Below are 137,500 nucleotides of genomic sequence, written 5' to 3'. Positions count from 1 at the left end.
GGTTTGAAAACACAATGCTTTTCAGGTAAAAATTTGGCTCCATAACTTTCTCATCCTCCATATCCAGAATATAACACTCATTAAAATAGTAATTGCAGTACTTTCATTAAAATCCTTAAATTTTTATTGAGCAATGAAAATGCTCTCCCCATCAGAGGACAACATGTTGATTGACTCAGTACTATAGAGTGAGTGAATATAAATCATGCAGTACAAGATTCCTTACATGACACTCTCCAATAGTGAACAAAAGAAACAGACTTCTACGCAAGACTGGTTATATTGTCAGACAATTCAAAAATAGCTTTATTCATCATTAATACATTGTTGTGATGTCAGTTCTTTGTCTTGACAGTACTTTATTTTTCATACTGTACTGAACATAGTCCAGTATTATTAAGAGCAGGCCAATATTATGAGAAATACTGTTTTAGATAGAACAATGTTATAAGTAAGATACAAGACTCCAATGCATGGTCTACTGTGTCAGATACGGGACTGATGATCACTCACCACTACGCAGCTCGTGGCAGTCCAGTATCTGACATAATTAATAGCCCATCAGAGACTTGTATCCCTTACTTATCATTGTCAATGAGTTTACCTGAGCCTGTCCATTCTTAGAACAAACAAGAGGCCCACAGACCTTATCGGTCACCTGAATAGTGAAAAAGTATCACTACTTCCATGGGCTATGAAATCTAGAAAAAATTTCCTGTTATGAATATCTAAGCTAAATTCTAATGTTCAGCAACAGTTCAACAAGATGTGTTCTTAAAACTTCAATGCCTTCAAAAGTGCATACAATGATGAAAGGCTTTAAATAATAGGTGTATTAACATTAAAACATCAAAAGATATGACTAATTTGGACTCATCCTAAACTCATAACCCTGGGTTATGAAATTCATCATTTGTACATCCTTTTCTGCTATTCCAAGTATGCATTTAGATTTTATACAGTATCGGCAAAGTTACGTTTGGCCCCACCCTGGGGTCAGAACCCTTACTCTGGGGATCATCAAATTTACAATTTTGGTAAAAGACTACCTGCTCTATCCATTTAGTTTCAATTTAGTATCAATAGCAGTACAGAAGATGTTATTTAAGTGTTTTACATATAACCACTATACAGTGAAACTTCTCCAAACCGGCCCCTCAGAAAACCGGTTCTCCCTGAATATCGGCCGATTTTCAAAGTCCCAGCAGAAACCTTAACATTTCCTTACAAAGAAAGTCTCACAAAACCTGCCACCCCTGAAAACCAGACATAGGCCACTTTTTAAAGTACAGTTGTTAACAAACATTTGTAATTTACCTAGCTTATAATAAAATTTTGGCCAGAGGGGTGATTAAGACTTGCCAGGTGTGCAAAAATGACTGACCTACTGGCCAGGTGGGAAATTATCAACCAGAGGTGTGAAAAACACAAGTGGCCTCTATAAGTTCTATAGTTTATCTGTGCTGTCCAGGGTGTAAATTGGTGCTTGGCTAATCCAAGTGACCCTTTCAAATTTCTGTATGAAATGTTATAAACAGATATGCACATATTGAATGAATGCAATCAATACGCCATATTGTTGCACCATGGATATAAGCGGTAGTTAATAAACAACAAACCCATGACTGTTAATGATAATTTTCAATAGATAAATGATTTTAAGGGGGTTTCCATAGACTTAAAATTCCTAAGAAACATCAAAATTAAAATTATATATTTACTACTGTACTTTTCAAAAACGTCAAAACAAATTTGTTAACGATATAAGCAATGGACGTAAACAGAGTTTTTATAGGTAAGAGGAATTCCAATAACAGGCCTCTGTGTTTTCTTTATGTATCCTGTTATAAATTTTTAGCTAAAATTAGATGATTGCAGCAAGACTATTTCTATTAATAATTACCTGTAGGTTAGGACTGAAACAATTAATCGCGGTTCACTCGAACCGCGATTCACGGCATTCGGTTCAACATCTTCAAATTTTGATTCGGTTCATGTTTACATTTTTTTCCGGAAATAAAGAATTCAAAGCGGATTTGGTTTTTTTTACTTTACAATTTATTACAACAAAAATGGCAGACGCTAACTCAGGAATCGTGATTTAAAACCCTCCGGCAAATCTAAAGTCTCCTGTATGTAAGCATTTTGGTTTTAAAGAGAACGGAACTGCGGCATTATGTAGAATTTGTTTCACAGAAATAAATTACCAATTGTTCTTGGATATTTTATAGCATGTGATATGAGACCATATTCCGTTGTTGAAAACGATGGTTTTCTGGGAGGAAAATGAAATAAAAACATGAAAGTTGCATTTTTTAAATTGTTTATTAGAGTTTTTGACAACTATTGAATTGAATCGAAAATAATCGAATTGTGGCCTATGAATCAAAAATTGAACCGAACCGTGACATACCTGAATCGTTTCAGCCCTACTGTAGGTACAAGTGGACTAGTTTGATCTCCACTGATAATTGATCATAGATCCCCATATCAAAGAGAGCAGTACCTACTCTGTGTATTAATTGCAGCAATCAAATGGCTATGTGTTTGTTTTGTTTATTTTAAAAAACATAAGCCGAAATTCTACATAAATGCTGCTAGTCTACAGATTTCTATACATATATCAAATGCAGTTTTATTTAAACGGAATGTTTTCCATTATTTATGCATGTCAATGTAAAATGTTTATTCATGTTTAATTAGTTTTAGTGCTATAAATTGAAAATAAACATGTTAGTAAATTATTTTGTTTTATTTCCAATAGTGAAATAATAGTCCTTGAACACCATATTATATGGTTTGTGGTATGTCAATGAAATATCTAATAAAAATTGAGCTGAAATGTCTCTAAACGCTAAATTCTCGGTATACCGGCCACTCCTCTAAACCGGCCGTTTTTTTTTCGGTCCGACAGCTGGCCAGTTTATAGAAATTTCACTGTATATTCAAGTTTGGCCCCACCCTGGGGTCATGAAATTTACAATTTTGGTAGAGGCTTTCCTGCTCTACATCACTATGCATTTAGTTTTTCTTACATGAGTGCAGTTCTTGAGAGAAGATTTTTGAAAATTGGTCAGTTTTGGTCAGTTTTAGCCCCATCCCTAAGGCCCCAGGGGTGCCGGAATCCAGCAATTTACAATTTATGTTCCCCTTGTTCCAAATATGTCTCATACCAAATTTGAAAAGTATTGGAATAATATATAAATCAAAACAAAAACACCCAAGTTTTGCATTGATTTTCAGCTTCCTTCCCTCTTATGCAGTAACACTGATGTTACGAAATTCAGTTCTTCACTTCATATATTCAGATCACTCGCAGCTCATATGGTTATTGCCATCAGTTTATTCATGGTGTATTCTGTCCAGCATCATATTGTGTTAATCATTGGTATGAAACGCTAGCTTATATTCATAATACACGCTGATTACATGCGTGCCACATTTTATATTTTACAAATGTTTGGAATCGGGTTCCGTATTGATTCGGCCCGATCCCGAGCTCTAGAGCACATGGTCTGTCATTTATCACATTTTATCTTTGAATGTTCCCATGTCTATATTTATATCGAAGTATTACGATAGTACCTACTTGTACTTGCCATTTTATAAAGGTTACACTGCCATTTTACTTCAATATTAGCAGTTTTCCATTAGCTCTCTTGTCTGGATGCATTTTCCCCAGTTGTTTATACTGGCAGTGTCACAGGGCCGATTCTGGTCAACGATTGGTTAACTGAGGTCACCAAGGGGTACCTAAATGGTATAAATATAAGCCGATTCTAGTCGTCTGGACCCCACAACCCATTCAACCGAGATCGGACACTCACCTAAGCATTACTACAAGCAATTTATATATACAGCTCCCACAAAATAGGGAAAATGATGGACAAAAGGCAGAGCTGAGTGAGATGGGTAATTATATTTAATTAGTTATAATATTATTGAGTTGCAGACGAACCAATGTGGGAGACCCATAATATAGTGAGAGGCCCAAACATGGGAAACTCATTGGAAATTTTATCTATGGGAATTAAGATTTCATTATAAGTACATTAGAATTTTGGGATGTTTATAAAAGGGGAATTATATATATTTAGTCAAAGTACAAGTAGCTGGTATTTGGGTATTTTATAGCACAACATATTGTTGGGCATTACGGGAGTGACATTTCAGTGAATTGTGTGATTTTTAGGATAATAATGCACCATATTGTGCATAGTGTAAATAAATTTCATTGATTGAACTTTTTATCCCGACTTTATCATTCTTTTATGAAATATGGTTGACATACGAGAGTGGAAATCCCACGTTTGCCCGCTCTCTCTCTCAAGGGAGTGAAACGCAACACTGATATAAAATTTCTGAACTGTGTTGTCAACTTTATAGAAAAAATTAGCATTATGTTAAGTGTGTGTTGCACATAGTATTCAGCATGCATGGAATTTGCCATTATTTTCAATTAAAAACACCTATCTATGGTAATGTTTACTTTCTTGCTAATGAGGGATAATCACATTTTAATTAGCGAGAAGATCTCGCTATAAGGGAAGTGAACATTCCCAACCCAGCTGTTTAAATTAAGGACTGGTTCACAATTTTTGAAAAGAAAACAATTTTTAATTTTTGATGTTAAGCATTAAAAATATAACTCGTATTAATGTTGACAGTAAAAATTTTGACATTCTGAATGCAAGACTTTAGCCTTAACTCTGTGTTATGTAAAGAAAGACTCAAGCCTTTTCATGATTACAAACAAACCAGCGATCTTCATAAACAATAACAGTGAATCGATTGGATTAATTGGCACAATTAAGTAACATCTATTTTAGTCCATTGGACATGGTATGGGAATACAGGCAAATAACAAAGGATGAAAAAGACAAGCACAAAAATGCATTTGTAATCAGATATGGCATATTTGAGTTTTTAGTTACCTTTTGGTTTGTGCAAACCCAGCTACGTTCAGTCGTTTCTGTATGGGTAGCAATTAAACCAAAAGAAATGAATTTGGAATTGTATTTGTAGCCCTGATAATCACACCAGATTTAGATTGTTTTCAAATAAACTTAGTAGATCTATAACACATCTCAAACATACACATTTTGATTTAATTACTTTCTTAAGTTCCTACTTTCGGTTTGAGTCTTGGCATTTGTTTCATGAAAATTATTTCAATGACTTGCGACAGATATATTGTAAGTCAGAAGAAGAAAAAACCCAAAAACAATGAATGTCTAGAAAAAAGAAAAGAGCCCAAACTATCACCAATTACCTTTAAAATTCCATATACGCAGTACAACGTATTCGATTAATCAATGGCGTTTCTCCGTCATTCGCCAAACTAATCGTAACTACTCGGCCATTTCCGCGAAAGACAATGGCCGAGTTGTTCAATCGGAACATCACTCGGCCTATTCCGGAATAGGCGAGTGATATTCCGATTGCGAGTTGTTATGTCGCTGCAACTCTCGGGTCCTTACGGGAAACTCGGAAAATAATTTCTGCTAACCGGAAAAGTCCGAGGTGTGATTTTTGCAGGCCTCGGCTAATCTCGTTACCCCCCCCCCCCCATCTTGTCCCCCCCCCCCCTGTCCCCACCCCCCTCATCTTGAAGTGGTATGGTATAGCCAATAACACTGTAACTGAAGAATAACTGAAGAGTAACTTGGCAAAATTAATTGACATTGGGATCATTGAAAAAGATACAAGTTTAAAATAGACTAATTAAATCTATACACATATTCAGGAAATAACAAATCAAAGTACTGAAAGCAGAGAAAGTAATGTACAGAACTGAGAACTGTTTGAAAGGAAATGAAATATTTAAAATTTGCTGTAAATCTTGTCAAATTATCATCCGATGTCTTCATCTTCCCGTCCAAGTAAAGTATTTTCCCACTTTGTGCAGCGTAAAAGTGCCAACAACATTTTTACAGAAGTGAGTAGTTAATTAAGTTACAGTGGTGATTAAAACTTGATAAAAGAAAACTGTTGCTTAGTATGTGTAGGTGGACCGGGACAATTGGGTCTTGAAGCTCATGACCAGGGGTATGGGTAGGCTGTTCCACAATCTGATGGCTTGCGGGAAGTACGAGTTCCGGTACACTTGTGTTTTTGAATGTGGGACCAGGAACTTAATGGAGTGCCCACGAGTACTGTATAGTGATGTCTGCTGTAGATAAGGAGCAGGTGGTATGTCAACTGTGCAGGTCATACACTATCCGGTATACATCATGATGAGAAGATTTTCTAAGATTTAATACATTTCCAATATATGGTGATATTGGCCCTGCCCAAGGGCCTGAACCCTTGACCCAGGAGCCATGAATTTCACAATCTAGGTAGAGAGATTCATGGACATCATAAGTACATGCATTTAGTCTGTAACGTATATGCATTGTATATACCAAACTCTGAGATTATCCCTGTTTACCGCACACACTGATAACCACGTGTTTGCATGCTCTTTAATAACATATACTCGGCATTCTGAAATAAACTGATGTAGAGACAAGACGCATTCTGTTATACTGTACTACTTTACATGGTGTCAGAAGTAAAAGTACTAAGTGAAACTTCTGTATGTGTATCTCTGGATATTTGTCACCATGAGCAATCACGAAGATAATGCTGCTGCTGCTCCCTCTATTCCTGTCTTTGTGAATCCAAACATTCCAATACCTGGAAAACTGGATCTTAAAGGAAACCTGTGCACGAACTGGAAAAAGTTCAAGCGGATTTGGAGCAATTATGAAACAGCGTCTACTCTCAAGGAAAAAGACAAGGAGGTGAGAACTGCTACCTTTCTTACTTGCATCGGAGCTGATGCTCTGGATATTTTTGATGGTCTTCAGTTTGACTCTGAAGATGACAAAAAAGACATAGACAAAGTTCTAGAAAAATTTGAATCCTTCTGCATTGGACAGACCAATGAAACTTATGAAAGGTACACTTTCTACAAACGAGACCAAGAAATCAATGAAAACATTGACACTTATGTGGCAATTCTCAGATCTCTAGCGAAAACCTGCAAATTTGATGCTCTAGAAAACGATATGATCCGAGACAGAATTGTACTTGGAATCTGTGACAATGGAACACGCAAAAAGCTACTGCAAGAAGCAAAACTGGACCTAAGAAAATGCGTTGACATATGCAGAGCAAACGAAAAGTCAACATCGCAACTTAAAACCATGGAGGAAGTTCACGCTGTCAAATTGAAAACCATGCGAAAAACTAAACCGCTGAGAACAACACAAGTGCACAGAAAAGATTTCAAACAAGTCCCAGAAACAAAAGTTCAAAAGGAATGTTTATATTGCGGTAAAGAGCACCCCTTCCGCAAGGAATTGTGTCCAGCATGGGGAAAAACATGCAGGAAGTGCAATAAAATGAATCATTTTTCATCAAAATGTCTGCAGACAAAGTCGAAATCAAAACGGGAACATGTAAAACAAGTCAACCAGGAATCCAGTGATGAGGAATTCATCCTCATGATCGAAAATGTTAATGCCATTGAGAAAAAGATTTTTGCAGAAATCAAAATTGGAAATGATACAGTGAAATTCCAATTGGATTGCGGATCAACCGTAAACGTTCTACCCGAGAAAATTTACAAAGAAGTCTGTAATGACCCCTATCTCAGGATGTTACAAAAGGCAGACATGACTCTGGTAATGTTTAACAAGTCGGAATGCCAACCCCTTGGAAAACGGTGAATAAGCGTCCGCAACCCCAAAAACAATAAAAAATACAACATAGAAATTGTTGTGGTCGAAGGAAATCTTAATCCTATTCTTGGAGCAAAGGCTGTACAAGGAATGAAAATGATAACTGTCAACACAGAAAACATAGCAGCCATTGAGTCAGCCTCCCAAAGCAACTTCATCATTGAAAAATACAGTGACGTATTTAATGGCCTGGGTAAACTGGATGGAAAATTACACCTCGATATTGACAAATCAGTTACGCCAGTATAACTACCAACAAGAAAAGTCCCGATTGCAATGAAGGCACCGTTAAAATCTGAATCGACAGACTGTCAGATTTAGGCGTTTTGGCTCCAGTAACAGAACCGACTGACTGGATATCGTCATTGGTGGCTGTACGGAAGCCCAGTGGGAAAATGCGTCTGTGTATAGATCCCAAACCTCTGAACAAAGCGCTAAAGAGAAATCATTATGCAACACCAACTATAGACGATATTTTGCCAGAACTAAGCCAAGCCAGAATTTTTTCTGTAGTAGACTGCAAGGATGGCTTTTGGCATATTACTCTCGATGATGAGAGCAGTTTTCTCACAACATTCGGAACCCCTTGGGGTAGATATCGATGGCTCCGCATGCCATTCGGTATTAAACCAGCAAGCGAAGAATTCCAGCGGAGAATGGATGAAGCTCTATCTGGTATACATGGAATCAAAGCGATTCATGACGACATAGTCGTATACGGTTGTGGAAACTCGGATGATGAGGCCATACGTGATCACGACAAAAAATTATCTACCTTGCTAGAGAGATGCAGGGAGAATTAAAGGGATCAAAATCAACAAAGAAAAAATGAAACTAAAATTGCGATCCGTGTCATATTTAGGACACATTATCTCAAGCGATGGACTCAAAGTTGACCCCTTAAAAATCAAGGCAATCACTGAAATGCCAAGACCTAAATGCAAAGCAGACATACAACGTTTACTAGGAATGGTAAATTTTGTCCAGAAATTCGCGCCAAATCTCTCGGAGATAACAGCACCCCTCAGAGACCTACTAAAAGCAGAATCAGAATTTGTGTGGGACAATGCTGTACATGGCAAAACATTTAACGAATTGAAAAAACTACTATCTACGAGCCCTATACTTCGTTTCTTTGATCCTAACCTACCGACGACGGTACAGTGTGACGCATCTGAACGCGGACTAGGAGCCTGTCTCATACAAAATGAGCAACCCGTAGCATATGCATCCCGTGCATTAATGCCTACCAAAGTCAACTACGCACAGATTGAAAAGGAACTACTCGCTGTTCTCTTTGCCATGGAACGCTTTGAGCATTACACACTTGGACGGAAAGTAAAAGTGGAATCGGACCACAAACCGCTGGAAATAATCAGCAAGAAAAGTTTAGTTTCCGCTCCTAAACGTCTTCAACGAATGTTCTTGCGTCTTCAGAAGTTTGATTACGAGATCACATACAAACGAGGTCTTGAAATGTATCTTGCTGATACACTGGGTCGAGCCTATCTGCCGACTGTACAGATACAGAGAAATGATTCTGAAGACAAGAGTACTCGCCATTACCGACCGTGCAAAATCTGAAAAAGATGCAGAGTCCGTTACAATGAGTGAGTACGTCACCATCTCGTCCGAAGCTCTAAAGAAAATCAAATCTGCAAACTCGCGTGATGAAACAATGCAAAAGCTGTACAAAACAATCAAAGATGGTTGGCCGGAGCAAGATGAACTGACACCCGATATACAGATCTTCTACACATTCAGAGACAAACTGACTTCACAGGATGGTTTAATTTTCAAAGGAGACCGCATTGTTATTCCACCTACATTGAAAGGTGAAATTCTTCAAAAGGTACACTCCAGCCACATTGGTATTCAAGGATGTTACTGTAGAACCAAAGAATCACTATATTGGCCAAACATGATGAAAGATATCGAATCTTTTATCAAGGAATGTCCAGTCTGCGCTACCATACAGGGTGAGCAAGGCAAAGAAACTCTCATTTCGCATGAAATTCCCGATAGACCATGGCAAAAAATTGGAACTGACCTCTTTCAATTTGATGACAAATAATATCTCATCACTGTTGATTACTATTCCAATTTTTTTGAAATTTATCGTCTACATGATAAAAAATCAAAGGAAGTCATCACCAAACTCAAGGCACAAATGGCCAGACACGGAATTCCTGAAATTTTGATTTCAGACAACGGCCCGCCTTACAATAGCAAGGAATTTGCTTATTTCTCAGAGAACTATGAGTTCAAGCATACTACGTCATCGCCATTGTACCCAAAATCTAATGGGAAAGTTGAAAATGCAGTTAAAATTGCAAAGAACCTGATGAAGAAATGCCAATTAGACAAAAGCGATCGTTTTCTCGCTCTATTAGATTGGAGAAATACTCCCTCTGAAAATATTGGAACTTCTGCAGTTCAACGACTAATGGCACGCCGTACAAGAACTCTGCTACCAATCAAAACCGAACTTTTGAAACCAGCCCTAACCTCAAATAGTCTTTCTCAAATATATATGGCATTAGAGAAGATTTTGAGATTTAATATGCATTTTAACCCTATGCCAGGCCTCGTGCACCTAGTTTTTTACCCCAGATGTGTTGGAATAGAGAAGAAGATCATCGAAAATTTTGCTTTTTTTTTGCCCATTTTGCCCCACTCATGAGGCCTCAGGGGAGGTATTAATTTGTCATAACATTTCACAATTTATATTCCTCTTATCCTAGAGATGCTTCAAACCAAAAATGGTAATGATTGGCCTTGTAGTTTGCAAGAAGTTAACAAAGTAAAATTGTTAACAGACGACTAAGACCGATGGCATAGTCCGGAAAACTGTTTGACCTACTTTTAGCCCTAAAGTAGGTCACAAACGGACAGACCAATCCAGCTGAAATGCAAACAGAATTTATATTCCTCCGAGAGGAAGGTTGTGACTAAATCTCAGGGCAACATCTGCATCAGTAATGAAAACATTAGAGTACCACCAACAATAGCCTGTAAAAGCTAATTAATGTAGGGTGTTTTTCTTACACCATGATTTGTAGAACTTGGCTTCAGGTAGTATCAGCAATCATAAGGATGTGACATACTTTCTTTTCATTGTAAAAACATGCAGACAAATCATGTACTCTCTATGCAATATTTTCACTCGATATAGGGTGTATGTGTACCAAGTTTGATGGTCTTAGCCCCAACGGTTCGGTCTGTATCCTAGCTGCTACTATGACCTTTGACCTTGAGAAACAATAGGCATCCTCCACTTTTTTCTTCTTTTTTCCCCACACATTTATTCACATAATGACTATAGTCAGGGTTTTAACATCATGCCCTTACAAACCCACCCGACTAGGGGGTACAGGGTATTTTATCTACCATTTACTCACACATCCACTCTAATAGGCAGATAGAAGAAGAGGAAGAGGATTAGAAAGGAATGAAGTTACTCTAGCTAGCTGGCTTATCATATGTACACTATACAAAATAATATTATTCTGATAGGTTGTCACAAACTAAAGGTACCAAATGTATATCAAATGTACTGTTTTGACATTGATAATAACTTCCGAGGATACATAGGCTAATGTATACAATTACATATTATATATTCCGGATGATCTAAAATCTATAAATCTTTTAATTTATGAAATGCATTCCATTTCTTTTCAAAGACATCTACATAATCATTTTTGCATGCTAACTCACAGTCTTTCTACTTTGTACACATTTGTCCAAGTGGTAAAATGTGTACAAAGTAGAAAGACATACCCTCCACTTGGCATAAGCTAGGTGTATGCAGTGTACCAAGTTTAACGGTCTGACGGTCCTAGCCCCAACAGTTAGGTCTGTATCCTACGGAAGCCGATAGGTGCCAGGGTATAGAATTAATATTTATTTAACTGGCGGCCACCACTTAATTTATGTGGCGGCCACCACTTAATTTAACTGGCGGCCGCCACTTATTATCTGGCGGCCACCATATAAAATAACTGGTAGCCGCCAGTTATTTTATCTGGCGGCCGCCACTTAATTTATATATGGCAACTGCCAATTGCAAAAACAATGTAATTCGTATTGCTGATTGATTATTTTGGAAAGATTTAGAATAGTACGCAAACACGCAGCATCGTTTTTCAAAGTGTATAGGGACAGTCGGAGGAGAAATTGTCTTCTACAATTGTTGACAAGCAGAAAAGGAACCTAAAATGTCTCTTTTGTCAAAACTTCGTACTCCTAAATTGGAGGGAGGGGGCTCCATTCATCCTTCAATTGATCAGTTAATTCATTATTACATTTTTACCATTCATTACTACCACCAAAAGAGTGGGATGGGGGCCAATCCGCCAATTAATCTTATTTCACATGTGAAAATAATTTAGTTTGTATGTGAAAATAACAGAAATTGAACGTTGTCCAAAAATGGAGTGTCAGCCCCGTGGTTCTACATATTTAACAGTACAATCGAAAAACAATAATTTAATGCTCTTAATTGTATATATATATCACTTACATATTACTAAGAATTGGGGAGGGCTTGCACCCCTTTCATTCTGAGAGAGAGATAAAGAAAGAGAGAGGAGTTGAATAACTGGTGACAGCCATATAAATATTTAAATTGAGTGGCGGCCGCCATATAAATTAAGTGGCGGCTGCCAGTTAATTTATGTGGCGGCTGCCAGTTAATTTATATGGTGGCCGCCATATAATTAACTTGCGGCCGCCACAAATTAACTGCCAGTTAATTTATGTGGCAGCTGCCAGTTAATTTATATGGCGGCCACCATATAATTAACTGGCGGCCGCCACATAAATTAAGTGGCAACTGCCAGATAAATTAAGTGGCGGTCACCACATAACTTAAGTGGCGGCCGCCAGTTAAATAAATATTAATTCTATACCCTGGCACCTATCGGCTTCCGTAGTATCCTGCCTACAAGGTTTTCCTACCAAGTGATACTGCGACCTTGAAAAATAATAGGCATCTTCCTCTCATCATGGTGATGAAATATACCAAGTTGTAATATCCTGGATCTTACGGTTCAGTTTACATCATGCCTAGAAGGTTTTCCTGCTAAGTGATACTACGACCTTTAAAACCAAAAGGCTTCCTCCACTTGGAATGAGGAGTATGTGTACCAAGTTTGACAGTCCTAGCCCTAATAGTTCAGTCTGTATTCTGCCTACAAGGTTTACCTATTAACTGATACTATGACCTTGAAAAATTACAAGTACAGTGTATCTTCCTCTCATCATGGTGATCAAGTATACCAAGTTGTTACATACAGCTATATCAAAAATAATTGTAATAAACCTTTTATTTAATACTGGTATTTTGTAAAAAGTTCCCACTACGAGGAGGGGCCCTGTCCTCAAGTAGTGCTGACATGGGGGTTGTGATATGAACAATTGAACTGGTTAACCCTTGTATGGCAGTTTCTGGTTCTTTATGTACATATACTGGTTTTAAAAAAAAAATAACAACCTTCTTTTATTTTGTTATATCATGTCAATGATTTTGTTATATAACAGATGCATATATATACGTATATATAAAGTATATATTGATTATATATTGTTTAATGTCCCTCTCGAGAATTTTTCACTCATATGGAGACGTTAAAAGTATATGTGTGTGTTGGTATACATGGGTGTGTGTGTGTGTAGATATATATGTATGTGTATGTATGGGTATATATATATGTATATATTTATATATGTGTGTGTGTATGCTTATGCCTATATACATCTAATTGAGGGGGCCCCTGGCACTCTAGGTGAGAATTATAAGGGGATCTCTGCGGAGACTTTACCCAGAAATATTAATGTATTTTGAAATTAAAGACTGATTTGGAAAGGAAAAAAAGTATACTAGCGATTCACAGAGAATTTGCCTCATATCCAAATCCGTTCATATTGACCATGAACAGCTCTAATGTATTTTTCATTTCTTATATTCATATTCATTTACTAAACCACCGTTTGTTTACATTGCTTCTATTTTGTTGCATAAAACGAACTCCTATCTCTATCACAGTCACATTGTGACATACGTCAACACATATACATGATGTCACACATCGCCTCGATCACCCTGCCTTTTATTAACATTGCACAATGCACTGTATTTTGGAGGTAGGAGACCGCAATATTGGGATGATAATCCATGTAAGTTCACAATCTTAATCTGAGGTGTGACTTGCGAGATCTTTGTAACATATGTTTCAATATTTTTTCAAATCATAGTACGCTCTCTCAGTCGCGTGCTTTAAACTAGTTCATAATCCGTTCATAGCCAATATGAACGGATTGTGTCGCACGCTGAAATTGGTTGGTTCATAGAGGAAAATGCGATTTGTAATATAAGTATCAAGTTGTAATATCCCAGAGCTTATGGTTTGGTCTGTATCCTGCCTACAAGGTTTTACTTTTAAGTGATACTAAAACCTTGACCTTTGATCTTGGAAAAACAATAGGCATCTTCCTTTCACCATTGTGATTGAATGTACTAAGTTGTAAAATCCTGGAGCTTACGGTTCGGTCTGTATCTGTGTCTTTGATGGGCGTAGAAAAATCCAGAAAACTGTTTGATCTGCTTTAAGCCCCAAAGTAGGTCACTGACAAATGGACCATTCCAGCTGAAATGCAAACTGAACTTGTTTTCCTCCAAGAGGCAGCTTGTGACAAAATTTCAGGGCAATATCTTAATCCGAAATAATGAAAGTCTGGAAAACTGTTTGACCTACTTTAAGCCCTGAAGTAGGTCCCTGATGAACGGACCAATCCAGCTGAAATGCAAACCAAACTTGTATTCTTCTGAGAGGAAGCTTGTGATTAAATTTCAGGGCAATATCTGTATCCGTAATGAAAAAAGTCCAGAAAACTGTTTATTTTGACATAAAGTACTGGTCACAGTGTACCATCCAGCTGAAATGCAAACTCACTCTTACACTTCTTGAGGGAGAAATTGTGACCAAATTTCAATGCTGTACATGCATCTGTTATGAAAAAGTTTGGAAAACATTACCTCAGACAGCGACATAACATAATACGCTCTGTCTAAAGACGGGCATATAAAAACAACAAACCGAAATGAAACTCGATTTGTCTTTTATTTTTCCTTCTGCAGTTTTCAAGTTTGGACCTTCTTATTTTACACAGTATTTGTATGGGTATGGAAGATATGCATGTAGCAAGGATTTTGAATTTCTTTAATTCTAAGAAAATTACAGGTTGTTGAACTTGGTCCATTTTGAGGAAATATTATATCAAATAAAGGACATGCTTTGTCCTTTTAACTCCTCTCACAGTTTAGAAGCTATGGTATTTATAAATAATTTGAAGATGTGCATAGTGCAAGGATTTTGACGCTCAACAATTTTTAATTTTCTTCCGACATTTTGAATATCGAGGTTGTTCACTCAGGTCCTTGGTCAAATTTGGGGAAATATTTTACACACAGAACTCTTGGTTTTTCTATCTACCTCCTGTCAGTTTTAAGCTAAGACCCTTTATTCATATTATGCAAAGAAAGTATGTCACAGCCTGATACTACCTGAAGCAAATTATGGCTTAACAAAAACACCCTATGTAGCATTTTCACGGGCATATCATGTACCATTTGCAGTACTCTTGTTTTAAGGTGGCTCACTACACCCAGAAATAGTTTCTTAAATCAGTACGAATTGATTTAATTATAAAAGATATGATGATATACAATAAGTATATAAGCCAAAAAAGCAAAAAACATACAAATTTGAATAAAAACATGATTTTCAAAAAAATTATTTCATTACATATGAACAAGACTCAGGGGGAGGGGGGGGGGGAGGGAGGGGGGGATTTGAACTCGAGATCTACGGTTCACCAGCCCTATGCTTTAACCACTGAGCTATATGATGATAGACAAACAAACCGATCGATACAGATAATTTCACAAAACATTTAAATCGCCATCTTGTGACATGGTGTCATACAGAGTATAATTAGCTTTAGTGTAGTGAGCTACCTTAAGGGTCGTAGTGGATCTGTAAAAAAAATCTTGAACGATCTCCCCAATAGTCCCCACCTCACATGAATTTAAAATTTGAAACAGTCTTTATTAGATAAACAATGTTTTACATTTGTAAAGTGTAAATTTATTCACAAAAAATCTAACAGTTTTACATTAAACAAGAGGCCCACAGGCCTTATCTGTCACCTGAATACTGGTGAAAAAGTATCACTACTTCCCATGGGCTATGAAATCTAGAAAAAAATTCCTCTTCTGAATATCTAAGCTAAATTCTAATGTTCACCAACAGTATAAAACAAGATGTGTTCTTAAAACTTCACTGCCCTCAAAAGTGCATACACTGATGAAAGGCTTTAAATAATAGGTGTATTAACATTAAAACATCAAAAGATATGATTAATTTGGACCCATCCTAAAGTCATAACCCTGGGTTATGAAATTCACCATTTTTTGTACATCCTTTTCTGCTATTCCTAAGTATGCATTTAGATTTTATACAGTATCAGCAAACTTACACATACATAACTATATACTAAGTTTGGCCCCACCCTGGGGTCAGAACCCTTACTCTGGAGAAAATCAAATTTACAAATTTGTACGTAAAAGACTACCTGATCTATCCATTTAGCACTATATACCAAGTTTGGTCCCTTCTTGGGGGTCAGAACCCCTACCCCGGGGATCATGAAATTTACAATTTTGGTAGAGGGCTTCCTCCTCTACATTACTATGCAGTTAGTTTTTCTTACATGTGTGTGGTTCTTGAGAAGAAGATTTTTGAAAATTGGTCAATTTTGGGCAGTTCTTGCCCTGCCCCTAAGGCCCCAGCGGTGCTGGAGTCCTGAAATTTACAATTTATGTCCCCCTTATCCCAATAATGCTTCATACCAAATTTAAAAAGAATTGGACTGGTAGTTATTAAGAAGAAGTTAAAAATGTTTGTTAACGCACGACGGACAACGGAAGACAACCAATTGCAATAGGTCACCTAAAAATAGTATTTATACATGTACGTGTATTACCGGAATTCATGAATGCACAAAAATTATCCATCTATGAATACACATTCATGGCAGATTTGTTAAGTATCTTTAATCAACATCTATTAACAATTTCATTTAAATTGGATCCTTAATTTTCTCCACTCAGAGTGGATCTTGCATCTAATTTTAACTAAATTGATCTATTCACTATTGCTTAATACTGTCATGCATAGCTTATTAATCATGGAACTACCTTTTCAAATGATAGATTATATATGTATTTTGTACATCAGAATTTGCACTGTTATGTGCAAGTATTGATCAGCTTAGCAAAACTACAGCTTACACTTTATAAACTATAGTTTACAATGAATGAATTTAGTTCCTCTGCATCCATTTATTTTGAAAACTCACATGAAAAAGAAATGTTTGCCAAATATTTTTCTTTCATGGAATTCAATACTTATTACTTTGTTTTGTGATGCAATTAGGATTGTCTTTTACTGTCACTGCAAAATTAAGTAAGAGATGTATTCTCGATTTAAAACACACAAAGTAGACTGTAGAAATGATCTTTTAATTCATCCATAGAAATAAAAAAGAACACACTGGTACAACACTCGAGATAAAATGTGAATGCCATATTACCAGGAATATTTCTTGAGTAAGAATTCTAATTTAAATCTACATTGAATCAAATACAAACAAAACATACATGTAATTTAATTCATTAATTCAAAATGAATCCAAATCGATAAAAGTAGAACTAATGATGGCAAACATCCCCTAAATTGCCTTTAACTTTTAAATCTATTTCCACCATGTATAAATCACATTCATCGACAAATTCATACAGGATACTATCAATTTATTTTTAAAAAGTGTTCAACAATTTCTCAAAAAATAATTTTTTACAGTTTCCTCAACATTTTTTTTTTTTTTTTTTTTTTTTTTTTTTTTTACAGTTCTCCAAGAAGATCCAGCTCTGCTATGACATTTTCCCCAGTGACTGTATTGACTGCAGTAACAGTGATCTGAGTCGATCCAAATGACAGAGAAATCTTAACACTCTTTGTAACACCATTTACCGTCAACTTCCCAATCTGAAAGCTTGACTCGTCAATGTATATTGGATTTTCTTCACAAGACCTGTATATTTTCAATGACATTTGTGTTACACCCCTTTTGACTGGTGCAATGTCATCATTGATTTCATATGTCTGCCCAATCTCAACCTCTTCACCAATGGTTACTAACTTTTCAAAAACAAAGATATTGTCTTGACCGTCCATCTTGCATTTCAGATGCTCAGGATCATGGCCTTTCCAGAAAATCCTGTATAGCCCCACCCCATAGGTAAAAGCACATCTCCTGGATGAGATGACTCCGGGAGTGTGACCATAAAGCACTGCACCTTTCAATACAGCTAGTCCTGCCTCATTGGCTCGAATAATTCTAATTCTTGGGAAAGCTTCTTTGATTGTCTCAAACACAAAATGAGACTCAGAGAACCCACCCACCATCATGATGTCCTGGATTTGTCCTTTCAGTTCATGCATAATATTTTCAGCCTCTTGTTTGATCATATTGACCACAGGATTGAATAAAATAGTTTCAACACAATATGCAGATAACTCTAGCTTGCTTTCAGCATACACAGATATATGAGGAGAAAATTTGGACTTGGCAACTATTTCTTTTAAGTTCAATCGATGGTGACTTTCAATAACTTTCTTAAACGAATAAGGAATTGCAAATTTCATTTTGAAATTAACGCTCTTGCTGAATTTCCTTTTCTTCAATTCAATATCACGTTGAAGATCAAGAAAGTCAGATCTGTATCTGTCTTCACACTTTTGGATAATGACACGCCCAAATAAATCATGTAATAGTTGGAAGAAGTTATCATTAACCTTGTTTCCACCCCAGTCCCCCCCACTGGCCCGGTGGAGCTGCTTTAGGGAGCCATCGTTAACGACCTCCATCGCTGTCATGTCAGCCGTCCCACCTGTCAAGACAAACATTGATGGCTACTACCGTCACGTTTTAATTCACATTTATATTGAACATAGGAGCAAAAATTCTCTTAAATATATCTCACTGAATATTACTGTTACAAAATACTGGCAAAACAAATTCTCCTCCAAGTTTAACTGTTACATGATTCGTAGCCAATACCTGGTATATTTTTAAAGAACAAACTCTAGAACCTCAAAATGACAACAAGAGGCCCATGGGCCATAGCTCTCGCCTGAGCAATTGGTTGTATTTTCCCAACATAAAATATCAAATCCTCATTACTTGAATACAACAACATGCATATTACTTAAACACATTTGTTCAATCTTGAGATTATCATATTTTTTAAAAATTCCAATATATGTACATTATATAATTATTCCTTTGTAAAACTGTGACCCCTGCCCAGGCCTGAAGGTTATAAAACTTATACCATACTCATACTCAAATTCAGCCATGTTTGTTTGAGTACAACTCTGAGCAAGGTTTGAAATATACTCAAAAATCTCGAGTATGTACTCCATTTGAGCATGAGAATGATTTTATAAATGTTTTTAATAACCTTCACTTTTGAGTATAAGTATGATTTAGAGCAAAGATTTTGAGTTTGAGTATAAAAACGTGCTCAAAAAAGTTTTATAACCCCAGGCCAGATCCAATGGGTCAAGGTGTGGACAATACTGAACTTACACTACAGGAGAATAATTGCATAATTGACAAATTGTATTGTTCCTGGAAAGGGGTTACAAAGAAACTATCCATGGTTCTTATATTATATCATAACAGAAGTTTCCATAACAAGTTCCTAGATATTCTTGTGTAAAATTTTCATTTATACCTGTCGTGCCTCATAATTGCCCTGGGGTTGATGGTTTGAACAAACTTGAATCTGCATTTTCTAAGGAAGATTTGATTTTTCTGGTTTAGTGGTTCTTAACAGGATTTTCTAAAACCCCAACCAATTTTAATCTTTTTGAAATCATCTCCCTTTGCAAGGGGACATGGCCCTTCAGTTGAACAAATGTGAATCCCTTCACACAAGAATGTTTTGTGTACTTTTGGCTGAAATTGGCCTAATGGTTCTTGAGAAGAAAAATATGAAAAGTTTACAGACTATAGACAAACTTGTTTCAGAAACATTCACTTTAATAGAATTTCAGCCCAGATGAGCTAAAACTGACAAAACATATACTACATGTATGTAAACCTTTACTACCATCCCTAGAGGCTTTATAAAACTTCAGAATTCAGTGACTAGAAAATGTTGTCAGATTTACCTCCAAGATCCATGACCAGGAACTTTTTGCCAGGCCTGTACTTGGATAACTCGTCATCTTGTCGCTCTATCTGAATTTCTTTAACAAACATGGAGGCTACCTCGGGCTCCAAAGCCAGCAGAACATTACAAGGAGAGATTCCAGCCTGTCAACATCAAACTCAAATGCAGAACAAATGGATGAATGTACATTTTGTAGCTTAAGGTAATTTTAAAGCAATGGAATTGCCACCCTGAGAAAAACTATTGATGTTAAACCAAGTTAAAGTGGGTTACGTTTTTGGGGATGTGAAAATTTTCGATTTTGCATTCAAATTTATGTAACATATAATTTAACATAAATATTATAATAATAATTACTAGGCCTGAAAGTAACAAATTATTTTTAAAAAGATTGCAGCACATACATGTCCCTTACCAGTACTAAGTTAAGTCATTCTCAATTTATTATGCCCCCCTTCAAAGAAGAGGGGCATATTGGTTTGCACCTGTCGGTTGGTAGACCACATGTTGTCCACTCAATATCTTGAGAACCATTCACTTGATCGTAATGATATTTCATATGTGGGTTGGTTATGAAAAGAAGAGGACCCCTATTGATTTTGAGGTCACATGGTCAGAGGTCAAGGGTCAAACTGGACATAGGAATATACTGTCTGCTCAATATCTTGAGAACCCTTTGCTCCACAGACATTAAATTTCGTACATTGGTACATCATCAGGAGAAGATGACACCTATTGATTTTGAGGTCACATGGTCAAAGGTCATGGGTCAAACTGGACATATGAATATACTGTCTGTTCAATATCTTGAGAACCCTTTGCTTGACAGACATCAAACTTGGTACATTGGTACATCTTCAGGAGAAGATGACTACTAATGATTTTGAGGTCACATGGTCAAAGGTCAAGGGTCAAATTGGACATAGGAATATACTGTCCGTTCAATATCTTGAGAACCCTTTGCTTGACAGACATCAAACTTGGTACACTGGTACATCTTCAGGAGTTGACCCCTACTGATTTTTAGGTCACATGGTCAATCCACTCTTGACATAGGAAGATATTGTATGCTCAATATTTTGAATTAATGATACTACTCTCAATTAAATGATGTCTATGTGTATAACCCTTTTCAATTTTGCACCATGGGGGGCATATGTGTTTTACAAACATCTCTTGTTTCTTAATTCATTCAGTAAACTTGCACAATAGAAAATTACAGAGAACTATATAAAGTCCAAGAATTAAAGAAGTTCAGTCAACTGTGAAACCAAGGTCTTACAATTTTTGTCTGAATATGTAAACTGTGATGAAAATAAAAGTAAAACTTAATTTGTATCTACTCATTAAATATAATAAATAATAATGAATTTCAGATTCCTAAGTTAAAGCATAGTCACTGTGGAGAAAAGTCTGGAAAACTACACCCAGTACATTCATCATACAAAAATCAGTCAACCATGTCAAAAACCTAAATATGGTCTGTAAACATACATCAGTCTTTTTACCTGATTAGCACTTTCTTGCATCATCTGTTTTGCCTGCTCTCCCCATATGGCTGGTACTGTCAGTACCCAGCGAATGTCATCGGTACCACAAAGGGATTGGCAGCGGTCAAGGTTACCTAGTAACTTATCCTTGAAGTACTTAATGGACATGGAAAAAACCGTAACTGCCAGGCACTCTCTCCCTTTGTCATCCTGAATTAACGTCTTTCTGTTCAGTTTCTGCATACAAAAATATACCTAGTTAGTGGACTGTATTCATTCCTGAGGAGTTTTACTGCATACAGAGAACATGTCAATATATATAAAGAAAAGTTTGTATCATCTCATTCTGTACATATTCAACAAGTTTTCATTCTTTACAATTTGATGGCCAGAATTCATCATATCATTTTATTATTTCACTCAATCTCCTGTCAAACATATCCACTGCATTTCACAGTTCATAACTTTAGATCATTATTTATATTCCTTGACATTCATAAATCCTACTGTATACATGTAAATGGCTTTTTAATTTAGATTTGAAGTACTGTAAACTACTAAGTACTAGTACATGTTTGAAGTACAGTAAACTACTAAGTACTAATACATGTCTGAAGTATGGTAAACTACTAAGTACTACAATGTAGTACATATTTGAAGTACTGTAAACTACTAAGTACTAGTACAGGTGGCTCAGCTGATTACCTCATCTCTGTGAAGAATCATTTTAAAATAGCTGAAGTAAAAGTAATCATTTTGCTCTTCATCATCACAGATGCTTTTGTACTTCTCCATGGCTTCCTGTCCGAAGGCAACCATCTGCTCAGTCGACTTGTCCATCAGCAGAACAGAAGGCTCCTTTTCTGAAAGTTTCTCCGAGCTTTTGTATGTTGAGGTGCAAAATAGCTGTGGTTTTACTTTCCATGAAAATGCATAGCCAGAATAGGTAGTTCCAATGTCAATAGCAGCAACAAGTAAATAAGAAGATGAATATGCTGTAAAATATATATTTAAATTCAATTACAAAAAGTTTTCTGAGCATTGCCTTAATCTGACATGAACTATGCAAGTTTTATATCAACTGTCAGATACTTAGTCACTTTTCATATTCTCTTTTCACAGTTCTAATACAATTACAATGTAGTTCTAGGCAGATTAGTTCCAAATACTTTATCAGGCAACATTTAAAGCATAGCATATACTGCTAAAATACTTGATAAAAATTCAGTGTCATGTTTACATACAGATTGTACAAAACTTTAAATAATACACAGATCATCTGGTATAGACAGACCACATCATGAATACATATGTACTAAAGTACTAATCTATCACAATTATTAGAAGTCATATAATCTAACTCCATATACTGTTATGTCTGCAGGAGATAAGGTTCTCTAAAAATCAATAAGGAGTGTCAAAAAAGGATTTAAATAATTTTGTCCATGCATTAGTTACCTGTCTGTGTGACTGATGTGGATGGACCAAGTGACTCTGCACTCTTTCCTTGGAATATCTTAGGTCTTGGTGGTATCACTGGGGGAGGCGATTCAACATGAGGTGAAAAAGAAGCAACTTCCTTTTGTGGGGAGAATTTCTCCGCACTTAATCTTTTCTTATCAGTCTTGGATTGCAGATTAAATCTTATATCTTTTGTAAATTTACTTGTTTTACTCTTCTCTTCCTCCACTACATCAGATATAATGGACTGAAGAGAAGCTGTAGAAGATACAGAACTGAAGCTTTCATTTCCTCCGATAGATTTCTCTGGACTGGTGGACAAGGCTGGTAATTCTTTCTGTTGCAGTCTCTCAAGGCCATGTTCCAGTTGTGGCATCTCCTCCTGCCATTTCTTATCTAGCTGCTGTTCTTCCATTTTATGTTCTTCTTCTCTGATTTCTCTGTCATTTGTTACTGTCACCAAAAGAAATCAGGCTGGAAATATGAAACAGGTTAGGTCTGTTCAGCTGTATACTGGTAAGCAAAGTGACAGCTGGTACAAGTTGCATTAAATGAAAGAAAAATATAACCATTCTGACAATTGTAATTAGCATTCATCAGTCTGAAATTTATCTCTTTTAATCAGTGGTTAATCAACAGAAGAAAGGTATCTAGTATGTCAGCATGACTTCACTTCAAATCACTGAGCAAGATGCTTGTGAAACACCATGACCATGTTTTATGATTGAAATCTGACTCTTTTCTTGACATTTGACCTTGGCCTAATTTTAACCTTTACTTTTTTTTCACTTCACCAAATATGAAGCCTCTATTTTGTTATGAAAAAGGGTTTTAATTTGCAAAAACAGACAAACAAACCGATCGGCCAAAACAAAATTCCCACAATTTTTCATCTTGAGAAATATAAAATTTACTATAACACCTGTTATTTATTCTGTAAAAAGCAATATGGTAAGAATTTACAAATAAGTTAACAGATCTCAGTTAAGGGTTTTAGATGTACTCGGTGCACAGGTCTGCAGTAATGTTAGAACTTACCAGAGAAAGACAAGGTAAGTGTGGACTCAAACAAGACTTCCTCTGACAATGGTATCTGGTCTTCTATAACTGTCAACTCTACAATCAGGTAACCAGTGCAATATCAAATGAAGGAGAAACTTTGATTTCAATACATTCATAAAATTTGATGAGTCACTTATTGTTTTACCTATGTCTTGTGTGGCAATATGTTCCCCTTGTGCAGTTTCATCTACTTTCAGCAGTTCCTCTAATCCATTATTTCTTAGCATTTTCTCAAATTCAATCACATTATGATCTTCTTGTAGAATAAACTGAAGGAAATGGTTCATTCTCTGTCGGCGTTTTCCATTCTTTGGCAGGATTTTCTCTCGAATTGTAGCAACATCTCCAATGCATTTAGATAACGTTTCTTTAGCTAAAGTAATTTGCATTTCATCCAGGATAACTTTGTAGTTGGATGTGATGACCTTTCTGATATTTTCTGAAAATAATCATTGGTCAAGTTTATACATGAAAATATACAAGTAAATATTTTCCTGATATTTCTGAGTTAGCCTTCGGAATATCAATTGAAAAAAGTCTGTATATACACTAACCTGCCCTGCTATGGATGTCTGAGGGATCAATTAACTCCACAATATCACAATAACCTAGATCCTTTAAGGCTGTAACAAAGTACTCAACAGCCTCAGGATTCCCATTCTCAATGAATGACAGAAGCATTTCTGTTCTTTTGTGACAACTGGGAGCAGTCTTTATAGAGTCCATGGCACTTTGTGAGAAGTGGTTAGATTTTGATAATACTGAGACTAAAGATCTCGGTTCCAGTTCAGAGATCAGAATGCTTCTCTGGGCTTTTATTCTCTCTTTAATCAGTGCTGCCTTTGAGGTACCTGAAAGCAAACAGACTTTGTATTAATTTTCTGGTGATGTTTTTAATCACACAAGTGCATTTTTATGGCATCTTTGCTGTAGCATTTCAAATTCCTTTACAATGCATGTAACAAGTGAAAATTAACTTACATGATTTTGCTGCTGCTGAACTTGCATATGAAACCTGTACCCTGACTTCAAGAGACTCAGTACCCTGCATCATCTCTGGAGCATTCACTCTCTTCAGCATGCCCAATACCATCTCCACCAGTCTGTTGTTTTCCCTCGCATTGAGCAGAGTTTGCACAGCTTGGTCAGTGACCGGCCTTAACTGTATAACTACAGAACCAGTAGCCACATCTTCAATATCCATTTGTCCATGAGCAATTGCCTCCTCCAAAATCCTAGTGTCCTTGGATTGAATTTGTTGATGGAGAGCTTGTTCCAATTGTTTTCCATTGGGGCCTTGCATAGACAACCTTACATTTACAGATTCATGGGGTGCACGTGCTGAAAGAAAAGAAAGTGAGGCAATGTGTCTGATTACTCAACAAACTTTCAGTTGCTAGAACCACCCATGTTATTGCAAATATGGTCACTTTTGATAAAAGTTAAAATCTCTATAGAAGCACATCCAGACATAATGTACATGTTTCCATTTCATTAAGTCTTACTTGTATGTGACTAAGTCTTACCTGTATGTGACTAAGTCTTACCTGTATGTGACTAAGTCTTACCTGTGTGTGACTAAGTCTTACCTGTGTGTGACTAAGTCTTACCTGTATGTGACTAAGTCTTACCTGTATGTGACGATGCAGCTGTACATGTTACTTTTCACTAAGTCTTACCTGTATGTGAGGATGCAGCTGTACATGTTTCCATTTCACTAAGTCTTACCTGTATGTGACGATGCAGCTGTACATGTTTACATTTCACTAAGTCTTACCTGTATGTGACTAAGCCTTACCTGTATGTGACTAAGTCTTACCTGTATGTGACTAAGTCTTACCTGTATGTGACGATGCAGCTGTACATGTTTCCATTTCACTAAGTCTTACCTGTATGTGACGATGCAGCTGTACATGTTTACATTTCACTAAGTCTTACCTGTATGTGACTAAGCCTTACCTGTATGTGACTAAGTCTTACCTGTATGTGACGATGCAGCTGTACATGTTTACATTTCACTAAGTCTTACCTGTATGTGACTAAGTCTTACCTGTATGTGACTAAGTCTTACCTGTGTGTGACTAAGTCTTACCTGTGTGTGACTAAGTCTTACCTGTATGTGACTAAGTCTTACCTGTATGTGACTAAATCTTACCTGTATGTGACTAAGTCTTACCTGTATGTGACTAAGTCTTACCTGTATATGACGATGCAGCTGTACATGTTTACATTTCACTAAGTCTTACCTGTATGTGACTAAGCCTTACCTGTATGTAACTAAGTCTTACCTGTATGTGACTAAGTCTTACCTGTATGTGACTAAGTCTTACCTGTATATGACGATGCAGCTGTACATGTTTACATTTCACTAAGTCTTACCTGTATGTGACTAAGTCTTACCTGTATGTGACGATGCAACTGTACATGTTTACATTTCAGTAAGTCTTACCTGTATGTGACGATGCAGCTGTATATGTTTCCATTTCACTAAGTCTTACTTGTATGTGACGATGCAGCTGTACATGTTTCCATTTCATTAAGTCTTACCTGTATGTGACTAAGTCTTACCAGTATGTGACGATGTAGCTGTACATGTTTACATTTCACTAAGTCTTACCTGTATGTGACTAAGTCTTACCTGTATGTGACTAAGTCTTACCTGTATGTGACGATGCAGCTGTACATGTTTACATTTCACTAAGTCTTACCTGTATGTGACTAAGTCTTACCTGTATGTGACTATGTCTTACCTGTATGTGACTAAGTCTTACCTGTGTGTGACTAAGTCTTACCTGTATGTGACTAAGTCTTACCTGTATGTGACGATGCAGCTGTACATGTTTCCATTTCACTAAGTCTTACCTGTATGTGACGATGCAGCTGTACATGTTTACATTTCACTAAGTCTTACCTGTATGTGACTAAGCCTTACCTGTATGTGACTAAGTCTTACCTGTATGTGACTAAGTCTTACCTGTATGTGACGATGCAGCTGTAAAACTGTGTGATACTGTACAATTCAGCTTTTCATTTGATTCTGCAAAAGAATTCATAGGTAAATATTTTCAACATGTGTATGATATTTACAACATGGTAGAATCGGGGATGGGTTTAATTACTTGTATTTTTAAAACTATTTTCCATTACAATGCCAACAAGAGGTACTGTGAGCAATGCTCACTAAGAATACCCCCCCCCCCCCCCCCCCCCCGCTTACCCCAATCTCCCAAAGGGTGTTGGTAATAGGTATAAACTACCTCTTTTCTGAGTGTAAAAAAGAAATGGCATGACAAACCGAACCATATTGCTACTTCGATGTCCAGTGCACGTGACCTTTGACCTTTTGACCCCAAAATCGATAGGGAACATCTTCATCCCATGGGTAGTCCATATGTATGATATGGTGACTGTAGGTGGAAAGGATAACGCTTTAGAGCCCGGAAACCATATTGCTACTTCGATGTCCAGTGCGCTTGACCTTTGACCTTTTGACCCCAAAATCGATAGGGAACATCTTCATCCCATGGGTAGTCCATATATATGATATGGTGACGGTAGGTGGAAAGGATAATGCTTTAGAGCCCGGAAACCATTGCGTCTACAGACGGACGGATGGACGGACGGACAGACGGACAACCCGATTCCAGTATACCCCCCCCCCCCAACAACTTGTTGCGGGGGGGTATAATTACTTCAATTAATTACAACTAGTACTAAAAGTAACAGGGACCATTACAGATGTTCCCCAAACATCCCCCATCTTCCTAGTGTTTTTTTTTTGTTTAAGTAAGTCCAATTGAATTAATGAATAGACACCTATATCATATTACAACAAGAGGCCCATGGGCCACATTGGTCACCTGAGCTCATATCTAAAGATTTTTCCTATATATTCGCATGTAAAAATCTGATCCCTATTGAGGCCCCAACCTACTCCCGGGGACCATGATTTTTTATAAACTTGAATCTGCACTATGGCAGGAAGCTTTCATGTAAACATAAACTTTTCTGGCCCAGTGATTTTTCAGAAGATTTTTAGATTTTGCCTATATATTTGTATGTAAAATTTTGACCTTCTATTTTGGCCCCATCTTACCCCTGAGGACCATGATATTTACAAACTTGAATCTGCACTATATCAGGAAGCTTTCATGCAAATGTAAACTTCTTTGGCCCAATGGTTCTTAAGGAGAAAATTTTTAAATATTTTTTGTCTATTAGTTATGTAAAACTTTGATCCCTTATTGTGGCCCCATCCTAGCCCCAGGGGTCATGAGTTTTACAAACTTGAATCTACACTATGTCAAAAAGCTTTCATATTAATCTCAGCTTTTCTGGCTCAGTGGTTCTTGAGAAGATTTTCCCTATATATTTGTATGTAAAACTTTGATCCCCTATTGTTGCCTCAACTTACCCCCGGGGGCTATGATTTTAACAAACTTGAATCTGCACTATATCAGGAAGCTTTCGTGTAAATTTCTGCTTTCCTGTCCAAGTAGTTTTTAAGAAGATTTTAAAAGATTTTCCCTATATATTTGCATTTAAAACTTTGATCCCCTATTGTTGTCTCAACTTACCCCCGGCAGCCATGATTTTAACAAACTTAAATCTGCACTATGTCAGAAAGCTTTCATGTAAATATCAGCTTTTCTGGCTCAGTGGTTCTTGAGAAGAAGATTTTTAAATGACCCCACCCTATTTTTGTGATTATCTCCCCTTTGAAAGAGACATGGCCCTTCATTTGAACAAACTTAAAAGCCCTCACCCCAAGGATGCTTTTGGCCAAGTTTGGTTGAAATTGGCACGGTGGTTCTGGAGAAGAAGTTGAAAATGTATAAAGTTTACAGACAGACAGATAGACGACGGACAACAGGCAATCAGAAAAGCTCACTTGAGCTTTCAGCTCAGGTGAGCTAAAAAGGACTACCTGTTCTTTCTAAATATCCAGTTAGTTTTAATTTAGAAACAATAGCACTAAAGAAGATATATGTTATTTTTAACAAGAGGCCCACAGGCCTTATCGGTCACCTGAGTACTTGTGAAAAGTATCACTACTCCCAAGGGCTATGAAATCTAGAAAAAATTTCCTCTTCTGAATATCTATTAAAGCTAAATTCTAATGTTCAGCAACAGTATAAAACAAAAAGTGTTTTTAAACTTCAATGCCCTCAAAAGTGCAGACACTGATGAAAGACTTTACATAATTTAATATGTGCATTAACATTAAAAGATATGACTAAATTGGACCCATCCTAGAGTCAAAAACCTGGGTTGTGAAATTCATCATTTTTTGTACATCCTTTTCTGCTATTCCTAAGTATGCATTTAGATTTTACACAGTATCAGCAAACTTAAATAAGTCCTTCAAATCATTATAATAATTTTGACACCACCCTGAAACCAAACCCTTATCCCTAGGATCATGGAATTTACAATTTTGGTAAAGGACCACCTGCTCCTTCTAAATATCTATATCTAGTATCGATAGCACTATTGACTAAAGAAGATGTTATTTAAATGTTTTACACATAAACACTATATACTAAGTTTGGTTCCACCCTGGTATCAGAACTCCTACCCTGGGGATCATGAAATTTACAATTTTGGTATAGGCCTTTCTCCTCTACATCACTATGCATTTAGTTTTTCTTACATATGTGCAGTCTAGAGAAGAAGATTTTTTAAAAATTGGTCAATCTTGGGCAGTTTTTGCCCTCTCGTAAGTCCCCAGGGGCACAGGAGTCCTGAAATTTACAATTTATGTTCCCCTTGTTCCAAAGATGCTTCACACCAAATTTGAATAGAATTGGACAGGTAGTTATCAAGAAGTTAAAAATGTTCAATAGTTAACTCACGACATACGATGACGGATGAGGGACCTAAAAATGTTTTATGCATAAACGCTATGTACAAAGTTTGGTTCGGCCCTGGGGTCAGAACATCTACCCTGGGGATAATGAAATTTACAATTTTGGTAGAGGCCTTCCTGCTCTAGACTACATCACTATATATTTAGTTTTTCTTACACATGGCGGTTGTAGAGAAGATGTTTGAAAATTGGTAATTTTTGGCAGTTTATGCCCCGCCCCTCAGGCCCCAGGAGTGCAGAAGTACTGAAATTTACAATTTATGTCACCCTTTTCCAAATGATGTTTCATACCAAATTTGAAAAGAATTGGAATGGTAGTTATCAAGAAGTTAAAAAATTTCTATTGTTCACACATTTAAAAACTGACCATCTGGGCCCCACTCTGATACCAAAACCCCCACCCCTGAGATCATCAAATTTACAATTTTGGTAAAGGACTACCTGCTCTTTCTAAATATCCATTTACTTTACTTAGGTGATCTAAAAAGTGATCCAGTTAAATGGTTTGGTCTCTGTAGATACATACCTACTCCTACAAATCCAGAGTCAGATTTCACAAGCTCCTCAAGAACGTCAGTATACTTCTCTTTTTTCAAAATATATAAGAAAATATGGAAGCAGTTAAGGTCCTTTTTCTTCACTGTATCAAGGAAATACTCCACTTGTTTCCCGCGCATTTTTTTCTCTGTTATTCTATCATGATCAGGAATGTTCAGTGCACTCTCCTCAAACAAGAGGTCACTAAGATGTAGAGATTCGAGTTCATCAAGGAGAAATTCTTCATGTTTCTGAAGACAGGAGATCTGTAGACTCCTCAGTTTCGGGTCCAGAGTTGGTTTACCTAATCATAGAATGCCAATAGTGATAAATATGTTCTTGCATTTCTCAGCAGAGATACAGAAAAGCTACTTTTTGATTCACTGGTACTCCAAATTAACACTTTTGATTAAACTTCAAATTTTTTGCATACTAGGTACAGGTATATAATATAATGCATAATTATATACAAAAACAACACTGGCCAGAAGATTCCTCTAGAAAGAAACAATTTTAAAGAATATGTGAATTATGTAACCTAAATTGTATAGAAGATGAATTTCATTTCCTCACTAATTGTCCATTCTATGTTGAAGAGAGATTTTTTTTCCACGATATATACAAGCTCAACAAAATTTCAAATTCATTTGGTTGATGATTAATGAAGACAAACCAGTAATTGTCAAATTTTGTGAATACTTAACTTAGTTAAAACTTTCAGAAAAAGAGGTGATGCTTTAAAACTGCAAAAATTCATTTAGTTTATTATTCATATGTTGGTATAACACTGATATTGTCCATTTACTTATGTATATACCTGATTTGCAATTCATATATGTATGTACTTGTTTCCCCTATATGCACCACCCACATGTAGTTTGCAGTTCATGTAGTCTGTAGTTAATGTTGTAAAGTTTTTTGAAATTTCCTTCTTTATAAGCTGTCTTGCTGTTATATTATGCCCTCTGAGCCCAAAATTGGAATAAACTTTTCTCTCATATCCACGTATGTAAGATACAGATATTCTATGAAAGAAAGGTATGAAAAATATTTCTATCTTTCATATCACGTGACGTTTATCTTTCATACCCCATGACGTAATAATCAATACACAACTAGCCTGCAACGTCGCAAAGCTCTTGTACAAAAAATGACAGATTGTAATGTCCCTGATAATCACCAGGTGTACAAAATGTATGTGACCGGACACAAAAATACACATTCCTTGAACAACTACTGCACACTCAACAACAAATTCCTCATATCGAAAATGCTGTCGAGTACATCTACATGTATGTCATCCGGTGCATTATGCCAGTTCACAGAAACCCAGCCCACACGGTCAATTAGTTCTAGGCCTACAATGTACCTCCACATTCACTCTGTCAACGTCTACTGTCCGTGTCTCAGGTGAAATAAGTGCCTTCAATGTCCATGAGACTCGAGTCCTTGCACGCGTGGAAAACGAAAGTCTAGCCAGTGCCATGTCCATATTCACCAACAAAAACCACTTGGAATCTCTCTTCACACACTTGTCATTGAATAACTGCTCAATTAATATCAGTATCAATGCTCCTCTAAGAAAAAAACGTGCAGTTGTGGATTCATATTCTGATTAGGTCTGTCAAAATGTTTCGCGCTGATGTACTGTCGAGTTACGTCACGCATCACCCTGATTATTGATTTTTTCAAAGAGGAATAACTCTAATACAATTCACTTATACACTCGTTGGCCGATTTTTTTGTCGGTAACATAGTTGCCAAAATGAAGGTCATAGAATTCGATTCAGGTGTTATTTTTAATGTACAGTGAAAAATTAATTAATTGGAAAATTCTCAAAATGGCGTCGCTAGGCACAAGGAAAACGGAAAACTCTAGAAATATGAGAGAAAAATACTCTCTTATAAGTTGCCATGAAATATTAAGGTGATTCCACCCTCGGGGTTGCAAAAAAGCGGTAAAACCCTCGGCAAAGCCTGGGGTTTCACAGATTTTTTGCAACCCTCGGGTGGAATCACCTTATATTTCATGGTTACTCATAAGAGAGTCTTATAATCTTAACTCATACAAAATGAAACCATATGTTGTTTTTTAATATGTGAATACTTCAGAAAACAAGAGGCACATGGACCACATTGCTGAATTAAGCTACCACATTTTCCCCACATGCAGTTATACAATAGTTCCCTCTTACATAGACTAGAGAAAATAAGCCATCACACCTAAATTTCCCATTTCTACATCATGTTTCAATTAGAATGGCAAATTACATTTCTAAGAACACAGATATATAGATCTGTAAAAGGGAGGGAAAATACAATGAACAGAATTTGAATCTTGTCCCCCCCCCCCCCCCTAATATCTAGTAAGGTGCTATACCAACTTAGCTATCTAGCCACCAGTGATCAAATTTGGATACAGATCCATCATTTTTAAAACAACATGCTGAAATATTCTGCAATTTTCATAAATATTCTGGTTATTGATGTTCTGATCAGTTTCTGCCTCCCAAAAACAAAGGTAACTTAGTATAAAGGATAATAAAGCATATACAAACCTCTTTTCTTTATTTCACCACTCCTCTCCTTCATTCTAATTATCAGGTCCCCTCTGTTCAAATCTACATCCACTACCCTGAAGAGCTCCTTGCAAGCAGGTTTACCTTTCATCAAAAGTATTTTCAAAAGCTTGGATTTCTGCTGCTTTGCAGTATGAAAATGATCAATGTCTGACACATTAGTTTCATCCAGGAAACCATACATTTGGTCCACCATGAATCTAGCATCTTGACTGTCTGGAAGTTCTTCTTTGAGGAGACAAAAATTTTGTTGTATGCATACAGCATACTCAGCTGCAAATAGAGAAATAAAGTGGTGAGAAACAATTCATATGAAAAACCGACTAATCCTAATGAGTACATAAAGATATACTGAAAATTACTCACAAGGTTTATGTTTCAGTTTTCTGTCCTTTTGAAGTGTCTCCAACACTAAAAGACACTTCAAAGACTGCAGTGCAAATAGAAACGGACTGAGTAAAGCTGTCCTTTTTTCTAAAATATCAAGGAGCCCCTTTACTCTGGAATATTTCCTATCACAATCTGACACAGCATCATGTTCTCTAACACTAATGTAACCAGCCTCAAACATTTCATCTACAACTTCTCTGGGCTCCAGTTCTTCATGCAAGAAGGATGAATGTTTCTGCAGTAGCTCAACAGTGATTGCAAAAGGTGGTTTTCTTCGTTTGGCATCTGATATATAAAACATTAATTTAAAGAAATCATTGAATATGCTACAGAAACACAAAACATGAAGTATTTCAGAAAATTTGTTTTAATAAACATGCAATAAATTTGCAATGTGGAACTCAGAGGAAAAACAGTTTTATCATTTTGACTCTACCTTTCTTTGCCTCCACAAGTTTTGGAACTTGTTTACGAACATGCTCAATTTTCTCCGCTACATGACAATGACAGGGCTTTTTGTTCATGAGATCAACAAATTCTTTGCACCTTTTCTTCTTAATGATGAGTTTGACAAGTTTCTCACACTTTGTGTATCTGTTATGGGTTTTGCAGACATAGTCATCTTCCTCTCTACCACTCAACAAATCTCTCTGCTTCAGGTCATCTTGAAGGGATTGATAAATAATGTTTTCTTTGAGAAACACAAATGATCTCCTGACTGCAAGTTCATCAGGACATTCTGCAATGCAATGTTCTTCGAACTTAGTGAATGTTTAAAAAAGAATGTAATTCACTTTCAGAAAATAAATCATTTAGTTAATCCTAGTCATTTGTCGGTACAAATTGCCTTATACATTGCATGTGCCAGTGGATCTAATCACATATGCTAATTGTTTTCTTTATATCACACTCTTTAACTATGTAATACATTTTATAGATACATTCTTGGGTCAAAGGTTATGGATACACAATTCATCTCTGACATAATAGTCAAGTGGTTACCTGCAAATATTTCATTCTTATAGTCTGTGATGTCATAAACAAGCATTAACACAACATTCTTGTAAAACAGCATTTCTACATCTCAGATTTTAATGCAGCACTTCAAAATCTGATTTAATCAGGCTCAGATTTCTCAAACAAGAGGCCCATGGGCCACATTGCTCAACTGAGTCACCTTGGTCCATATTTAGAGATTCGCATGTAAAACTTTGATCCCCTATTGTGGCTCCACCCTACCCCCGAGGGCCATGATTTTAACAAATTGAATCTGCACTATGTCAGAAAGCTTTCATGTAAATCTTTTCTGGCGCAGTGGTTCTTGAGAAGAATATTTTTAAAGAGTTTCCCTTTATATTTGTATGTAAAACTTTGATCCCCTATTGCAGCCCCATCATACCCCGGGGGCCATGAATTGAACAAACTTGAATCTGCACTATGTCATGAAGCTTTCATGTAAATATCAGCTTTTCTGGCCCAGTGGTTCTTGAGAAGAAGATTTTTAAATGACACCATCCTATTTTTGCATTTTTGTGATTATCTCCCCTTTGAAAGGGACATGGCCCTTCATTTGAACAAATTTGAAAGCCCTTCACCCAAGGATGCTTTTGTCAAAGTTTGGCTGAAATTGGCCCAGTGGTTCTGGAGAAGAAGTTGAAAATGTAAAAAGTTTACAGACAGACAACGGACAACAGGCGATCAGAAAAGTTCACTTGAGCTTTAAGCTCATGTGAGCTAAAAATCAGAGAAAAATTCCCCACAATAGGGGATTTTCGAGTTCTTCCATGTCCGTGTTTATTCTGCATTTAGTCACTATTACGTCATATTTTTTTAGGTATGGTCATATCCGGTTTATCGTAGTTAACATAAATACAGTAAGTCTTATGTAAGTGTATATACAACTTATTGAAATGGACGTTGATTCTATGGAAGTATAATCGAACTAAAGAAATTTTTGTTATAGATAAGTGTTTCTTGTTCCTTTTACCGTAAAAGTAATATACAAAGGCTATGTAAGCTTGCGATTGGCCCTATAATCTAAATTTTGAAATCCTTTCCAAAAATGTTGGTGTAGATACGTAAAAAGAATTGATTCAAGCTCTTAAAAGTCAGTCGCCGATCTAGTCTAGTCAATCTAGCTCAAAAATGAGCAAAACCTCAAACTAATTGTAACAGAAATGAAATTTTGATTATTCATGCAAGAAAACACATGCAAACAACACATTAAAAATCAGCTTTTGTATTTCCATGGGAAAATTGGAATTTTGGGGTAAAATGATGTGTTTTTTCATGAAAATCGCTAAAAACTGGAAATTGAAGAAAATGTCCATTTTATGTAACATACAGTAAAAATAAGTTTCATATCTCAAATTTTAACCTGGAAATGTTCGATTAAATTTTTTTACAGCAGAATAAATTCTTTCCTTGAGTGTAATTTTTGGGTAAAATCTTGCTTTTTTGAATATAATTGTTAAAGATTGAAATTTTAAGAAGAAAACCCACATTTTGTCATTCATTTGAGTCTACCAATAAAAAATTGAAGTTAGGATTTATTTTAAAAACTGCTCAACAAGTAAGATATATAGATTATTGGCAATATATATGAAAAATACCATTTTAGGTAGGAAAACCTACCTTTTTCTAAAACAAAAACAGTGAAAAACTGGAAATGATAGGAAATGACTGTTTTATAGAAGAGATGACATTGATCTTATAAATTTAAGAATAAAACGTCCAAATGCACAACTAAACTTTTCTACACCAAAATTTATTTTCCCTTGCCGAATTTTGGGCTGAAATCTTCATTTTCCAACAAAAATCATTAAAAATTGGATTTTGGAAGAAAATACTTTTTCCTGTCCATTAGGCATATATGAGTTACCACATGAAGATTTATACATTAAAATAAACTGTTAACACAAAACAAGTGCCCCTTCAAAAATGGTCTGTTAAAGATGACCTACATTTTTGCAGTTACTCCCCTTACATCGGAAGTTGGAGGCGCACTTACCATTCCGGTCCTATGTTTCACATAAATACATGTAGTATTTTAAAACAAACAGTGTATAGTAAAGCTTACGTTACCAAATTCTTTATTAAGCTGAGTTTTAACAGCTTGTACTACATCTATGACGAAACAAGGTTCAGTTTCTTCGATTTTATAAAGAAATCTTTAATACGTGCACTTCGTCAAGTTCTAGAGTATGGGAAAGAGGGGGGGGGGGGGGGGGGGGGGTGTTATAGCCGTATTTGATTTTTAGTTCTATCCAAATTATTGTGCAATTAATACCGAGAATTTCAGAAGTAATCTGTTTTAAAAACAATGGACACATAGAATTAAAAGCAAAATGAATTAGCTAGCGCGCAACATCGTAAAAAAAAAAAAATGGGGGTGGGGGTGGGGTTGTGAAGATAATTTCACAATATTGCCTGAAAAATGACAAGTAAATTTTAATCCAAAGTTATAAAAATTCTTGATGGTGTGTGTGGTGGTGGTGGGGGGGGGGGGCTAAGGTTGTTCTCTCAGTTCAATTTTACACTTCCACTGTGTACAGTTCACGACAATGCTATTTTTAAAAAAAGAGGAGATAGGGCAACCAATCTGTCTAAAAATCGACCTCTGTACGTAAAAATTTATCAACTTTGCATGTAATGATAAAAGGTGTAGAGCCATTACTGCTACGTGCCTGATAATTATATAAGTGATCATTTGAGTAATTGCAGTACAGTTCAGTCCATGTTTTTACAAGTACAACGGCTAGTGTCACAATTTGCCTTGCATTTACAGCGAAAAACGTTCAAAAGTTTATCTGGCGCGACTTGTAATTTAGTTTTAACGGATACAAGAATTGCTGAGAGCAGTGATAAGCCCCAGTTCGAAGGATCCAAATTAATCATTTCTTTAGTCCACTCTCTGACTTAAAAAAATTCTTGCAGTGCTCCTCTTCTGCAGCTGTAGTTAGTAGTTAGTGGCAATGACTGAACTTATAAAAATGATATTGTGTTAGACAATACTTCACAAAGCAAATCTCCTATAAGTGTCTCTATGGTATTCCATCGTACAAAGTCGATATGACATCGACACCAGAATATATCTTTTTCTCTATGAAATCCTCATATAGGAAGGTGAAGATAACGAACAGTGATCCATCTCGTAACTTCTATAAGCAATACAAAATGGAGAGGTGGGCAAACACGGACCCCTGGATATACCAGAAGTGGGATCAGGTGCCTATGGACTATGATGAGTAAGCACCCCCTGTTGACCGGTTACACCTGCCGTGAGCTCTATATCTTAATAAGGCAAACGGAGTCACCCTTATTCAATATCATTGTGCCAAAAACGCCCTAACAATCTATATGAAACAAATCAGACAGATTTGACCCAATGATAGGTTGTATTGGCAAAGTAGATTGTTATAACGACCATATAATTCGCGAAATGCTGGCTTTAAACGAAACAGTTGAAACCCCTTCACCATCAACTTGTTTGTCAGTAGCCTGCCTCCATTTAAAAACTAATCATATACAGAATTTTTTCGCAATTTGTCTACATTTTGACTATACAGGACCCGTTCCGATGCCGAATATTCTTGATGTTGTGTCGCATCCTGTGAATGCATGTAGAAAGGGCAAGGATTGACAAACTTCATTTCCTAAAAAGACGTCTGGTTTTAACGATATTCTTCACTTAGGGGCAAGATAAAAAATTCAATGTCTCACAAAAAACTAAGTTCACATAGTTTTCACCAAGACTCCCCCCCCCCCCCCCCCCCCCCCCCCTTTAAAACTTAATATGACAAATGTTGAAACTAATCGAATAACAAGAAAAGAAATGTACGATTATAAATAACACTCTGTATACCTTTTCTACTGTTTATTCACAAATGAAAGTGTACATTAAATCTATTAAATGTTCATTAATATGTTTTAAATATTATGTGGTATTCAACAGTCGCTTGTCTTTTTCCTTTTTTCCCTAAAGTGTAATCGATGTCAGATGACAGAAACTTACGGGAGTTTTTATTCCCCTCCCCCTAACTAACTGAATTTAAATTTTCATCCGACATTGATCTCGTCCCTTAGGGCAGTTATGTTTATTTCAGAGTTCGTTGCTATTTCTGTGCTTTATATAAAGACATTTCAAACACAATGTGCATTTTGTATGATCCTCTAAAATTTACGATAAATAACTGTATCCCATTTCCATTCTCAATGATCGTGTGCCAGCGTGGCGAGAATTCCATCGTCATCGAAAACAAGTTTTGTCTTGAATAGATGGCCGGGCGGTCTAGCGCGCTGTTCGCATGCTGCTAGGAGATGTGGTTCTGCAGGTCGTGAGCCCAAGACTAACTCGATTTTACATCAAATCATGATACTATGCGCAAGTGTTTACTTACATTGATTTTTATTATTTATATTATCAATGTTTTATTATCATTATTATTACCCATGAATGACTCCCCAAACCTGAATTTGAAAAAGAAAAGCAAGAATACTTTACTTACTTAGTTTTATAAAAGTTTTTAATACAAAACGCTTGCTCAAATGAAGATACAAAATAACTGAAACTTTTAACCCGAATGGCTTTCCATACTTTCTTTTTTAACAACCATAATTCCCCCTTGTAAATTGACACTAATTCTTTAAGATTTTATTTATAATTGATTATTCATAACTTCTAAAGTAAATATTGTGTTTTATAATTAAAATTAATTCAGTAGAGGGTTAAACAAAATATTTTGAAGCTTTATTCGCGAAAGTTCCCCGGGAAAGGAAGTCTGCAAAGAATATGAGATGCTGAGCAATATTATATGTATACAGAAGGTCTTAAAATCACCTTTTTAATACAACTGTTAAGCTGTTTAATCGCGTTTTTTATTACATGCACTTTAGATCGTCGTGTATAACTTTAGTCCAATGACTGTCACAGTTAAGTTACTCCCCTTTATGTGTACGGTGTGCCGTTAACACCACAAAATATCGATGGTTTACTAAAACATTTAGTCTAAATTTGAAATATTTCCCATTGTCCGATTTTTTGTATGTTGTTAATCATGCTTTTGTTTATTAAATTCCATCGAGTTTGTTTCTGTTGCAATTACTTTGAGGTGATTTGCTAGATTGACTAGATCGGTAAAGAAAACTGACTGAGTTGTCGGAAATCATCAATAAAATTGTGGGGGAAAATTGAATGAAGACATATACCAGCTATTGAAAGTTATTATGTCATGATTTATCTTTACAAATATTGACACCATTGGAATGAATGGCGACTTCGGCATTCAAATCCGATAATGGATATATCGGTACTTCTGAGGCATGCATGTAGAATGAAGGAGGGGGAGGGAAACAACCATAACTTTCTATTATTTATCTATACAAATAAAGATATATTTCGTGACACAACCATCAAGACCCCCCCCCCCCCCCCCCCCCCCCCGACTTTTTATGGTGGCAGAAGTGAATGGAACGAATGCAATTTATGAAGTGAATCCATAATGTGTTCTCCCTACGATTCAAGTAATCAGAATTTGGGGGGAAAATTCTTATGCAATATACATGATACGCTACTACCCTAACCCCCCCCCCCCCCAACCCCCCAGCGTTGGCACGATAAGGAACCCTCACTGCTACGGCCCTGAGCGCTAAGCATGGGTCTAAATTTGCGGTACTTAACCTAAAGCTGTTGGTGTCTTAAAGTGAGAAATGAGTGAAAACTCCTCGACGAGTCGTAAAAACAATCAATCATTCATCCCCCCCCCCCCCTACTGAATTTTAAAAGGTGTGAAAATATATATATTGAGGTATAATAAGTCGTATGTCACTACTTAACCTTCATCCATACATTTCAAATTTGAAAGATTTTGAATATTAGTCAAAAGAACATGTTAGGATTTGTTTGTTTTGATATATTTATTTATTCTTGTCAAGAATTTTTGACAAAGTAGTGTGAAGGCATCTTCTCTGACTACCCACCCCCCTTCCCTGACAAACGATGTTACGTGCCTGTTTTCCCCTCTTACGTAAATCCGCATTACATCCCTCTGCCACACACCAATGGCACTGGTACTTAAATTCGGTATCAAAACCAGTGAGTAAAATAAATGAACGAAATCGTCTTGATTGTTAGCTAAACCGGAAGAAAGCATGCCTAAAAAAATCGCCAAATCACGTGACTTAGGTAGGTTCTAAAACACAAAATACGCACGGAACGGAAGAACTCGAAAATCCCCTATTATAACTCAGTGATTTCTCTTTTGTTTGAGAGCCTCGGAATCCCACCGCGACATCCAACAGCTATAACGATATAGCCTACTACGAGATGTAACATTGCATGGTTTAGTTGGCTATGATGTCATAGCTAGTAAAGCAATGAAAGCCACTTGATGACATTGAGTTTTTAACAATATATTTCAATAACAATTCCTGCCTATCCGAACTAAATCAAAAAATATATTTTACCTTGTGTATCACTAAGGGATCCAAATATGCCTGAATCTACAATAAACAATGAATACATTGACTCTAAAACAGAAAAATATGGACCAATCAGGCTATTGTAACAATATAAAATGCGTGTGATGTTTCATTTCGCCATCTTACCATCAGAAACATGTGAAAGCTGCCTATCCGTTGAATCCACCATAAGTCTCCACGGCTCTTTTAGGTCAATGCTTTAAGAATATGCAACAAAGAATATCCTGGAATGGAATTTTTTTCATAAATTATTGTTTGTCCATTCCTACTACAGGGGAATGGCTGGAAACTTTAATTTGGAGTCAGGAATTGTAACTCAAATAATTTGAGACACATGTACCAAGTAGATCAGATGTACCATACTTCCCATTTACATGTTTACTATTATTCAATTCAATTCTTTATTGGCACTAAAGCAAATGCATTAAGTGTTGTTAGCCATGTAGTACATATGTGTATAAGATACTTAATTTAGGCCTGACTTATCTGGCAGCCACCAATTAATTTATATGGCAGCCGACACCTAATTTATTAATTAAAGTTTTTTTGACAGCAAATTCGACAAAATTAATGGTACAGAGTAATGAAAAACACAGATCTACGTACTCAAGTTGCACTCAGTTTCCGGAGACTGATGGAAGTATGATAAATAATGTGGCGGAAGTCTGATAAATTGATTTAGTGGTATTGAACGCCAGATAATAAGTAGTAATCTCAGCGAGATTCGTCGAGGCTGAATATTTGGACTGAGCCTTGAATACAGACACATTGAGCGACTTATTGACAAAAATTCCGGTGCCTGTGCCTCGACGATTCTCGCCGCGATTAAATTAGCGAGACTGAGATACTACGATTATACTATTCTCTTTAGAGAAGTCGAGAGGCATAGCTATGCCTTTCGACTTCTCTAAAGAGAATACGATTATACGAGTCTTCATATTGATCATCATGATGTCATGCCCACAGTGCGATGATACCTTATTTAGCTCTGGCATGTAGAAGAATATTGATAGCCTAAACATCACTTGCCAAAAAAATGGCCGATCTCCATTCCAAAGTCTCGATGAACATCCTACTTCCTACTTTCTGGAACAAACCGAAAGTTGATTAATGAACCTCTAAATATGCTTTCATTACAGGTTACACAATTCATTAACTGCAATCTTCGCAACCAGGGGAGTGATGCGACAGCTAGGCCTAATATTATAAAACAAAACTACGAGTACGATGTAATATTTGGATATTGATGCTAAAAATAGCATTGTAAAATTTTACTTTCGTTTTTACTCACGAAGGTGTTTTGATCCATTCTTTCATGGGGCATTTTGTGAAAAGTGATGAATATTGTGGTGTGGTAAGTATAATAAAGTCATTAATTTACCCTCTCTATCCTGAAAGTGTTGATATTTCTGACAGTAGTCTTTCGTGCTCATCATTTAACCACATTGAGGCCTATAGATCTAGCTGTTTTTATTGAATGTCCAAAATATTACCCCCATGGCGGATTTAAGGCCCCCCCCCCCCCCATTTTTCAAATTTAAGGTAAATTGTGGTCTCTTGTTTAGAACAATGTAAAACGATAAAAGAAGAACTTCTTCCACTCTCGGAAAAATAAATCAAATGACAATTTTTTTAAATTTATAATTACTTTTATTGGGAGAATTTATATTTTTTTCCAAAAACCCTCGAAACTTACGGAAGCCGATAGGTGCCAGGGTATAGAATTAATATTTATTTAACTGGCGGCCGCGACTTAATTTATCTGGCGGCCGCCACTTATTATCTGGCGGCTGCCACATAAATTAAGTGGCGGCCGCCACTTAATTTAACTGGCGGCCGCCACTTATTATCTGGCGGCCGCCATATAAATTAACTGGCGGCCGCCACTTAATTTATCTGGTGGCCCCCACTTAATTTAACTGGCGGCCGCCACTTATTATCTGGTGGCCGCCAGTTAATTTATCTGGCGGCCGCCAGTTGATTATATGGCGGCCGCCACTCAATTTAAATCATTTATATGGCTGTCACCAGTTATTCAATTCCTCTCTCTTTCTCTATCTTTCTCTCAAAATGAAAGGGGTGCAATGACACTGCAATCCATCCCCAATGCTTAGTAATATGTATGTGATATATATATATACAATTAAGAGCATTAAATTATTGTTTTTCGATTGTACTGTTAAATACGTAGAATCACGGGGCTGACACTCCATTTTTTTGACAACGTTCAATTTCTATTATTTTCACATGCAAACTAAATTATTTTCACATGTGAAATAAGATTAATTTGCGGATTGACCCCCACCCCACTCTTTGGGTGGTAGTAATGAATGGTAAAAATGTAATAATGAATGAACTGATCAATTGAAGGATGAACGGAGTCCCCTCCCTCCAATTTAGGAGTACAAAGTTTGGACAAAAGAGACATTTTAGGTTCCTTTTCTGCTTGTCAACAATTGTAGAGGACAATTTCTCCTCTGACTGTCCCTATACACTTTGAAAAACGATGCTGCGTGTTTGCGTACTATTCTAAATCTTTCCAAAATAATCACTCAGCGATACGAATTATATTGTTTTTGCAATTGGCAGCCGCCATATATAAATTAAGTGGCGGCCGCCAGATAAAATAAGTGGCAGCCGCCAGTTAATTTATATGGCGGCCGCCAGTTAATAAGTGGCGGTCGCCAGTTAAATTAAGTGGCGGCCGCCACATAAATTAAGTGGCGGCCGCCAGTTAAATAAATATTAATTCTATACCCTGGCACCTATTGGCTTCCATAGAAACTTACGTATACGTCATATTTTATTCATTTCACCTTAATAACATGACAGAAAATATTAAAAATGACCATAAAGGAGACATATTTCAAACCCTATAAAATCTGTAAAATCCAGGAGCTTCGCCTTGGACACACTGGCCCTGACTGGGGTCCTTAAGGCGGCCCCCAGACCCCCTGCCTTATAAAGTTGCGCCCTCACCTGCAATTCCTGGAATATCAACTCTTTCCTTAGATGTCAATTTTTTTTTAAAATGAGACCAAAAGTTTGTGATGAGCCCTAATCCGAGATTCCTCTGACTCTTACCAATCACTCTTACATGTTGGGAACACTTCCCCACGAAAACGCGATTATCCCTCTTTAGCGAAAGTAAATATATCCTGTAAAACTGAGAAAAACGCCCAATCAGTACATCTCTTCATGTTTCATGTGTAAAGAAGAAAAAGTGCTAAAATGTCTGATACTTCTGCAAATATATTAATCAAAACACTCACAATGTGTATTGGATTTCAGACTGCTTCCCTCATATGCAACAAAGCTGATTTGAAATTTCTAGACTGCATAATGGCAAATTCCGTGCAATGCTGAATAAATGTGACACTCATACTAAACATATGACACGCATTTTCTCTATCAAATTGACAACACATGTGTTGTCAATTTGATAGAGAAAATGCGTGTCATATGTTTAGTATGAGTGTCACATTTATTCAGCATTGCACGGAATTTGCCATTATTTTCCATCAAGACACCAAAACAAATGTTAATGGTAATGTTTACTTTCTCGCGAAAGAGGGATAATCATGTTTTAGTGAGAGGGAAGTGTTCCCAACCTGTTTTTTATTGTGACAAGGATTCGCGAGCCCCTGTGATCAGTCTAAGGGAACCTAATTTGTGATTGTTTTTATTATAATTATTATTTAGAATTTTATTTAAAAACAATATTAACCTAGCTTGGAACTAGCTATTCTGCATTTTGACTGATCAGATGGATATCACAATGACTACTCGATCATAGCTTGTAGAAGAGCTCTGTTCATGAAAGATATAAACTTACTCTTTACTAATTTATATTCCCATATGATACTGCATGTCCGGGACTCCACTACTGTATACAGAGAAATATTCGATGTGATTTGGACAAATTTGAATTTTCACTATGCCAGGAAGCATTCACATATATAATTAAGTTTCTTTTTTATTTTATTTTTTTGGCCCAGAAGATTTTTAATTAACTTCACCTAATTTTTGCCTTTTCTTTATTACCCCGCCCTAATACGCAATTTCCGAGTTGCCCAACAGTTTTTTCCCTTTCTGGAACTCTTACGCACAGTGAGATGCAAAACATAATATCGTCCACATGTGGTGGGTATAAATGCTTATCGCTGCCTTCATATATTGCCTTTAGGCCAATTACCAGACATTACGCAACCACCCAATCTGCAGGGACACACAATATTAGTAAATTTTTTAATGATAAATTAGCTCAAACAAAAATCAATAATCACCATTTTTCTTTTATTAAAATATCACTCGTGCAGAGGAGGAAATAAAAAAATTCATATTTAATCTAATGGCCTAATTCAAACAAATATTATTCTTGATACGGTCAGTTTAATGTATACCAACGGCTGATATAAACAAACTTTACACTTTCATGACTTTTATTCGTATTTATATAGCTAGTCTATAGTATATGTATACATCTTGTACCCACCCAAGCGTTCAACAGAACACTTAACGTACCTCCATCACAGAAGAACTGATATCTCAGAAGTTGCGTATTGGAAGGGGGATGGCCCTTAATTTAATCAAACTTGAATCCCCTTCACCCAAAGATACTCTGTGCCAAGATTGGTTGAAAGTAATTAACCCATTATTTCAAAAGAAGATGATGTTTTGAAAAGTTGATGACAATGGACTTTGCCTCAGGTGAGCTCAAAAGGTACAATGTCCTATGTCGCAGTATGCAGTGGCACCCTCACTGCTGAATGGCCCATAGTGCCTATCATAGGTAAATATTTATGGCATCCGATCTTCATGCACCTAGGCTGATGTGTCCATTCTTGAAATTCTTATGATGTTAAACCACAAACAAGATCGAAGCCACATCGCTCACCTGAGTTACCTTGGCGCATATTTCAAATATTTTCCCTATATATTTGCATGTAAAACTTTGATCTCTAATGTGGCCCCAACCTACCCCTGGGGGCCATGTTTTTACAAACTTGAATTTGCACTATGTCAAGAAGCTTTTATGTAAATGTAACTTTTGGCCCAGTGGTTCTTCAGAAAAAGATTTCCCCATTATATTTGTATTTAAAACTGTGATCCCCTCTTCTGGCCCCAGCCTACACCCAGGGGCTGTGATATTGACAAACTTGAATTTACACTATGTCAGGAAGCTTTCATGTAAATGTAAACTTCTCTGGCCCAAAGGTTCTTGAGAAAATGTAAACTTTTCTGACCCAGTGGTTCTTGAGAAGAAGATTCTTAAAGATTTTCACTATATATTTGTATGTAAAACTTTGATCCCCTATTGTGACCCCACTCTACCCCCGGGGGCCATAATTTTAACAAACTTGAATCTGCATAATGTCGGGGAGCTTTAAGGTATATATTAGCTCTTCTGGCCCAGTGATTCTTAAGAAGATTTCTAGATGACCCCACCCTAATTTTGCATTTTTGTGATTATCTCCCCTTTGACCCTTCATTTGAACAAACTTGAAAGCCCTTCACCCAAGGATGCTTTTGCTAAGTTCGATTGAAATCGGCCCATTGGTTCTGGAGAAGAAGTCGAAAATGTAAAAAGTTTACAGACAGACAGACGACAGAAAATATTCAGGTGATTAGAGAAGGTCACTTGAACTTTCAGCTCAGGTGAGCTAAAAAGTATTTACAATAAGCAATACACTTTACTTTCAGAGTTGTCCTGATTGATAAACAAAACATGAATTATGAAGAACCTGGAAGTGACACACAGTGAATTGTCAGGAGTGAAATGTCTGGGTTAGAGGAGAAACCAAGAAAGGTGATGTCTGGTTTGGAGGAGAGACAGCGCCCAGTGTCGGGCTCCTCAGGAACAATGCTCATAGCTGCCATGGACTTTGGAACTACTTATTCAGGATATGCCTTTAAGTTTCCCCTCGACTCCCCAAAGTATATTTACATCAAATCCTGGAATGAAGAAGCGGGTAGCAGCTGCTTGCCTTCGGAAAAGGCCCCCTCATGTGTTCTTTTGAGAGCTAATGGAGAATTTAAGTCATTTGGTTATAAGGCTGAAAAAGAATACAACGAAATCTCAAGTGAAGGTCAAATGGAGGAATGGCATTTTTTCAAGCATTTCAAAATGATTTTGCACAATGAAGAAGTGGGTATAGGACATTTAATCATATTTGAAAAATATTTTGATGACGAAATTCTTGTACTTTGTGTAATTCTTCATACATTTTCTTGCAGAACCTTAGTAGCGAAACAATGCTCAAAGATTCTCGAGGATATGAAATGCCAGCGAAACTTGTTTTCACACATTGTATCAGATTTATGAAAGAAGACTTACTGAAGATGGTGAAAAAGAAGAAATTAGAGGCTGCTTATACAGTGAATGACATCAGATGGGTGTTAACAGTACCTGCCATCTGGGAGGAACCTGCGAAAAAGTTCATGAGAGAAGCTGCAGAGGATGTAAGTTAATGAAGCATTGAGCTATTTTACAAAAATACTGGCACAATTATACATTTATTGCCGGATAATGAGGGGTATTCATATTAAGGAACTTTTGAGAACAACCACACAGGACACTGTAACTGTAGGTACTCGGTTCAATACTTGCTTTATTGGTCCAAATATATAATACATTTATTACTTAAGCCTATCCAATTGAAATTTTTTATATCAATTCAAATTTTAAGGGTTTGGTAAGTACTACATTTTGTGGTGGAAGGACTAATAAAAAAACTAAGTCTGTATGAATTTTTACCAGTTTTTGTACACCCATCTTTAGATAGGACATACATGTATATGTATTTTGGTATGGCGATCGTGTCCGTTCGTCCCTCCCGCTTTGTGTCCAGCTCGTACGTAACTCCAATACTATAAGACCTAGAATCATCTAACTTTTTCAGCTGATGCATCTTGGGTGGGTCGCACTTTAAAGTTAGGTCACTGTGACCTTTGATTAAGACTATATGGCCAAATATGGCAAAATCCTGTGCAACTCATAACTGGACAATTATTTGGTCTATAATCATTAATTCAAACTTGGTCTGTTAATGCACTGTTAGTGTTTTTCTTTTCATAATTCTCCTTCAATGTAGTGTAACAGGAAAGAAGAAAAGCAAACCCAGAACCCCTGCATTACTAGTCAGGTGCTCTAACCACTGATTGAGCTACCAAAGCCAATATCCACAGTCCATATTGCCCAAAACACTACATTCCTCCCTCCTTAAATTATCTTTGCCCTCGAAGACACGCAACCCAGATTCTTTTGCCCCTGGCAGGATTTTCACCTGCAAGTCCAGGGGTGGTCAACGACACCAGATGTAACACAAAAGGAGAAAATTTACAGATGGACCAGGAACTGAAGAACTGCATGAATTACTAGTCTGGTGCTCTAACCACTGAGCTATCCAGGCCCAAACCACTACAACAGAAATAAAAAATATGCTTTAAAAAATGACAATCTGTATACAAAATTTATTTCAGGTTTGAACCTTTTTAAGCTTAATTATATGATTGTATAATTTTGTGCTTTTTGAATGGCTGAGATCCAACAGAAAAATAGAATGTTATGTTCACCTGCATCATCATGTGCTTTTGAGGTGAATATAACATTTTATATTTCAACTTTAAGCTAAAAATAAAATTGGGAACATTAAAATATTCTTGATATGATATATAATTTAGTACCATTTATAGTTTCAATTCAAAATGAATAGGTTATTCTAGTATCACTTATTTGAACGTGATATCATTATCAAAGACATACACAACATTTCTGATATTTTCACTAAAATCATATTTTTATCTCCTCTATATGAAGATTTCTGAAGTAGGTTTAACTTTTATATCGTAGTAAAATTACAATACTTTGTATATCAGCCTGGGTAGCTCAGTGGATAGATCACTGAATGCTAGGGTCCCGGGTTCAATCCTCAATTGTTCCAGGGATTTTTCTTTCCTTCTTTGCTACAGTGATGTCTTTTTATACAACTTACTGTAATATGTATAAGCTGACTTTACAACAAGATATGCTAACTCTAAAATAGGCATGGTAATATACACAAAGATATTCTGTAGAAATGAGATAGAATTTAAGTGAATGACAATTTTATTTTATATTATTGAGAAACATCACATATTCCCTTAACTCAAAACAAATCACTTAATGGTAAAAGATACCAAAACAGTGACTGATAAATCCTTACCATTAGTAAGAATAATGCACATTTTGGAGTATTAAAATCCAAGGTCCTATAACACTAGCTGGCCAGTGAATCAGAGATCATGTTGACTCCTAGAGCACTAGCTGGTCAGTGAATCAATGATCATGTTGACTCCTAGAGCACTAGCTGGTCAGTGAATCAGTGATCTTATTATATACCTCAGTATGAGAATTCTATGCAACACGTAATCTGATTGGTCTAGACAGTCACGTGCCAGGGATGATAAAACTTCATATCTCCCTCTCAAACATCATATCTCCCCATCATATTTACCCCTTGGGCAGCCTCGTGCATTTTCCATTAATTTAACGTCAAGGTAGATGAAGTGTATTGTGACGTCACAATAAGTCCGAGTCATTCTACTTTCATAGTTCATCTTTGATACACCTGGTTTTAGTTTTAGTTAATACAAAAACAAACAAGTAAATTAGCATTCAAAGAGAATGGAAATACAAAAACTGGTTATCTATATTTCGTTGTTTGTACCTTCTACCATAATACGTTGACAGTGCGGTGTTACCGTTAGGGCAATCTCAGCTACATACAATGTATAGATGAGTGGACTCCAATTTCAAATGCACTTTTGTAGTCTTGCTTTGTTTCGATATAATAAACAATCTATTGCATGATAGTGAGGGAGATATGAAGATTTATTCACCCAAGAAAAATCATATTCCCCGAGGGCAACGCCCGAGAGAAATGTATAATATTGACTCCTATAGCACTAGCTGGCCAATGAATCAATGATCATATTGACTCCTATAGCACTAGCTGGCCAGTGAATCAGTGATCATATTGACTCCTATAGCACTAGCTGGCCAGTGAATCAATGGTCATATTGACAGACTCCTATAGCACTAGCTGGCCAGTCAATCAATGATCATGTTGACTCCTATAGCACTAGCTGGCCAGTGAATCAATGGTCATATTGACTCCTATAGCACTAGCTGGCCAGTCAATCAATGATCATATTGACTCCTATAGCACTGGCTGGCCAGTGAATCAATGGTCATATTGACTCCTATAGCACTAGCTGGCCAGTGAATTATTGATCATATTGACTCCTATAGCACTAACTGGCCAGTGAATTAATTGATCGTATTGACTCCTATAGCACTAGCTGGCCAGTGAATCAATGGTCTTATTGACTGACTCCTATAGCACTAGCCGGCCAGTGAATCATTGATCATATTGACTGACTCCTATAGCACTAGCTGGCCAGTGAATCAATGATCATATTGACTCCTATAGCACTAGCTGGCCAGTGAATCAATGATCATATTGACTGACTCCTATAGCACTATCTGGCCAGTGAATCAATGACCATATTGACTGACTCCTATAGCACTAGCTATCTGGCCAGTGAATCAATGATCATATTGACTGACTCCTATAGCACTAGCTGGCCAGTGAATCAATGATCATGTTGACTCCTATAGCACTAGCTGGCCAGTGAATCAATGATCATATTGACTGACTCCTATAGCACTAGCTGGCCAGTGAATCAATGATCATGTTGACTCCTATAGCATTAGCTGGCCAGTGAATCATTGATCATATTGACTGACTCCTATAGCACTAGCTGGCCAGTGAATCAATGGTCTTATTGACTGACTCCTATAGCACTAGCTGGCCAGTGAATCAATGATCATATTGACTGACTCCTATAGCACTATCTGGCCAGTGAATCAATGACCATATTGACTGACTCCTATAGTACTAGCTATCTGGCCAGTGAATCAATGATCATATTGACTGACTCCTATAGCACTAGCTGGCCAGTGAATCAATGATCATGTTGACTCCTATAGCACTAGCTGACCAGTGAATCAATGATCATATTGACTGACTCCTATAGCACTAGCTGGCCAGTGAATCAATGATCATATTGACTCCTATAGCACTATCTGGCCAGTGAATCAATGATCATATTGACTCCTATAGCACTAGCTGGCCAGTGAATCAATGATCATATTGACTGACTCCTATAGCACTATCTGGCCAGTGAATCAATGACCATATTGACTGACTCCTATAGTACTAGCTATCTGGCCAGTGAATCAATGATCATATTGACTGACTCCTATAGCACTAGCTGGCCAGTGAATCAATGATCATGTTGACTCCTATAGCACTAGCTGACCAGTGAATCAATGATCATATTGACTGACTCCTATAGCACTAGCTGGCCAGTAAATCAATGATCATATTGACTCCTATAGCACTATCTGGCCAGTGAATCAATGATCATATTGACTCCTATAGCACTAGCTGGCCAGTGAATCAATGATCATATTGACTGACTCCTATAGCACTATCTGGCCAGTGAATCAATGACCATATTGACTGACTCCTATAGCACTAGCTATCTGGCCAGTGAATCAATGATCATATTGACTGACTCCTATAGCACTAGCTGGCCAGTGAATCAATGATCATGTTGACTCCTATAGCACTATCTGGCCAGTGAATCAATGATCATATTGACTGACTCCTATAGCACTAGCTGGCCAGTGAATCAATGATCATGTTGACTCCTATAGCACTAGCTGACCAGTGAATCAATGATCATATTGACTGACTCCTATAGCACTAGCTGGCCAGTAAATCAATGATCATATTGACTCCTATAGCACTATCTGGCCAGTGAATCAATGATCATATTGACTCCTATAGCACTAGCTGGCCAGTGAATCAATGATCATATTGACTGACTCCTATAGCACTATCTGGCCAGTGAATCAATGACCATATTGACTGACTCCTATAGCACTAGCTATCTGGCCAGTGAATCAATGATCATATTGACTGACTCCTATAGCACTATCTGGCCAGTGAATCAATGACCATATTGACTGACTCCTATAGTACTAGCTATCTGGCCAGTGAATCAATGATCATATTGACTGACTCCTATAGCACTAGCTGGCCAGTGAATCAATGATCATGTTGACTCCTATAGCACTAGCTGGCCAGTGAATCAATGATCTTATTGACTGACTCCTATAGCACTAGCTGGCCAGTGAATCAATGATCATATTGACTGACTCCTATAGCACTAGCTGGCCAGTGAATCAATGATCATATTGACTGACTCCTATAGCACTAGCTGGCCAGTGAATCAATGATCATATTGACTGACTCCTATAGCACTAGCTGGCCAGTGAATCAATGATCATGTTGACTCCTATAGCACTAGCTGGCCAGTGAATCAATGATCATATTGACTGACTCCTATAGCACTAGCTGGCCAGTGAATCAATGATCATGTTGACTGATGTCATGATATAAGTGAAATATTCTCACATAGACATTAAGCACAACATGTTTTTTCTTTCTCGATTTTTCAGGCTGGTATCAAGGGTGATAATTTACTGCTGGCATTGGAGCCAGAAGCTGCATCCATTTACATGAAAGAGATAAATGTGGAGGTTCAGAAAGACATGAATGAGTCTCGACTGTCTGCCTTCTCCCCAGGGACTAAGTACATGATTGTTGACCTGGGAGGTGAGCTCAAAACAAAATCAGCTATAGGGCAGTAAAGGATATTTTTAGGTTTTCTTTTGTAGTATTAATGGGACTGGTTCACAATGTTAAAAAAAATGTCAATTTTGATGTTAAACATTAAAAATATAACTCATTTAATGTTGAGAGCCAAAATTTTGACATTCTGAATGCAAGAATAATAGCAATATTTTAGCCTTAGCTCTGTGTTATGTAAACAAAGGCTAGTCTTTTTTGTTTACAAACAAACCAATGGGATGCTAATTTTGTAATATAAAGCATCTTCTTCTTCTTCTTGTCGTTCGCCTTTACACTTGGATTTCTGCTTCCTCTACGAATCTGGTGGTCTTCTGTAAGTCCTCCACTGTTCCAAATAGCTTTTCCTGGATGGTTGTTGGTAATGGCCATATCCTTTGTCTCAATGCCTGATGGTTCTTGCATGTCTGTAGAATATGTGTTGTATCTTGTTCTGCCTCACCACAGGGACACATTGGGGATGGTACCACTTTCATCACTCTGTTCAGATGTTTGTTTAGTCTATTGTGTCCTGTCCTCAGTCTGAATATGACGGTTTGTTCAGGTCTCGACAGATGGTGGTAACTGTCTTGATGGTTGGATTTTCTGTACAGAGATTTTATTATGGTTTTCATCTCTGCAAGGCAGACTGGGTTTTCCTCCTGTTGTTGTCCAGCACCTTGTTTTGCGAGAATGTCAGCTTGTTCATTACCATAGACTCCACAGTGCGAAGGGATCCATTGTAGCACTGTTATGCGACTTTGAATGTTAAATAGCGCCTGTTCTAGTGATGGTAGCTTGTTGTTTGTCAATCCCTGTAATACGGACAGAGCATCTGTAAGGAAAACAACTGGTGTTGTGATATTGACTTTGTCTGTGATGGTATGTGCAGCATGACTGATGGCTTTTTCTTCAGCTTTATAGTTGGAACAATGCAAGCCTGTTGGTATTGCTTCAGATTGTCGCTCTCCATTTGGATATTGGATGTATATACCAGCCCCTCCGTTTTTTATTGCATTTGTGGCTGATCCGTCCGTGAATACTCTTATCCAAAATTCAGAGGGGTACTGTTCTTCTAGCATGGTCATAGTGTGAGTTTTCTTTACAATATCAGATTGTTCATCTTTGGATGTGATGTTTGGTACTGATGTCTGAATGCTGACATTTCTCAGTTTATCTTCAGTAGGGTAGTCATTTACAGAAAAGGCTATAGGTTTGACTTGCTTTGGTAGCGATTCATGATGTTCTCTTTGTAAAGCTCTTGTCTCTAATACAAAACTTGATCTTTTCAGTGTGCCTGATGAGAGTTGCTTTAGTCTATTATTCATTGGGTGATCTTCAGTACAGCAGTATTTTGCGGCTTGTAACATTGCATTGCACTCCCTTCTCTTACTTAGCGGAGTTATGTTTGTTATCTCCTCCATACTATGTATTGGGGTTGACTTCATGGCACCTGTGATGATTCGTAGTGCCTGGTTCTGTACTTTGTGTAAGGTCTGTAGGTGTGTTTTTGCTGCTGTCATCCATGAGGTAGATCCATATTTAAGATGTGGACGAACATTCCCCTGGTAAACTGATTTTAATATTTTTTCATTGGCACCCCAATTTGTTCCTGCCAATTTCCTCATGATGATTAGTTTTCTTCTTGCTTTTGCTTCAGCTGATGTTATATGCTGCTTCCATGTCATTCTTTTATCAAAGGTTACTCCAAGATATGTTTGTTGGTCTTCAATCTCTAGTGATGTGCTGCCCAGATTAAGCTGTACAGATTGGTTTTTCTGGGAGAGTGAGAACAGAGTTCCAGTTGTTTTTTCTCTGTTGATTGTAACACACCATTGCTCAGCCCATGTCACTACCCTGTCTTAAGTAGTTTGTATTCTGTATTTTGCTGTGGTTGTATATTCCTCTGAGCACCAGAGAACAAGATCGTCTGCATAAAGGGCTGTACGTACACCTTTTGGTAGCTGTTGAACAAGATCGTTCATATAGAGGATAAAAAGTAAAGCATCTTAATTTTGCAGTCACAAATTCAACTTTTAGAAGACACAGTTTGCCTAAAGAATAGTACTTGAAATGTGATAGATATAATAAACTTAGATCGATATCCATTTCTTTTGAAAACTTCGTAAACAATAACATACTGCAATCTTTGTGTACAAAACAAATAATAAACTCTCTAAAATGAGCTTCTGTGATAAAGTATAACTTTAATTTGTGTGAAACCTTTTAAACACAGTAGACAGTAGATTTTGATCATTAAAAGTGAAAAACAAAATTTGGGGGGAAATCATGAATCAGTCCCTTTACAGACAAGCTCAAGAATTTATGGGAACATGAAAGTCTTACTGTATTCTTTTTTTCAATATATTGTTACAGGTGGAACTGTAGATGTGACAGTTCGTGAAGTTCTAGGAGACAGATCTCTGAAGGAAATCACAAAGGCTAGTGGTGGGGCCTGGGGAGGACTGAAAGTTAATGACCAGTTCTATCAGTACATAAAGGAACTTGTGGGTGATAAAATCATGGACAAGTTTATAGAGAAGCATCCATCAGCTCATCTAGAACTTGAACGGGAAATTGAGCAGAAGAAGAGGAACTTGCAAGGTGACAAGGATAGAAAAATTGCAATAAATCTACCTGGCGAACTATTAGAGATGTTTGAGAAAAGAAATGGGAAAAGTATGATGGACTTTGTTCAGTCATCTGGTCGTTACAAGGACAAGGTCAAAATGAAGTACGAGAGGTTGTGGTTTGACCTGTCAGTCACGTTTTCAATGTTTAAGCCGGCAGTGGACAGTATTCTGTATCACATTGGGGATTTGCTTTCATATCCAATCACTCAGGGTTTACAAAACATAATGCTTGTTGGTGGGTTTTCAGATTCCAAAATTATTGAGAAGACAGTAAAAGAAAAGTTTAAAGATTATAGAGTTGTCATTCCCCAAGATGCGGGTCTGGCTGTTCTGAAGGGTGCTGTTTTGTTTGGGCAGAACCCACTTGTTGTATCAGAAAGAGTTAGTCGATTTACATATGGTACTAAACAGTTTCGATACTTCTTAGAGAGCGATCCTCTGGAACTCAGGAAGGAGATAGAAGGTGTGCCTTATTGCAAAAATGTTTTTAACATCTTGGCCAAAAGTGGAGAAACATTCCGGGTAGGTCAAAAGGTCACTACAGAAGTGTCACCCATAACTCCAGAAATGACACAAATGCCAGTTATCTTCTACCAGTCACACAATTCTGTCCAAAAATATGTGGACGAAAATTGTAGAGAAATTGGAGTTTTATTAGTTGATATGCCTGACACAACGGGTGGTCTTGATCGAATAGTGGATGTGTCCTTGACATTTGGCGACACAGAACTACATGTGACTGGAACTGACAGGTCCTCTGGAGAGAAAGTGTCTGTTACAATTCAATTGTTGAAGAGCAAGTGATATAAATGGGCATTTTGACAATCTAATTAGATTGGCAGTTTGATTGTTCAACAATTACTAATGTTTGAATTGTTATATTTTTACGGTTTACAGGTTTGTGCCAAATTTTCCATGGTTTTATTGCATTTGAAGTTTTATCCCCCCCCCCCTCCCTTGAAAAATAGGGGCATACTGTTTTGCATCTGTTGGTCTGTCTGTAGACCAAGTTTTGTCTGCTCAATATCTAAAAAAACCTTTGCTTGAAAGTTACCAGACTTGGTACATTGGTTGCCCGTAGAGAGTCATATTAACCATAGGCAATTACATTTACTATTAAAGAGTAGTAAATTCGAACCCAAGTGATATAATTGCCTATGGTAGGCCTATTTTAAAACAGACATCAACCCTCCACCAAGAAGCAGATGACCTTATGGATTTTGAGGCCAGAAGGTCAAACTGGATATATAGTAAATATTGTCTGATCTTGAAAATCATGTTTGACAGATATCAAACTTGGTACACTGGTACATCCTAATGATTAGATGACCTCTATTGATTTTTAGGTCACAAGGTCAAGGGTCAAACTGGACATAGTAAGATATTGTTTGCGCAATATCTTGAAAACTCTTTGGTTGACAGACATTAAACTTGGAACACTGATTCTACCTAAGCAGTTGATGACCCCTATTGTTTTTGAGGTCACAAGGTCAAAGGCCACGAGTGAAATTACTCTAGACACAATAAGATATTGTCTGCTCAATATCCTGAGAACCTTTTGCTTGACAATCATCAAACTTGGTACACTGGTTCATCCCAAGGAGTAGATGACCCCTATTGATTTTAAGGTCAAAATACTCTTGACATAAGAAAATATTTTCCACTTAATATCTTTGATGATAGTGAGTGAGACATCAAACTTGGTTCACTGGTACCCCCAAAAAGAGCAGATGACCCTCAATGGTTTTCAAGTACCACAGGCATCTTCGCAGGCCAAGTGTCCAATTCACTTACTCTCATCTCACAAGGTCAAAGGTCATAACTTAAACGAATGATTATTTGGAAATGTCTGTTCTGTATCTTGAGATATTGTGGTTGCCTCTGAATGGTAGATGATCCTTATTTTTCTCTATATTACTGCAGACATTCTATTTAATGTTGATCCTTTTCAATATTGCCACATGGGCATGGGCATATTTATTGAAATTGGCCAAAATTACTATTTGGTTGTATTGTTTGTTGAAATGTTGTTATATTTCTTGTTTATTGAAGTTTTAATTGTTATCGTTATATTTTTACAGTTTACCAGTACCTTAATTTTTAATGGTTTTCAATGATACTAGTAAACTGGTAACCCTGAATATTTTGCTGGTTGTTTTTCTTGACCACTTTTCTTCATTATAGTTTATAATTGGAGAGTATTTTCTGGTGTAGCATTTTCTCACTTTTTTTTTTGGTGTTACATTGTTTTGTTTTGTAAAACATATACCTTTCATTATAAAAACATTGCCATTTATATGTGTATACACCCGTTGCGTGACAACTTTGTATATATATGTGACATTTACAGGCATGTAGGGTGCTGTCCAATCTCTTGCTGTATTGAATAAAATATTTATAATCCTATTTTAGATAATGTACCATATTGACTATGTAGAAATATTGCACCCGTCTGCCCCCCTAGACACATGCATTCTATTTTTAGAAGGAAAAGTTGGGTCAGTCAGTCCGTATAAAACCAGAATTAAACGTTGCTGCACATTGACCTAATATGCTTCATGATATCATAGAGGATATGCATATCATATTATGCCATCTGGTAAATATTCAACTCAACATTTCCCATAAACAAGAAGCCCAGACCTTATCTGTCACCCGAGTTGAAAGGATCACTAGCCCCAAGGGCTATGAAACATATAGTAACTTTCCTGTTCTGCATATTTATCGGTAAGGTAATTTCCAATATTCAGGAGCAGTATAAGACAAGGTGTGTTCATAATACACAAGTACTAACACTGATGAAAGACTACAAGAGCCAGACCCCTGGGGTTGTGAAATTCATAATTTTGATATTCCCTTTTGCTTCTCCTAAATGTGCATGAAGTACCGGTATACCTACAGTATCAGCAAAATTAAAGACAAGGTCTTTCATAATCACTATGATAATTTTAGCCATACTCTGAAAGCAAAATGCCTACCCCTGGGATCATGAAATTTACAATTTTGGTAAAAGGCAACCTGCTCCTTCTAAATATCCACTTAATTTCAGCATTTTATTTCAATGTTTTAAATTTTTACTCATATATTACACTTTAAACCAAGTTTGGCCCCACCCTGGAGTCAGAACCTCTACTCCGGGGATCAAGAAAATAATTTTGGTAGAGGGCTTCCTGCTCTTCATACTATGCATTCACTTTTCCTTACAGATGTGCAGTTCTATTTAAAGCAGATTTTAAAAAAAACTACTAGATTTTCGCCCTGCCCCTGAGGCTCCAGGAGTCCTGAAATTTACAATTTATGTTCCCTTGTCCCAACCATGTCTCACTCCAAATTTGAAAAGAATTGGAATGGTAGTTATCAAGATGTTTAAAATGTTCAATAACACATTATAAAAACAAGAATATCAGTAAAGGTATAGCCCAGACAAAATAAATGTATGGAATTGAATTTATTTTGACTGCTCTGTGAATTGTCAATGACAATAGTTTATTCTCATAAACTGACAAAATGTAGTGTAGAGATACATTGCACTAATATAGTTAAATACATACATGCGTGAGAAAAATGAATCACAGTATCTGATAATGAGCCAACCAAGAGAGCTAACTCTCTCAATAATGGATTTTATAAATTTACAGTTTCATCAATTTGATTTTATTTGTGTTAAAAAGTTGTTCAAACTTATACACATTTGGGTGTAAATAGAAGTACTTTGGTACATAGAGTAATCTTTTTGCAGTATAGATGGATCATTACAATTAAATAATGGTACTCATCGCCAATTTCATTTTTCAAACATAACTTACAAATTTGTAATCAGCAACGGTCAATTCATTATAATTGCCAACCCCGCTTTATTGCCAAAATTGGTCTTAACAAAAGTCGACAATATATCGAGGGAGCACTGTATATGTTCTGATTATTTTGACCTGGTCCAAAAGTCCCCTGTCCCAAGGAATGTTTGTGATTAATTTATAATGAAAGGCTCAAGAGATGGCAACTTTTATATCAAAAACTGTTGAAATAAGGAACTTTTGCATTGAGTGACCTAAACCTTTCCAAATGACCTCGAGAGACCATGTTCCACAAGTCCTTGTCTCAAAGAACATTTGTGATCAATTATATCAATTTGTGATGAAAGGTTTAGGAAATATGAGCTCAGACAAACAGACACGACGGCAACGACATGCTCCCCCTGGAATTTTTCAGGGAGCATAGAAAGAGTTGCCTAATGACAAGAAATGCTTAAATCAAAAAATATCTATTATATATCTATCATAGTGTGAACTACATGTATATACATAAACAAACACAATCTTTAATTAAATTAGTCAGTTTATTTTATGGTGGTTTTTCATTTACAAAGGATATTTCAACAAGACTAAAGGACAAAAATTGTGATTGTAAAGCACTGAATTTTTCTTACAAAACTTTATCAATTACAGAACTCAACCCATGACATTTTATCATTTTTCAAAATTTGAGACACTCAAAGTACAAAAGTTTCCATTTTATTTCACACAACAGACACTAACACAATTGTTTACATCATAAAATTGGTTTCTAAACCTCCGATTGAAATCAAAGTTTTGTCAAATACGTCTTAAAACCTGCTGGTTTCAGTCTAACTGAAAACACACTACAGTTGTAGAGGAATTATTTCACAATGACTGAAATTCCACTTTCTTATGTATACATGTTTCTCAAAGTTTTGTTCTACAGTGTTGGTTTTCAAAGTACATGTACTTTCACAATCCCTTCATTAAAAAAAGTAATTCAGATTTGTACAAGAAACTGTCAAATTCTGGTAGGCTTGACATCTACTAAGTAACATGATTGAAGGTCTGACAAGACTAAGAATGATAAACCATCTTTTGCATAAAGTATAAGATTGTCAAGCCTTGGTCAATAACATGCAAAGATCTTTTGTCCTTTTTTAAAAAAATCAAATGACAGTTCAGGATCATCTCGATGACTGTTCAAATGACAAGAAGCCAGACCATCAGATAAACAGACATGGTGATTTGGAAATACCTAAACCTTCTGGAGGAATAATTACACAACAAACCGCACATCGCATTCATCAATTCCCTTTGCGATAACCTTTCTACCAAACTGTTGAGTTCTGTACATTTTGTGGCCTACCACGTACTACTCTGGAATATTTTCTGACTACACACAAGTTAAATATTTAGTTCATGCAAATCAAATAACAATTAATATTAAAATGAACACTATACATACCGTCTCTCAACATGACATCACACATTACTACTGATAAAGAATAATGATAATTTCAAGATGCACTCCATCACGCAATGACAAATGTACGCCTCTTACTAGATAAAATACATTAAGAAATGAACAAGTACATGTGCACAATATTGGCAGCAATGTTATACATTGAATTAAGTGATACTCAGTAGTCTATAATCAAAATAAAACATCACACACACACAGACTTGTGAAAACAAAAATAGTCTATCATAATACCAGATACAGACACTTAACACTACCCAGACTTTAACAGATACAGACACTTAACACTACCCAGACTTTAACAGATACAGACACTTAACAGTGGACCCTTTCATGATTCATGAAACTTTATAATTCACAGTCTCTCAATTTGAACCACTTACTAAAACACTTATAACTATATATCTTTACCCACCCACATGTAACCAACACAAACACAGGAAATTGTACAGATTAACATTAAACATTGTTCAGCAATCAGACAAATGAAATACAAAGGACAGATGTAACGTGGGAGAAGTTTCACAGCTGGTTAGGCCGCTTCTATCAGCATTGCATATGAATTATAGTAGAAATAGGAATTCTGTCAATTGTCTTTCACACTTTCTATTTCACACTGCTATCAATCCTTTCTGGATTTCCTCTTCCTTGGAGATCTCCTGTGCATAAAAGAATCAAGTTTTTATTTTCAAACTTTAAATATTTAACAACAGTTGCATTAACAATAAGATTTTTAAAACAGGAGTCCCATGACCCTTAATGATCACATGATTAAACATTCAACAACTCCTCAGTAGACTAAGCTTAATGATCACGTGATTAAACATTCAACAACTCCTCAGTAGACTAAGCTTAACGATCACGTGATTAAACATTCAACAACTCCTCAGTAGACTAAGCTTAACGATCACGTGATTAAACATTCAACAGCTCCTCAGTAGACTAAGCTTAACGATTACGTGATTAAACATTCAACAACTCCTCAGTGGAACCATCAAACAAGGTGTTATTTATTTAAAAAAAAAAAACCAAGATGTGTTTGTTAAGTATACCATATTGTTTAGAAATGTAAATTGTGTAAAATCTTAAAACAGAAATATTTTAATTACAAATGGCTTGAAAACCGGTTTCACAGAAGTCCCAAATTTCTATGTTCAAAAGGGGAATAACTCCCAGAAAAAAAATGTCCACTTAGAATTTTCTGTGAAAATGCACATTTACACAGTATGTCCAAATTAAATACATATCTCTTCTCAGCAGTTTCAGAGGAGTATCAAATAGTATATTTTGACCAAAATTCTATCTTCAAAAGGGGAATATCAATCTGCCAGGAAAAAAAACTACAATCAGAATTTTCTGTGAATATGCACATCCAAACAGCATGTTCATATCAAATACAAAATTGGATGAAATGATTCTGTTCAGTGATTTCAGAGGAGTTGCAATGACAAACTGTTTCAGTAGTATATTCAATTTAAGTTCAAACAGGCATAATTCCCAGAAAAAAAAAGTGAATCAAAATTTCCTGCAAATATGCACATCTACAAAGTATGTCCTTAAAGGCCAGCAGTTGGGTATAAAAGCAGCCAATCGGTGAAAATGGTGGAATATATGAATTTTCTTATCACATTCAGATTGCAGCACTTATTTTGAAAAAATAAAGATTAAGCTGTTGTACTGAAATTTTAAAACGGGTATGCTTGTTCCCCTCATAACTGTGCATATATTGGCCATATCTATTTTAGATATAAATTCTCATGAAGTTTTAATTTTGGCCTCAAAAATCTGAAGCTGGGCTAAATTTGTATTTCAAACTAGAGATTGGCAGTTTGTGGGTGTGATCATCTTTTGTTATTGTTTACACCGGATGTTGACTCACATATTGCACGAGCATGCTTGTCTAGTTTTAGATAAGGGGGATTGCACCAAAGGAAACATGTAATCAAATCACTACAACGTGGAAAAAAAGTACTTACTCATATATCATTGGTAAATACAGATTTTATTTTTTAATTATATATAATCACATTCCTTTAAAAAAAAATTGGTTAACTTTATAAAAATAACTCATTAGGACTGTTCAGTCTGATCGCTGTTTCAGAGTTTTGTAGGATTGCTGGTACCTTTTCTCGAAAAATGTCAAGCATGGTGTTTGTCTGATTAAGCAACAATCTCCTAGGCCAGTTGTGTAACTCCCATTGTTTCTCATCAATGATGACAAATATGTCCAATTGTTCAACCATCACTCTAAAATTACTCTCAATTTGGACTCTTACGTGTGGACATTACAATGTCAAAAGAGACAATCACAGATAGTAGGTCTCCAAATATCATAATGGACAAAGTGTTTCTTAATAATCCTTCAATGCACATGTCCTCCATTGCACAACTACAATTCCCCCCAAATTCTTCTCATAATTGAAAGGTACCAAGAGGAAAATCATAAGTATTAGTATATCAAATATACCAATATTTGTGTATATTATCAAAAAAACTACATGTTTTAAAAGACATGGATAAAACAATGATGAATTCATTTTGTAGTTCCTAGGGTGAAGTTTTGTTAAAGTAAAAACATATCCTTTCAGTGCCTCGCAGATCGAGCAGAGTGGTAGAAAAATGCGGGAAAACTTTATTTTGATAAATCATGCCAGTCTCCCTGTACAAAATATCATCTGCTACAGAGCTTATTCTGATAACACTGCTAAGCCCTGCCCTCTTGCCATATATGCTTAATTGTTGTAGGGGTGTAAATTTTTCTAGGTTACTCCCGGCCTTTAATAACAACAAAGTTTCATGAAATTCTGTTAAAGTGGTTTCAGTTAAGTTGCACTGTTAACAACAGGACTGAAGAAGACCAAACTTCTACCTTCAAAAGGGACATCACTCCCAGAAATAAATATGAACTTTTTGTGAACATGCACATCTACAAAGTATGTTCATTAAATACAAAATTAAATGAAAATCTGTTCAGTGGTTTCAGAGGAGTTGTGCTGACAATTTTTTTCAGTAGTGTATTTAATTTGGCCAAACTTTTAAGTTCAAAGAGGGCATAACTACCTTAAAAAAAATCGAAACAATTTCCTGCATATAATTTCCTTATTGTAAATTATCAACTGTAAACTGACTTTTATTTGCGACAACTTAATTTCACAATTTACTAGTGATGAACTGGTTCGCGGCGACTAATTTTCATGACCAAGTTAATCTTAAAAGTACAAGAAACATCAAAGATCTGGTTCGCGGCGAGAAATATATGCTAGGAAGTGATTCTCGCGAACCTTGCAAAAATTTCTTGCACACGAATAAAAGTTGGTTTACAGTATTTCATGAAATTCTGTTGAGCGGTTTCAGAGGGATTGCACTGACAAAAACAAGACTGAAGGAGGACAAACTTCTCTGTTCAAAAGGGGCATAATTCCCTAGAAAAAAATTAAATCTGAATTTCCTGCAAATATGCACATCTACACAGTAACTCCTTATGAACTACAAAGTTTCATGAAATTCTGTTGAGTGGTTTACAAGGAGTTGTGCTGACAAGAACAGGACTGATGGATGGATGGGTCAAAAACATTATACCTGCAGCAACTTGCTCCATGGGGTATAATTACATCTATCAATATGCTTCCATGGGAAATAAAAGTTTTAAAACTGAAATCTACATGTCTTTCTTTGATGCAAAAGAACACAGAATTAAAATAATAAAGAGGTTTAGATTTCAATTGTGTACATGTATGGATACGGGTATTAAGGAAATCACCGAAATTACTCGTGTATTACGTAATCACTTTTGGCGATGACAAGATTTCAACACGTTCTCATATTTTGTGGAGCGTCATCTACACATAAGTACAAAATTGCAGCTTTTACGATAAAAACTAGCTGATTGATGTATGGAAATTTGATTTTTAAACATTATATAGGATACTAGTTTCATTTACATGTATTTTGAACAAATCCATTAACTGAAAAAGCTCAAAAACAGCTTTGTTGAGTTAATAAATTGATGAACGACAATTTACTGAAATTTCATGCTTGTACAAAACCTAATAATTACACACCGCGGTGACTCGCTCCCCTTCTCCTCCTCCTCCTCATCTGCAGCATCATCATCTTCATTTTCTTCATCATCTCCATCATCCTACAATGAGTAACAAAACATGTGGAAGTTTTCATCAATTCTGGTTCATACATGTAAGCAATGATAGCACAGTTGATGATCTGAATTATGATAATAAAAAAAAAGAGGCCCATGGGCCACATCGGTCACCTTGGTCCATATCAGAAAACTTTCCATATATATTTGCATGTAAAACCGTAGTCCCTATTATGGCCCCAACATACCCCTGGAGGCCATGATTTTTGCAAACTCGAATCTACACTGTCAGAAAGCTTTCATGTAAATGTGAACTTCTTTCGCCCAATGGTTCTTGAGAAGAAGATTTTTAAAGATTTTCCCTATATATTTGTATGTAAAACTTTGATCCCCTATTGTTGCCCCATCCTACCCCAGGGGGCCATGATTTGAACAAACTTAACTCTGCACTATGTTAGGAAGCTTTCATGTAAATATCAGCTTTTCTGTCTCAGTGGTTCTTTGGAAGATTTTTAAAGATTGTCCCTATATATTTGTATGTAAAACTTTGATCCCCTATTGTGGCCCCATCTGACCCCCGGGGCCAGAATTTTTAACAAACTTGAATCTGCATTATGTCAGAAAGCTTTCATGTAAATATCAGCTTTTCTGGCTCAGTGGTGCTTGAGAAGATTTTTAAAGATTTTCTCTATATATTTGTATGTAAAACTTTGATCCCCTATTGTGGTCCCATCCGACCCCCGGGGACATGATTTTAACAAACCTGAATCTGCACTATATCAGAAAGCTTTCATGTAAATCTCAGCTTTTCTGGCTCAGTGGTTCTTGAGAAGAAGATTTTTCCTATATATTTGTATGTAAAACTTTGATCTCCTATTGTGGCCCCATCTGACCCCCGGGGGCCAGGATTTTAACAATTTAGAATCTGCACTACCTAATAAAGCTTATCTATAAATTTCATCTTTTCTGGCCCAGTGGTTCTTGAGAAGAAGATTTTTTAATGACCCTACTCTTATTTTTACCTTTTCTTGATTATCTCCCCTTGGAAGGTGGCCTGGCCCTTTATTTTAACAATTTAGAATTCCCTTTACCTAAGGATGCTTTGTGACAACTTTGATTGAAATTGGCCCAGTGGTTTTTGAGAAGAAGTCAAAAATGTAAAAAGTTTACAAACGGACAGACGGACGCACGCCAGAATACAGGTGATCAGAAAAGCTCAAGTGAGCTAAAAAACCAACCATGAAGAAAAAAACCCATCGAAAACACATCTGATAGCCGAATTGTAGATTTTAATTTTGAAAAAAACAACAACCAATTAAAAAAAAAAAACCCCACCACACAAAATGTCTGATTGTAGATTTTCAAATGTGCATTGATACAAATTTTTAAATACAATCCCCCCCAAAAAAAAAACCCACACACACAATATCTGATGACACAATTGAAGATAAAAATTTTATCACCCAGGCAATTCTAGATGGTGGTAATACCTCTGTTGCCTCCAGACTTGACTTGGATTTCTTTGTGCTGGGTTTGTTGTCTCCCCCTGGTCCTGCCTTCTCTTGGTCAGCAGACTCTGTGTCTTCTTTTTGTTCATCGTCTGGTGAGACGGCATCTGTTTTCTTGGCATTGGCTAGAGTTTCTGGCTGAAATAGGGATCCATATAATGACTATCAATTTTTCATTTCCTGGACAACTGATATAAATCATACTTTTTCCACACAATACTGATTCACCACACTTCCTAACACCCTTCTTTATGATTTTCTTTATTTTTATTTTAATGGTAAATAACTTTATCTAAAATGATGCAGTTTACTCAAGAGATACAAGATCCTCCAGTAAAATTCTAAACAATGATTTGCATAGTTTTTTATGGCAACTTGACTGGCCACTTGCGTGAAGTTAGGTTCGTAGTTTAGTCTAACAGTAAAGATGTTTACTTTCTTGTTTATCGAAAGTTACAACAATTATGTAAAGTTTGTGAGAAGAAAAAAAATAATACAATTTTGAGAACAATTTTTAAGTGACTCACCAAAAATAAGATGAATTTGCTTGAATATTACCAAAATGTTTTGTTTAAAGAATAATTTTATGAGGCCCCTCATTTAAAATTTGACAAGGTTTTTTAAAGCAAAATATAAAAAAAAAAAAATATATGAAGTTTTCCTCAAATCAATACACAGTCAGATGCAAATGTATTGTAAAGCAAAAATATACTTGCAATATTGAGCAATCAAGAACTCTGACATCTCATATAACCTGCATAATTGCTAGCATTAGTAAATATACAAAAGAAACAATAGTTAAACATATCTAAACCAGACATGCTTGGTACTGTGGTCTATAAATATTTTACAAAAACAACATCAAAACCAAACAAATTAATTTTTATACTGAAAATATTAAAGGTTGGCACATGAAATTTCTGGGACTGACAAATTTTTAAATACATCTATAGAGTTACATACTCATATAACATTAAAATGTTAATTTCTGAAACTCTATTTTAAAGTTTGATGGCTGTAAAATCTAATGAAAATCACTATATAAACCATTATAAAGTGCAGATAACTTTTATCAAAGAACTGAAATTTGTAAGCCTACTATCTGTTAGGCCTGAATTCCGCTTTGTATTGCACTCCCTATATTGTTTTTCTTGACAAACTGCATGTACAATCATGATACACGCACAATGCATAATTTAAACCTGTTGCACATGCATTCCTGAATAGAGTTAATGCAAATAATTACAAACTGTGACCTTAAAGTTAACAAATGATCTTGCACATTTTTGCACGAAAACCTACCAAAAATATTTAAGAATGAAAGAAAGCAAAAGTGAGCAAGCTCACATACCCCACGCTCCAACATTGCTTGACAATGCCACACATAATGAATGGTAATGCTATGCATTACTGCAAGAACAGGACAGACGGGCTCAAAAGTCTAAGTTCAAAAGGGGCATAACTCCCAGAAAAATTATTGAATCAGAATTTCCTGGGAAAATGCACATCTACACAGTGTTTCCTTATTAACTACAAAGTTTCACGAAACTTTGTTGAGCGGTCTCAGAGGAGTTGCGCTGACAAGAACAGGACAGACGGTCTCGAAATTCTTATTCAAAAGGGACATAACTCTCAGATCAAGAACGATACCACTTGTGCATGAACATTTTTACATGAAATATTCGTCAAGAATACCATTGTAGGGACTGTACAACCACATTTTGGAGAATTATGACCATTTCTGAATATGCATTGTAATCCTGTTAACCACAGGAAACAAAAACACATGATTTGAATGGACATCCTTTCAAAATAAGAATATTTAAAGTTGAGTGCCAAAACAGGTATAAATTGCACATTATCTGGCTTAGAAAGGTGTAATGTGAGTTAAAGGGACTGATTCACGATTTCCCCCCCTAAATTTTGTTTTTCACTTTAAATGATCAAAATCTACAGTCTAATATGTTTAGTAGGTTTCACAAAAAAATTTAAGGTTATTCACCATAACAGAAGCTCATTATAGAGAGTTTACTATTTGTTTTGAAAACAAAGATTGGGGTGTGTTATTGTTTACGAAGTTTTCAAAATGAATAGATATTGATCCAAGATTATTATATAAATCACATCTCAGGTATACTATAGGTAAAATGTGTCATTTAAAAGTTAAAATTTGTGATTGTACAAAATGAAAGTGCTTTAAATTACAAAATTAACGTTTCACTGGTTTGTTTGTTAACATAAAAATACTCGAGTCTTTGTTCACATAACACAGATTTAAGGCTAAAATATTGCTCTTATCCTTTTATTCAGATGGTCCAAATTTTGGTTGTCAACATTAAATGAGTTATATTTTTAATTTTTAACATCAAAAATGAAAAATGTTTCTTTCGAAAAACGTGAACCAGTCCCTTTAATAGCATCATCAAACTATATCAATTATTCTACAAAGGCCAGTTGTGTTTAAATATGTTTGATATATTCAATACTTGAGGTAGAGTATACAAATGTTAAATAATTATAATTCAAACACAAGTAAAACATAAGCAAAGGAAAGAAAAAAAAACAACAAATAAAACTGCACCTTTATGGGGCCACTCCGGGGGCATAAACAGATAGATATTAACAACAAGGGGAGTAGAAGAACCACAACATACACCGCCCACAGCCAAGGTCTTTCATCTGCTGCCCCCTTCATTGCAGAGAAATATCCCCAAGCCTTAAGAAGGAAAAACAAAAAAAACATGCAGCTGACTAGGCTTAATACACATCACAGGGGAAGTACCGAGCCTCCTCACAGTCAGGAACCCCCAGTAACAGGGCTTCCCATTACATGTTAACTGTTCAGAACAGTTACAATGAAGAGGCTTTGTACTTATCCACAAACCCTGCCATTCCAATTTCCTGAAGGGATCCAGGCAATAGAAGGACAGGTTGCTGTGGAATCATTCAATTTCTGGGGGAGTTAATTTTCGTGGATTTCAAAAGTACCAATATCCCATGAATTTCAAACCACAACAAAATGCACAATTACCAATTACATAATGTTTCAATGTACATAAAAGCATATCGATGAAATTATACCCCAACAAAACTGTAAAATTTTGGTAATCCACGAAAAGTGGCCCCCAGGAATTTAAATGATTCAACAGTACACACCAATGTGCAACATAAAACATGACCGCTGTCTGCACCAAAAGATGGCTCATCTTCACCCGGATACCACACTGCTCATTACCAATTTTTCTTGGAGTATACAATGCATGTGCATGTATTCTCACAAATACAAATTTTCTCTCGATAGGTGTATAAATATCTCAGGAGCTGAGACAGAGGTCATGTTGGTGAACATGGATGCTGCTGTATAGTCCACGGTGAACTTAGGCCTTACCTCAGATTTAGACATACAACAGTATGCAACAATAAGAACTATGGGTAAAACCACCACTACTAAAATGAGAGCCCACAACCAGGGTCTCTCTCTAGTAGCATCACTGATGGCATCCACAACGCTTCGCTGTAACAGATCATAATCATGTTAATATGTACATCATGACAATAAAATAACTACATTCAATGTATAACGATATGAGCATAAAACAATTACTTCTGTCAACATAATTTATCAATTTAATCACATTGAATAAAACTGCAATGAAGTTTTTATGTTGCTTCATTTTGAGCATATCTCAAGATATTTCTACAACTGGGAAAAGCTTGTTCTCAATAAAAGCACTGGAACAAGCTCTTGTTCTCAAGAAAATAATTTTGTCTCGGATCATTATGCTTTGAGACACATAACATTCCAAGAGAATCTTTACCAGCTGTCTAGCTAATTAGACTTTGCCACTAATGGATATAATGTCTGTCTTTTTGTTATACATATCTACTTCTTTGTACTTATTTACCTCTCTGAGTCTATCTGTCAAACATGTACTTATTTACCTCTCTGAGTCTATCTGTCAAACATGTATTTATTTACCTCTCTAAGTCTATCTGTCAAACATATACTTATTTACCTCTCTGAATCTATCTGTCAAACATATATTTATTTACCTCTCAAAGTCTATCTGTCAAACATGTATTTATTTACCTCTCTGAGTCTATCTGTCACACTTATTTATCTCTCCCGAGTCTATTTGACCTAGTTACTTACTCCTCCAAATGAGTTTGACAGAATCCAACACAACAACTCAGTTCCTGAGTGACCAAACACTTTATACTTTCAGATCAGTATTGTCAGCATCTGACACTACATCTCTAATCCAGATTGATCTGGATACTTACTCCTCCAGATCAATATTGTCAGCATCTGACACTTTATCTCTATTCTGGATTGATCCGGATACTTACTCCTCCAGATGAAGCCTTTTCTGCTCTTGATTTGACCTGGAATGTTTGTTCTGTCCATCGCTCTGCTACCACCTTGTCATCTGTGACCAAAAAGTTGTCAAACACTATCTCATCATTCATTGACCATAGCTCTAACCCCACTGCATTCTGGAAGAGACCATCATAGAGTATTTATCAATCACTTAGTGATCAATCAATTATACAGCATAGAGTATTTATCAATCCCTTAGTGATCAATCAATTGTACAGCATAGAGTATTTATAAATCAGTGATCAATCAATTGTACAGCATAGAGTATTTAACAATCCCTTGGTGATCAATCAATTGTACAGCATATAGTATTTATCAATCACTTAGTGATCAATCAATTATACAGCATAGAGTATTTATCAATCCCTTAGTGATCAATCAATTGTACAGCATAGAGTATTTATAAATCAGTGATCAATCAATTGTACAGCATAGAGTATTTAACAATCCCTTGGTGATCAATCAATTGTACAGCATATAGTATTTATCAATCACTTAGTGATCAATCAATTATACAGCATAGAGTATTTATCAATCAGTGATCAATCAATTGTACAGCATAGAGTATTTATCAATCCCTTAGTGATCAATCAATTGTACAACATAGAGTATTTATCAATCAGTGATCAATCAATTATACAGCATATAGTATTTATCAATCTCTTAGTGATCAATCAATTGTACAGCATAGAGTATTTATAAATCAGTGATCAATCAATTGTACAGCATAGAGTATTTATCAATCCCTTGGTGATCAATCAATTGTACAGCATATAGTATTTATCAATCACTTAGTGATCAATCAATTGTACAGCATAGAGTATTTATCAATCCCTTGGTGATCAATCAATTGTACAGCATAGAGTATTTATCAATCCCTTAGTGATCAATCAATTATACAGCATAGAGTATTTATCAATCCCTTAGTGATCAATCAATTGTACAACATAGAGTATTTATCAATCAGTGATCAGTCAATTGTACAGCATAGAGTATTTATCAATCCCTTAGTGATCAATCAATTGTACAACATAGAGTATTTATAAATCAGTGATCAATCAATTGTACAGCATAGAGTATTTATCAATCCCTTAGTGATCAATCAATTGTACAACATAGAGTATTTATCAATCAGTGATCAGTCAATTGTACAGCATAGAGTATTTATCAATCCCTTAGTGATCAATCAATTGTACAACATGAAGTGTTAAATCTGTCATGTTTATGACTAAACTCATGTAAATACACTCTGTACTTATGCTTTCCACTTAATTTTGCAGAAGATATCACAGTACGATAAATTCACAAACTTACAATTGGAGTCATTTTGTAAGGCTCGAGATCTTCAAAGAAGTTTGGATTAGGAATTCTTCTGGGTTTCCATACACCCTAAAAAAGAAAGTTTCCTTCCTTAAAATCAGTTTTAAAGCAAACTATGCCTTGAAAACAGATTTTTCTTTCTGAAACACATTACTTGTTGCTTTTGGTTTTCAAAAATTGAACACAAGGATCCGGTATGATTTTTTACTTCTGTCAATTATTGATTCATTGTTAATTAATTCCAAAACATCTCCTAGAACTGATGGATTTTCAGGTATGTTACAAATAAATTATCAATAAAGAACTAGAATTATTTTTTCCCTAATAAATTGAAGTTAATGATACTAAACAAAAAGACATTCTAAAAGAAGCAAAAGATTCACATAGAATTATAATGCTACATCATGTTATGAAAATTTCATTTTATATTGCGTACATACCTGATTGCGCTATGTGCTTGCTCCATTCTACATGAAGTCAAACACTGAAAACAATGGTTGACATTAACTTCCAAAATTGCCTTAGAAAATACCTGATAATTAGGGTTATCTATCATAGGCGCTCTCCATTTCCCTTTGTACTTTGGATTTTTTATCATTGGTTGTTCCCACTTTCCACATCCTGGGGCATCTTGGCATTTAGGGTTCTCTGCAAAGTTTTAGTTATACACAGCATTAAAAAGACTTGTGTATAGCTGAGCTGAATATATCTAATCATCTTGTTAATGTAATGTTCATTTGTATCACTAATATAAGTAGAACTTACCAATGAGAGGAGCCTCCCATTCACCATCCATCTCATCATCCCTAGACAAACCAAAATTTGTAATGCATCAATAACAATCAAAAGTAAACCATGTTCTAAATATTCCATGTACCTTGTGAAGCCGCAAGATATGTGCATGCGAGTCTTTCACAGAAAATAATGTCAGTTTTCATTACCAATCCTTGGGTTTTTCTGCATCAGGGTCAGGTGTAAGTTTGTTTTCATCCTCTAGCCATCCTTCAGGTTTGGTTGCTTCTATGTCGACTATTTTCTCTGGTTCATTTTCATCCCTGAACAGTTGGATAATATTTACAATATCTAGCATATATTACAAATAGGGGCACAAGTGGACTATGAAATTACACCATGGTTTTGGTTTCTGAAAAGATTCAATATCAGTGTGTACATTCTGTAGGTCTTACCAATCATTCGGTTTCTCTGCATCAGGATCTGGTATCCTTGAAAAATAGGATAAGAGAATTATAAAAGAAGAAAAAAAATGCATGTTCATGTTTTATCCAATCCAATTTCCACTTTGTAGAAACTTTACAAGAAAACTTACTTTTCCCTTTCATCCCAATCTGCCGGTTTCTTGTCATTGGGGTCTTCAATTTCCTTTGGAGGATTCACTGGTGGGCTGAAAAACAATTGATGAAGTGATTACTGATAAAGCTTACATGAATGTATGAGAATGTATTTAGTGTTGCACATCCTTTCACAGAACTTCTCACATAAATAAGCACTATGGTAAAATTCAGATTTTTGTGCCGATTAGGAAGATGTAAAAAAAAAATTGTCATTTTGGAGGTGACAATAAATCCACCCCCACCCCCAAATAAGTCTGTATAGTTACCAGCCCAGAACCACCCCAAATGTTTTTGTCAAATTCATACTAATTTGATTAAAAATGAAGTAGAAACTGTTTTCACAAACACTTTTGTATATATCACGAGAGCTGTCAGAAGACAACAGGTCACCAAGTTCTGTCAGAAGACAACAGAGGTCACTCAGTTCTGTCAGAAGACAACAGAGGTCACCGAGTTTAGATTGATTAACACATACGGACACCTGAGACACGTGTTATAACAATAACTCACACATACGGACACCTGAGACACGTGTTATAACAATAACTCACAAATACGGACACCTGAGACACGTGTTATAACAATAACTCACAAATACGGACACCTGAGACACGTGTTATAACAATAACTCACAAATACGGACACCTGAGACACGTGTTATAACAATAACTCACAAATACGGACACCTGAGACACGTGTTATAACAATAACTCACAAATACGGACACCTGAGACAAGTGTTATAACAATAACTCACAAATACGGACACCTGAGACACGTGTTATAACAATAACTCACACATACGGACACCTGAGACACGTGTTATAACAATAACTCACAAATACGGACACCTGAGACGCATGTTATAACAATAACTCACACATACGGACACCTGAGACGCATGTTATAACAATAACTCACAAATACGGACACCTGAGACACGTGTTATAACAATAACTCACACATACGGACACCTGAGACACGTGTTATAACAATAACTCACAAATACGGACACCTGAGACGCATGTTATAACAATAACTCACAAATACGGACACCTGAGACACGTGTTATAACAATAACTCACAAATACGGACACCTGAGACGCGTGTTATAACAATAACTCACACATACGGACACCTGAGACACGTGTTATAACAATAACTCACAAATACGGACACCTGAGACGCGTGTTATAACAATAACTCACACATACGGACACCTGAGACACGTGTTATAACAATAACTCACACATACGGACACCTGAGACACGTGTTATAACAATAACTCACAAATACGGACACCTGAGACGCACGTGAGACACGTATTATAACAATGACTCACACATAAGGACACCTGAGATGCGTGCTATAACAACAGCACTCAGTACATTCTCTCCTAGCAATAGGGCCGACACAATTCATTGTGTTTTCAAAGTGCATCATATCCTATCAACAAACCTAAAAACGCTTCTGCCTACCAATCAAAATTTTTAATGAAGATTTAGAAGAAGGGCAAAACAATGTTTTTAAAAGGAAGACTAAGCACAAAAAACTTGGCGTCAAATGAAACCTTTTTAACATTGTTTTCTGCAAAGTGACCCTGCACAATGTTCAGCTTTTACAGACATTTTGAATATTTTTCCCCCCAAGCCCACCCTCTCTCCTTTTTTTAACATAATTTCTGATAGCTCACATCCTTCAAAAGGATATATCATCACCCATCTCTAATATCCCCATCTTCCAACAATTTTCACACAATACCACCAAATTTTTACATTTTCATGAAATAAAAAAGATATAGGATTAAAATGAAAAAAGAAATAGGATTTACAGTCAACATACATGGTGATCATGCTGATCGTGCACTTAACCACATTTCCATTTGTACTGGGCACTGATTTAAAAATAATCTAAGATTTTTCTGCATGAGGATTGCCTTCAACATTGATTTCAAGTACAGTACCATCTATCACAGATTGCATTAAACACTTGCATTCCCACAAGAGCTTCTTATTTCAAACAACTGTTTGGGCACATGATGTACATCAAATGAAATAAAAGTAAAAAACATCATGTCTCCGACTTACCTGACATCGTCCAATAAAGAGCCTTCCTTAACAACAGTACCATCTACCGAAACCTCAAATGTGTTGTCCGGATTCACAACTGTAACATAGTACAAAACCTTTACTGAATAAGACTCGTTATCTTCATTACATGTACAGTGTAGTTAGTTATGAAACTTCCAGTTGTTAACGATTCCTCTCATTAAATCACTGATGATGATTATTCACAAATTTCAAAGGACACGAACAAAATGAGTATTTAGAGACTGTAAATCCCAAGGGGTGAAGTGGTCACCCAGCAAACTTGTTACTTATATCTACATTAGTAATTTGTAGTTGAGGCCACTATTAAAAAATTGTTTGTTGGGCGTTTGCCTACCCTACCCCTTTGATGATGGGTAGGTAGGTAGGCTTTTTTTTTGGGTCAGGATTAATTTTTTTTCGTGCATTAAATATTGCTCTCCCACATACGTCAGTGCTGCTGGAATTTTTTGTACATCGTCTACATATATCTGTATATTTGTTTGCTATATTATATCTCTTTATTAGCTAAGTTCTTTGTCATTAATTAAATATGATTTTAAATGTACATATGTGCCAGCCTTATCATATTCAGCTCTATCATATTTATATAACTGCTTTTGTATATAACAACACTATTCATCAGTACACCACTTTGCACCACTTTATAAATAAGAATTAGTTTTGCTTTGCACTTTTGTATTGTTCTGTGTATGCACCCTTTAGTTCTTAGTCATCCTCTGCTTTATGTTAGTAGGCATGCAGTGTTATATATTCCATTGAACATGTCTGACACATGGAGCTAGTGTGACAACTGTTTTATGTAGATTTGAAATTTCTAAATGAAATATATAAGTACTGCTCTACAACATAAAAGCATGATGAGTGGATTTTATTTCAAAGTTTTTCTTGGGTATAGAATGTAAAGTAGCAGTCTGAAACATTGAAAACAATATGGATTTTGTATCTTTTTTCAAATTCTAAGAAAAGCTTTGGAATAAATGTTAGATGCATTTCTGCATGAACTATTAACCAGGCACTGCAAGCATCGTGTAACCTGATGGTTCCAACTAGCATAGAATCTGTTATAATGGCTTGGTTTGAGAAAATAAATTTAACAGATATGTACTTCGACATGTGCTCTATGTTGTGTCTACGTTCGTCAGCCGCAGTTGAATCCGTGTCAAACTCAAGCAGTCTATTGGCTTTGCTTCGTTCCTTTGAATTTTTAAACTCTATATTTACGCATAAAGTTGCGTACGATTTTGTCCTCTTCAGGTCGGACATTTTGAAACAAACCATCAAGGAAGCGCTTGAAGCGAAGCGAGGTGACTGTCAAGCGCTTTACTGACTCGGATGGCTAAAATCCGACTCGAACTCGGTTCTGTTCCGCACCGGACAATAACCAAAAAAAATAATCGCTTTTGGACCAATCAATTTTTTGGGTCGGCTACCTTTTGAGAGGGTCGGGCGGCTAACGCCCAACAAACAATTTTTTAATAGTGGCCTGATAGGTTGATACAGAAAGTTATGATTTGAAACTCGGAAATTATCGTTAAATTGTGTTGCTCAATTGTGAATTAAATTGTTACTTCATTGTTGTGTCTCTTCTCAAGTTGTTTTTTTTTTCATTGAGAATTGACACATCAGTTCTGGATAGAAGTTACCTAATGTAAAACACTTGTATTTTACTGAACATGATTGAATAGAACATTTACCAAGAGAGTATTGATGAGTCTTCTTGTCAGCAAAGTAACTATCTAGGGAGGCAGTGGGCTTCTTGGAATGTTTTTCCTAAATCAGAAGCACAGTAGATTAACATTACTGATAATAATGCCACAGAATAAAAGGAAATGCGTACCATTGTGGTAAGTATTTTCCTAGTTTGAAATTAACATGGAAACGTACCTCTATTTCACCAGTCTTTGGATTTTTGTGTCGGAAAATGAAGTGAAGCTAAAGAATACATAAAAAATGTAATTAAATTATAGAAAAGAATACCATTATTATCAACATTTAGCTGTACACATTCACCATGTTCACAGCAAAAGAATACCATTATTATCAACATTTAGCTATACACATTCACCATGTTCACAGAAGAAGAATTCCATTATTATCAACATTTAGCTGTACACATTCACCATGTTCACAGAAAAAGAATACCATTATTATCAACATTTAGCTGTACACATTCACAGCACAAGTTTATAGAATACCATTATTATCAACATTTAGCTGTACACATTCACCATGTTCACAGCACAAGTTTATAGTTTTGTCATGAAAATCCATTTATTTCTTTTTGCTGCACCAAGGAAGAATAATTTTCAATGTACATGCAAGTACTCTTTGAAGCTACCTAATAAAATTTAATACCAGTTTTTTCTCCTTGTGAAAATTAAGACCGATTCAAAATTTACATAAAATGAAAATTTATCAAAAATAACATAAACTTAAAGAAATTCATATTCTTTTAATCTGTGCAAAATGGAGGCCAAGGAGTATGTACATGTACATGTATCTCTGATGAACAATTAATTGCACTATGGACTGCATCCTCGTGGTCGATATTTTTCAATATGTTAAAATCACTTACTATCATAAAGATAATTCAAAACAAAGGATTAGATTTTATAACATATATCATTGTAATATAACATTTTCAATGGGATTGTTGAAACTTCCCATAAAAGTATGAATTGACAGGGATAGACATTAACTGTTGTCCGATTGGCCAAGACAAGTAAAAATCCAATGGGGTAAATGATTATTTCCATACAAAGTGTGATTATTATAAGGCTGAAACGATTCATCAAAATATCGATACTGTTTAATATTAATGTTCGATTCATTGCCTCGATCTTCAGTTCGATATGTTTTTTAAAATTGGGATTGGTAAAAGACATCAGGCTTGTCCTATACATACCATTTTTACATGCATGAGGGAGAAAATTGCGTCTGATAATAGCCAGACTGTTGTTAGCCTCGAGTCTGACAAAAACAATTATGAACTTAATCAGTTAAAACTACAGAGCCAAGGCATGTTACCGTTCAGCGGTTCGGAAACAGTTTACTTTTGAAATTAAGACTGAATCTTTGTAATTATTTTTTTCTTCAAAGTTATTATTCGTTTCTTTTATAAAATGTATCGTATTGAAAATATTGAATTAAGGCATAAGTATTGCAATATGTATCATGAAGTGCCTTAGGGGGAGTATCGTTTCAGCCCTAAATTATCATAATAATTGTGTTCAAGCTTGATGAATACAAAATATTAGAAAATTAAGTCAAACTCCTTACATTTTTTGTTTTCTTCACCGAATCATTTTTTTTTATACTAGCGATGACCCATTGTAGTAGATCATATCCTATCAATAAGTCATTCAGAATAGCATAAACTATCCGACATACGACTTATTTTAGTCATGTTTGTGAGAAAATGGCAGCATCACAACCATCTCTCTAACTCTAAGTATTTTAGTAAGGTAAACGCTCAGAAAAAAGACGATAAAAGAAAAGACTATTTTGAAAATAAAACTACATTGGCATTAAAGGTAAAATGTGAGATTCAGGTGACGTGATAATCCTAATTTTTGGGTTTATCGCAATTCACCTTTGAATTAGAACGCGTTGGCCGATATAGTATTGCGTTGTGTGACGACACAATTGAATCTGTTTGTAATACAGTTGCGAAATGCAACAGAAACTCTCATTGGTCCATATGTATAAGTCCGCCTAAATTCCCTTATACGGGAGTATAGTCGGCATTTGAAAACATGACGGCCAGATGGAAACAAACTTCAAAGGAAGAAAGAGAAAAAGTTGTATTCTTGTGTTGTTGTCTCATAAAGAAGTAGATACAGTTTCTAAAGTCATTTGGCCCAAAATATCAGTGATTTCACTTGGAGCTCAAACCCTGGCATTCAAATAAAGAATGGATTAGCAAACCCAAAATCCGCTCAGTTTGATCAGCAAAATGATTTATGTCATATGACGAGAGCTAGAAGTTGGCATAAAATTGCAAAAATGCCATTTTCAATGAAAATATCCACAAATTCAGGTGGTTTTCTTTTCAGAAAACATATAGCGCATGCGTCGAGCAAATTCATATTCAAGTATGTTTTTCATCTTAAAATGATACACAATATATATCATTTTTATTTTGCTCGACAAATGCGCACATCTTTTCCTGAGCAATAATCTGTATGACATATGACAGTTTTCAGGCTTATTTTGAAAAAAAGGCGGGAAATGTCTTATTCATGATGTCATAATGCTATCCAATTAGAAATATCATACTGATTTTGTTGACATAGTATACCTGGTATATATTTTACTTTCTTAAAACGCTTATTAAGGTGAATTCCAGACACATTTTATAAAGAGAAAATTTTTGGGCCTTTTTATGTATACAATTGTACCTTGTTCTTTGATATCAAAAAATTTCTAACATATTTTCCTACTATACCTGTGTCCAAACATACCTTCAAATATTTATTAAAGCTCCATACGACCCAAAAACTCACAGCTTTTGATGATTTCGTTCGTTGACGCAGCCATGTTAGGTAGCCAGTCAATTCGAATCCCGGTTCATTTCCATACTAGCACAATAGCATCTAGATGTGAACTAATACTCCACAAATATTTAAATAATAAATCATCCCAGTTCCATTAAATGATAATTATTCAAATAGCTAAACTCATGGCAATGCGGCTTTCATTGGTCTGGGTCGGTCTCCATCTCTGCCACACGAGTGTTAAGGACCATAATGGGCTTATGTAGCATTTTCGTTAATCAAGAGCTTACATGTATTTCACCTTTACAAAAACTGTATCTTTTAATTTCTATTAACTATTTGTGTTGATAATTAATGAATACCAAATACATAACTTACAACCAATTTTATGAATAGATACATGCACCAATAGCAACAGAGTTCGAATTGACCAGCTACCTAACATGGCTACGTCAACAAACGAAATCATTTGAAGCTGCGAGTTTTTGGGTCGTGTGTGGCTTTAATGAATATTTGAAGGTATGTTTGGACACAAATATAGTAGGAAAATATGTTAAGATTTTTTTTTTATTGAATTTATGAGACAGCAACACAAGAATACACCGATAACGCGATATCAGGCCTCAACCGTGCGCAGCTTTTGGTGCCCCGTAAATCGAAGGTTTTTTATAAGAGCTGGATCTGTAGCTCTGTTCCGTTACAATATTTTTTCAGAGAGCTACACAGTTCTCCAGCTAGCCCTAGTAATTTTCTAATCCGTCCATCTTATCTGATCACCGGTCACCTGAATCAGCTTGAGAAAGTGGGCGGGCTGTAATCGGCCAATGAAAAGTCTTGTTGTATTACATCAAACATGTCATTCAAACTGCTCGATCATCTCATTCAATTGTGTCGTCACACAACACAATACTATATCGGGTAAAGCGTTCTAATTCAAAGGTGAATTGCGATAACTGACACTGACAGAAATCCATGTCCTCTATTGCCGGCACTTTGTATTTTCTATACTGGTAACACAATTTAAAGTATTGTGGAAATTTTATTGAATTTTGGAGTAATGACTAATTTGTTGCATATATTTGAAACTTTTTTTTAACTGAAATAATACATTGAGCATTTGAATCAAATTCATGTATCAAAACTTCGCCCCATGTCACGCCTTTGTCGATTATTTTGCGTTGAAAAGATCTATTTCCCTACAATAACCATTGTAATTTTCTTATCTATAATTTTGAATGACAGTTTTTTCCATCAATTTCATTCAACTACAATAATGCAACTTGTATTGCATAATTAACAGGTATAACTTCTTACATTGGGGAAGAAATGAAAACTTGAAAGAGGGAAAACTATTTTAAAGAAAGGAAAACTTAGCTACTCACCAATTGAAAGGAGAAAATTAAAAATTCTTATGGCAGTCTAAAAAAAATTCGGACACCAAGTTTTTCATTTGGACAAGTAAAAATTTGAGTTTACTTAAAGGGCAAGTGAGATAAAAATTAAATGTCCATCCTTGATTGATTCTGTCAAAGTAATTTTACTCTCAGATATTACACACATATATGTAAGTATGTAAAACATAATACAGAACCACCCACCTTGTTATCTAATCCACACTTGTCAGGACCAAACATAATGGTGTAGGGGGTTTTGTCGTGAAATTGTTTCTACAAGACAAAAATGCAGACATAAACATACAGGTATAAATGAACAATTTTGATTCGTGATAAACATAATTCATTATATCTAACCAGTTCAAAATATGTTTTAAAACTAAAGGGAATGAAAATCACTTGACTGTAAGCGTGAATTCATTATAAGTGTGTTTGCTGTAACTGCATTTTATTGCATATGAAATATTTTGATTGTTAAATTTCTGTAAGTACACAGGAGATCAAATTAGTTTAAATGTTTGATAGCATGGGAAGTAATTTGTCACTATAACAAAGACCAGGAAACTACCCTCAAATAAAAAGACCAAAATACAAATGAAAAATACAAACCTAAATGAAGATGGGGTTTTATTGAAACGTCATATTTAAAGATCTGATTGACACAAATATAGGTATAGATACTGCCAAGGTTAGTAAATTTGATTTTTTCTGATTTCTTTCTAATTGGATTTGAGCAACCCCAAACTACATTCAAACAAGAGGCCCACAGGCCTTATCTGTCACCTGAATACTAGTGAAAAAGTATCACTACTTCCATGGGCTATAAAATCTAGAAACAATTTCCTGTTCTGAATATCTAAGGGCTGTTCCATTAAAACATATGAGGTACCCGGGGAAGGCACTTTAAAATTTGGGTAACCACCCATAGAAGCATAAAAATGTAATGAGGGACCACTCACAGAAGCAATTTTAGATAGTGCGGCACCACCCATAGAAGTGAAATAAATGTGAAATACACTTTTTTCTTTAAATTCAATATGTATGAATGATTATTTATAACCCCTGAATAGTGGTCTATTTTCAGATGTTCCCAGGCATGATAGTAAAGAGAAGAGTATCTTGGGTGTTATCACCATTCAAATAACTAGCCATCAATGAAGCTTGATCATAGAACCATCAATTTATTTTATCAAGACGGTCTTTCTTAAACATGATGAACTAAATTAATTTTATAAGTCTACCTGTTCATAAAAAGTCTAGTATTATAAATGTTCAAAAACAACTATTAAAAGTTTTAAAATTGACTAGTATTTTGAGTATTAAAAAACAAGAAAATGTGTCTCTTTACGTAAATAAAATGATATTCTATGTTTCTTAGTCAATATATAAATTTACAACCTGCAACTTAAGACTTGTGAGGCTCTATTCTACTGTTTTCAACAATTTCGATAAATTCCAGTTTCTCGATTCATATTTGTGCGCCATGTTTGATGTACTGAAGTTTCAACTTCCGATTGTCAAGTCATTTGCATATAAGGTAGTATTTACATCAATGGACAAGTATGGAGGCGAAAGCTATTTCGTCGGTATTGAAAAGGTTTGAATTTAATATCAAGTTAAAAACCGAACAACAGAGTGTAAATTCTTTCTGCAACAATATGATTTTCCTTTCTTTGTCGAAGTGGCTCAAGTAACTACATTTTCGCGCTGATTGTCAATGTTTAGCTTTTTCATTAGATCCACCTACGAGATTTCGCGATAACAAGCATGGCGGAGCAGAGAAGAATTTTGCATGCTGTACATTATATTTAATGAAAAACACCTTTATTTGACATGCCCGAGCACAAAGTTGGTACTCCTTTTGGTGTAACTGTAAACAACATTTGGGACTAATACACAGTGCAGAGTTTATTATCGGTTATTCATAAAATTATTTTGCACCATTACGGAGATCCTATGGAATTGTAGCCTCATCCCGAAAACGTCAGAATAAACAAAAAATTGGATAGGGCTACATTATTGCAGCTAGAAAAAATCAAAAACCGTTTCAATGGACCACGAGCACGTTTTGTTTTCCATTTTGGGCAAGGGAGATAATCCTAATTTCCGGTCGCTATAATTTTAGAGTCAAACTGGAAACGATAACCGGATCACGGAACCTCATCGACCGAGATAAAATGAAGACAGAAAATGGCGTTTATTTCACATTCTACTTTCAACCCTTCCTTTCCCTTGTTGCATTCCTCTCAGTTTCGGTAAAAAATAAAGATTTTATCAAAACAACCACCCACAGATGCAGTTTTCTGGCAGTAGGTACCCACCATATATGCAATTTTCTACCAATGACAAGCACCCATAGATTTTTTTTTAATTGCCGTCCCCGGGTACCTCATATGTTTTAATGGAACAGCCCTAAGCTAAATTCTAATGTTCAGCAACAATATAAAACAAGATGTGTTCTTAAAACTTCACTGCCTTCAAAAGTGAATACACTGATGAAAGGCTTTAAATAATAGCCTGTGTATTAACACTAAAACATTAAAACATATGACTAATTTGGACTCATCCTTAAGTCATAACCCTGGGTTTTGATTGAAATTCATCATTTTTTGTACATCCTTTTCTGCTATTTCTAAGTATGCATTTAGATTTTATACAGTATCAGCAAACTTACACATATATACTATATACTAAGTTTGGCCCCACCCTGGGGTCTGAACCCTTACTCTGGGGATCATCAGCTTTACAATATTGGTAAAAGACTACCTGCTCTATCCATTTAGTTTCAATTTAGTATCATCAGAACTAAAGAAGATGTTATTTAAGTGTTTTACACATAAACACTATATATTTAAGTGTTTTACACGTAAACACAATATAACAAGTTTGGCCCCATCCTGGGATCAAAAACCCTACCCCGTGGATCATGAAATTTACAATTTAGGTAGAGGCCTTCCTGCTCTACATCACCATGCATTTAGTTTTTCTTACACATGTTCGGTTCTTGAGAAGATTTTTGAAAATTGGTCAATTTTGTGCAGTTTTTGCACCACACCTAAGGCCCCAGGGGTGCTGGAGACCTGAAATTTACAATTTATGTCCCCCTTGTCCAAAAGATGCTTCATACCAAATATGAAAAGAATTGGAAAGATAGTTATCAAGAAGAAGTCAAAAATGTCTATTGTTCACACATTTAATAACTGACCATTTTGGCCCCACCCTGATCCCAAAACCCCTACCCCTGGGATCATTAAATTTACAATTCTGGTACAGGACTTCCTGCTCTTTCTAAATATCTCTGTAGTTTCAATATAGTATCAACAGCACTAAAGAAGATGTTTCAAGTGTTCTACACATGAACACTATCTACCAAGTTTGGCCCCGCCCTGGGGTCAAAAACCCTACCCCGGGAATCATGAAATTTACAATTTAGGTAAAGGCCTTCCTCCCCTACATCACCATGCATTTAGTTTTTCTTACACATGTCCAGTTCTTGAGAAGAATTTTGAAAATTGGTCAATTTTGGGCAGTTTTTGCCCCACCCCTAAGGCCTCAGGGGTGCTGGAGACCTGAAATTTACAATTTATGTCCCCCTTGTCCTAATGATACTTCATACCAAATTTGAAAAGAATTGGACTGTTAAAAATGTTCAATTGTTAACGCATGACGGACGACAACCAATTGCAATAGGTCACCTGATATTACTCAGGTGACCTAAAAAGTAAATTCTAGAATTCACTTGTCGAGAAGACAAGTAGATATTAAACATAATGTGAATCCTTGTGCCTTAGATTTGTTTCACAGAAACATAAAAAAACATTATCAAATTTCTAATGCCATGGGTTTCATTTTTTTGACAATAACTTTTCCAAGGAACATGTACTTTGTTCAGTTACAAAATATTTACAAGTGTAGCTTACCAAGTTTAACTTTGGATCTTCTGACAAAAGCTTGACATATGCTCCACCACAGTCAATACCATTCTGGTATCTCACCTCATACCTTTAACAGTGAAATATACATCTCAGCAAGTATCATGTTATGTCAAAGTAGTAGTGAGCAATGGCAGTTACTTTGAATTTAAAATATTCCATATTGTTGCAAGTTTCATAAATTAAAATGTTCAAAGTGTGTTATTTACTTACTGCACAATTAAAGGTTTGCCATCAAATTTAAAAGGCTTATTCAGATTGGAGGATACTGCATGATGCTTGGCTTTGGACTGTCAAAACAATATTCAAAACTGACGGTATAAAAATATTAAATCCATTTAATCCTACTATTTCTATTCTCATTTTACTTTAATTTATCACCTTCAGGATAAGACCCAGGTCTCCCTCTATTGCACTGTCCTTGGGTTCTTCCACATGCCATTTACCTGTAAAAAGTCAAATTGATTTCACATTTCATTGTGGGATGAAACGATCCTTCCTATTCATAAAATTTCACAATTTTAAAAAAATACTTTAGGTTTATTTACAAATTATTTCATTTATAATATTCTATTCTTAAGAAATTATTATGCCAAGCCAATACCATCATATTTAGAAATAGATTCCTCAGCCCCATCCTTCTTGGCTTGTGAGACAGTCCATCTGTACGAAAATAACCCAGCTTTATAAAAATAGTCATTTTCATTTGACGTTTACATGCAGAGCTCCAGATAATTTTTTACCATAAAGAGTATTTACTCCCTGATTTTCAAATCAAGAGTATTTTGCTTTTCAGAAAAATTCAAAAGTGTAAATTGTTAATTTACTGATTATCTTTTGCACAGAAGATGTCACCAGATATTAAAGTTTATACTAAAAGGCTGCTCCAGTTATTTACGGGGAAAATCCTTTGCAGTTCTTTTTATTAAAACTATTCATTGTCATTGGGAATTTGATATTTATCATTGATGCATTAAATTTGAATATGTCAGACACTCAGTCACATGATTATGATCCAATTCTGTATATCATTCGTCCACGATTGATAATACAAGTTTTTTTTTCTGTGCTTTCGACCGCACACTAACTCTTTAAGAAAGAAAGTATAACAAGTAGGCCAATATAATAGTGTTTTGAGTTAACTCTTCCAATTTTTCAAAATTGTGATTGTCATTACTTTGGGAGTGTAAAGCGTATTTACATTCGCTAATGGGTAATTGTACGCATGATTTTCAACTTAAATGCGCATTTGGTAAAATTTAATGAGTTTTACGCTGATATGCACCTTATCTGGAGCTCTGAACATGTATATGTATGTTTAACAATATCAAATGCCATTCTGAAAACACTCTTCCTGAAAACTCATTGATTAATGCAAAAGGCTACCATATTACCATTTTCCACTCTCTTCTACAATCTTTAATCGATTTCAAAACTTAATAACAAGTATTTTGTGAAAAATTCATGTGGAAATGAACAAATAATGGTGAAGAATAAAATAATCTATAATTTTTGGCCTCAGCTGCAAGATCTCTGGTAACAGAAGTGTTGTTTTACAGAACCCAGACTAGTAAATTTGACCATGAAATAGCCTAATAGATTGATTTAATTTTTCAAATATGTGTTAAAGTATATTGGTTATTAGGTGGCAGAGTAAAACATTTGCTGAACTTGTGAAAACATGATCTGAAAAGACATAGACAGCATCATGTTAAAACATGTACCTTTTAAAGTCATCTTTGCTGTTGAAGGAGTCTGCAAAGTGAACATTCTTTTCAACCGTTGGAGGCGTAAACTTTGGCTGTTGATAGTATAAAACACAAAATAAAGAGCTGTCAACAAAATGATGGAAATAAAACATCAGATTCATAACTACTGTGTCTGTATGTATAGCACTCGATTATTCATGATAATTTATGTACACATAAAATTGAGAGACTGACTCACTACTAACATTATTTGTAATTACTTCATATAGTTATTGAATACTGCACCAAAATTCGTACTCCAAAAAAAATATCAAAATAAGCTAGTGTTGAATAATCGGAAAATTTTCACAATCGGTCAAAATTGGAAGAACTGTATCGATCAATGATCGATATAATCGGTATTTACATGTAGTTAATAAATGTTTATTATTTCGGAGGTTAATTCTTTTTTGTTTTATGGATATGTAAAACATACACACATCTATTAGCCTATTAACGAGGAATGAAATGGGTGTTTCTTTCTATCCACAACATCCAGATTGGCTTTAATTTTAAGAAACATTCAAAATGTCCAGACATCTGACTTGGCTTTCCATGGGTAAGGATACATATCAAGTTATGATCAACTAATCCGATACTTCTCCGACTCTTACCCCTGCTTCAATATCATAACATGTGCATACATGTCACACTATACAAGCTGGGATAAGAGTCAGAGGAATCTCAGATAGTTCCATGAGGATGATAATATCGGAAGCCTTCTTCCTTTTCAAATATATTAATGAAAATGCATACGTAGTAAAGTATTCTTTTGTTAAAAATTTCGTAAATTCTACTGTTTAATGTGGATGACATTCCATCAAGACAACATCTTTTTCTGAGGTTTGGAGATAATTCAAATGAATATCTTTTAATCATACCACATTGTAACAAGATGAAGTGATTGCCAGCTGAAGTTACTTCCACAGTAGGAAAGTGAAACATTTTTAATGCTAAAATAACTATAGTTACCCATATACTTGCCTAAATACATATCTATATAGATTTTCATTTTAGCTGTGAGGATTGGCAATCATGTAAATAATAAACTTATAAAAACCAAGGACAGTGTACATCACAATAAAACAATGTTAGTGATGAAAAAATTGAAGGTTTGTGAAAATTATGTCTCACTGAATAATTAAGTTCCCGGGAAATACAGCTGAAAATTTACAGTATATATCGTAGAAGAGATAAAGTTAACCTTTTCTGGTTTGACGTCTTCATCCTCCACTTCCACTTGAACATCATCATCTTCTTCCTCCACATCAGCGAGAGCTGCCCCAATAAGACATACTCCGACAAATAAAACACACACTCTGTTAAACTTCATCTAAAAAAGAAAAGCAAGTGTACTTATGAAATTTGTTGAAAATAATTAATAATTTATCTATCACTTACGACATTTAAATCTATCAGTTATCACATTTAGAATGCAACTTATCACTGCATCAATCAGTGTCCTACATCACAATTGTTTAGTTTAAACAATATTTATTCGAAAATAATTCGATAATGTTTACAAACAATGTCTTATACATGAAATAGATTGAGAAATTTGTTTCTGTCAGATGAACAAGATTCCCTAAGTATGTCAGTGGTTGTTTTCTTCCCACTGGTACTTGTACCCATTCAATTGGGGAAAAATAGCATCAAAAACAAAAAAATGGGGAAATTTTCTACCAACGTATCGTACTTTCAATTTGATACCAGAACTGAACATTTTAGTTAACTCATACGTTTCAGACTAAGTAAATTATGATGTCAGTGGTCTATTTTTCGGCAAGGGAATTGGGTATTCTTAGTCTCAAAATTGGGGAAAATCAACGGTTGTTGGTATTGGGAATGGTACCGTTTATCAGTACCAGTTATATAAGGGGGAAAAAATGCTGTATGTCCATGGTTATTGGAATTACAAACACCCGAGACTGAACAAGCTGACTGAACAAGGAAATTCTTATATCCTTTTAACAGCCATAGCATAAAAATGCATTATGGCTAAAAGCAGAGATTGTGACCCCTGCGGTGGGCCCAAGGGGAGGATATCATAACATATTTGGATTAGTTCAAAAGAGGAAGTTGCATCCTATCAGTTGTTAAAATCACTAAGGTCTGCTTTTATTCTGTCTAATTTTATATATTCTTAAATACGCAACAAACATTTCCATATCCTTCAAAATTGGACCGGTAGTTTCCACTTGTTAGGCACACACAATCTAGGTGTCAACAGAAAGATAAAACTCAATAGGTGACAAAAGGAAGGATGAAAAGGTGCTATTGCAGTCTGTCACTCAACAAAGAGAACTTGACATTTGTCATGTATTTTCCTTTAAGTGATAGGCATTTAATTAATTTTCGTTCGCCATTGCAAACGACACGTGCTCTTCAGACAACTCTAATGCTCTTCAGCACCGGACGAGAAGACACGGCCACATCTGCAAACTGAAACTGCACCCTTTTAATGCAATATGATGTGCTCACCCTAACGGTGGTTCCGTCAATTTATTACACATCTTTATCAATATAACATACATTGATCCATCAACATGATCAACAAAACGCAACTAACTGATAAATTCAAATTTGAGAAAGTTCGGGTTAAGTTACCCGAACATTCGATATCCATCTATATGCGGTAAAACCTATTTGGATTTCTATATAAAAGATACACCTGAAGCTGTATAAAACTTTTTGTTTGCATGTGATGAGCTATATTAGATACCTTATAGGTTGCAAAATCAGAAATAATATTTCACTAAATAAGCATGACACCGGCCCTTCTGCGTCTGAAAAATCCTATGGTCCAAACGTGGAGCAATTTGATTGGTTTATATAAATGGGGATTGTAAAACAAATGTTGATTGGATAATTACAAAATATAGACAGACCGTACGTTTAATGTTCATATTTAATGATTAATAATAAAATAATAAAATCATTTAATCTGAAAACTATTGATTTTAAACATGATTTTTTTTTACAATGCCTGAAATATGGGGACTAGAACAAGAGCATTCCGCAAAACCTACATGTGGATAGTTTGTATAGATCTTATGTACATAATCCCCTCCCCCTTTCTAGAGTGAAATTATTTTTAAACAAAACCAATAATTTATCCAAAATATGTTATTTTCCCACCGATCATCCTCATAAATCGTTCTGAATAGTCAGTTCTACCCTCTGTAAGCTTTTGAGATGACCACTTGTGAGAATATAGAATCCCTCATTCGCATGCAGTCTAGGACGAAACTATTTGAAGATATCATCAATTCAATTATTGCTCTCTTTAACTGAATTATAATGCACGCATTAAATCAATTATTGCTCTCTTCAAATGAATTAATGCACGCTTCAATACGGAAGTTCCGAGTTCCCCAAGAGTTATTTCCCTTTGTCGAACTCTTCCGTAAATTATGACGTAAAATATGATGACAGTGGGTACATTTGCTAATTTCTGTCGTTGTATTATTTCTTAAAAGATGATATCCAGAGTTTCTGAGACCATCCTATCTCATGGGAAAGGCAACTTTAGTGAGTTTATGAGTATTGGATAACAAAATGGCTCAAACGTATGCCAAATTAACATAAACTCAAATAATTGAAGATATCTTCAATTATTTGAAGATATCATCAATTCATTTGATGCGCGCAACAATTGAATTAAAGATCTCTTCAAATAATTAATGATATCTTCAATTCTGAATTATTGCGCGCATCAATTGAATTGATGAGAGCATTAATTCTTCAGCTGATTTGATGCGCGCTTTAATTGAATTAATGATCTCTTCAAATGAATTAATGATATCAACAATTGAATTGATGCGCGCTACAATTCAATTGAAGAGAGCAATAATTGATATAATGCGCGCATTAAATCAATTGATGAGAGCAATAATTGAATTGATGCGCGCATTAATTCATTTAATGAGAGCAATAATTGATTTAATGCGCGCATTAATTCAATTATTGCTCTCTTTAATTGAATTAATGATATCTTTAATTCATTTGAAGAGAGCAATAATTCTTTTAGAGAGAGCAACTATATAATTAAAGATATCTTCAATTCAACATATCCACAATTGAATTAATGATATCTTTAATTGAATTGTTGCTCTCTTTAAAAGAATTGATGCGCACATTCATTCCTTATACAAAAGCATTGTAAATGATTTAAAGATATCTTCAATTGAATTAAAGAGATCATCAAATTATTTATACCGAGCTCTAAATTAATTATTGCGAGCAATATTTCTACGAAATTGATGCTCTCATCAATTGAATTGAAGAGAGCAATAATTGAATTAATGCGCGCATCAAATCTATTATTAATGGTCAATTGTGGATATGTTGAATTGAAGATATCTTTAATTATATAGTTGCTCTCTCTAAAAGAATTATTGCTCTCTTCAAATGAATTAAAGATATCATTAATTCAATTGAAAAGAGCAATAATTGAATTAATGCGTGCATCAGTTCAATTATTGCTCTCATCAATTGATTTAATGTGCGCATTATATCAATTATTGCTCTTTTCGATTGAATTGTAGCGCGCATCAAATCAATTCAATTGTTGAGATCATTAATTCATTTGAAGAGATCATTAAAAAGCGCATCAATTCAGCTGAAGAATTAATGCTATCGTCAATTCAATTAATGCGCACAATAATTCAGAATTGAAGATATCATTAATTATTTGAAGAGATCTTAAAAATTGTTCCGCGCATCAAATGAATTGATGATATCTTCAAATGATTGAAGATATCTTCAATTATTTGAGTTTATGTTAATTTGGCGCTCCATATGAAACAACTTGCTTACATGCGGGAGTGGGACAAATATCCAGCACTGCATGAGTGATAGTTCGAAATATCTGACGCTTTCCTGTTGTTGTTGGGTTTTTTTTGGTATGATTTTTTATATTAGTTTTACCGTGCCAGGAAAGCGTCAGAACTGGTCCCATTACGTAAACTGGAAATTTCGCCACCTCCAGCTGGAGGCGGCATTCTTGGGCCGGTCTTAGATACTTGCGAGCCGAATTCAATGTTAAACTCACAACTAATCAATAAAACGATGACAGAAAATAGTAACAAGAGGCCCATGGGCCACATCGCTCACCTGAGTCACCTTGGTCCATATCAGAAGACTTTCTATATATATTTGCATGTAAAACCGTAGTCCTTATTATGGCCCCAACCTACCCCTGGAGGCCATATTTTTTGCAAACTTGAATCTACACTATGTCAGAAAGCTTTCATGTAAATGTGAACTTCTTTGGCCCAATGGTTCACGAGAAGAAGATATTTGAAGATTTTTCCTATATATTTGTATGTAAAACTTTGATCCCCCCCTTGTGGCCCCATCCTACCCCCAGGGGCCATGCTTTGAACAAACTTGAATCTGCACTATATCAGAAAGCTTTCATGTAAATATCAGCTTTTCTGGCTCAGTGGTTCTTGAGAAGATTTTTTTTAAAAAAATTCCTATATATTTGTATGTAAAACTTTGATCCCCTTTTGTGGCCCCGTCCTCTGCTCTATGTTATGTAAATCTAAGCTTTTCTGGCCCAGTTGTTCTTGAGAAGAACAATTTTAAACATTTTTCCTATATATTTGCATGTAAAACTTTGATCCCCCTATTGTGACCCCATCATACCCCAGGGGCCATGATTTGAACAATCTTGAATTTGCATTATGTCAGATATCTTTCATGTAAATCTCAGCTTTTCTGGCTTAGTGGTTCTTGAGAAGAAGATTCTTAAAGAATGTCCCTATATATTTGTATGTAAAACTTTGATCCCCCCCCCTTGTGGCCCCATCCAACCCCCAGGGGCCATGATTTGAACAAACTTGAATCTGCACTATGTCAGAAAGCTTTCATGTAAATATCAGCTTTTCTGGCTTAGTGGTTCTTGAGAAGATTTTTAAAGATTTTTCCTATATATTTGTATGTAAAACTTCGATCCCCTATTGTGGCCCCATCCGACCCCCCGGGGCCATGATTTTAACAATTTAGAATTTGTACTATATCAGGAAGCTATCATATAAATCTCAGCTTTTCTGGCTCAGTGGTTCTTGAGAAGAAGATTTTTAACGATTTTTCCTATATATTTGTATGTAAAACTTTGATCCCCTATTGTGGCCCCATCTGACCCCCGGGTGCCATGATTTTAACAATTTAGAATCTGCACTATATCAGGAAGCTTTCATATAAATCTCAGCTTTTCTGGCTCAGTGGTTCTTGAGAAGAAGATTTTTAAAGATTTTTCCTATATATTTGTATGTAAAACTTTGATCCCCTATTGTGGCCCCATCTGACCCCCGGGTGCCATGATTTTAACAATTTAGAATCTGCACTATATCAGAAAGCTTTCATATAAATCTCAGCTTTTCTGGCTCAGTGGTTCTTGAGAAGAAGATTTTTAACGATTTTTCCTATATATTTGTATGTAAAACTTTGATCCCCTATTGTGGCCCCATCCGACCCCTGGGAGACATGATTTTAACAATTTAGAATTTGCACTACCTAATAAAGCTTATCTATAAATTTCATCTTTTCTAGCCCATTTGTTCTTGAGAAGAAGATTTTTTAATGACCCTACCCTATTTTTACCTTTTCTTGATTATCTCCCCTTGGAAGGTAGCCTGGTCCTTTATTTTAATTATTTAGAATTCCCTTTACCTAAGGATGCTTTGTGCCAACTTTGATTGAAATTGGGCCAGTGGTTTTTGAGAAGAAGTTAAAAATGTTAAAAGTTTACAGACGGACGGACGCCGGAATACGGGTGATCAGAAAAGCTCACTTGAGCTTTTAGCTCAGGTGAGCTAAAAATGACTACACAGCAGTGGGTAGCTTCTATTGAGGCAACCGAGGCAGTTGCCTCAGTAAAAAAAAACAACACCTTTTACGTTGTTAAAATGTCGAGACCCCCTGCCTCGGTAATAATCGAACCCAAGCTACGCCTATGCACGGGGGACGTATTTCAAGACCAGTAAAATCCAGAAAGTCCCTGAGCCCCCATCAGGGCTTCGCCCTGGACACACTGGGGGTCTCAAGACGGCACCCAGACCCCTTGCCCCATCATAAAGTTGCGACCCATCTAAATACAATTCCTGGACCCGCTCCTGGTATAGAAATCATAGAATTCGTAACATCCCTCAAGTCTTTTCCCCGCCATAGTCCACATCTCAGGTTATCTTATTTCAGGCCTATCATCATACAATGATTATAATGCATATCGTTATATGTATATATAAAAAAAAATATACCCTGACTGACCCATTCAATGAATATAAAATCATATATGCTCAGAGGGCGGATCAAAGAATTTAAGTCGTTTAATGTATTTTTTTCATACGTATTTTAAATATTGATGATAAAAAAGAATTAATGAATAAATCGAATATCCGTCATCTTCTCAAGTCAGGGGTTTCTGATCCGCTCCGCTAGAAACCCTTGACTTGGGAAGATGAATATCCCTATGCAGAGATCAGGACTACGGAACAGAAGGGTAGTTGATAAGCAATTACCATTACATGTAATACATATATATGTTACATGTTTATGCCCATTTGGGCCCTGATTTGGTAATAAATACTATCCTATTCTATACCAGGAAGACACGTTTCCCAACATCGATTATTTGTATACAAAAACACCATACCCTTCGTAGAGTATTTCTACTATTGAACATTTTCAACTTCAATATCAATATATATATTATATATAGACAATCATATATATATATATATATATATATATATATATATATATATATATATATAAGTTTAACCACAGATATAATACAAAACTCTCTCTCTCTCTCTCTCTCTCTCTCTCTCTCTCTCTCTCTCTCTCTCTCTCTCTCTCTCTCAAAGAAACACCACAAAACATAACATTTTTTTTAAAATTAAACTATCTTCCTAGCCGAGTAAATGGATTTTTGTTATGAATAATGATTATATTTTATATCCCTTTTTCCAGTTTGTAAACTGAATTGTTGATTATATCAGTGTTTCGGGGTTAGAGGTTCCGCGATTCATGTGTACCCGATGTCTCCTCGTTCATTACTGATCCATTTCACAACAACCTCTCATTTTATATACACTTCTAAAAATAGAATAAATAGGATTTTCAAAGAGGATTCATTGGGGCGATACTATGCCGATAAAACGTGATTAAACTTCGAATGTAATAAGAGCATATATAGATCATACTCGATATTTCCGGTCTTTAATGCTTTAATATTTAAATGCCATACATTGCTCTGTAGGTTTGTTCAATATTACACATAAAACAAAAGGACTTTAAAACTGCCACAAAACGACAGCGCAAGTCTACTATATATATATGTACACTTGTAGAGACTTCCAACAACTGTACAGACATTCAATATCAACTAAGTACACGGTGGTCTCAACGCGACCCATTTTTCAAAAACACGAACATTTTTAATAATTTGTTTAAGTATTTCATGCATACTGTATATGCAAACACAATATATACCAAATGCTGAGAAAATGGCTCACAGCAAACAGTGTAAGTGTATGTTTAACCCAGGGTTTGTTTAAGTTGCAATCGTCTCAGAACCGTCATCCTGGTTTGTACGTACCCCATCTGTCATGTAAAACACCCTGCAAATAATTTTATGTACCAAAATTGTGAAATATTCTCAAGCACGATTCTGACACGATTTCAAATTTGTTGAAAATGAATTAAGAATGACAACCCTTCCATGTGGTTAGGAGTAAAGGTGGTATAATACTTTCGTTATGTGTTTGTCATCCAGAAAATACCATCCTCAATTTAACAGATCCTCGATCGAATTACTCTCAAAACAAACGATATTCTACGTTTAATCAAATCGCAACACGGTCGAAGAAATATATTTATTTGCTTTGTAAGTCAGCTGAATATATAAACTTAATCAAGTAAATTGAAAAACAACCAACCCATTTTTGCATTAAGAATACGCCTTGAAATAAATGTTCAAATGTGCCTATTGCAAAAAATTGTTTTCAATAAAATATTCCTTTTAGTAGAGTGAAATAAAGTATGTACTTAAATTAATTACCAGGTATTACTACGCCAGACACGCCTGAATTTTTTCATTCATGTGGAATATACGTGGTAGTTTACAAATTCTTTCAATCAGATCTTTAAAGGCCGCATGCATTGTGAGACTGACATTGTAACACCTTCAGAAGGGGCCCTTTCCACTACCTTTAAAAGGGGTGCCCTAGTTAAAGTCTCATCCTCACATTTTTGCGTGATATATGTACCCGATCGACGACGCATGACAAGCCCAGCCTAGTCGCACAGCTTTAATTTAAAATAACTTTCGAAACCATGTGCGAGTAATACCTGTTTTATTTCGTTGGATATTATTAAAGGAGTAAAAGATTTAATCTAAATCTAACAAGGTAAGTGGATCCATTACATACAAATATAGGTATATATACTGATAATTTACAAATCTGTATTCCAAATTCAAAATAAAATCAAAAGGAAAACAATATTTAAATACAAACACTTTTGCTTCAGACAATTATTCTACGGTAATATACTATTTGAATGATAATTTTATTACAAACACCTTTTTTCTTCTTTGAAAAATAAAATTTATGCAGTAAGGCAAATTTTTTTTCAAAACGATTAAAAGCAGAATTTCAAAAAAGTGTAGAAATTGTATTTTCTCTTTCTTCAAAACTTATTTAAAAATCAATCTCGGGACACGCCCAGTACACTCACTGTTCGGGGTGGCACGAAAGGCCACTGACCTGGGACTTCGTGGTCCAATAAACACTGCCGGCCTGGAATTGGTCGTATTGTCAAACTTGAAGCCCACAGGCTTTATTGTGTTCCTAATGGAATTCGCTTACAAAAATGGGTACCCTGAGTCCTTTCAATGAAAATTACACCGTTCATGCACTGTTTGACCGCACATTAAAAAGCATAGGATTATTCTCCAACTCGGTATGAAAACTGGAAATGATCATCTCCGACAAATAATTACCTAAATACAGAAAGATGACTGCAAGGCTATCTATCAAGATACTGCTAATTATATATAAAAGTACATTGTAACAAGATCTTTATCATCTGGAATTGCTTTTACATCGGAATAAGGGATTCAAACAATTCAAGGAAAAGTGTCAGATCTTATCTTCGATAGATCAAGTCTGGAGATATTTTAACATGCTTATTCATTTCAAGTATTTTAATTAATTAATAAATCAGTAAATCAAAGGGGAAAAAATTGTGAATTGAGAACCTGTCACACCTAATCAACTGCCTGTACACACATGGCGCATTGATCGATAACCAACACATGAAAATAACTGAATGGTTACTACCTCTCAGTACACGCGTAAAGACTCTGAACGATTAAGAATACTGGACCCAATTCATAGTCCTGAAAGGTGCAATGAAACCACAATGGCCATTCAAAGCCTATGATTATTTTTCAAACCAATAAAAATATTCATATCAATGAGAATACCGGTATCCAAACCAATAAGTTTAACCGAAGCAGTGAGATGTCCAGCCAGACTGACCGCCACATTATCCCATCCACTATATTATATGCATAAACTAAAACAGATAAAAAATACTACATCAACAATTGCGTTAAGATCAAATTTCCAAAGTAAGTTGGGTTGTTTTTGCAGATGATGTTGCGTACCAAACTGTTTGTGGTATTTTCTCTCCTGTCCCTGTTGTTTCATAATAACATGGCTTCCACAAGTACAACTGACTCAACTCAGTCAGCTGATACAACACAATCAATGACAACTGATAGGACAGAGGACTCTTCGACCACACAACCAGCATCAACAGCACAAACTGAAACAACAGAAGAATCCACCTCTGAAAACTCTCAAACCACAACACAAGCAACGGTGTCTGAAAGCACTCCAACAGACACATCAACACAAAGTGTCACATCTGAGAGTTCTCAAGAAGCTACCACAACACTGGAGGCGACCTCTGATGGTACTCAAACAGCCACAACACAAAATACAACAGACAGTTCTCTTTCAGCCACAACACAAGGTGGATCAACTGAAAGTACACAGGCAGCCACTCAACAAAGTTCATCTGAAAGTACACAGGCAGCCACAACACAAACAGGAACAACTGATAGTACACAGGCAGCCACTCAACAAAGCTCATCTGAAAGTACACAGGCAGCCACTCAACAAAGCTCAACTGAAAGTACACAGGCAGCCACAACACAAGCAGGAACAACTGAAAGTACACAGGCAGCCACAACACAAGCAGGAACAACTGAAAGTACACAGGCAGCCACAACACAAGCGGGAACAACTGAAAGTACACAGGCAGCCACAACACAATCAGGAACAACTGAAAGTACACAGGCAGCCACTCAACAAAGCTCATCTGAAAGTACACAGGCAGCCACTCAACAAAGCTCAACTGAAAGTACACAGGCAGCCACAACCCAAGCAGGAACAACTGATAGTACACAGGCAGCCACAACACAAGCAGGAACAACTGATAGTACACAGGCAGCCACTCAACAAAGCTCAACTGAAAGTACACAGGCAGCCACTCAACAAAGCTCAACTGAAAATACACAAGCAGCCACAACACAAGCGGGAACAACTGAAAGTACACAGGCAGCCACAACACAAGCAGGAACAACTGAAAGTACACAGGCAGTCACTCAACAAAGCTCATCTGAAAGTACACAGGCAGCCACAACACAAGCGGGAACAACTGAAAGTACACAGTCAACCACTCAGCAAAGCTCATCTGAAAGTACACAGGTAGCCGCAACACAAACAGGAACAACTGAAAGTACACAGGCAGCCACAACACAAGCAGGAACAACTGAAAGTACACAGGCAGCCACTCAACAAAGCTCATCTGAAAGTACACAGGCAGCCACAACACACACAGGAACAACTGAAAGTACACAGGCAGCCACAACACACACAGGAACAACTGAAAGTACGAAGGCAGCCACAACACAAGCAGGAACAACTGAAAGTACACAGGCAGCCACTCAACAAAGCTCATCTGAAAGTACACAGGCAGCCACAACCCAAGCAGGAACAACTGATAGTACACAGGCAGCCACAACACAAGCAGGAACAACTGAAAGTACACAGGCAGCCACAACACACACAGGAACAACTGAAAGTACGAAGGCAGCCACAACACAAGCAGGAACAACTGAAAGTACACAGGCAGCCACTCAACAAAGCTCATCTGAAAGTACACAGGCAGCCACAACCCAAGCAGGAACAACTGATAGTACACAGGCAGCCACAACACAAGCAGGAACAACTGAAAGTACACAGGCAGCCACAACACAAACAGGAACAACTGGTAGTACAAAGGCAGCCACTCAACAAAGCTCAACTGAAAGTACACAGGCAGCCACAACACAAGCAGGAACAACTGAAAGTACACAGGCAGCCACTCAACAAAGCTCAACTGAAAGTACACAGTCAGCCACAACACAAACAGGAACAACTGAAAGTACACAGGCAGCCACAACACAAGCAGGAACAACTGAAAGTACACAGGCAGCCACAACACAAACAGGAACAACTGGTAGTACAAAGGCAGCCACTCAACAAAGCTCAACTGAAAGTACACAGTCAGCCACAACACAAGCAGGAACAACTGATAGTACACAGGCAGCCACAACACAAGCAGGAACGACTGAAAGTACAAAGGCAGCCACTCAACAAAGCTCAACTGAAAGTACACAGGCAGCCACTCAACAAAGCTCATCTGAAAGTACACAGGCAGCCACAACACAAGCAGGAACAACTGAAAGTACACAGGCAGCCACTCAACAAAGCTCAATTGAAAGTACAGAGGCAGCCACAACACAAGCGGGAACAACTGAAAGTACACAGGCAGCCACAACACAAGCAGGAACAACTGAAAGTACACAGGCAGCCACTCAACAAAGCTCAATTGAAAGTACAGAGGCAGCCACAACACAAGCGGGAACAACTGAAAGTACACAGGCAGCCACAACACAAACAGGAACAACTGAAAGTACACAGGCAGCCACTCAACAAAGCTCAACTGAAAGTACACAGGCAGCCACTCAACAAAGCTCATCTGAAAGTACACAAGCACCCACAACACAAGCAGGAACAACTGATAGTACACAAGCAGCCACAACACAAACGGGAACAACTGAAAGTACACAGGCAGTCACAACACAAACAGGAACAACTGAAAGTACGAAAGCAGCCACTCAACAAAGCTCATATGAAAGTACACAGGCAGCCACAACACAAACAGGAACAACTGATAGTACACAGGCAGCCACTCAACAAAGCTCATCTGAAAGTACACAGGCAGCCACAACACAAGCAGGAACAACTGATAGTACACAGGCAGCCACAACACAAGCAGGAACAACTGAAAGTACACAGACAGCCACAACACAAGCGGGAACAACTGAAAGTACACAGGCAGCCACAACACAAGCAGGAACAACTGATAGTACACAGGCAGCCACAACACAAGCAGGAACAACTGAAAGTACACAGACAGCCACAACACAAGCGGGAACAACTGTAACAGCAATAGCAGATTCAACTACGGAATTAACTACACAACCTTCTACAACTGCGACACCTGCTGGTAATTGTCTAAATTTGATTTTTTTTTCATTTATGTTTTGATTATGCAAGTAAGAGCGCTTTAAAATTATTTGTTGGAAATGCCATACCATTGCATGTTATCCAGTGTTTGCATAAATATGTGGTTGTAATATACGTGCTTATCAATTTATTGCAGTAGTCTTTGACATGCAGATAACCTTTGATACTACAACAACAGTGAATTTAGACGATGAAACTAGTCAGGAGTACAAGGAATACAAAACATTCGTATACACTTCTGTAAGTTGTCTGTAACAGCCATTGATCTCGTTAATGATATTTCACTTTTTAAAAATCTGTAAAGTGAATCAAATGTTCATTTCATATTGTAACGTTACTCTTTATGGTTGATCTACTTCAATAAAAATTGCTGATTTGTTTTAGCTGCGTGATTACTACAGCAGGAAACTTGGAAGTGTGTTTGGATCAGTTACAATTTTGTCAATAAGGTATTGCTCATTCGTGTTCCTATTTGATCAAAATCAGATGCAATGAAAATTTTAACAAAATTGTCAAAGTGAAATCAGTTATACAAACGCAAGATAGAGAATCTTTTGTCGAATTTTTAATCAGCCATATTTAATTTATTGAACGTTATAATGCTAAAAATCTATGACGTCATAATGTTAATACCTAAGTATTATTGAATTTATTTAGCAAAGGTAGCGTTATTGTAAACTACACATTGACAACCCAAACTGTGGCCACGGGGGAGGTAATAAACGCAGTGCAGGAACTCGTCCAAGGTACCGAGAAGGTTACCATCAACGGGACTTCCGTGTCTGCCAACAACGGAGTTATAGGAACCTCAGGATCTGGTAGCACAGGCACTGGTACTTCTGGTAAGTTTAGGGTCAGATGTGGGATGGGGACTAATCATGTTGAAGAGTTTATTAAACAGTAAATACTATACTGTGATGTTACTTTGGCATGGTTAAATGTTTGTGTTTTACTTTGAAACTTTTTACAATTTTTTCAATAAACTGTGATCTTCATGGAACTTCGAACTTAAAAATCAACCCATCTACAACAAAAATTATGGTTTACTTAAACACATGGAAGATAGTTTTCTCGTTACAAACAACCTATCACTTCGCATTTTTGTAGTGGAATTGAATAGAGAGAAAGAGACCGATAAATGTCAGATCCTCAACACCATTAGTTCCTGTTCATCCGATACCGTCTGTGTTGTCGAATCAGGGATTGCCGTCTGCAAGTAAGAGACTTTTCGATTATCATACATACACACTGCAATGTATAAAACCAATTCTGATGGAAATCTATGATGATATGATTACATTTGTGTCTCTTTTCTTTTTCAGACCTATAGTAAAAAATGGTAAGCAGCATGTATCTTACAAAAGGAAGCATATAAATCGGTATTTCACGTATTGTAAATTATTGAAATGACTGATTGGCATATGGATTTACTAAGCACATGGTATCTTCCTACCATAAATGTGTAGTTAACTTTTCGTAGCTAATTGGGACAAAACTTCTATTATTTCTGTGAGTTATGTATTACCTCCCCAATTCTTTATTTTATGGTCGAGTATAGAATTCTCGATATCATAACCCGTGTTTTCTGACATTTTGTAGACAACCTTTCGTTGATCCTGGGTTTAGCCATTGGTATTCCTGTATTCTTCCTATTGACTTTCATCGTAGCCCTGGTCTGCATACTAATGAAGAAGAATCGGAAGAGCCGAAGGCTAAAGGAAGAAGAAGATTGGTTAGGAAACAATTTGTATAACAAATAGATAACGAAAAATGGCATATCATGTATCGAGTAAAACCACGAAATTTGTTGTAAAATGGAGCGAACTTGCCTTCGTCGTAGAGTTATTGATATGCAATTTAAGCAAGCAAGCGACTTGATATTATAAATAGGAAGTAGGAGTTTTAGTTTGAGAGCAACCATTATGATATACATGTATACTCTAGTTATTCCTCTAGTTATAGTTTTGGGACAAACCTTTTCTCGTTCAATATCTGTTTTGCTTAGTGAATTTGTCTTTCGCTATTCACAGGTTCATTGTAATGACTTAAATTGTTGGACTTGGGCGACCTCTATATTCTAAGACAGCCGGTAACAGACCAAGATTATATTGGAAATTGTTGATTTGAGACAATTCTGTTGATATTATTGCAGGGATCCAAAAGACTATCCCCATCTTTCTTTACCCTACAAATACGATAACCACGGCTTTTACAAGCACCATTACTTTATGCCGGATGATGTAGAACTTGAGGTGTTGCCGTCCAGTAAGGCCTTCAAGGGTATGTTGATTTTGTTCCTTGTATAGCACCTAATTCACCGAAGGACCTTCTGAGAAAATAACCGTATACGCTCCGAAATTGGAAATTTTATTGGCAAACCATACACAGTAACAACTTCTGAACTGCATTGATGTCTATATGTTATGAGAGGGCCTATAACTCTAAAAGTATGCATCTGAAGGGCTTTCTAGGTTTCCCTTAATTGTTAAAAAATATTTAAAGTATTTAACTGTATTGAGGGAAAAGGAATGTGGTTTTCTCGAATTGATGAATAAAATATATTTCACAATCACGCCACATTTGAAAAGTAATAATGAATGAAGTAATTAAGGCACTAGGAAGGTCTGAAGTTTTTTATGATTAACCAAGTAAAATATTAACAAACGTGACATTTATTACCGTGTACACCTGTTACGTATGCTGTTTTACGTCAACAAACCGGATATACAAAATAGAATTAGACTGAAATGTTAAAAATTTAAACCCATGGGACCCCGCCTGTGGTGTGACATGTTCTTTTGTTGTTGTTGTTGTGTGTACCGTCACACCTGAAAGAGGTTCCCGTCTGTTTACCTTTGGGCGTGCCTTCACATTATACGCTCTGAATTCGCTCATTCAGGGTAAGATCTTCTATAACCATTATGGTATAGACACCCCATCACGCATTGTAAAGATTGACTCCAGGGTAACCTGTCTCGTTACAAATGTGAACCGGGAACATACCACCGCAGTGTTGTATACAGTTATCCAAGCATATAGTTGGGTGTTACCATGATGATATCGCAAAAACATTATTTTCAAATTTTCTTTATACACCCAAAGATGAGATCAAGCATTTATATTATTAATTTGAAAGGGTTTATATAACATTTACTGGTGAATATATGAATTGAACCTGCCTAAAACTTAGCAGACAAAGGATATTATTTTTATATATACGGGAAAAGTGGAATTGCGAACATACAATAAGTAATGATTTGACCTTCAAGATTTGGACTCGCGATCGCTCCACCCGAGTTCATGTTTAATTATCACCACGACTATCCGCTTTTGAAGGTAATAAAATGAATATAAATTTCTTCTACAGGAAACGCTCCCTGGAACACCCCGGGTGGTTTGGAAAGCTGGGATGAGGTAATCCAGTGTATGATACTTACATAGAATAAATATACAAGGATTCCGTAAGTGTATCATTAAACGTGTATTTCACAAGTATTACAAGAGTGTGTTATTCTATTGCAGTATCGCATGCCCCGCCCACAAATGTACAGATCTCCACACCCTGCCTTTGTTGTGAGTACATTAATTTAACGAACGGTGCACTTAATAGTATCCATACAAGTGACTCTCTCTCTCTCTCTCTCTCTGTATATATATATATATATATATATATATATTGTATATACTAACTTGTATATATGCATGGTATTCTAAATATCATTGTATCTACGTAAAAATGTTCCAGCGAAATTGTTTTCTTTTTTTTAAAATTATATCTAAATAAATGTTTCCATATTGAGAATTAAGCTCATCTACGTTTACCTGCAATATAAAGTATCTATCTACGTGTGAAATAACTAAAATTAACATGTTATAAATGGTATTCATTTGTAAAAGTCAAGATCTTATTTTCATGTTTGATATTTTCCTCTTATTTCAGAGCGATACATAGGAAGCACTGCATTGGCAACAATCCCAATATATGGTTTTAAAAATGTGTCTGGAGTGTGTGTCACAGTGCGAGTGCGGCATGTCATACCCTATAAGTACCCGGATATTCCGACATACAGCCTTGATAGAATGTGTTCGACTCATGCCAGTCATGTGTTGTTATCATCGCATCATATTTATGCATCGTGTACATGAGTTTGTGTGAATACCCAAATATGTACTCGTAGCAACTATTGTCAGAACGTATGAAAAATAAATTCGACGCGAACGAAATTTACGTTCAAGGCCTAAATGACTTTATATGATACGAGACTGCCATAATTAGCAAAAGAATATAGCGTATTTGCTGTTTTCCACTGTCAGAAATTGCAATACCTCAGCTTCTTATGAAGTCAGAATCAAATGTGTGCTACATATACTATCATTATTAATGTTGGCTTGAATCATACAAGGAACCATGTTAAGGGCATTTGTATAATGGTTTTTGTATATATTTATATGTAAATGTAAGTAATGTGCAATCATTTTAATTATTTCAATGCATTGTTATGTATTTTAAAAACCCGCATTGAAATGAAAAATCTTATATCTTTGTACGTTTATAGTAGGTAATTTATATGATTTTTGAAGGGGGAAAAAAAGAGTCTAAAAATCTCTCATTGATGTCTTCTATTGTGTTTCGCCATTGACATTGTGTAATATCATACATGATGTCTAGTCCTGAATGACGTCATTATTACATAATGAGTGAGTGAAGATTGATTGCTCGCATTTTGTAAACCCGGACCAATCAAATCAGAGATCTAACTAAATGGAATGGTTAATGGCCTGTAAACTTGATATTTTATGTATTACGAGCATTTAACAACCTAAGCCACAGTCGAATATAGAATACAGTTTATTCTTCCGTGATTACAAATGGAAATTGTAATTGTTGGCAGGTTTAATCAGCGGTGGAAATGACGATTTTGTGTAAACAAGTCTCCTGCTTTCTAAATTACACAAGAAGTAAAATTATACTTTCAAAATACGATTTTTTTTCATAGTAAATATTTCCATAGAAACAATTTGTAATCTTAAAACTGTATCATAAGGCTATATACTAAGTACTGGCATCCAGAAGTCTCGGCTAACTTAATCTAGTTTTTCTTCTTCTCTAATTTACCCTCTTTTAATTGCCTTGTGCATTTTCTATATATAATCATAATCTTTTTCCTACTGTAATTAAGCGATTTTTTTTTTCTCTCTCTCTCTCCTTTTTTAAAAAATAGTTTCACATAGCCTATCTATAACTTGTCCACACCTTGATACATATTAGTACAGAGAGACATATCAATTCTTTAAATTGAGATTACCGTTTTTATTCCAAGTGAATTATAGAACAAAATGTACTAATTATAAAAATTATATGATACAGTTTTAAAATTACAAATTGTTTCTATCGGAAGTTTTACTATGAAAAAAAGGATACAGTAAGATATTTTTCTATTAAAAACTATTAAAGATTGATTATACATGTGACAGATCATACAATGTTCGTCCTATTTTCTTTGTTATAGATCCACGTATACCTTTTGAATGCTTCCTGCAACAGCTGATATCTATACATATTGTCGAAACATCACCAATCATTTAGTAAATGTAAACCTGATTGATCTTGTTTTGGAAAACTTTGCCCCCTCTATAGATGTGATTTCATGCATGCAGAATTAGAAGTGTTTTACAGAAAATAGATTGATTTAATAGAAATATGAAAAATGTTCTATATTATGTAAAAAAAAAAAATATATATATATATAAAAAAAATTTAAAAATCGTTTTTAGCGACTGCGGTGATTTACATAGAGATTACAAAAAGAATACTATACTTTATGTTTCATAGATATTTTAAAATGCACTATTTTAAAAAGCAAATCTGCAAATCTTCGAATAAGATGAACATGAAAATCTGCATTTCTAATACATATATACCCCCAGCCCACGCTGATTTGATATTTACCATGTTCAATAAAACAAGCTAAAAGGACTAATTTTATCTAATTCACAATCTAGCGATGGATGCCATCACTAGGTACTGAAAGATCAACACGTCATCTTATTATAGTACAAAATATTCTTGTCACACCCTTTTCAAACATCTCACTACGTAATATAATGTTCTTATTCAAACAAACTGTGTACACATCACATCAGTAAATGTGCACAATAAAACTGATATACTAGTATCACCCACACAGGTGAAAGGGAGGTAAGTCTTGTAATTGTATCGCATTATCAATAACCAATATCATTTGAGTCTAGGGTTGGGTATTGCCAGCAAAAATGATATTGCGATATATTGCCATTTTCAAATTCCATATAAATAACAAGATTTTTAAAGCAATTATTGAATAAAGCCTTACGGTCATTGAGCAGTGAGCTCCAAGGGTTCTGTAGCGTACCACACCTACTGTGACACGGGACACCCGTTTTTAAGGTCATCTCCGAGGACCCGTGTCATTCACACCTGGTGCCCAACGTTTGGCGATGGAGCTGTCACTACCTGTTTTAACGACTTTGGTTTGTCTCGACCGGGATTCGATTGAACCCCGACCTTCCTCATGTGGGGCGAACGCTCTACCTCTAGACCACCGCGGCGGTGAATAGTGCAAGAAGAAAAAAATCCGAATTTATGTCTTTAAAAAGAGAAATTTATTTAGAATTATTTACTAATTTAAGTTTTAATATAGGGCTTTAGACATTTTAAACTTTTTAATTTTGACTTATTTCAAAGCTTCACGAAAATCCCTTCCATCACATACAAGATGTACATATATATGGTTTCTCATTTAGCAATATATATCGGTTTCCCTATTAAAGATCGATGTAATCAACGCTACTTTGCAAAACAACATACTAAACCACTGAAATGAGAGAATATTTTCGTTCTGTGTGTTTCATATAATTGATTGATATTACGATATACCAGTATCCATCCAGTTTTCATATCGCGATATATTATCGTCAATGGAAATATTGCAATATATCGGTAATATCGATCAACTTTACTTTGGACCACAATCAAATGTACTAGTGGCATGCAATGTAAGGGGTAAACTGTCACCCAACTGTTCAATTGTATTTATGCTACATATACCCTACGCAGCATTTCGGGGGGGGGGGGGGGGGGGGGGCACTATCCACTAACAAGACTACCCTCAAATCCACGTGTTTTTCACATGTGTGTAAACAGCCTGAGTGCACCTCGGGAAGTAGCCTCAGCTACAAACAGCAAATAGTTCCTTTGTATACTCTTGATTATTTCTACAAATTACACAACATTTCCTAATCAGTGCTACAAAAATTAAGAGAAAAGAAGAGGAGGAAATAAGAAAAATCGCCCATGAAAAATATTCTTTTAAATACATGGAATTTCAATTGATAACTAAATTCATTTTGATTGGACAGTTACCGGCGTGATACCGTCAAATGCCGCAACTTTTGCGGGAAGAAAGGAAGAAAAAAAAATCCCTGCAGTAGTATGAGCGTATAAGTCTCCCCAGAAACCGACTTGTATGCGAGTATATACGGTACACATGTACCGTACAACATGAAAACAAATATTCTGTAAGTACATGTATTGCATAAAAACACATATCCCCTATCGGTCCAAGTCAAGTCGTCTGCATAATATTCTGCGCGAATAACCATATGTCAACAATATATGCACAGGAATAACAAGGTACCATAAATAAATATTTTCTATATCCAAGGGGTATAACTCAGCTAAAGATCAATGAACCGGAACAAAATCCGAACTCGATCTATAACTAGTGCGGAAAACTGAGTATTTGCATTGTTTTTCTAATTTCAAGGACCATAACTCTGCAAAATATCAACGGACCAGAACAAAATTGGGACTTGTCATGATAAAGCAATGTACCAAATATCAAATGAATATCTGCAAGCATGACGAAAAAAGGGCTGAAAACTTATTTGCCGGACAAAAGGACGGACATAGTGCAAACCTACCCCCTCGACTTCGCCGGTAGGGACTAATAAAGCTAGAAGTATTGTGTGTGTTGCTTGCTGTTAGTACATGCATCAATGTCTTTCGTCAGGCAGCGAGAACCATGTTTTCTTTCCAATCAGAAGTTAGAATCGATGAATCTCAGAATTTTAGTTTGAACAATTGCACTGTGTAATCTCACTCCGTGATATTTCTAGAGAGACGTGCACAGCTTATCTTTCACACGGATTATTAACACCTTTCTAATTTCGAGGTGCTTGTATATGTCGATTCGATGACTCCTAGTGAACTCGAGATAAATTTTAACACCAAAATTTAAACACCAATTAAGACAATGAATTAAAGTTATCTTAAATCCCTTTTAATTAAAAAAAGAAGAGAATGTCTACTCATATATTATTGGCATATTTTATAAGATATTTATATCATGCATCAAGTCACAGAGAAATTAGGACTTTAAAATCTCTTATTTGCAAATAAAACACTTTTATTATTCCGGAAAAAAAAACCAATCACATAAAATGATATTGAGAGCTTGTATCATTGTTTCACTGGTGAAATCATAATTCATATGAGATGTTATACTAAGCCCCTATCTTTCCTCCTCACAGAAATATTAACTACTTTGAAGGAGAAACTTTAGATGTATTTTACTACAACATATGCGAGAAGTGGTGTAAATCAAAGGTAGATTCGGAAAAACCCCTCCAAAGAACCTTTAGTAAATTTGAAATCACAAAACTTTTTCCTAAATCAACAAAATAAAAGCGTATGACTTTTCAACACTTTAAACGACCATTCCTCATAATAAATTAAAGACTTGGCGTTTTGAATCGTAGATATCTGCTTTTTCAATAAAAATGGAACACAGAAATATACGTATATTGTGATAAGTCAATCAAAAAATTACTTTGTGAAACACCACTCTGACTATACTCACAAGTACTCCGAATTTCATATTAAAAAGATGCTGGAGCTCCTCATTGACAATATATACGTGATCTTTGGTGATCAAATCTTCCAACAGTCTGTTGGAAATCCTGTGGACACGAATTGCGCTCCTTTATTAGAGACTATGCGTTTATATTATCTTGATATTCTTCTGAGGCAGTTTCTACATGAGAAAACAAAAATGTCTTGCTGTGATCTTCAACTCAACATTTAGATATATCGACGACTTTCTTTCTACTAACAATGTTCATTCATAATTATGTTGATTCGATATATCCAAGTGAACTTGAAATAAAAGACACAGCAGAGTCTTCCATATCTGCTTCATATTTGGATATCTTATTGAACATAAATGTTAACGGCAAACTGACAACTCAACTTTATGACAAACTTCAGTTTCTCTATCGTCAACTTCCCATATATATGCAGCAATATTCAATTATCACCTGCAAATGGTGTTCACATTTATCAGCTGATTCGATACTCAAGAACATTTTCTGCGTATGATCAAGTTTTAAGTTGAAGTAAACTACTGACAAATAAGTTGATGCTACAAGGGTTTCAACAGTTTCGTTTAAAGTAAGCATTTCGCATATTCTATGGTCGTTATAATGATTTTGACTACAGACTCATTATTCCGTTTACCTGCTTAAGATAGAGAGCTCACAGCGGATGTGACTAGTCAACTTATTTTTATCTTATACGCTGGATTGATAATAAATTGGCAAGTTGACAGATGAAAAAGTGGACATTTACAACAAGTGGACATTTACACTTGTTACTAAATTGGCATTTCGAAACCTACTCCAACAAGTTAGAGCCTCGGTTAACGTCCGTTATATACATTGGACTCTTTTTTAACATCTAACCTCATTTTTTTGTCGAGCTACTTCCGACGGAATTTTGGGCGGGAAATATTATCGATAAAAAAAAGACAAGTAATTTTCAAGAAATTGCGTATTTGCAGGAGGTAAAACAGACAACAGAAAACGTAAAATCCACTTCCATCTGCATGCATGTGTTCATTAATCAAATCCGTCAGTGAATGGATTTCAATGTACCATTACACCAACAAGGAAAAAAGGGGGGTTAAACATGTTCAAATTGATTTACTATTAAGCGGATGCTGAAGTATTCAATTATTGTTTGAATTAAAATACGATATTGCTCCTTATCACCACATTGCTGTTAAATAGAGATTTTCAATGATTTTCATTTCTGATTGTGCGATTTTCACTACAGTACAGATTTTCTCCAGTTTTCTTTTAAATCAAATATCTTCCTTCCATTAGTAAAAGCTATGTCAGGTACGCAGAGATTGATTTCCGAACCCACCACCCAATGGGTTAGCTAGAAAATAAATATGTTTGGCTATCTATATGCACTTCCAGTTAAATATTAATTTTGAAACATAGTTTTAATTGGACCCCTAAGAACCCATTTCCCTGGGGGACATTTCTGGATGCGTTTATATTCATGTAAAGTATCTCGCGTTAATCTCTAGCATGCTGGAACACCCTAAACCATTCATGCTCGCTCTAACAGTAGCTCCGTCAACATTTTAATTTTACGCAAAAAATGTATCTGCAGTATAAATTTCATTTTGTCGAAATATCCGACTTCTGTTCTGTAATTTAAGTCGACAACCTTCACCTCCAAACAATAGATTAATCGTTAAATTGTGGCAGAATAGCGTTGTCTTAAAGACAAAATATAGAACGCATAAGGAATATTAGTAAGGATCATTTGTTAATGACAAAGATTTGCGTTTTCAATGAACAACCCATTCCCACTTAGGTAGTTTCAGCAGCGAGAATTTTATCTGGAGGTTAAGCGGTGCCAAGTCAAAAGTATCTCGCGTTAATCTCTAGCATGCTGGAGCACCCTAAACCATACTCTAAACCTAAAGTTATCTTTCAAAATTATCTCCCAACATTGTCGTGTGTGACCTCTGACCCCTGCGTCTTTCTATATGGGGCATGCATGTTGCATATTGTTTTCAACCTTTAGTTCCGTCCTCTAGGAAAATATTTCAAAGCCTATCCTGCTGGGCCGGGTTTAACAAAACTAGATAAGAGTGTCTTAAGATCTGACGTATGACAATCATAAGATATGATAGCTCTGTTTCACAAAACTATCTTAACTTCAAGAAATCTTAAGATAGGTCTTAGGACGTTGTTATACTTGTTAAATTGTAAAATATCGCGTTTCTTTTATTATATTTGAACTGCATGGGTCAATTTAAATGCTAAATGAAAGATTACAGTACATAAAGATATGAATAGGAAGTTGAAAGATTACGATTTTCGTCATTACAATATATCTATAAGGTTTAATACACTGTACTTCTTTTCTAAATTATGTGATTTTACACGTTACTTTGTATTTCAAAAGTTACGCACGGCTTGTGTACCTTTTGATTACGGAAATTGTGATACAAAATGAAAGTATTGAATGATTTTTATAAGAACGTCTATGTTAGAAAATATATATATTCTTCTCTATTTTGAATATGAAACACAATAATAGGATTGATTCGTTCCTTACAAGTTCGCAACGTCGCACTTGTTTTCTTTAATTTTGTTTAACAAAATAACATACTGGGGAAAAAAAAATACTCCATAATCGAGGGCGTGGGTGAGTCAGGAAAACCAAAGACACAGGTAATGCATGTACTTGTGCACACCTATAAAAAACATCACATTAATCGAATAAAACGCGTGTTCGACAATATATACTGGGTCCGAAATCGTTCTTACGTGATATGACTTAAGTCAGATTTTAGTCGTAAGATAGTTTTGTGAAACTGGTCCCTGCTATCCTAAAGCTTACTGACAAAAACAAATAATAAGAAAACCAAAAAACAAAACCCTATAATTAAACCTAATAAATAATTTTCTAACCCAAGACTTAACTCGAATCTTTCCCCCAAACCTTCATATTCACCTCTAATCCTTAAACTAATTCTCAACCCAACCTTAAACAATAATCGTCAATTTTTGTAAGCATGATTAGTTACATAATATTCCACTTAAGTGAAATTGACATGGTTTCTCTAGACTGATTTTCAACAAAGCGGTCAAACATGTAGCAAATGCTGAAATATTTAATCATTGTGTTTAAAGATTAAGATTCTATACAATATTTGATATACTGTACTAGTATTATTTTTAAAATACGTCACTGCCTGGTTATTAGATAGATATTTTTGTTATCGTATCGTGCGAATTTCATTACACTACACATTGGAAATTAGGTATCTTCATTAATTAACTGTCAGGTGCGCAGATATGGAGTGTGGATTGAGGGTCCAAAACCACCTACCCCCTTCCCCTCATCGTCCGTGGCTTCCGACGATGCCCTCCCCTGAGCTTGGTAAAAATTAATATATTTATTCACTTCCTGTTGTAAAGTACTAAATGTTAGTACTTAATTTTGAATGGACTAGCTCCTGGAAAAATATGCACAAGATAAAATTCTGGACCCGCGTATACATGTAGCAGCACTCGCTTTCCGGTAATACCGTCATCATGCAGTTTATATGAAAATACACCAACCAATTATTGGTACATTTGTATAGGAGCAAAATTTCTCCATTCTCTCACAAGAGTTTGCGGAACGCGCAAATTCATCAGAAAGTAAAACAGTGCACATGTTTTTAATTGTTAAATTCTTCAATAACAAAATATTGTTTGAAACAATTTCTTGAATCATCAACAGAAGGCCATCTTTGCTAGCTAAGGGTGACGAACCACGGTGTTTCTCTGTTCTTATAGAGAAACACCGTGGATCGTCACTCTTGGCTAGCGAAGATGAGATTATCAATGCTTTAAAATATTTCAGAAAGTCTTATATCGTTTTCACATGATTTTCATTCATTAGAAGATGCAGTATTAAAAACGAACCAAATGACAAATGTTTTCAGTTCACGAAATCATGACAACATTTCCATATTTAACACACGATATTGATATGTTACAGAGGGTTAGAAACTGGACTAAAACATGTAGAAGAATTTGGGCCAGCTTGACTTAGAGGAACCTTAAGCAAAGAAATAGTGATATTAATTTTATTTGTAATTGCAATTATTGAAAAAAATCAAATTATTGGCCTTATTCTTTTATAGTCTCGAATGGTTGGTTGTATATTGTTTAACGACCCACTCGAGAATTTTTCGCTCATATGGAGACGTTACCATTGCCGGTGAAGGGCTGCGAAATTTACGCCTATATATGCCCTGCGCTTACGGCCTTTGAGCAGGGAGGGATCTTTATCGTGCCACACCTGTTGTGACTTGGGACCTCGGTTATTGCGTTCTCATCCGAATGACCGCCCCATTTAATCGCATGTTACGACAAGCAAGGGGTACTGAGGACCATTTCTAACCCGGATCCCCACAGGAATAATCTTAAATGACAAAGTCAACATTGGCGACTTTAGAGTTACTGATGGAACACCGGTGCACTAGAGGTAGAGCGTTCAGTCGGGGTTAGAATCGCGACCGCGACAGACCTAAGTCGTTAAAACAGGTCGTGACAATTCCATCGCCAAATGCTCGGCATCAGGTGTGAATGTCACGGGTCCCCGGATATGACCTTCAAAACGGATGTCCCGTGTCACAGTAGGTGTGGCACGCTAAAGAACCCTCATTGCTCAAAGGCCGTAAGCGCCGAGCATAGACCTAAATTTGAAGCCCTTCACCGGTATTGGTGACGTTCCCATCTGAGTGAAACATTCTTGAGAGGGACGTTAAACAAGATACAATCAATCAATCTATCGTTGTATTCGACATTTGGATATACTGACGACGTTTTGTCTGTTGACAATAATAACTTTCATTCATTTGTCGATTCGATATATCCCTGTGAGCTCAGGATAAAGGGCACCACGGGGTCGTCTACTTCTGCTTCATACTTGGATATTTTATTGAAAGTAGACGTTGACGGCAGTCTGGCAGGTCGGCTGTGCGACAGTCGGGATGGTTTCGGCTTCCCGTGTTCGTGTGGCGGTGTTCCGTTGTCGCCTGCATATGGTGTTTGTGTCTCTCAACTGATTCTATGTGCAAGAGCTTGTTCTGGGTAGTGTCAGTTTTCAAATCGAGGCAAGCTACTGACAAACAAGTTGATGGTACAGGGGTTTCAACAGTCTCGATTAAAGTCAGCATTTCGAAATTCTATGGTCGTTATAACGATCTAGTTCATCAATACAACCTATCATTGGGTCAAATGCTGCCTGACGTGTTTCATACCGATTGTTAGGCTGTTCTTGGCACACTGATTTTGACTACGGATAACTGATCAGGATATAGGGCTCACGGCGGGTGTGACCTAGCTGCAATAATGTAGCCCTCTCTGATTTTTTTTTTTTTTAGGGAGAGGGCTACAACTCCTTAGGATCTCCGTAATGGTGTAAATGCGGGAGTAATTCACTCCCGCAACATTTGCGCTCATTCTAAACATTTCCTGACTTTCTTTACGTAAATAAAATGATATTCTATGTTTCTTAGTCAATATATAAATTTACAACCTGCAACTTTAAAAGATTTGTGAGGCTCTATTCTACCGTTTTCAACAATTTCGATAAATTCCAATTTCTCGATTCATATTTGTGCGCCATGTCTGATGTACAAAGTAATTTGCATATGTCATATAAGGTAGTATTTACATCAATGGACAAGTTATGGAGGCGAAAGCTATTTCGTCGGTATTGAAAAGGTTTGAATTTAATATCAAGTTAAAAACCGGACAGCAGAGTGTAAATTCTTTCTGCAACAATATGATTTTCCTTTCTTTGTCGAAGTGGCTCGAGTAACTACATTTTCGCGCTGATTGTCAATGTTTAGGTTTTTCATTAGATCCACCTACGAGATCTCGCGATAACAAGCATGGCGGAGCAGACGAAGAATTTTGCATGCTGTACATTGTATTTAATGAAAAACACCTTTATTAGACATGCCCGAGCACAAAGTTGGTACTCCTTTTGGTGTAAACAACATTTGGGACCAATACACAGAGTTTATTATCGGTTATTCATAAAATTATTTTGCACCATTACGGAGATCCTATGGAATTGTAGCCCTATCCCGAAAACGTCAGAATTAAAAAAAATTGGATAGGGCTACATTATTGCAGCTAGGTGTGACCGGTCGACAGGGGATGCTTACTCCTTCTAAGCACCTGATCCCACCTCTGGTGTGTCCAGGGGTCCGTGTTTGGCCAACTATCTATTTTGTATTGCTTATAGGAGTTGAGATTGATCACTGTTCGTTATCTTCACCTTTCATTCTGAATTTACACTGCAGTCACGTGATTTCAAAGTACTTCCGGTGCAGCTTTGGTGCCAATCTCTACCCAGACTTATCGTTCTTTACACTGACATATATGTGATTGTGAGGGACGATACCTTTGGGTAGAGTTTGTTACAACTCCATCCCCCTAGCGCACGGATTTCTGGGGTGCAGACGATGCACGTGTTCTCAAAAGCGATATAATGTCGTGCTACTGAGGGCTGTTATACCGATACAAAGATGTGGGGGTATGAATGCTGGGACAGGAGCGACGGAGATAGGGCGATGATTTGCGAAGACGACCTGTGTTCATTGGAGAAACAAATGCAACGACGATCTGAGATCAGTGGAGCGGACTAAGTTTATCATTTTGCTCATTTGTGGACGCTATTGAAGGGTTGCAGGAAATATCAATACTTGGACAGTAGAGCTTTGCTTTTAGAATGTTTGAAATAGGAGCACAGGTTTGCTTTATTTACAATTGCATGACTTGCACTACAAGTTCTAATGACTAAAGCGCGGGAAAAAGTGCGGCATTTATCTAATCGTAACGTCTCGGTCATTTCCGTATGTGAATGTATGTGAAGTTCCGATTGGAATGTAAACAAATATCTACGGTGTTGCGATTGACAAATTTTGTCATAATCCCGGAAATTCCTCATCAAAAATGGCGGAGATCTCGCAAATCCATATCATTACGAACTTAAAAGTCGTTTGCATACGAGATGCAGAGGACTATGGGTAGTGTGACGTAGATTATATCAATTTTATCCTAGTCCTGTGGTCCCCTACACATAGTCTGGTCCCTTTCCCACAATTCCGTTCGCACACTCTCAATGTAGAGAAAGCGCAAACGGAATTGTAGGAAGGGGACCAGACTACCCTACACAATGAGAGGTGAAGATATCGAACAGTGATGTATCTCATAACTCCTAAAAGTAATACAAAATAGAGAGTTGGGCAAACACGGACCCCTGGATATACCAGAGGTGGGATCAGGTGCCTAGGAGGAGTAAGCATCCCCTGTCGACAATACAGAGTAATCTGGATCATCCCGACGTTTGTGTACACGCCGACTCCCGAGTCAATGAATTTTTTCCTGGATTTTAGAGACACTGTTCCTGCAGATATTGAAGAAATTTAATGTGTGTCTTTAATTGAAGATAAGTGTAGCATGTAGCTGAGCCAACATCGCTCACAATGTTATCCAAATTAGGCACTAAGTCACAATGACAACACCAAGTTGTATTTAACCTTTTATTATTCAATCAAACTATATTACACTAGTAGTGGATAAGAATGGCCGCAAAATTTTTGTAGAAATCTAGGGAGACAACTAGTATACCAATGAACAGTGGGCAAAACTAGTGGCCCCGCTTTGATGCGAGTGCCAGAAGGGACCACCCCATGTCTTATATTACAAACCACGCCTGGTGGCCAGGTATACAAGACTCAGCTTTTTCACCCTGTCTCTCGCTTGCTACCTGTATAAGTCACCGTTCAGTTTTAATTCCAACAGGCTTGTAGCCTCTCCTCCTTTTTATAGAGGTAGAGGGGGACCTAGCTCTGACTGCATCGGACTCCAAGCATTAAGTGAAACCAACCAATACTCCATGACATATCACCTAGCCATGAGTAACATGCCCTCATGCTTTGATGCAGATGGGGAGAGACACCCAGGTTAAGCATGAGACCAGTTGTCTCCCTAGACCCGGCCACTGACATTGATATGATGTCCCCCACAAAAATTTTTGGTTCCAAACTTACAAGCGGTATGTACGATTAGAGGGTTATCTAGATCGAGGAGGGAAGATGTTGCCCTTTCCCTTTAAAAGTATTTGTTCCCTGCCATAGAAATTGGGATCCCCCCCCCCCCCCCCATGGCTCAGATTTGAACTTTGTGCAGGCATGTTGCCATAGTTGGCGGTATGGCTCTGACCTTGAGCTGATGAGGAATCGTTAACGTACAACAGCCAAAATTCTTGGTTAATAATCCTCCAAGAAGATTCTGGATTAGCTTCTTTGCGTAATCGGTATTGTTCATCATACTTGTACCACCCCCCTGACCTGCTGGCTGCTAGTCTGATGTCTCTCATGTATTTTAGAAACTCCTGGGCCCTTGTACGGTATTTCTCTAGCATGACACTCATATAGATAAAGAACGCATTGGTCCACTGTTCAATAGTTAGAAAGGACTCAGCTTTAGCCTTGACAATACAAAGTTTGCCATCTTTGACTCCGATTTCCCCCGTTCCCCCGATACTGTCCTGCATTACTCTAGCCGACTTTTAAGTAGGAGTGATAAGGAAAAAAACTGACCGCTCCAAATTTTTTGTTTGAATTTTATGGGGATATGGTGCCCAACATTATCGAAACAACTAATCACAGGGGCTGGGGTTAGGGAAAAAAGAGAAATGGCAGGGGTGGCATTAGAAGGTGAATTAAACTCACCCAGGTCCAAATCTTCATCACTGGCATGGTCAACCTCAACTGGCGCAACATGTGGTTCTGCCTGTGGGGGAGCACATGGTACAGAAATGCTACAATGTAGAAGGCTCTGGTTGCCGGGTGGAATTCTTCTGCATTTTTCTTGTCCCTCTCCCTCTGAATGGGGAGACCATCCCTCTTTCGTAAGCTTTTCTTGCTGGTGGCATCTCCTTTTCGATTTGCTACACTGATTCGTCTGGATTTGGATTAATTTTCTATGCTGCCTGCTTATGGCTACCACTCAATGAGGTTTAAACAGGGAGAGGAAGTGGTATGATTTGGTACCTCATACCACTAATGGGTATCTCTATAGTCAACTTGTACAAAGTTGTATTCCATCAATTTGTATATATAGTAGGTTGTCACTCATTTAAAAGAGATTATCTTATATTCATTTCAATAATCCTTATTATTGTGACCTACATGTATTTTTCAATAGCTGCGAACTCCTCCATTTCTGTGTAAATGATTTTCAAATCGGATATTTCTTTAAATATCAGATGAATAAACTTGGCAAAAATAATATCATTCGAAACGCACTATTTGATTAAACATTCATTGCTGTCATGACTTACAAAACCCTGTATACAGTACAAGTTTTGATAGACGAATACGGTCTATGAAACACATGCATAACAATATGCTTGTTATTTCTATTTTCAGAAACATTTATTTGCCTGTTTGCAATGTGTTATGCCGTATTTAGTGCAGCAACGACAACCTGTAGAGAGTTGTTTACAATGTAAAGGTTGTCTACCTTTAAACGTTTTCGATAATGTACCATATATATTCTTTTCCATTTTAATTCGCGTAAGAAAAGATTAAGTATTTATCGAATGATCAAACTCTAGGATCATGTAGTGAAGCAGATAGTATCCACCAATTTCAAATAAAGACATCCAAAATAAAGCATCCTTTAAATTCATGTTTAAAAAGTCGCCCGTGGTATTTTTATCTTAGCTAAATGTCTTTTTATTCTAATATGAAATCCCTAAAATACATTACCACTTAATCGGAAAAGTGGGTAAAGTTTCTATACACCGGAATATCATACATAACTAAAGAAGTAAAATTTATCAACGAATGTTGTATTGTATTAATAGCAATCTAATTAAAACTAGATGTTTGATCCGCTCGAGCGGATCAAACATCTAATTTTAATTATATTGTATTAATAGACACTAACAAAAATAACTTGAATACAAACTTTGAATCCAAAGGTGTATCACTCTAAGCACAGAGACGCACGCTGACGTTACTCCAACTCTAGTTTGAAAATTTGATTTTAGTCTTAGCGCTGGTCCTCATATTTCAATTATCTGCGTTTTTATTGTATTGATTTGAACGTATTTTATTGTATATAATATATACAAAAGGATCCGAAGCAAGTTCGTACAAATTGATATTTAGTAGATCATCTATTCATTGATAAGCTGAATAATGTAAAAAAAAAAAAACAAAAAAAAAAAAAAAACAACAACCAACCAACAACAAAAAAACTAGTTATTAGAACTCTTCAATGTCCTGTACACGCTACTCAGCTGGTAATATAATCTTTCAATATCTTACTTAGGACAGTTTAACGAGTACACGATTTTAGCACAGTTTACAGATTGGACTTCAATCTTATACGTCTCATGATTCTGGGGTCTAGTATGTCTTCTTTATAAATAAATGAAAGGTCTTCTATTTTAAACTTTTTATCAAAATGTTTATAGTTTTCATAATATAAAGACACTTCAGATGGCTGGGTATTAGAACATCATTAATAGCATTCTATAAATGTACTATGTAAAGACATTAACGCTTGTATTGAAAAACGAGATTTTGCTGATCAAACACTTAAAAGTGTGGTCCTTACACCAAACCTGCTTTTGGAAATAAATACATTGATATAATAATAGATAAATTGAAAATATCAATGCGGAACCGATTTCCTTCTATTGCATGAATGTAGAGAAACGAAACAGATCACTTCAGGTACATCAATGTTGATTCAACATAAATTCTCAACGTTCTTAATCTTGGTTTTAAAACTGAAATTTAATTGAAATTCTGACATTGAATCAACGTTGACATTTCAAAGTTGAATTAACAATGATGATTAGTTGAATTTATGTTGAACAGTGGCTGAAAATATAAATGTGAGAACACCCGAGAGCGCCAGAGGTAAATGCTATTGTAAAACATATTAATTGTTGGATAACACATTAATTAGATACAGCGAATACTATTTTAAAAATACATGTTGCATCTGCGACGTTGAGATTTCGTCGTGATTAAATTTCAAAACGTCCAGAAAGCGGAATCTTTCATAACTGTGAAATTCAGATGCTACCATCACTTCCCATTGATCAGAATCCAATATTTGCTCTTTACTATTATTATGCGTAAATTTTATAACTTGGTATTTGGAAACATCGAAATCCCGAAAACTATGAGAAATAGAGTAACATGACGATCTATTCGTACATGTACTTGATGTAAAATAAATACTTCCAAGATACTCTACCCGGTAAATACATCTCAGCCTTTGGACTAGGGCTTTGGCAAAGAGGGACTTGGATTCTTAATTACATTTTATTGCAATTATTTTTCAGTAACATTTCAAACTACCGAAAAGATCGTAAAACGAAAGTTTGAATCCAGATAAAATGCACTTATTTCACAAACGGATAAACTTCGATAAATCAATATGCACCGTTATGCATGTACATATTCTTTTGTTCATTCATGAAAGGTGAAGATAACGATCAGCGATCAATCTCATAACTCTTATAAGCAATACAAGTTAAGAGTTATGCAAACACATGGATGGATACATCAAATATTTGATAAAATTGAAAAATTGAAATTTCAATATTATGGATGGATGCATGGATACATCAGAAGTGGAATCAGATGCCTGTCGACCGGTCACACTAGCCGTGAATATATCTTGATCTGACAGGTAAACGGAGTTATCCGTAGTCAAAATTAGTTTGCCAAGAACGGCCTAACAATCACCAGACAGTATTTGAACCAAAGATAGGTTGCATTGACAAACTCGATCGATATATTAACGACCATAGAATAAAGAGTAAACTTGGGAACTTTCTCACTTACCGACGCGAGCGGAATTCGAACCCGCGCCGACCAGAGGTGAGAGGCCGTGTGATTTTGAGCGAGATGCCCTAACCACTCGGTCACGGAGGCCCCTTAATAAAACTGAAATCATCCCGTTTATCATAAAGTTGAGTTGTTAGTTTGCGGTTAATATCTATTTTCAATAAATTGTCTAAGTATGAAGCAAAAGTGCACAACTCTGTGGTGTCTTATTTCGAGTTCACATGGATATATCGAATTGACATAAGAATGAAAATTATTATTGTTAATAGATAAAACGTTGTCGATAAATATAAATGTCGTATTCAAGGCCATAGTAAGAGATCTTTTTTCTTCTCACTATTCATTTGGTGAAAAAGTACGAATTCAGATATACTTCTTCTGAACCATCCCACAGGGACCAAGCCTGTTTTGGGCCCGAACTCTGTGATACCATAAATATAGAAAGGAGTCTAACCAGATAAGAAAACTAACCACTCACTTCAAATGCCTAAAAAATCTTAAACTAGGTAGGCTATGCGTAATTTGTCGTTTTCCTTGCATATATTAATATTTTAACTACTTGCATGCCAAATTTCAAGTCACATCTTCTTAAAATAACAAAGATATACATCATCGTTCTCTCGATTTCACTTGTTTATTTACCGGTCCAGGTCACGGAGTGGTTTCTCGCCTATAACAGCAGCAAATTTCAGACTAGTGTGGAAGATTTCGGACCTGTCAATTAAAACTTCGCATCATTAAATTGGCAGCTCTATATATATCTTGATGATATCACATTCTATATAGATATATATATCTCTCTACATACATGTATTATTAAAAATCATTATTGATATGTAGTGAGTCTAAGACGTGGAATTGAAAACGGGACGGAAAACGGAAATTGTTTTATGCAATAATATCAGGAGGAGGTCAGCATTTTGTAAAATCAAAAGGCTTATGAACAAGGGAAGCATAAATTACAAAGAGAACGGGAGGACATACTCAGAATCCACCGTTTGATATACTACATACAAATACACAATATCCACATGTATACATAGATTTGTCTTTAGAGCAAAAAACACTGAAACATGTATTTATGCCCAAACGCGGATCCAGCGCCGGCGACCCCACCCCTCATTAAGACCTCTGACCTGTGAGACTGTAACCCTCCGTTCTGAAATTTATGGATCTGAAACTAATTGCACATGGTATTTAATCAACTTCGGATATGTATGTTTTGCTTACTCGCCAGATAATATCTATTTTCAATAAATTATCTAAGTATGAAGCAAAAGTGCACATTCCAATTTTTAAAACTTTGTATCAGTCAAGCCCAAAGCCTACATCAAAAGGGAGGCGAATTTTATTTGTATGTGGTAACTTTCACAGGGGCCTAAGATACCATTTTTAATTACTATAATTAAAAGAGTTCGGTTGTACAATCTGTTTCGTTTCGTTGGGTTTCGTTTCGGTGGGTTTCGTTTCGTTTCGGTATATTTCGTTTCGTTTCGTTAGATTTCATTTCGTTTCGCACTTTACAGGTATCCCGCATATTGTACCTAGTTTAAGATTTTTTATGCATTTGAAGCGAGTGGTCAGGTTTTTTTTTTTTTATCTTGGTCAGATCCCTTTCTATATTAATAGTATCACAGAGTTCGGGCCCAAAACGGGCTTAGCCCCTGTGCTATATCCCACATACTCTTATATACATGTATATAAGCATTGAAAAGACCAAGACACTTGCTTATTTAAACCAAAATTTTCGACGCAACCTGCGTCTTCATCAAGAGACATTTACAACATAAACCAATATCACATTCAACACACTACGAAAAAACAACAAATATTAATAATATACAAGAATGGGACACTGATCAATGTAATGAATGAAGAGAAAGCGTCTTCGTTGTAAAGTAGCAGGGGACAGTTTCGCACTATTGACCAGGTCAACTTTAAAAAAAAAAAATATGAAAATACCCCATATTTGAAGTGATATTACATGTGTAAAAATATATACAATAATTTTAGGATGCATGTCAAATGTAGCTGAGTGCTTGATTAAAATGGTTGATATACAACATGTAGGTGTCACCATGATTCCTAGTATATACATGGGTGCAAATACGAAACTAAGACACGTGGTCAGTTGCTGAAGAAATTCCGGTGAAAACATGCATGGTCCAGCAAAAGGTCTGTAGTTGAGAGGGAAGATGGATGGCTCCATATGAAAGGTAGATTTTTTAAGAAGGGCAGATAGGGTTCTTGATTGTGCACAGTGTCTAAATCTCCACGCTTGGTACTGTGGTGGTGCGGATTAGCCCAAATGAGAGAAAATCAAAGCAAAAAAGGGGCACTTGCTCAGAGCATGTTTTGTGCACCAGCACCAGTATTTATAGATTACATGTAATTTAGGATCATAATTTATTAACAACACCAATATGAAATACAATTATTGACATAAAAGGGAAATATGATTTTTAATTTGTTTGTCATAATCTGACTTTGATGTATACCCCCTACCCATGTGTTTCAGAACCAAAGAAACTGTCACCTGTCACCCAAGCGTGTTAACAGAAGATGGTGTGGAGAGTTTAATTGTACCATCATCGTGTCGGGATGAGAATAGTCTGGATCATCCCGACGTTTGTGTATACGCCCTCAGAATTATAGAAATTGGACAAAATTAGAGAGAAAACTTTCAAAACAACGTGATTGTGAAATAAAATGATTTAAAGTAATGAAGTTTTTAAAATATTATTCAGTAATTCGTACCATTGAGGATTTGGAAATGGTAAACCGACAACGACTGATTGAACATATCTTGTTTAACGTCCCTCTCGAGAATTTTTCACTCATATGGAAACATCAGCAAAATCAGTGAAGGACTTCAAATTTAGGCCTATGCTCGGCGCTTACGGCCTTTGAGCAGTGAGAGTTCTTTAGCGTGCCACACCTATTGTAACATGGGACATCCGTTTTGAAGGTCTTCTCCGGGGACCCGTGACATTCACACTTGATGCCGAGCGTTTGATGATGGAACTGTCACTACTTGTTTTAACGAATTAGGACTATCGCGACCGGGAATCGAACCCCGACTTTCCTCATGCGGGGCGAACGCTCTACCTCTAGACCACCGTGGCGGTTATATACCGACAACGAAAAATAATACGATTACTGCAAGAACACGATTAAAATACAAAATCATCGTAATCACTTAATAAACAAATGAACCTCGCACTAAAACACCATTACAAAAGATGAATGGGAGAGAAGTCTAGGAAAAAGATGCTGTACTTGGTCTAGTTTACAAGGTCAATACCCCTCCTTTTTTCCCCAAAGTCAAACAAATCAAAGCCGCAATCTTGAAATTCTAATAACAAAACATAGAGAGCTACACATGTATATGAATCCATACTTCTAATAATGTTTTATCATAGCTTAGAAGTCTAGAGGAGATATACCGGTTTTCAAGGTTAATCGAATCAAACTCGGAACCTTGAGACCAGAATATGAAAAGAGAGAGCTATATGAATCCGTATTTGTAATTATTTCTAATGTTTTCAGTAACATAATTTGGAAGTTTTGAAGGTCAAACAATTGTCGTAATATTGGGAATACTCATGGCTAAAATAAGGAATTCAAGGTCAGAGCATTGTAATGAAGGAGACAAAGTGTGTTTCCATCAATCTTACAACAGAGAATAACTCATCGGGTTAGTATTGACGATTAGGCTGTGGAAATTGAAAAAGCTAAGGATTTATCCTAGATTCATGCGCGTGAAATCATTCAAATTGTTCATTCCATCTGGACGGAATGATTTCAAACGACGCATCCAGGATTTTTCTGTGTTCTGTCTCTCTGCATCGGTCCATGTTGGGTTATGATCAATAACAACCACTTGCATGTTTTGCCAGACGTGACCTCCTTAGTTGAAGTGCTTCCCTTCGGGTTGATCACGCGTTTGGTTTTGATGGTTGATCGGTAGTTGTTAGTTCTAACTCTATTATTTGTAGCTTCCCCAACATTGTTGGCCACTTTGTTACAGTTGATGAGATATATGCAATTGTAGGTTTTACAGGAGAGTTGACCCAATATTTTATAAGTTTTGTTTGTAGTGAAGCTTTGGAAAGGTTCTGAATCATGGCTAAATTTGTAAAGCAAACAGCGCTTGTCAGAGCAAGTCGAAACGCCTCCATCTGGGCAGAGGGCTGTCCAATCCGGCCCTTTCTACGAAATCCTTGATATTCCTGGGTCGTTTAAAGGAAACCATTGGTGGTTCACTAAATTCCCTTGCCAATCTAGGATTATCCAAGAGTTTTGGAAGGTTATCCTTTAGGATTTTGTTTAGGTCCTTCAAGGTAGCCTAGGGTGGTAAGTGGTGACCAGAGGTAGTCTGCAGGCTTTGGTTTTCTCCGTATACTGCAAAAGTGAAGACCTGTCAATTGTTTTAACCGCATTAATGGTATTTGTAACAGATAGGGGCTTGTAACCTCGTTTGCATAAATGAGATTTTAATTGTTGACTTTGATGTTCAAAAGATTACTCGCTGGAATACGTTCGTCTGGCACAGATTGCTAGGCCTTTTGGTACACCTTTGAAAATGTGATGAGGGTGGCAGCTGGATGGTATTAAAAATAAATGGGAGTTGGTCGTTTTGGTATGGAGATCAAATTCATTTTCACAATTTCTAAGTGTGGATGTTGTATCAAGAAATGTATTGGTGGTATCTGAAATATCCACTTAATTCTGTATGGTGAAAGGTGAAGATAACGAACAGTGATCAATCTCATAACTCTTACAAGCAATACAAAATAGATAGTTGAGCAAACACAGACCCCTGGACACACCAGAGGTGGGATCAGGTGCCTAGGAGGAGTAAGCATCCCCTGTCGACCGGTCACACCCACCGTGAGCCCTATATCCTGTTCAGGTAAAAGGAGTTATCCGCAGTCAAAATCAGTGTGCCAAGAACGGCTTAACAATCGGTATGAAACACGTCAGACAGCATTTGACCCAATGATAAGTTGTATTGACAAACTAGATCGTTATATCGAGCATAGAATTTGCGAAATGCTGACTTCAATCGAGACTGTTGAAACCCCTGTACCATCAACTTGTTTGTCAGTAGCTTACCTCGATTTAAAAACTGACTATACGCAGAACAAGCTCTTGGATATCGAATCAGTTGAGATATATAAACACCATATGCAGGTGATAATGGAATATTGCTGCATAAATATGGGAAGTTGACGATGGGGAAGCTGAAATCATCCCGTTTGTCATACAGTTGGGTTGTCAATTTGCCGTTTATTTCGAGCTCACAGGGATATATCAAATTGACATATGAATGAAAGTTATTATTGTTAATAGACAAAACGTCATCGATATATCGAAATGTCGAATTGAAGGCCACAGCGAGAGATTTTTTCTTCTCACGTTGACGTTTTTGAATAAATTTTGTTTCATTTGAATATAGAAACAGGTCAGCTAACAAAGGAGCACAATTCGTGCCCATTGGAATTCCAACAGACTGTTGGAAGACCTGATCACCAAAGACCACGAAGGTATTGTCAATGAGGAACTCTAGCATATTTTTTATTTCAACTTCAGAGTACTTGTGCGTGGAATCAGACTGGTGTTTAACAAAGTAAGTTTTTGAATGACTGATCACTAGATATGAATATTTCCGTTTTCCATTTTTGTTGAAGAAGCAACTGTCTATGATGTCTGTAACGCTTCGGATGTTTCACACTCTAACAGTTACTAGGAATAAAAACCAAGTCGCTGAATAAAGTTTATAATTTATTCAAGTAGATATAAAATTCAACATATGGGATATAGATAAATAACTGGAACAAAATCTCAACACACAGAACGGACTCTGGTCATAATCGGTACAATTACCGATACATATTGGGATTCGTCGGCACAATATTTCCGACAAAGATATTACGTATATTAATGTTCAGCAAAAATCCCCCACCTAAACTAAAACTTAAATGGCTCTTAATAAAAATTCCCTAACTAACAAAAGTAAATATTTCACCGCTAGTACAATTAACTAGCTTATATGTGAAAATATTCCCTGAAACTAAGCCTACTAAATACTAGTACTTTACTAGCAATAATGTACTTCAGTTACATTAACTGAACTAGTACCTTATGTTCAGCAAACTTCTGGGCTGCACACACGGTAACAGGAACAGCTTCTAATAAACAGTCAAATCGAAGAAGAGCAAACGATACTCAGCGTCTGTTAATTTATAGTACTTCCAAAACCCGCAAAAATCAATAACCAATCATAATTAATAATTCCATCCCGTAAATAATAATTAGCCAATCATACGTAATTATCATCCCGTAACAAAATCCCACTCTCGTACTTCTTACATGTATGTAAAATAAATACAATACGTAAATAAATTAAAGAAGTAAATGTTAACACTTTAAAAACACATCAGCGTTTAATTAAACCGAATCTACAATCAAATCGTCCGCCAAAAATAACTACGGTAAAAATAGATCAATACACCGTGATGCATCATGGGAAAAATACACAAGTAAACAAGAGTATGGCGGCGGCAGAACGTTTGTAAACACGTGTGCTATAAGATGCTAAAACACATCAATGACAGGACGATAAAGGTAAATACAAATTACGGGGTAACTCTATAACTATGCATTTACATGTGAAATAACATCCAATGTGTAATTAAATACCGCAACAATGATTGACATTCAAGATACACCATAGGACATGAAGGGGAGGGGGGGTGATCGTTACAATGTCAAAAATCTAGTCTTTAATTTATCGTGAGGAATGGTCGTGTATAGTGTTGAAAAGTCAAAGGTTTTCATGTTATTGATTTGGGAAAAATTTTGCGAGTTCAAGTTTACTAAAAGTTCTTTAGAATCCACATTTGATTAACACCACTTCTGGCATATGTAGTCGCACAGTAAGTTTGAAGTTTCTCCTTCACAGCTGTTAATATTTTCGTGAGGAGCAAAGATAGGGTCTTGGTAGAGCACTTACTGGATCCAGCAATGTATCTTTGTTTGTAAGGGTTTTTATGTAGTTTAGGAATCCAGTATAGGTACGGTAACTCATATTCATTCGACCCATTGACTGGGATATTAAATGTGTCTAAAACTGAAGCATGGTTTTGAAGAACTTCATCTTTTGAAAAGGCAGCTGGAGTATAAGTACGATTACCAAAAGTTGAATTAATGCCAAGTTCGTTGAAAATACAGTTGTAATAATGAGCCTTACAAACAAAGACAATGTTGTTACTAGCTTTGTCAGCTGGAACCAAAACATATTCCTCATGTAACCTATCTAATTCTTTTATCACTTCTGGTTTACTAAACACAGAAGGATAGATGGTACGTACTTTTGTTTTCATATGTCTAATGCGGGATTTTGATATTCCTCTTATGCTTTTAACCCATTCTGACAATATATCAGGTTCTTATGAATTGACAAAGGACACAAAATTATCCAGACTTTCCCTTCCGTCAATCCCTTTGATTTCTATGTCATCTTCGGGGTTCGATGGGTACTTGTAGTAAAAGTTGTTTTTCTAATCTACCCATAAATATGTTTGCATAAGAGGGTGCTATTTTAGTTCCCATGGCTGTGTCACTTACTTGGAGGTAATGTGCCCCATTGAACATGAAGTTATTGCGTTTAAGTACATGTTTTAAAAGCTCAACCAAAGGGTCAGTGGACGGTGTTTGGTGTTTTCTATTGTTCCAGACTTCATCACATGCCTCAATGCTTTCATCATGAGGAATGTTCGTGTATAATGATGCAAAATCCACAGTCATGAAAAAGGTATTGTCTGGCAAGTTCGAAGTAGGGTTTTGTTCATGTAGTCTGTCGTGTCTTTTAGGTAGGACGGTATGGTTTCTTCGTGAGGTCATATAGGTGCATATCCAAAAACTGAAATTTTCTCAGTTGGATGAACAATAGCGCTGACAATTGGACGGTCTGAGATTCCTTCTTTGTGTATTTTTGGTAGAAGGTAGAATGGTCCGGGTCATCTGTCGTTAGAGAGAACGAGATACATGTACATGTATATGATAGTTTCTTATTTTTTCATCGCGTTTCATATATTTTTTTTAAATAAAATACATTTGTAATTGAACAATTTCTGTTTGCTTCTGCTATGTAATCGTCTTTGTTCATAATGACTACAATGGACCCTTTATCTGCCTTCCTAATGACAAAATCTTCCCGGTTTTTATACGCCCATCGAATGGTGTCCGTCTGTCCGGACCTTTTGGGTAGGATACAGACCGAACTGTAAGCTCCAGGATTTTACAATTTGGTACATTTGATTACGATGATGAGAGGAGGATGCCTATTGTTTTTCAAGGTCAAAGGTCTAGGTCGTAGTGTCACTTAGTAGGAAAACCTTGTAGGCAGGATACAGAACGAACCGTAAGCTCCAGGATATTACGATTCGGTACATTTGATCACCATGATGAGAGGATTGGTTGATGTTGTCCGCCACACTCAACAATTTTTCAGTTTTCATTTTCGTCTTAAGTTAGCGATGTCCAAATATACATACCTGTCAGCAGTTCCTCTAAAGCTGGTGAAATATAAGGAAAGGCTTTCTGAGTGGGACATAAAGACAGCAAACCAAAATTTGTCGTGATTTTTAAAAATTACGTGCAAAACAAAACCCACCTTTGCAACGGACCGTTGAAAACATGTTTTAATTCCATTCGTATTCAATACATAATGGTTGATAAATGAGATATTGAAATATGATCAAAATCTATATTAAACGAGAGATGTTTGTAAAACACATATGCCCCCCATGGTGCAAAATTGAAAAGGGTTATACACACACACACACATCATTTAATTGAGAGTAGTATCATCAATTCAAAATATTGAACAGACAATATCTTCCTATGTCAAGAGTGGATTGACCATGTGACCTAAAAATCAATAGGGGCCATCAACTCCTGAAAATGTACCAGTGTACCAAGTTTGATGTCTGTCAAGCAAAGGGTTCTCAAGATATTGAAGGGACAGTATATTCCTATGTCCAGTTTGACCTTTGACCATGTGACTTCAAATTCATTAGTAGTCATCTTCTCCAGATGATGTACCAGTGTACCAAGTTTGATGTCTGTCAAGTAAAGGGTTCTCAAGATATTGAACAGACAGTATATTCCTATGTCCAGTTTGACCATGTGACCTCAAATTCAATAGGGGTCATCTTTTCCTGAAGATGTACCAGTGTACCAAGTTTGAAGTCTGTCAAGCAAAGGGTTCTCAAGATATTGAAGGGACAGTATATTCCTATGTCCAGTTTGACCTTTGACCATGTGACTTCAAATTCATTAGTAGTCATCTTCTCCAGATGATGTACCAGTGTACCAAGTTTGATGTCTGTCAAGTAAAGGGTTCTCAAGATATTGAACAGACAGTATATTCCTATGTCCAGTTTGACCATGTGACCTCAAATTCAATAGGGGTCATCTTTTCCTGAAGATGTACCAGTGTACCAAGTTTGAAGTCTGTCAAGCAAAGGGTTATCAAGATATTGACCGGACAGTATATTCCTATGTCCAGTTTGACCCTTGCCCTTTGACCATGTGACCTCAAAATCAATATGGGTCATCTTCTTCTAAAGATATACCAGTGTACCAAGTTTGATGTCTGTCAAGCAAAGGATTCTTGAGACATTCAGTGGTCAATATATTCCTATGTCCAGTTTGACCCTTAACCTTTGACCATATGACCTCAAAATCAATAGGTGTCATCTTCTCCTGATGATGTACCAGTGTACCAAGTCTGATGTCTGTCAAGCAAAGGGTTCTCAAGATATTGAGCGGACAGTATATTCCTATGTCCAGAATAGATTGACCCTTGACCTTTAACCTTTTGACCTGAAAAATAATAGGGGTCATCTTCTTTTTATAACCAACCCACATATGAAATATTACAATCAAGTGAATGGTTCTCAAGATATTGAGCGGACAACTCATGGTCTACCACATGGGGTTAAGACCAGCAGTTTGACCTTGACCTTAGACCATGTGACCTGAAAATCCATAGGGATCATCTACTCTCTAAGGAAAGCCTCTGTATCAATTTTGGCTATTATCAAGCAAAGGGGTCAAAAGATATTGAGCGGACAACACATGGGCTTAAGACCAGAGGTTTGACCTTTGATCATGTGACCTGAAGGTCAATAGGGATCATCTACTCTCCAAGGACAACCCTTGTACCAAGTTTGGTAGTTATCATGCATAGGGGTCAAAAGTTATTGAGTGGACAACACATGGTCTACCACATGGGGTAAAGACCAGCAGTTTGACTTTGACCATGTGACCTGAAAATCAATAAGGATCATCTACTCTCCAGGGGCAACCCCTGTACCAAGTTTGGTTGTTATCAAGCAAAGGGGTCGAAAGATATTGAGCGGACAACACATGGTCTACAGACCGACAGACCCACCGACCGACAGTTGCAAAACAATATGCCCCCTCTTTTTCAAAGGGGGGGGGGCATAAAAACTATAAACTTTTCAGTAAAGACATGGACAGTTTCCGTTGCATTCTACAGAAATGGGGGGTGGGGGTGGGGGGATAATAAATCAACATTTGACATGTTCCCGTGATAATAATTTTTGAAAGGGCGATGCAAGAATACAGCAGTATTAGGTCCCAGCCGTTCTCAGATTTTTCTCTGCCATAACTTTGTAGCTCTCTGGTCTGTCCTAATAAGATTTGCGCCTACGATGTGGAATGTAAGCACTTCGTTGGGTCCATGGCAAAACATGCAGATACTGCAATCTGAAAGATATAAGAGGTTGAAATTATAATTCTGAAATTTTTAATAATATAAGCTAACGTTATAATGTCAATCTTTACTTTAAAGAGTGAAAAAGGACAGGATAAGGTCTATACGAAATCCAAGGTTTTCTTGCAATTGGCGACCTCCACTATGATATGAAAATGATTTTGCAGGGTTTTTGACAATATTACCGTTCAGGGTTTTGTTTGATGTTTTTAGCCGAGTTGCAACGAAGTTGAACTCGACTATTGGTTTGGTGATGCGGGCGGGCGGGCTGGCGAGCGTCAACAATTGGTTTCCGGATGATAACTCGAAAAGTTTACAATCTAATCAAATGAAACTTTGATATATTGTTGGGTACCAGGTAAGGAAGACCCCTATTAATTTTGGAGAAAAATGGTCAAAGGTCAAGATCACAGTGACCGAAAATAGAATGAAAATTTCAGAAAAATTTGGTTTCCGAATGATAACTCAGAAAGTTTAAATCCGAATCAAATGATACTTAAAGATATCGTTATGTACCAGGTAAGGAAGACCCCTATTGATTTTAGAGAAAATAGGTCAAAGGTCAAGGTCACAGTGACCGAAAAAATGAAAATTTCAGAAAAATTTGGTTTCCGGATGATAACTCAAAAAGTTTAAATCCGAATCAAATGATACTTAAACATATTGTTATGCACCAGGTAAGGAAGACCCTTATTAATTTTGGAGAAAAAAGGTCAAATGTCAAGGTCACAGTGACCGAAAATAGATTGAAAACTTCAGACAAATATGGTTTAAAACTGAATCAAATGAAACTTGGTTATATTGTTGGATAGCAGGTTACGAAGACCCCCTATTGATTTTGGAGAAAAAAGGTCAAGGTCACAGTCCTAAAAAAAGATTGAAAATTTTAGAAATATCTGGATCTGCATGATAACTCTAAAAGTTTAAATCCGAATATTCACAATTATAACTATGCCTCATCATTCCTGACTTTACAATGTATCCCATGCAACTCGGCTCATGCACCTCTGGGTGCATATATTGATTTTATTATATTAAAGTAGTTCCACCCTCCCGTGACGTCATGAGATTTTGCAAAATCAATGATCTATTTGGATTTATGATTTTTTTTAGTATTTGGTTATTGTAAAAATTGTTGTTAAACTTAAAATATTTCAAAAATCTAAGCTATCTATAAATAATCAATAATATGTGAAATTTTGAATAGTTTTGTAAAGAAACAGTTTCATGAAATTATTATAAATTCTATTATATCGTTTTAACCAGTTTTGTGAAATTTTGAGAATGCCGTTGAAGGAAATTTCAATTTTTTGACGTTGATATGTGATTTTGTATGTGTTTGTCTCTCATCTTAAAAAATGCGATGACATACATGTATATATTTATTTGATTTTATTAGTTTTAACTCTAACAATTTGAAATAAATACATTTTCTATACTTTTATCAGATAATAATGCGACTGTGGAGTTTTTATCTTTTTTAAAGATAAAATGCCTGGCTGTGTTAATTTCAAATATTTCTTGCACTTTATCATTGCATTGTTGTTAATTTGTCTCAATATAAAGTTTGAAAATTCAATCATGCACACACGGGTAGTGGCTTTCAGTCGGGATAATGCAAAGACATAATGCTACAGTTAAACAAATTTCCCATTCTATCTGAAAAGATGTGAATTTAAGGATTTCTAAATCGAAAGACAATGGAGAATTTAACTTAACACCTAGCTTTAATGGCTTGAAAAATATCATTAAATGAAACTATTATACAGAAGCTTTCGTGATCATTCAGACTGCTGCACATGCAACAAAACAGTCTTAAGTGCAGACGAGGTAAAAACTAGATCATTACCAAATGGAAAAACAGTCCAGGGGCTTCCCATCTGATAAAAGTTTGCAATTGACTGTGTTGCAATGCTATACTTTTTATAGAAAATTAATTCATATTTTGTCAAAGCGTTTTATTTTAACATGCATCGTGACAGGGGAACAATAATTTCAAAGAAATTAATTTTCAATTATCATCATCAAAGCTGACTAATATTACCATTTTCAAGACGACATTATTCTTTACATTATTCTCGCTCGAATGCAAAGTGACGATAACGCAGCGAGTTCCACGATACAACAATGTACGAAAGGTAAAGAAAGTCATATAGCATACAATGGTACTTCATAATAGCGAGACTCCTGCTTGACTTCAAGGTTTAAAGACGTGTTTTCTGTTGTTCCAGAGGCCCCGCAGTGTCATAACAACGTACACTTCTACCTCTCCCCAGCGCTTCAGCAAGGCCCACTTGAATTTGAAATTTTAATTAATGTATTGGGTTTCAGCGGAACTTTTCCCATGTAAGACCATTATTTCGTGACTAATTGCTTCTTTAAACGAAAATAACAGATTGTATCTAATGTCATTATAGTCACATTTGATGTATTTCTGACTGCTAATTGCATGCCAGAGTGTACAAGCCATTATATTTAACTTGTTTCTCATCTAATGTTACATAATTACAACAACAAATTAGGAAAACAGAACTTAAGATGATCATAGAAGATATGATAGAGACAAATATTTGGCATTCGTCGTTGAAAAACTGTTTCTCAAATTAGTAACATGATCCGAACGGCAGAGAAACACCTCTTCCCCGTGTAATTAATCCCGCTTGGTTGTTGCTACCCAAATATGAAATTATAAGCATACTTCACACAATATTGATGATGATTGACCTATTATTTCCCTTATCCATATGCTGTCACTGGAAAAGAATGTGTTAATGTTGTTCATGTTAGAAAACAGATTTGAGCATGACATGTAACTATAACATTCGTCTGAAGGATTGACTTAGATGGTATCAAACAATCTGTTACACATGCAATCATTTTAAAAGAAAAAGTCCTTGTTCAAGTATTTTCATATAATTTAATAAAATACATCTTTATTTAGAAAGGTACACCGAATTCTATCTCTATTGCCAATTTTGAAATTTGATGTCTTATTAGATATTACAACGACATTCAGAATGACATATGAAGAAATTTGTTCTGAGCGACTCTTTTCAGGGTAATGGAAATATAGAACAGTTCATGCTTATCACATATTTTAGGCAACAACAAAGTCTTTTATTCAATGTTTGGCTGAATGTACCAAGATTCAAAGACAGCTTTATATAAAACACCATTAATTCATTACGTTCATCTTTATCCATCTTAATATTGCACAAATCTTTATAAATTATATCATTACCATGCTACTACATGTATATACACAATATACACATACTAATCCCATATTCTATCTCAGTGGTACCAATGCTTTTAAGAAATGTAAGAATTACGATCTACAAACCAAATTGAGAAGGGCGACTCATTCATCCTCCTGAAAGATAAAATAAAAAAAGGGGGGGGGGTGAAGATAAAAATACAAAATCAAGAGTAGGACAAACACGGATCCCTGGACATACCAGAGGTAGGATCAAGTGCCTAGGAGGAGTGAGCATCCCCTGTCGAACGGTTACACCCGCCGCGAGCTCTCTATCTCAATGAGGTAAACGGAGTAATCCGTAGTCAAAAATGGGTTTGCAAAGAACGGCCTCAATATGGTATGAAACATGTCAGACAGCATTTTACCCAATGACAGATTGTATTGGTATATTAGATCTATTTGACTTTAAACGAGACTGTTGAAACCCCTGTAACATTAACTTATTTCCCTTCAGCCTCCTTCGATTTGATATTATATTCCTTCTTTCAGTTATACAACGTTTATGTAGATGTAAAGATACAGCCACCAGATACAACACCTGCACGTTTTCACGTTATTCGTTTATTTCGGAACTCACTTCAACAAAAAATACTAACAAAACCTAGCATGGTTTATGAAATCTGGATTACCATCCAATGCCATGGTCAATGATATAACACCCCTAGCAATTTTTTTCTTCAATTTTATAAGAAAAACTGACCATACGTAGAACAAATTCTTGCATATCGAATCAGTTGAGAGACATAAACACCATATGCAGGTGAAAAGGTCGAGATAACGAACAGTGATAAATCTCATAACTCTTATAAGGACTACAAAATAGAGTCAGGCAAACACAGACCCCTTGATATACCAGAGGTGGGGTAAGTTGCCTAGGAGGAGTAAGCATCCCCTGTCAACCGATCACACCCGCAGTGGGCCCTATATCTTGATCAAGTAAACGGAGTAACTCGTAGTCAGAATCAGTGTGACAAGAACGGCCTAACAATTGGTATGAAAGACGTCAGACAGCATCTGACTCAATAATAGGTTGTACATGTATATATACCGGTATATAGAATTTGCGAAATGCTGACTTTAAACGAGTCTGTTGAAACCCCTGTAACATCAACTTGTTTGTCAGTAGCCTGCCTCGATTTAACAAGAGGCCCATGGGCCACATCGCTCACCTGAGTCACCTTGGTCCATATCAGATTTTCCATATCTATTTGCATGTAAAACCATAGTCCCTATTATGGCCCCAAACCTTCCCCTGGAGGCCATGGTTTTTGCAAACTTGAATCTATACTATGTCAGAAAGCTTTCATGTAAATGTGAACTTCTTTGGCCCAATGGTTCTTGAGAAGAAGATTTTTAAAGATTTTCCCTATATATTTGTATGTAAAACTTTGATCCCCTATTGTGGCCCCATCCTACCCCAGGGGGGCATGATTTTAACAAACCTGAATCTGCACTATATCAGAAAGCTTTCATATAAATCTCAGCTTTTCTGGCTTAGTGGTTCTGGGAAGAAGATTTTTAAAGATTTTTCCTATATATTTGTATGTAAAACTTTGACCCCCTATTGTGGCCCCATCCGACCCCCGGAGGCCATGATCTTAACAATTTTTAATCTGCACTATATCAGGAAGCTTTCATATAAACCTCAGCTTTTCTGGCTCAGTGGTTCTTGAGAAGATTTTAAAAGATTTTTCCTATAAATTTGTATGTAAAACTTTGATGCCCCCCCTTGAGGCCCCATCCAATCCCCGGGGTCCATGATTTTAACAAACTTGAATCTGCACTATATCAAAAAAAAAAAGCAACAAAAAAAAACACGAAAAAAAAAAACAACAAAAAACTTTGACCCCCTATTGTGGCCCCATCCGATCCCCGGGGGTCATGATTTTAACAATTTAGAATCTGTACTTTATCAGGAAGCTTTCATATAAATCTCAGCTTTTCTGGCTTAGTGGTTCTTGGGAAAAAGATTTTTAAAGATTTTTCCTATATATTTGTATGTAAAACTTTGATCCCCTATTGTGGCCCCATCCGACCCCCGGGGGCCATGATCTTAACAATTTATAATCTGCACTATATGAGGAAGCTTTCAAAAAACCTCAGCTTGTCT

At 36.1% G+C, this 137,500-nt stretch overlaps 6 protein-coding genes across 25 annotated transcripts in view; 3 read left to right on the top strand and 3 right to left on the bottom strand.

Annotated features, from left to right (window-relative positions):
* LOC125681968 (uncharacterized) overlaps positions 1-5,392 on the bottom strand; it is a 46,813-nt gene extending 41,421 nt beyond the window's left edge. For 2 of the 9 annotated variants that reach the window (XM_056154545.1, XM_056154551.1), the window contains exons 1-2: positions 5,273-5,338; positions 4,935-4,972 (exon numbers count right to left, since the gene is read on the bottom strand). The gene's annotated coding sequence lies outside the window, so the exon portion shown is untranslated. Of the gene's footprint in view, positions 1-3,599; positions 3,754-4,934; positions 4,973-5,272 lie in introns of all 9 variants that reach the window. The other 7 variants (XM_048922270.2, XM_056154546.1, XM_056154549.1 and 4 more) reach the window with 6 other exon arrangements.
* Positions 5,393-7,826: 2,434 nt separating this feature from the next.
* On the top strand, positions 7,827-8,533 carry LOC125679983 (uncharacterized protein K02A2.6-like). Its single transcript, XM_048919433.1, has 2 exons — positions 7,827-7,923; positions 8,052-8,533. Exons 1-2 carry the CDS (start codon positions 7,827-7,829, stop codon positions 8,531-8,533), a joined length of 579 nt encoding a protein of 192 aa, XP_048775390.1.
* Positions 8,534-17,297: 8,764 nt separating this feature from the next.
* Positions 17,298-42,156, bottom strand: LOC125681967 (uncharacterized). 6 transcript variants are annotated; one of them, XM_048922263.2, is made up of 17 exons: positions 41,934-42,156; positions 41,031-41,128; positions 40,890-40,925; positions 33,862-34,164; positions 33,402-33,710; positions 33,015-33,308; positions 30,446-30,760; positions 27,025-27,087; positions 25,032-25,391; positions 24,605-24,901; positions 24,196-24,489; positions 24,027-24,104; positions 22,986-23,441; positions 22,233-22,522; positions 21,546-21,764; positions 20,036-20,180; positions 17,298-18,747 (listed from the first exon to the last, which is right to left on the bottom strand). In XM_048922263.2, the coding sequence occupies exons 2-17, from the start codon at positions 41,071-41,073 to the stop codon at positions 17,699-17,701; spliced, it is 4,551 nt and encodes a 1,516-aa protein (XP_048778220.2). In that variant the 5' UTR covers positions 41,074-41,128; positions 41,934-42,156; the 3' UTR covers positions 17,298-17,698. The 6 variants fall into 6 exon arrangements, with proteins under 6 accessions (XP_048778220.2, XP_056010518.1, XP_048778218.2 ...); XM_056154543.1 differs by having other exon boundaries at positions 33,862-34,089; positions 41,934-42,071; XM_048922261.2 differs by having other exon boundaries at positions 41,882-41,990.
* LOC125681979 (heat shock 70 kDa protein 12A-like) lies at positions 42,122-57,684 on the top strand. The gene is made up of 5 exons (XM_048922340.2): positions 42,122-42,258; positions 46,608-47,052; positions 47,142-47,366; positions 52,477-52,633; positions 55,022-57,684. The coding sequence occupies exons 2-5, from the start codon at positions 46,684-46,686 to the stop codon at positions 56,080-56,082; spliced, it is 1,812 nt and encodes a 603-aa protein (XP_048778297.2). The 5' UTR covers positions 42,122-42,258; positions 46,608-46,683; the 3' UTR covers positions 56,083-57,684.
* A 1,911-nt stretch (positions 57,685-59,595) lies between these two features.
* On the bottom strand, positions 59,596-89,708 carry LOC125681977 (calnexin-like). Of its 6 annotated transcripts, XM_048922337.2 has the most exons (23): positions 89,597-89,685; positions 88,079-88,207; positions 86,851-86,927; positions 85,731-85,789; positions 85,508-85,572; positions 85,340-85,416; positions 85,115-85,196; positions 81,399-81,467; positions 77,189-77,236; positions 76,999-77,074; positions 75,281-75,359; positions 73,170-73,244; positions 73,030-73,065; positions 72,784-72,897; positions 72,608-72,648; positions 72,375-72,490; positions 71,837-71,911; positions 70,492-70,638; positions 69,530-69,655; positions 68,723-68,857; positions 66,124-66,279; positions 64,599-64,678; positions 59,596-61,196 (listed from the first exon to the last, which is right to left on the bottom strand). In XM_048922337.2, exons 2-23 carry the CDS (start codon positions 88,205-88,207, stop codon positions 61,160-61,162), a joined length of 1,899 nt encoding a protein of 632 aa, XP_048778294.1. In that variant the 5' UTR covers positions 89,597-89,685; the 3' UTR covers positions 59,596-61,159. The 6 variants fall into 6 exon arrangements, with proteins under 6 accessions (XP_048778294.1, XP_048778295.1, XP_048778296.1 ...); XM_048922338.2 differs by lacking the exon at positions 69,530-69,655 and having other exon boundaries at positions 89,597-89,708; XM_048922339.2 differs by lacking the exon at positions 68,723-68,857 and having other exon boundaries at positions 89,597-89,698.
* Positions 89,709-95,235: 5,527 nt separating this feature from the next.
* Positions 95,236-105,139, top strand: LOC125681971 (uncharacterized). Of its 2 annotated transcripts, XM_056154537.1 has the most exons (12): positions 95,246-96,293; positions 97,542-100,509; positions 100,666-100,769; positions 100,914-100,978; positions 101,187-101,371; positions 101,637-101,745; positions 101,852-101,868; positions 102,129-102,261; positions 102,682-102,809; positions 103,897-103,943; positions 104,052-104,102; positions 104,470-105,139. In XM_056154537.1, exons 2-12 carry the CDS (start codon positions 97,542-97,544, stop codon positions 104,479-104,481), a joined length of 3,819 nt encoding a protein of 1,272 aa, XP_056010512.1. In that variant the 5' UTR covers positions 95,246-96,293; the 3' UTR covers positions 104,482-105,139. The 2 variants fall into 2 exon arrangements, with proteins under 2 accessions (XP_056010513.1, XP_056010512.1); XM_056154538.1 differs by lacking the exons at positions 103,897-103,943; positions 104,052-104,102; positions 104,470-105,139 and having other exon boundaries at positions 95,236-96,293; positions 102,560-102,696.
* Positions 105,140-137,500: the final 32,361 nt, after the last annotated feature.

Source organism: Ostrea edulis, chromosome 2, assembly GCF_947568905.1.
Source record: "Ostrea edulis chromosome 2, xbOstEdul1.1, whole genome shotgun sequence".
Taxonomy (NCBI): Eukaryota; Metazoa; Mollusca; class Bivalvia; order Ostreida; family Ostreidae; genus Ostrea; species Ostrea edulis.
The sequence above is the reverse complement of the archived record's forward strand: the minus strand, read 5'-3'. Positions and strand labels throughout refer to the sequence as shown.

Excerpts from the sequence above, each read along its gene's own strand:
- LOC125681979 (XM_048922340.2), top strand. The coding sequence starts at position 46,684 with ATGTCTGGGTTAGAGGAGAAACCAAGAAAGGTGATGTCTGGTTTGGAG. Across the intron at positions 47,053-47,141 it reads TGATTTTGCACAATGAAGAA|AACCTTAGTAGCGAAACAAT; the intron begins GTGGGTATAGGA and ends ATTTTCTTGCAG. Across the intron at positions 47,367-52,476 it reads TGAGAGAAGCTGCAGAGGAT|GCTGGTATCAAGGGTGATAA; the intron begins GTAAGTTAATGA and ends TCGATTTTTCAG.
- LOC125681967 (XM_048922263.2), bottom strand. The coding sequence starts at position 41,073 with ATGGTGGATTCAACGGATAGGCAGCTTTCACATGTTTCTGATG. Across the intron at positions 34,165-40,889 it reads ATCCCTTAGTGATACACAAG|AATGTCCTGATGAACTTGCA; the intron begins GTAAAATATATT and ends ATTGCATTGCAG. Across the intron at positions 24,105-24,195 it reads TATTGCCACACAAGACATAG|AGTTGACAGTTATAGAAGAC; the intron begins GTAAAACAATAA and ends ACCTGATTGTAG.
- LOC125681977 (XM_056154565.1), bottom strand. The coding sequence starts at position 88,207 with ATGAAGTTTAACAGAGTGTGTGTTTTATTTGTCGGAGTATGTCTTATT. Across the intron at positions 75,360-76,998 it reads GACTCATCAATACTCTCTTG|TTGTGAATCCGGACAACACA; the intron begins GTAAATGTTCTA and ends ACTATGTTACAG. Across the intron at positions 72,649-72,783 it reads GCAGAAAAACCCAAGGATTG|GGATGATGAGATGGATGGTG; the intron begins GTAATGAAAACT and ends TGGTTTGTCTAG.
- LOC125681971 (XM_056154537.1), top strand. The coding sequence starts at position 97,542 with ATGATGTTGCGTACCAAACTGTTTGTGGTATTTTCTCTCCTGTCCCTG. Across the intron at positions 101,372-101,636 it reads CACAGGCACTGGTACTTCTG|TGGAATTGAATAGAGAGAAA; the intron begins GTAAGTTTAGGG and ends GCATTTTTGTAG. Across the intron at positions 102,810-103,896 it reads GTCCAGTAAGGCCTTCAAGG|GAAACGCTCCCTGGAACACC; the intron begins GTATGTTGATTT and ends TTTCTTCTACAG.
- LOC125679983 (XM_048919433.1), top strand. The coding sequence starts at position 7,827 with ATGATAACTGTCAACACAGAAAACATAGCAGCCATTGAGTCAGCCTCC. Across the intron at positions 7,924-8,051 it reads TGACGTATTTAATGGCCTGG|GCGTTTTGGCTCCAGTAACA; the intron begins GTAAACTGGATG and ends TGTCAGATTTAG.